Source organism: Ranitomeya variabilis, chromosome 3, assembly GCF_051348905.1.
Source record: "Ranitomeya variabilis isolate aRanVar5 chromosome 3, aRanVar5.hap1, whole genome shotgun sequence".
Taxonomy (NCBI): Eukaryota; Metazoa; Chordata; class Amphibia; order Anura; family Dendrobatidae; genus Ranitomeya; species Ranitomeya variabilis.
In genome coordinates, this window is record NC_135234.1 from 198695975 (window position 1) to 198840153 (window position 144179).

The window sequence follows — 144179 nt, forward strand, 5'->3', positions numbered from 1 at the left end:
CCATAATGTAATGATTACAATTAAACTTTCATATATTATAGATTCATTATCCACCAACTGAAATTTGTCAGGTCTTTTATTGTTTTAATACTGATGATTTTGGCATACAACTCCTGATAACCCAAAAAACCTGTCTCAATAAATTAGCATATCAAGAAAAGGTTCTCTAAACGACCTATTACCCTAATCTTCTGAATCAACTAATTAACTCTAAACACATGCAAAAGATACCTGAGGCTTTTAAAAACTCCCTGCCTGGTTCATTACTCAAAACCCCCATCATGGGTGACTAGCGACCTGACAGATGTCAAGAAGGCCATCATTGACACCCTCAAGCAAGAGGGTAAGACCCAGAAAGAAATTTCTCAACAAATAGGCTGTTCCCAGAGTGCTGTATCAAGGCACCTCAATGGTAAGTCTGTTGGAAGGAAACAATGTGGCAGAAAACGCTGTACAACGAGAAGAGGTGACCGGACCCTGAGGAAGATTGTGGAGAAGGACCGATTCCAGACCTTGGGGAACCTGAGGAAGCAGTGGACTGAGTCTGGTGTGGAAACATCCAGAGCCACCGTGCACAGGCGTGTGCAGGAAATGGGCTACAGGTGCCGCATTCCCCAGGTAAAGCCACTTTTGAACCATAAACAGCGGCAGAAGCGCCTGACCTGGGCTACAGAGAAGCAGCACTGGACTGTTGCTAAGTGGTCCCAAGTACTTTTTTCTGAGGAAAGCAAATTTTGCATGTCATTCGGAAATCAAGGTGCCAGAGTCTGGAGGAAGACTGGGGAGAAGGAAATGCCAAAATGCCTGAAGTCCAGTGTCAAGTACCCAGTCAGTGATGGTGTGGGGTGCCATGTCAGCTGCTGGTGTTGGTCCACTGTGTTTCATCAAGGGCAGGGTCAATGCAGCTAGCTATCAGGAGATTTTGGAGCACTTCATGCTTCCTGGCACCTGCTCACAGTGCCAAAACCACTGGTAAATGGTTTACTGACCATGGTATTACTGTGCTCAATTGGCCTGCCAACTCTCCTGACCTGAACCCCATAGAGAATCTGTGGGATATTGTGAAGAGAAAGTTGAGAGACGCAAGACCCAACACTCTGGATGAGCTTAAGGCCGCTATTGAAGCATCCTGGGCCTCCATAACATCTCAGCAGTGTCACAGGCTGATTGCCTCCATGCCACGCCGCATTGAAGCAGTCATTTCTGCCAAAGGATTCCCGACCAAGTATTGAGTGCATAACTGAACATTATTATTTGATGGTTTTTTTGTTTGTTATTAAAAAACACTTTTATTTGATTGGACGGTTGAAATATGCTAATTTATTGAGACAGGTTTTTTGGGTTATCAGGAGTTGTATGCCAAAATCATCAGTATTAAAACAATAAAAGACCTGACAAATTTCAGTTGGTGGATAATGAATCTATAATATATGAAAGTTTAATTGTAATCATTACATTATGGTAAATAATGAAATTTAACACTATATGCTAATTTTTTGAGAAGGACCTGTATATAGATATATAGATATATATATATATATAGATAGATAGTTGGACTGCGGGTCAGTGCCGCTCAGTTTTTAACTGTATGTATGTATGTATGTATGTATGTATGTATGTATGTATGTATGTATGTATGTATGTATATATATATATATTCTGTATTTATATTTCATTCAGCGCAATATCTGTGAAAAGCCGGTAATTCAATTGCCGGCTTTTGATTTCTCCTTCACAAACCCGACATGATGAGACATGGTTTACATACAGTAAACCATCTCATATCCCCTTTTTTTTTTGCATATTCCACACTACTAATGTTAGTAGTGTGTATGTGCAAAATTTGGCCGCTGTAGCTGCTCAAATAAAGGGTTAAATGGCGGAAAAAATTGGCGTGGGCTCCCGCGCAATTTTCTCCGCCAGAATGGTAAAGCCAGTGACTGAGGGCAGATATTAATAGCCAGGAGAGGGTCCATGGTTATTGGCCCCCCCCCCCCGTGGCTAAAAACATCTGCCCCCAGCCACCCCAGAAAAGGCACATCTGGAAGATGCGCCAATTCTGGCACTTGGCCACTCTCTTCCCATTCCCGTGTAGCGGTGGGATATGGGGTAATGAAGGGTTAATGCCACCTTGCTATTGTAAGGTGACATTAAGCCAGATTAATAATGGAGAGGCGTCAATTATGACACCTATCCATTATTAATCCAATTGTCTGAAAGGGTTAAAAAACACACTATTAAAAATTATTTTAATGAAATAAACACACCGGTTGTTTTAGTATTTTATTGTTCTCTCAATCCATCATAACACCCTCGCTTGGCAAAATAATAAACGCACAAGATACATACCCTCAGATGAACAGTCACGTCCCACGAAGTAAATCTGAAGGGGTTAATTATTTTACAGCCATAAGCTGTGCTAAAGCACTCGCTCGTGTCTGTAATCCCCGGGTAATGAAGGAAATCTGAGTGATCTGTACTTACATTGAGTTGCGGTGATGCGCCCTCTGGTGGATGTCCTCATGAACTGCAGCCTTGGAAAAGTTCCCACGCTCGAGTTCATATGAGTTCATCCACCAGAGGGCGCATCACTGCAACTCAGTGTAAGTACAGATCACTCAGCTTTCCTTTCAGCACCCGGGGATTACAGACACGAGCGAGTGCTTTAGCACAGCTTATGGCTGTAAAATAATTAACCCCTTCAGATGGATTACCTCGTGGGACGTGACGGTTCACCAGAGGGTATGTATCTTGTGCGTTTATTATTTTGCCAAGCGAGGGTGTTCCGGATGGATTGAGAGAGCATTAAAATACTAAAACAACCGGTGTGTTTATTTCATTAAAATAATTTTTAATAATGTGTGTGTGTTTAACCCTTTCAGACAATTGGATTAATAATGGATAGGTGTCATAATTGACGCCAATCCATTATTAATCTGGCTTAATGTCACCTTACAATAGCAAGGTGGCATTAACCCTTCATTACCCCATATCCCACCGCTACACGGGAGTGGGAAGAGAGTGGCCAAGTGCCAGAATTGGCGCATCTTCCAGATGTGCCTTTTCTGGGGTGGCTGGGGGCAGATGTTTTTAGCCACGGGGGGGGGGGGGGGGGGGGGGGCAATAACCATGGACCCTCTCCTGGCTATTAATATCTGCCCTCAGTCACTGGCTTTACCATTCTGGCGGAGAAAATTGCGCGGGAGCCCATGCCAATTTTTTCCGCCATTTAACCCTTTATTTGAGCAGCTACAGCGGCCAAAGTTTGCACATACACACTACTAACATTAGTAGTGTGGAATATGCAAAAAAAAAAAAAGGGGGATATGAGATGGTTTACTGTATGTAAACCATGTCTCATATCATGTCGGGTTTGTGAAGGAGAAATCAAAAGCCGGCAATTGAATTACCGGCTTTTCAATAGAACACCGCTGCGTATTTCTCGCAATGCACACGCATGGTCCGTGTGGAATCCGATTTATTCACGCACCCATAGACTTGCATTGGCGAGTCTCGGCCGAGATACGCTGACAATCGCAGCCTGCTGCGAGTTCCCTCGGATCCGAAATACGGTGGAGAAAATATCGGATGATGGGAGCTGGACCATAGATTAACATTGGGCCGAGTGCTATGCGATTTTTTATCGCATAGCACTCGTCCGTATTACGGTCTAGTGTGACCCCGGCCTTAAGGACAGACTGGAGTGGTGCAATAGAGTTAGCAGGGAGGCCACAGAGGGTGTTGCCGTAATCAAGGCGGGAGATGATGAGGGCATGCACAAGAGTTTTAGTAGATTGAAGGCTGAGGAAGGGACAGATTATGGAAATATTTTTGAATAGGAAGCGACAAGAGTTTGAATGTGCGGTTTGAAGGACAGGGCGGAGTCGAGAGTTACTCCGAGGCAGTGGATTTTAGGTGCGGGAGAGTGTGATGCCGTTTACCATAATAGATAGGTAGGGGAGATACGCGAAATGGAGGAAAGATGATGAGTTCGGTTTTGTCTACACTGAGTTTCAGGAAGCGAGAGGTGAAGGAGGATATGGCCGATAGACACTCCGGGATTCTGGACAGCAGAGAGGTGACATCTGGGCCAGAGAGGTAGATCTGAGTGTCGCCCGCGTACAAATTGTACTGGAAGCCATGGGACTTTATGAGTTGTCCTAGGCCAAGGGTATAGATGGAAAAGAGTAGGGGCCCCAGGATAGAGCCTTGGGAGACTCCAACAGAGAGAGGGCAGGATGAGGAGGTAGTGTGGGAGTGGGAAACGCTAAATGTGTGGTATGAGGCAAACCAGGACAGGGCAAGGTCTTTGATGCCAAGGGAAGAAAGAATCTGTAGCAGTAGGCAGTGGTCGACTGTGTCGAAGGCAGAGGACAGGTCGAGAAGGAGGGGGATAGAGAACTGTTAGCTTTGGCTGCAAGTCATTAGTAATTTTGGTCAGGGCAGTTTCAGTGGAGTGGTGGGGGCGGAAGTCAGATTGGAGGTTGTCAAGGAGAGAGTTAGATGAGAGGTGGGAGGAAAGTTGAGCATGGACATGCTGCTCAAGGAGTTTGGAAGCAAACGAAAGCAGTGATATAGGGCGATAGCTGGACATAGCAATTGGGTCAAGGTTAGGTTTTTTTGAGGATGGGTGTGATGGTGGCATGTTTGAAGGCAGAGGGGAAGATACCAGAAGATAGTGATAGGTTGAAGAGATGGGTTAGGGCTGGAATAAGTTAGTGAGGTTAGGGAGCAGGTGGGAAGGGAAGGGGTCAAGTGCACAGGTGGTGAAGTGTGAAATGGATAGGAGGTGAGTAAGCTCTCCTTCAGTGATGTTGGAGAGGGAGGTTAGGTATATGGAGTGGTTGGGGTGGTAGAACAGTAAAGGTTTGCCTTGTTTGGTCGATCTTATTTTTGAAGTAGGTGGCAAAGTCCTCGGCAGAGATTAGGGGAGTTGAAGGAGAGAGTTGAATGTGCTGAACAGTTGTTTTGGGTTGTAGGATAATGAAGATACAAGGTTTGTGAAATAGGTCTGTTTAGCAGAGGTGAGGGCTAATGTGAAGGCAAGTGTAGCTTGTTTTGAAAGCGGTGAAGTAGTCTGGCAGGCATGTTTGCTTCCAACGCCGCTCCGCGACCCTGGATGCTTGTCGAAGTTTTTTTGGGTTTCCTGGGGTTTTTTGGGGTTTCCTCCGGGTACTCCGGTTTCCTCCCACATTCAAAAGACATACTGATAGGGAATTTAGATTGTGAGCCCCAACAGGGACAGCGATGATAACATGTGCAAACTGTAAAGCGCTGTGGAATATGTTAGTGCTATATAAAATTTTTAAAAAAGATTAAAGATTATTAACCCCTTCATGACCCAGCCTCTTTTGACCTTAATTACCTGGCCGTTTTTTGCAATTCTGACCAATGTCCCTTTATGAGGTAATAACTCAGGAACGCTTCAACGGATCTTAGCGGTTTTGAGACTGTTTTTTCGTAACATATTGGGCTTCATGTTAATGGTAAATTTAGGTCGATAATTTTTGCGTTTATTTGTGAAAAAAATGGAAATTCGGTGAAAATTTAGAAAATGTCACAATCTTCAAATTTTTATTCTGTTAACCCCTTTCTGACATCGGACGGGATAGTATGTCCGAGGTCGGTGAGCCCGCATTCAAAGCCGGGACATGCCCGCTGTTTTGAACAGCTGACATGTGCCCGCTGTTTTGAACAGCTGACATGTGCCCGCAATAGCGGCCGGTGAAATCACGATTCACCGGCCGCTATTAACTAGTTAAATGCCGCTGTCAAACGCTGACAGCGGCATTTAACCGGCGCTTCCGGCCGGAAATGAGCGCATCTGACCCCCTGATCGGGGGTCAGCGATGCTTCTGCAAAGTAACCATAGGAGGTCCTTGAGACCTCTATGGTTACTGATCCCGGCTAGCTGTGAGCGCCAACCTGTGGTCGGCGCTCATAGCACACCTGCATTTCTGCTGCATAGCAGCGATCTGATGATCGCTGCCATGTAGCAGAGGCGATCGAGTGCAATGGAGGCTATTGAAGCATGGCAAAAGTAAAAAAAAAAAGTAAAAAAAATACATAACATGAAAGTTTAAATCACCCCCCCCTTTCGCCCCATTCAAAATAAATCAATAATAAAAAAAAATAAATAAATAAAAAAATCAAACCTACACATTTGGTATCGCCGCGTTCAGAATCGCCCGATCAATAAAAAAAAAGCATTAACCTGATCGCTAAACGGCGTAGCGAGAAAAAAATTCAGAACGCCAGAATTACGTTTTTTTGGTCACCGCGAGATTGCATTAAAATGCAGTAACGGGCGATCAAAAGAACGTATCTGCACCGAAATGGTATCATTAAAAAAGCCAGCTCGGCACACAAAAAATAAGCCCTCAACTGACCCCAGATCATGAAAAATGGAGACGCTACGGGTCATCGGAAAATGGCGCAATTTTTTTTTTAGCAAAGTTTGGAATTTTTCTTCACCACTTACCGGTAGATAAAAAATAACCTAGTCATGTTAGGTGTCTATGAACTCGTAATGACCTGGAGAATGATTATGGCAGGTCAGTTTTAGCATTTAGTGAACCTAGCAAAAAAGCCAAACAAAAAACAAGTGTGGGATTGCACTTTTTTTGCAATTTCACCGCACTTGGAATTTTTTTCCCCATTTTCTAGTACACGACATGCTAAAACCAATGATGTCGTTCAAAAGTACAACTTGTTTCGCAAACAATAAGCCCTTACATGGCCATATTGACGGAAATAGAACAAAAATTATGGCTCTGGGAAGGAGGGGAGTGAAAAACGAACAAGGTAAAACGGAAAATCCCAAGGTCATGAAGGGGTTAAACGAGAGAGTTAGGCGACAAAATTGTTAGTAAATAACATTACCCACATGTCTACTTTACATTAGCACAATTTTGGAAACAACATTTTTTTGCTAGGAAGTTATAAGGGTTAAAATTTGACTAGCGATTTCTCCTTTTTACAACGAAATTTACAAAACCATTTTTTTTTTTTTTTTAGGGACCACCTCATATTTGAAGTCAGTTTGAAGGGTCTATATGGCTGAAAATATCCAAAAGTGACACCATTCTAAAAACTGCACCCCTCAAGGTGCTCAAAACCACATTCAAAAAGTTTATTAACCCTTCAGGTGCTTCACAGCAGCAGAAGCAACATGGAAGGAAAAAATAGGCATTAGACCTACCGGTAATTGTTTCCAGGAGTCCATCCTGACAGCACCATGGAGGACGTCCTCCTCCCCCTTGCTGGGACAGGAAACACACGAGAGTTTAAAGGTCATATCCCACCCCCAAATCCTCAGTGTTGTAACAAGAACCGCCTCATGGAAAAGCAAATAATACTTAACAGAAACATTACATCATATGTCATAACATCAAAACAGGGAGGGAACGACCAGTGCTGTCAGGATGGACTCCTGGAAACATAATTACCGGTAGGTTTAATGCCTATTTTCCAGGACGTCCCTCCTGACAGCACCATGGAGAGTACCAAAGCACCTCCTTAGGGTGGGATGACCACTTGGAGAACTTTTCTCCCAAATGCAGTGTGTTGACCAGACAAGACTTCAAGTTTATAATGTTTACAAAAGGTATTCACACTTGCCCATGTTGCTGCCCTACAAATCTGCTCAAGAGAGGCGCCTGCCCTCTCAGTCCAGAAGGCAGATATCCCCCGTGTAGAGTGTGCATGTAGACCCACCGGCCGGGGGACCCCTTCAGACTGGTAGGCCTCGGAAATCACAGACGTGATCCAACAAGCGATAGAGGCCTTCTTTCTCCTATTTTTTCCCCAAAAAAGGATGAACAGGTTTGGATCTACCCGCCAGGAACTGGTGGCTGCTAGGTCATCTAAGACTGCCTGCCTGACATCAAGGGAATGAAGGGTTTTTTCCTTTGCGTTGGCAGGGTTATTACAAAATGAAGGTAATACGACCTCTTGATTTGTGTTTTTTGCCGAGCCTACTTTTGGAATAAATGAGGGATCGAGTTTTAGGATTAAACCATCCTCTCTAATCTGTAGATACGGATCCCTGGAACATAGGGCTTGGATTTCCCCCTACCCTCTTGGCTGTGGTGACTGCCACTAAAAATGCTGTCTTCCATGTGAGAATTGATATGGGCATATTATCAGCCAGGGCGTATGCGTCTTTACACAGGAATCTGAGGACTAGGTTGAGGTCCCAGGGAGGAGTCAACTGCCTAATGGTGGGGCGCAATCTCTGAGTAGCTCGGATAAATCCAACTACCCACGGGTGTGATGCTAGAGGATAGTCAAAGAAGGAGCCAAGTGCCGAGATCTGCACCTTCAAGGTGCTTGGTCTAAGGCCCTTGTTGAACTCAGCCTGCAGAAAGTTTCGGATTCTAGGCATGTCCGGAGTGTCTGCCGCAACGTCAGACCTGCCACCCTCCAGACAGAAACGTTTCCAAATCTTTAAGTAGATTGCCGATGTGACTGACTTCCTGCTGGCCTTGATAGTGGCTATCACCTGATCTGATAAGCCTCTAGCCTTCAGGGTATGTGCACACGTCAGGATTTCTTGCAGAAATTTCCTGAAGAAAACCGGAAATTTTCTGCCAGAAATCCGCAATTTTTTTTGCGTTTTTTTCCCTTTTTTTTAGCATTTTGCAAGCGTAATTAGCTTGCAGAATGCTAAAGTTTTCCAAGCGATCTGTAGCATCGCTTGGAAAACTGACTGACAGGTTGGTCACACTTGTCAAACATAGTGTTTGACAAGTGTGACCAACTTTTTACTATAGATGCTGCTTATGCAGCATCTATAGTAAAAGATTGAATGTTTAAAAATAATTAAAAAAATAAAAAAATGGTTATACTCACAATCTGCAGACAGCCGATATCCTCAGCGGCGTCCGTTCCTATAGATGGTGTGGTTCAGGACCTTCGATGACGTCGCGGTCACATGACCGGTCTCGCGACCAATCACAAGACCGCGACGTCATCGCAGGTCCTTCACCACACCATCTATAGGAACCGAAGCGGCAGCATGCAGCAGTGAGAGGCGGGAACACTCCGGGGGCCATCGAAGGCGAGTATATGACTATTTTTTATTTTAATTCTTTTATTTTGACCAATTATACGGTGCCCAGTCCGTGGAGGAGAGTCTCCTCTCCTCCACCCTGGGTACCAACCGCACATAATCTGCTTACTTCCCGCATGGTGTGCACAGCCCCGTGCGGGAAGTAAGCAGATCAATGCACTCCTAGGTGTGCGGAATCCCCGCAATTCCGCATTTTTAATGAACATGTTGCTTTTTTTTCCGCGATGCGATTTTTTCGCGGAAAAAAAATGCAACATTTGCACAAAAAATGCGGAATACACTGTAAATAATAGGAGGCATATGTTAGCTTTTTTCGCGTTTTTATCACGTTTTTATAGCGAAAAAACGCGAAAAAAACTGAACATGCACATGGCACATGTGCACATGGCCTCAAGATGTCCCCTTCAGGATCCATGCTGAGAGATGGAGTTTAAAAAAACACCATAAGGGTATGTGCACACGTCAGGATTTCTTGCAGAAATTTTCTGCAAGAAATCCGCATTTTTTTTTTTTTGCGTTTTTTTACCCTTTTTTTGCGTTTTTTTTTAGCATTTTGCAAGCGTAATTAGCTTGCAGAATGCGAGCGTTTTCCAAGCGATCTGTAGCATCGCTTGGAAAACTGATTGACAGGTTGGTCACACTTGTCAGTGTTTGACAACTGTGACCAACAATAATAACCAACAATTTACTATAGATGCAGCATCAATAGTAAAAGATAGAATGTTTAAAAATAATAAAAAAAATGGTTATACTCACCTGCAGACAGCCGATCTCCTCAGTGGCTTCCGTTCCTATAGATGGTGTGTGCAGGACCTTCGATGAGGTCGCGGTCACGTGACCGCGACGTCATCGCAGGTCCTTCACACACCAGCTATAGGAACGGAAGCGGCAGCATGCACCGCTGAGAGGCGGGAAGACTCCGGGGGCCATCGAAGGTGAGTATATGACACTTATTTTAAATTTTTTTTTTACCAATTATACGGTGCCCAGTCCGTGGAGGAGTCTCCTCTCCTCCACCCTGGGTACCAACCGCACATAATCTGCTTACTTCCCGCATGGTGGGCACAGCCCCGTGCGGGAAGTAAGCAGATCAATGCATTCCTAGGTGTGCGGAATCCCCGCAATTCCGCAAATTTAATGAACATGTTGCTTTTTTTTCCGCGATGTGATTTTTTTGCGGAAAAAAAATGCAACATTTGCACAAGAAATGCGGAATACACTGAAAATAATGGGAGGCATATGTAAGCTTTTTTTCGCGTTTTTATAGCGAAAAAACGCAAAAAAAACACACGAAAAATACTGAACGTGTGCACATGGCCTTAGAGGAAAGACCTCCACTATTCTAGACAAAAAAAACACCAGTACACAGGCAGAGATGCATACCTGTCCAAGGCCTCCAACAATTGCACCAACCAAGGTGCAGCGGACCCAAGTTAAGATGGCATCTTAACTTGGGTCCGCTGCACCTTGGTTAGTGCAATTGTTGGAGGCCTTGGACAGGTAAGCATCTCTGCCTGTGTACTGAGAGATGGAGTTTCCTTGGATTCGGGTGGTAAATCGGACCTTGATGAATTACATCCTCCCGGAGAGGAAGCTCTATTGGGTTCTCGATTGCCAGAGCCCCTAGCAGAGGGAACCAGCTCCTTCTTGGCCAGTATGGAACGATCAAAATGACCTGAGCTCGGTCTTCCTTGATCTTCCGGAGAACGGCTGGGATCAGTGCCAGAGGTGGGAACGCATAGGAGAGAGGTTCCACCCAATCTTGGCTCAGAGCGTCTACCCTGTCTGGGAAATCCAATGGGTTCAGAGAGAAGAATTTTGAGACCTTCGAGTTTCTTCTGTTTGCAAACAGATCTATTCTGGGAGTTCCCCAACAAAGACATAACTCCTGGAAGATATCCTCGTTGAGTTCCCACTCTGTTGGGCACACCCACCTTCTGCTCAGATAGTCTGCTATCACATTCTGAGAGCCCTCCAGGTGAGTTGCAGATACGGATAGGACCGAATCTTCTGCCCAGCAGAATATTCTTCCCGCCAGATCCTGGAGCGGACGGTGTCTTGGGCCCCCTTGATGTTTCAGGAATGAAAGAGTTGTCACATTGTCGGATAGTATCCTGACATGACGATTTGCGAGAGTGTGTCGGTTTCTTCTCAAGGCCTCCCAGACGGCATACAGCTCCTTGAAGTTGGAGGAGCTGTGATTGACGTGTGCTGGCCACCTGCCTTGTAGAATTTTGCCCTTTAGATCGGTTCCCCAGCCCCACGCGCTGGCATCCGTAGTGATCACTACATAAGGGGAAGTAGACCATAGCACTCTGACTCTTAGGTTCTCTGGCTGTGTCCACCAATGGAGAGACCTTCGTACTGGATTCGTTAGCTTCAAGGTACTGTCCAGTGAAGACTGGCGGCTATCCCAATTGGAGAGAATCAGTCTCTGCAGAGGTCTTGAATGTGACTGTGCCCATCTGACACATGGTATACAAGCCGTCATTAGACCTAACACTCATGGCCATCCTTATGGAAACTCTGTGTTCTAGTAGGTGCCTGATCTGGATTGCCTCCAGCTTGTCTGCGGGTAATAGGGATATTCTGCATCTGGAGTCTAGACACACTCCCAAGATCTTCCTGTGTTCCGGAATCAGGTCGGACTTCTGCCAGTTTATGACCCAGCCTAACTGTTCCATTACTGATATTGTCTGGCTTCTGTGAACTGATAGTGTCTCTGGCGATTTTGCCACGAGGAGAAAGTAGTCGAGATATGGAACTATTATGATACCCTGGTTTCTCAGGAAGGCGACATTCTCCAAAACCAGCTTTGTGAATATACGGGACGCTGAGGCAAGCCCGAAAGGAAGGCATTGAAACTGGTAGTGACAGGTTCGGGACGGCAGAGCTACAGTAAACCCCAGAAGCCTTTGAGATGAGGGATGGACAGGGACCTGATAATAGGCACTCTTCAGGTCAAGAGTGCACATTACAGCATCCCGATCTATGAGGCGAATTGCTGATCGTATGGATTCCATACGGAACCTTTTGTACCTGACCCAGGCGTTCAAAGGTTTTAGATTTATTATCGTGCGGGAGTCACCGGACAGTTTTGTGATGGAGAATAGGGAAGAGTAGTGTCCCTGGCCTACCTCTAATGGAGGGACCGGAATTATGACTGCCGAAGAGAGCATGTCTTGCAAGTCTACCAGCATGGCAGAGTCCTGAGTGACAACGGTAGGAGCGATGTATCTTTCTGGAGGAGGGGAGTAGAGCTCAATGCTGTATCCCTCTGCCACGTCTCGGAGGACCCACTGATTCTGAGTGATCTGGGCCCAGTTTTCTGTAAAGTGGCGAAGCCTCCCCCCCGATATATGTGGCGTCATTTTGTTTTGGATCTAGAGGATGGGCTGAAGAAGTTCCTGTTCTTATTGCCCTGGCTACGGGAACCCCTGTAGGATCCTCTATTGGACCTACCCCCTCTGAAATCATAGTTTCCTGAAGGGGAATCCTCTCCGAAAGGACGGAGACTTTTTAGGTTTGTCCTCTGGAAACCCCTTCTTTTTCTCAGAGGCAGATTCTAGAATAGTATCTAGAGAAGGCTAAAATACTCTTGACCCTGAAAAGGGGATTGAGCAGAGCTTGGTCTTGGAAGCATTATCTCCTGACCAGGATCTTAACCAAACCGCCCTTCTAGCCGCGTTAGATATAGAGCCGCTTCTGGCTGAAAATCTAACTGACTCCGCCGTCATATCAGATAGAAACACCATGGCTGATTTAATTATGGGAAGGGAACTCAAAATGTCAGACCTCGGGGTTTTATTGGACAGATGCTCTTCCAACTGCCCCATCCATAGGTACATAGATCTGGCCACCGAAGTGGCGGCTATGTTAGTCTTAATTAAGGCCGCAGAAGATTCCCAGGCCCTTTTAAGAAGTATGTCAGCCTTCCTGTCCATAGGATCGCGCAAGTTGGATGAGTCCTCAAAGGGACTGCCAGTCTTTTTGTCGACCTTTGCCACCGGAACATCTATCTTAGGTATTTCTTCCCATAGCTTGACTTCTTCAGGGTCGAATGGTAAGAGACCCTTAAAGTCACGAGACAATACCAGCCGGCGTTCCGCCTCCTTCCACTCTTCCAGTATCATAGCTTTAATATGTTCGCTAACGGGAAAAACTGTCTGTCTACGTGACAGTCCCCCAAAACATCAGGTCCTGTCTGGACTGCGGCTTGGATGTCTCCTCTATCTGCATCGTGCTTCTCACTGCCTGGACGAGTTCGTTCGTCTCCTCAGCCTGGAAGAGATATTTTCTATGGTGGTCTTGGCTCCCCTGAGGGGAGCTCCCCCTCTTCTTCTGAGACTGAGTCCTCTGGATCGGACCTGTCCTCAGAACTATACTCCGGCTCTCTGGTCTCGCTCCTGTCTGGCTATCTTGCGGCCAGGGATGGGGCTGGACTGCCCTGAAAGGCTGGACACAGAAGCCTGGACCTCTTCCCGGATTAGGGATCTCATTTCTGAGAGTAGTAAAGATTGTTCGTCCCTCTCAACCTTAGATGTGCAAGATGCACACAAGGGCTTGCCGTGGGAGTCCTGGAGTTTCATGTGGCATATGGGACAGATTTTGCAGAGACCTTGCCGGGTTTTTTTTTTTTTTTTTTAGCAGGAGCGGGGAGGGGGGGGGGGGGGGGGGGGACAGCGGGGGTTCCCTTATCCTAAATGACATAAGATAGGGAGTAAATAGGATAGGCCTGCATTTTCAGATGTGCAGGGAGGGTAGTCTGCGCTATGCGCACTTACCCCTCCATCGTCGGGCATGCCTCCTTCCATGGCCCCTTTGCGGCGGCAGTCAGAAGGCCCCAGTGACTCCAGATGCTGGGTAGGAGCGCCCGTACTGCTATGCGTTCCAACGCTGGAGCGCACGCACTTCCCCGCTTTTACGACGTCACCCGAAGTGACGATTACCGGATGTGGAGATACCGGAAGTGACGCGGTTCACTCGGAGTTCCGGAAGTCGCTCGGCAAGACGAGACACTGCGCTGGATGCCGCGACTCCCTGCAGCATGGAACCGCATCCCCAGCCGAGAGCCTCCCACCGGGAGGAGCGGCTGCAACCAGGAGCCTCGTCCTGCTCCTGGTCTTTGGAGCAGAGGGACTCCCCACCCGGGGAGTTTCAACCCTGAGCCTCTTGACAGGGGGAAGGGTATTGGCACGCTGCACGATCCCCCTGAGCTCCGGTAAGCCTGACCAGCTTCTCGTGCGTCCCTCCTTGCAGGGACAGGAAAAACACTGAGGATTTGGGGGTGGGACATGACCTTTAAACTCTCGTGTGTTTCCTGTCCCAGCAAGGGGGAGGAGGACGTCCTCCATGGTGCTGTCAGGAGGGACGTCCTGGAAAATGAACATTTAACTTTTTAGTCACAAAAATGATCTTTTTGCAACAATTTTTTTATTTTCCCAAGGGTAAAAAGAAACTGGACCCCAAAAGTTATTGTACAATTTATCCTAAGTACGCCGATACCCCATATGTGGGGGGGAACCACTGTTTGGGCGCCCGACAGGGCTCGGAAGGGTAGGAGCGCCATTTGACTTTTTCAATGAAAAATTTGCTCAAATCTTTAGCGGACACCATGTCGCGTTTGGAGAGCCCCTATGTGCCTAAACATTGGAGCTCCCCCACAAGTGACCCCATTTTGGAAACTAGACCTCCTATGGAACTAATCTAGATGTGCGGTGACCACTTTAAACCCCCAAGTGCTTCACAGAAGTTTATAACGCAGAGCCGTAAAAATAAAAAATCAGTTTTCTTTCCTCAAAAATTATGTTTTAGCAAGCAATTTTTTATTTTCACAAGGGTAACAGGAGAAATTGGACCCCAATAGTTGTTGCCCAGTTTGTCCTGAGTATGCTGGTACCCCATATGTGGGGGTAATCCACTGTTTCGGCGCACGTCAGGGCTCGGAAGGGAGGGAGCACCATTTGACTTTTTGAACGCAAGATTGGCTGGAATCAATGGTGGCGCTATATTGCGCTTGGAGACCCCTGATGTGCCTAAACAGTGGAAACCCCTCAATTCTAACTCCAACACTAACGCCAACACACCCCTAACCCTAATCCCAACTCTAGCTATAACCCTAATCACAACCCTAACACCAACACACCCCAAACCCTAATCCCAACCCTAATCCTAACCACAACACACCCCTAACCACAAGCCTAATCTTAACCCTTTTCCAACCCTAGCCCTAATTCCAACCCCAACCCTAAGGCTATGTGTCCACGTTGTGGATTCGTGTGAGATTTTTCCGCACCATTTTTGAAAAATCCGCAAGTAAAAGGCACTGCATTTTACCTGCAGATTTACCGCGGATTTCCAGTGTTTTTTGTGCGGATTTCACCTGCGGATTCCTATTGAGGAACAGGTGTAAAACGCTGCGGAATCCGCACAAAGAATTGACACGCTGCGGAAAATACAACGCAGCGTATGCGCGCAGTATTTTCCGCACCATGGTCACAGCGGATTTGGTTTTCCATAGGTTTACAACGGCCAATCCGCTGCGGATCCGCAGCCAAATCTGCACCGTGTGCACATAGCCTAATTCTAACCCTAACCCTAGTTCTAACCCTAATTCTAACCCTAGTGGAAAAATAAAAGTAAATATATTTTCTTTATTTTATTATTGTCCCTACCTATGGGGGTGATAAAAGGGGGGGGTCATTTACTATTTCTTTTATTTTGATCACTGTGATCCCACCTTTTGGGGGTGGGAGGGGAGCAGAGCACAGGACGGAGGACTGGGGAGGAGCTCGGTGGCGAGGGGCAGATCAGGGTTTCCAGCCATGGCCGATGATATTGCAGCATCGGTCATGGCTGGATTGTAATATTTCACCAGTTTTCATAGGTGAAATATTACAAATCGCTCTGATTGGCTGCTTCACTTTCAACAGCCAATCAGAGCGATCGTAGCCACGGGGGGGTTGGGGGGTGAACCCTGCAGATCAGGTGAAATTGGAGTTAACCCTTTCACCCGATCTGCAGGGACGCGATCCCTCCATGGCGCCACATAGGCGTCACAGTTCGGGAAGGGGTTAAAGATTTTATAGATGGATAAATCGATAAAATGAGAATTAACATTTTCAGCTCAAAACTTGGTCACCAAAAGGAAGACATTATTTCAAAATTAATTGGTAAAACTTTATTCTATTTTTCAATTTCATTTTTTGCCATTAAACAGAAAAAAAAAAAAAATATCAGAGCCAAGTTTTGTTTTTACAAATGTAAGAAGTCTTCAGCATAAGTAACCAGAAATGAAAAAGAGCAGTGAAGGGAAAAGCTTTATATATTTATAAAAAAAAATAAAAAAAAAAAAAAAAAAAGAAGAGAAGAAAGAAAAAGGAAGAAGGAACAAATGCCAATAACTTCCATCAACCCAGAGGAAAAAAAGAAAAAAAGAAAAAAAAAAAAAAAAAAAGTTCTTGATCTTCCTGGTTAACACTTAGGAAATAAATTACCTAACAGGCAAGGAGAAAAAAAAAAAATCAAAAGTAAAAAAAGACTACCCATGGTTGAGTGAGCAGCCTGCTTCAGGTAGTGGAAGGTAAAAAAAAAAAAAAAAAAAGGTACCAAGTTTGTATTTACCTTGATGCATACAGCAATGCAATTATTAACCGTATAATGAGTAGTTCCTGTAGACTTTTAGGAACGAAGGATATAAAAAAAAGAAAGAAAAAAAAGAATAGAAATTAACCACACAGTTCAGGCACATTTTCTTCCTTTTGAATTTCTACATTTTGTAGCTGCTGTGTCTTAGCAGCAAGAACACAAGAAAACAAAACAAACTGTGCGTTTTCAATTTTTTTTTTTTTTTAACCTTCACACTGATGGCACATGTCACCTCTGCGGATATCTGCATTTCCAAAGTCACTTGCTTACAAAAAAAAAAAAAAAAAAACACAAAGAAAAAAAATAAAATGCTTTTAGAATCTAACCGCTTTCGTTCATACATTTGAATTAAAATATTCAAATCTGATATATATATAAAAAAAAAAAACATTTGGCTGTCACTAGATGGAGAAAATGAGTGGCTGAATAGAACATATTCCACCATTACTATGTGGTCCTCTGACGGATGGGAAGAGAAAATAAAATCAAATCAAAGTTTGCAACTATCGGAGGTAGAATATATCCTAAACAGTATCAGGTACAAAGCTTTGAAGGGTAAAGTCATGAATTATTCTATTTGATAAGAAAGGGGAAGATGGGCATGGGTGAGGGAAAAAAAAAAAATGTTACTTTAAAGATGCAAAACTCAAATCAAGCTTCTTAAGACAAAAAAAAAAAAAAAAAACACAAAGGCTCCATCTTAACTCCTCACTTGCAAATGTGCATAATTTAAAAAGGATTTGTTCTGGATTTTCCCGACGAGTGCAAGATGGAATTTTTTATTTATTTATTTATTTTTTTAAAACGGATGTAACTAACAGAACACATTTTCTTGGGGGTGCAAATAGATTTTGCTCTTCAAAAACATCCCTCGATTTGATCACACTTTTAGGTAATGTGCTTTTTACCAGATGGGGAAAAACCAAAAGCAAGAAAATAAAGCAAATTAGTCGATGACACCAGCTTGACGGATCTTTCGCTCTATGTCGAATCCCTGTGAGACAAATGAGGAAAGCAATTAGGGGAAAAAAAAAAAAAACATCTTTATATTCAACTTTATTACATACCTGGAGTTTCAATACATTTTAATATCTTTGCTGCTTTTTTATGTAGAGACTAAATCCCTTAGATTTTGAAAATTGGCAGCTTTTCTGTAGTTCTGCATTTTAATATTTAACACTAGATTAGGCTTTGAACTAATATCATCACTTTCAAAAAGGATATTCAGAACTTACAGTGAGTTCAAAGGCGGGCAACTAGATTACTACAAGAGACGGAAGGTTGGAAACTGGGTTTGTTTAGCTTATAAATGAGATCTCCTGTGAAGCGTCTTTTTTTTCTATGTATAAATATGTATGGTCAGTACAGGAGGTTTGGCACATGACCGATTCCTCCCAAAGACCATACTAAGGACCAGGGGGCACTCATTACGGGTGGAAGAAAGGAGATTCTGGCAGCCAAACAGGAAAGGGTTCTTTACAGTTAGAGCAGTCAGACTGTGGAATGCCGACCACAAGAGGTAGTAATGGCAGACACTAACAGCTTTTAAAAAAAAAACTATAGAAACAGTGGGTTAAAAATAATTTAGTGATCAGAAAAAAAAAAAAAAAAAATGGTGTAGAAACCTTTTTTCAACCCATGTAACTGGCTTTTACAGTTACAATTGTCCTTCGGATCTTAATTTATGTAGCAAACAAATAAACTTACTTTTGTGTTATCTGGGCCTCTTGGCTGACGCACGACCATGAGACGAGGAGCACTGGCATCATCCAATGTTATACTCTTCAGACGACTCACTAATCTATCTGGGCGAGGAGCTGCCACCAGCTCGGGGCCTTTACTGCAAGAGGATGACAAAATATTCAAGTGTTTAACTGTTTTAAGTGACTTGAGGCCAACGTTTTAATGACACCCAAATCGACATGTTGGAGAAATTCTAAACTATGTTATTCAGACCTTGAGATGTCACCCAGTGAATGCCAACACTGCTCCCCTCCCCCAACCCAACTGACATTTGTACAGACCCTTTGATTTAAAGATTAACTTTGGGGGTTATAACCATTGTCAGATAACTTGTATAGGTGCACCCCCCAGGTATATCTAGCCTTCTTGAATCCTTGTACACCATCACTTAAACATGTAGGACTCATGATGAGTCATCATTTACCTGATCAGTGTAACATTACAACCACTGCATTTCCCAGTTCTCTGATTTAGAATAACGGAGAACTCCACCTCGTCCCCAGCCTGCAGCTCCACTCCATCTTGTATCTCTTTTACATGGAAAAAGAGTTTCTTGCTGTCACCAATTTCATAGTTAATGAACCCAAACTAAGAAAACAAAAATAGAAGTGATAGAAAAAAGTCAAAATTGCATTAACGCATCACACTCCTGCATTAAAAAAAAAAGAAAACGTGGAAGTCAAAGATGACAAAAATGCTAGCATTTCTATTACCCCCTCCCCTGTAAATGGGCAGCCTTTGCAGGGACGGTCCTCTGTCACTTTGATTGGTTTAGTTATTTTAATTGTACCTTATGCATTAACAGTACCCTGGTATTAAAGGCATAATAAAATAATGATTTCTTACTCCTCACCAGAGAATTAAGCTCAAGCCGTTAAGACCATACATGTGTAAAACGGTAAGGGCTAGCCCTGATGGGGCAGAATATTTTCCACCACAAGGCAGATATAGCAAGATCTGCAAAGAATAATGTAGTGTTTTGAAATCAACCACATGTAAAATGGTGGCTTCCACAGGATGCTGATGGAGTTTTCAAACCATCATCCAGCGATTTGAGTACTGTGCAGTGATCTGTGGCAAGTTTGCCTGCGCTACTTTAAGACAGTAGTGGTACAAGTTTGATATACATGATGGCTGCAATCAACAGCCACAGGTCTTAAATTGTAGATGTCAATTAAGTAAAATTCTGTGCAGCCCAGCGGTAACCAAAATGAATGTCTGTCTAAAGAGCTGTTTTAAATTGTTGAAGAGCCATCAATATTATAGACTACACTATTACGCGAGCTTATGGAGGAGAAAAAAAAAGGATATTCACCTGATCTTTAACACACTCAACAGTACCCCGGCGGAGGGGCTCAATGTTGCAGGCCATGGTCTGCCCATTCTGGCTTAGAACACAGAGCTGGAACTTGACGGTTTCACCTTTCTGTAGACAATCGGCTTTATTTACCATTCCCACGATGCCAAAGGGAAAAAGGCGTCCTTTCATGCTAGCTGAGACAATATAAAAAAGGTCAGCATCTGTACAATATTTTAGTAGGCAGCCAACAATTGCCATTGTTGCGAGTCCCACAACACAGTTCGGCATAAACGGGGTTGGTCCACTACTTGGCACTGGCTATCCTGGGGATCGCAGAACATGGTTATGTCTCGATATCCCTCGGACCAATCCGCTGGCTTCACTCTCCCCGACCTTGCAAGTAACACATTCATCCTTAGGAAGGATGTCCGTAGGCGGGGAGAGTGAAGTCAGCTCCGATTATCCAAAGGGATCACATGACAATGTTACACAAGCCCCAGGAAAGACTGAGCAGTCACCACTGGAACAGAGCCAGAGGAAGGTAGCTATCATTTTACAAGGAAAAAGGGGAGGGGGAGGAGGATGAGGTGCCAGGGACAAGGTGCGACACGGACCATACTTTTATTGAATAAAATTAAACACACATACAATATAATCAAAGCAGATGTCCAAAATGCAGGTGCAAAGACAATGTTGCACCTTGGTCCTGGCACTTTTTTCATATACTTCATATGTGCCTCATAGGAACCTTAACTATATAGTAAAATATAAACTTGGGCTATTTGAGATTTATTTGATTTTACTTTACAAGAGGAAAGGCGACTTGAGAATAGGTTGTTCAAGTAGTAACTCCTTTTATGATTTAATTTGATGAGCACATACCCATCTAATTTTTTGTTTCATTAACTATTATATTAATGGAAGGAATGTGTAATAGATGGGGCAGGACGCAGATTTGTGCCCTCCAATAACCACACTTTTTCCCCACAAGTATTTTAATTAGACATTTTATTAAACTCATTGACGCTCACTGTACTAATACTTAAATACTAAGACTTTAATGCCAAAGTCATTAAAAAGGTGCTGTCCCAAAAGAATAATATGTTCTTATTTACTTGACTGTTCCTGCAAATCCCCAAAAGCCACCAGGTTTGCTTGCCTTTGGGGTGCCAGAACTGATACCTTCATGGGTTAGGGGAGCACAGGCAGAAGGAAGACTGACCTTGCTTGTTGGTTTCAGTGCTGGCTTCAGCTTCTGCTTCCTCAGCTTGTTCAGGAGTCTCTTCTGCTATCTTTTGTTTGTCCACTACTATAAATCGAAGAAAAAAAAAAATAATAATAATAAATTTATTACATGAATAGATGAACCCCATTAACCAGAAAGACTATAACCTTTACTTAGAAAGGCTGCTAATTAGACTTCATTTACATTTGCCTAATAAGATAGGGAGTGATTTATAGACATGGAACACTATTGTTCTTCATGCTGTAGAGTTCATGTGAATTTCCATTTTCCTTCAATATTACAGATTACACACATTATTAATAATATTATTAATTTACATAGCGCCATTTATTCCATGGCGCTTTACATGTGAAAAGGGGCATATATAGACAAGCACAACATACATAAGCAATACAAGGCATACACAAATACAGGAGGAAGGAGGACCCTGCCTGCGAGGACTCACAGTCTACAGGGGATGGGTGAGGATACACTAGGAGAGGGTAGAGCTGGTCGTGCGGCGGTGGACTTCAGAATCTGGACTTTTAAGGCATATAATTGAACAATAAAGTATGTATATGGCAATGCATAGAACTTAAAGAGTTTTTGGCATGCAGAAAGACTTCTACAAAACCGGTATGGGCATAATTTCTTTAAAAAAAGAATAAAAAAAAAAATTTCCTCTGTATTAGGGGCTAAGTAAATGGAACTAAATCAAGTTACAAGTGTGAATGAGACTTTACTACTATAAGTCAGAAAGAATATACGGCTTCAGAACGCAAACAAGGAAAAGCTGTAACGGATACTTACCCTCTTCTAGAAGTTCTATCATACCCTGGTATTCAGTCTGTGTTGGATCTACACTTCGTAAGGGTCGGACTACTTTACCCCAGTACACTATTGGATCAACTTCATCAGTTGACCCGTTAACTAATGATAACAAAGAGAAAAGATATTAGACCACTCCTGGACAACAGTAATGCCTACAAGAGCAAGTTATTTTTTAGTCCTATCTATACATTGGTAGACAGCCAGAACAGCATGAAGAATCCAGATCCAGTCTTACCTTGGTGGACCTTGGTGACCCTTTCTGCACTGATCTTGTTTCCTTTTCCTTTGGACAAGCAGTACTCCACCCTATCTCCTAGCTCAAGCTTATCCACATCTCCAGAATACTCACTACAAATAAAAGAAATGCAAGCTTTATAGTGTTCAAGTGGACATTTTAGCACTGTAAGCCTTCCGGGTAAGAATTACCTGTAGTGAAAGAAGATTTCTTTATCGTGATTTGCAGTCTCAATGAATCCAAAGTTATCTTTTAGTGTGGCCACGTAACCATGAAACCTTTTACTGCTGGAACTCCGGCCGAGAACTTTCATGGTAACTGCGCTCTGCTGACCGGTCCTTTTTGTTTCACAAATGCTGAACTCTACCTGAAGAAAGAAAACCTGATGTGAAAAACTAGTCCAGATATTCCACAATGTTCCTTTTAATCTGCACAGAAATGCCACCATTAGATTATTCCTCAGTGCTTAATTTGAAGGGTTAAATGGCCAAGGATGAAGTTTTCTTTATAATGCTCCTCCCCGATTTGGCACCCCTACAGCGCGATACATTTTTACAGCAGAACTTCACAGTTGGATGGCGAAAATTACTGTCCCTTCAAATCCCCAAATAATCAGCCATTCGGGAGTGTGGGGGTTAATTTATACAACATGCACCAAGACTGTCTCATTATGAAGAAGCAGGGGGAGTTTAGCGCATCACTATTAAACATCTGTATGACAGCAGCAAAACGCTTTGAGAAACTTACCTTGTCTCCAACTTGCGGAGGAGGGGACCCTTCCAGATCTTTCAGGTGATAAGACACAGTAAGTCTTATACCACAGTCTTCATACGAGATGATCCCTTCCTCCCCTTCCTATGGAAGTAAAACACATTGCATTTATACATGAACCATGAATAAAGTTTTGCAGAACAAGTAAAACTATAGATTACTTGTTAGTCTGCTCCATTCCACAATAAAAACGTACTTCCTTAACAGCCCCTGAAACGCTTATTGTGTCACACAATGGGTTTTTCCACCGGCATTTTTAGCGTTGATGACCTGTATTCAATCTAGTCCAAACCAGCGTCATAAGCGGAGAACGTGTCACGATTACTACACGAGGGACAGGCAATAGTTATACGACTTATCAGGAGGGTGAAGGACCCAGGATCTGGACACATTTTGGTACGTTACTTTAATCCCAAATAATACCATACATTATGGCCGCCATTAACAAACAATATAGTCATTTTCTCCAGTGTGGTCACAGTCTAGCAAGCATGGTCGTCTGTCTAATGAAGACAAGTTGTTGACTGCAGAACACTGGTTCAGACATTTCCCACCAGCAGGAAAAATTGCATAGATGCCTTTTACAACAAATAGCTGCTCATGTAATGCACCGACGAGCTGGCAATTAGAAGGGACACTGAGCAGGAGACCCCACGTGGGATACCAGGACAGCGGTTGTCTTTACGACATAACCCCTTCACTTTGGGGTCTGCACGGCTCCTGTGGGACGCATGGTACCATAACCTCAAATTACAGTCAGCTACTACAAGTATGCACAGGTCATGGAACGCCGGAGCTTTGTGATATTAGTAGAGATCTCCTGAAAGATTTCCATGCAGTGAATACATTATATGCGGAGATAACCCATCAGACGCACAGGCCTTCGCTTCACATCAGTCTCCATTCACTTGAGTTATGGAAAACTGGATACAACACTAGGCAGCTCCAAAATATTTTATAGGGCCTCACTTATCAAGAGAGTCTAGAAGAAAAACCTATCTTGTACCCACACCAACCAACCAGAGATCAGCTTTTTTTTCTTTAAGCTGCTTTAGTAAAACGAGAATTGTGACGTGATTGGTTATTACATGCAACGCAGTTTTTGGTCTAGACACTCCATTGCGCTAACAGTTGTGAAACGGTCATGCTGTGAAAATGGGATCATCATCACCCTTTACAAGGGGGGAGCGGGATTTAAACATGCACCAAATTCTTGAGCTAGCCGTAATTAAGCATAGTAACCTTACGGCCGGCCACTTGTAGAAACTTCAGGTCACAAACCAATGAGAATGTGCCAAGTCAGTAAAATATGGGGTTCAGTTACTTTGTGAATTGGACTGTACCAATAATAGTAGTAGATTGGTGGGGTCCAGAGCACCCACCACTGATCTGACAAAAATAGGTAGTACCCAACAGCTAATAAGGTGCTCTTTAAAAAGGTGAACGGTCTCAAACATTACAGCTAAGGGTGGTCATACACAAGATGTCCGCCAAACATGAAGATTTTTGGAGGATGTGCCAACTAACACTTGTCCATAAATGCCTGTTTATTAATACAAAGTAGAGGTCGGGGGGATTGGTTGACCTAAAGTTACTAGGGCATATTCAAGTAAAAGATCTGACAATTTTGTAATTTTAAAAAGGATAACATCAGCAGACCATGCTGAACAAGTCACGGGCAGCATGGATCAGAGCCTGGCTGTGATTGCGGCCACATATACTTTTCTCTGAAACTCGCCAGTATATCCAAGAAAACAGTGGGAAGACCTGGCTAGAGACCCCAGCCAGAGACTGGACAAGTGTGACACTGCCCACGGCTGGCTTTCCCTGGCACTGCTAGAGGCGATTGACTGGTCTCTCCATATACACACTAATGCGCGCTTAAACACAGTCACTTGCAGAAACTTGCTACATATTAAAGGGAACCTGTCACCCCCAAAATCGAAGATAAGCTAAGCCCACCGGCATCAGGGTCTTATCTACAGCATTCTAGAATGCTGTAGATAAGCCTCCGATGTATCCATGTATCCTGAAAGATGAGAAAAAGGTTAGATTATACTCACTCAGGGGCGGTCCCCGCTGCGGTCCGGTCTGAGGCCCCCCATCTTCATAGGATGACGTCCTCTTCTTGTCTTAACTCTGCGGCTCCAAGGCACTTTGTCTACCCTGTTGAGGGCAGAGCAAAGAACTGCAGTGCGCAGGCGCCGGACCTCTCTGACCTTTCCCGGCGCCTGCGCACTGCAGTACTTTGCTCTGCCCTCAACAGGGAAGACAAGGTACGCCTGCACCGGAGCCGCAGAGTGAAGACAAGGAGAGGACGTCATCATAAGAAGATGGGCGTCGCGGTCCGGGTCCTCCCATCGGACCAGAACAGAACCAGGACCGCGCCTGAGTGAGTATAATCTAACCTTTTTCTCATCTTTCAGGATACAATCGGGGGCATTCTGTAGATAAGCCCCTGATGCCGGTGGGCTTACCTCATCTTCAATTTTGGGGGTGACAGGTTCCCTTAAAGGTTTTATGATCTTGGCTCAGGTAGTATAAGGGCACATCACAAATGTTATGCAAGACCACCGGTCACACCATGCTAAATCAACTTACCTTTTCTTTTTTCTATGACAAAAAAAATAAGATGACTATTAGCTGGAGTGATTTGACACAGAATAGACTATTGGCCCTTAATTATAGAACTATTGCCTTCAATCTCATGGATTATCGGGCAATCAAAGCATAAGGGGCTGATTAAAAAGGTGTCCAATTTGGTAAGAAAAATGTCAACCATGGTTTACTGATGAATAAAGAAAAAGGGAATCCAAACCAAAATTACCTTTTCCTTTCCTTTGTTTGGGCTGGAGGACTTGGCAGAGGCAGCAGTGGCTTCTTTTTCTATGATGCCAACGAAGCGATGATCGGACTGGGTGTGGAATGAGACGGTGCCTTTGGGGAGCTTTTTAATTCTGATAGCATGATTTCTCTGGGCAGAAAGCATGTCCTGTAAAACAGTTTCACTGGTTACAATTAGTAACATTTTCACCGGAGCTGAACGTGTTCCAACTAAAAAACCTCAGTCCAAGGCTTACAAGTTAAAGCACTAATTTATGTCCAACAAAGGTTTAAGGACAAAAAAAAAACAACAACAAAAAAAAAAAATATATCTTCTAAATTTCAGGACTCTGGAGGATGAAAACAGGATTGGGGGGAAAACATCTACTTACAGGGACAACAGTAAACTCCACTTCATCTGAAATATGAAGCTGGTTTCCATCCAGGACTTCACTGAAGTGAAAGAACATTCTTGCGTCCCGATCAACGCATTTTATAAAACCAAACCCATCCCTCATTGCCGCAATCACACCCTGTGAAAGGGAAACGGCGACATCAATGCAAGTCACCAGGTTCTCAGCCTACAGCTACATTGTCTACCTGGCCCTAACGCCCATGGCCCTTACGTGCTGTACATTAATAAAAAATAGCCACAGGAAATACTGCAAATACTCGGGAGTGGGAAGGGGGGGGGGGGGTAATAAAGAAAAACAAAACCACACAATCTGGCCTCAGCTCCTTTGCAAATCAATGTTTTAAGAGTTTAAAAAGAGAAAAATCCCTGTCACATTTCTGCCAATTTTCACTAATCTCCATTTAGTGGGTTAGCTAGACTTTGCAAAGTTGGGGAAAAGGACTGCAAAAAAAAAAAAAAAAAGTCAGACTACACAGTAATTTGTGCAGCTGGCTATCAGACTCCCGGGTCTGCGTCAAAGCTAAACATTTTGCAAAATCATTCATTTAAAAGCACTAGAACAAAAGAACTATTGCAGAGGTGGATAGACTAAAAAGGAGGTAAAAAAAGAAAGTCACCAGCCAGAAACCCTGGAACTTGGTTGTATCTTAAAGGACTATTCCAAATGTGAAGCAAGCATTAGTATAAACCACTTACCAACTTACAGACATTAGGAGGTTTTGTGCCAATGTCCTCCTCGGAGAAACAACACCCCTTCTCGGTATAGGTAATTTTTTTTTTCCCTGGTCCACAGCATGGCTGCTGAAGGAAGAGCACGAGATAAAGCCCAACAACAACCTCCACTAAACACAGCACAGCTCAGGACGATGGTGCTGGGAATGAAGTAGGATTAATCAAGATCAAACGGTATACAATCTTCAGCTTTATTTTTACACCATTACACATCCTCACATGCATCGTCAGTCCATAGAGAACACTGATGCATTTGTGGTGCACCAGCAGCGTGTTGATGTTCCTATCTATGGACTAACGATATATGTGAAGAGGTTTTAATCATGAAAAAATAAAGCCACATTTTTTTATACTGTTGATCTTGATTTGTTACGTCCTTCAGAGGAATTATACAAATGCAGTGACCGGACTCTTCCCAAGCTATTGCTGTGCTACTGACTGGCAATGGCTGAGGTCACATGCCCCTCCGTCAGTGGCCTCCAGTCAATAGCACTATGCACAGCACTAGCTTACCAACTCATGCAGTGTTCAGTGGAGGTTGTTGATGGGGTTTAACAGCGACCACTCCTTTGGCTGCCATGTTGTGGGTCCACAGTACCATGTGGATAGACTCCATTAAATAAGTGGAGCTTCTCAGAGGCAGATTGTGGAAATTAATGCGTTTTAACCGAGAGGGACTTGTCACCTGCAGGTAAAGAGTGTTTAAATCCTGTGTAGCCGACTTACTGGATCAGTGGCTAAAGGGAGAAACTGATGGTATTCTCTCTGCAGCAGCTCTCAGTCAGTCATTGGGGCGGTGCAGGAAGTGGTTACAGCTACTGCTCACTAGACTGAGTGCGGTGGTAATCACTCCCCAGCAATGACAGACAGGCAGCGCTGTACACACATAGGCTACAGAGCAGGCTATCAGTGTGCAGGGGAAGGATCAGCGAGCCGCTTAGTGAGCAGTGACTAATCACTTCCTGCACCGCCCTGATGACTGCAAGAGAGGGGGGCCGGCAGGATACACGTTCATTGACTAAACAGGGTTTAAACGCCATGAACCTGCAGATTACTCAAATATATCTGCAGGTAAATAGCGTTTTTTTGGAGGTAACAGGTTCCCTTTAAGTGGCTTATAATGCCGTTTCCAACACATTTGGCAAAAGAATGGTAAAGTGGCCAATCCCTATTAAGCCTTTTCTAACATATTACTTACAAAATTCTCTGTCACTTGATTTTAAAAACACAGCCAAATCATGCAGACTGCTTGTAGTTAATACTAACCATTTCTCTGGACTCATCCGTAAACTCGAAGGTATCTAGAAGAACTTCAATATTTGTGGCACGTTCCAATTTGTCCCGACGATCTGTAGAAATGTTGAATCGTACATGGTCGCCTTCAAGCAGGGTCACCTTGGATTTTGTATCTTTGTCTCCAAAAGGAAGTTCTTTAGGAATCACAAAGTCAACTTTTATACGTCCTGGTAAAGGATCATTCTAGGAAATCAAAACCGAATGTAGAAGAGAAATTAAAACAAATGCACTCTGATATTTTACTGCACAAAGTAACACAAGGGTACAAAGAACTTGCAGTAATTAGGCCTTAAATCGATTTCCAAAAGACCTATCCTCACCTGGTTTTTATTGGGTACTTTAGGGATAACTTTGGTAACCACACCTTCAAAGTGTTCTATGCTGATATCTTCAAAAATAACAGTTCCTGGAGCCAAGAGCCTCACATCAGTTGCAACCTCCTTACCCTGCAAAGTAAAGCTCAAATAACTTAGTGAGTGATGAGTTATTTGGGGTGTCAAAATAGCAAGCCCTAGGGGGTGGAGGGGAAACAACTTTAGAACAAGGCCAAAAACAGCTTTACACTTCACTTACATTGCGATCCTTGATTGTAAATTCCACATCATCTCCAGGTTGTAAGGCATCAATGTCTCCCTTAAATTCACTGTAGTGAAAGAAGATCTCTTTTACAACATCACCCCTTTCAATGAACCCAAAGGCTTCCTGTAGACAACAAAGTTGTTACAAGGTCAAACAAAATATTATCTACATTAAAAAAAAATAAAAAATAATAATTTCAAAGTCAAAAGAAAAAAGTAATTTACCTTCATGGCACAGACAACACCCTGACAACGCATTTGCTTCCTTTTCATAAGCAGCATGATGTTACGAGCACTTACTGCACCAGTGCTAAACAAAAAAAAAAGGTAGTAAGGGACAAGTCTACATCACAGTAGAACCCCCAGTCACTTCTAGTTCAGCTATCTCAATCTGTCTAGTTAGGAAGCACAAGCCATTGTGAACCGATTTCACCTGCTTTAGTGCAAACAAAAGTGACAACAGGTACACCAAAGAGAAAGAGACAACACCGACAAAAAGAATAGTTTTACAAGTTGTGACTCATAGTGACTATTTTTCATTAGTCTTCTTTAGGTTTGTGTTTTAGCAATGACAAGGACACCAGCACTAGTATGAGGCAGTACATACAACCTATTTAGGCTTCACAGATAGCCCAGCTTCTCCAGGATGGAGAAACTTAGTCTCAAGAAGGCTTTCTTGTGTCTCAAGAAGATACCAGGCCACGAGTACGAATAGTGGCAGACCATGCTGTAGAAGGCATTAACCCAGCAGCAGATACTGAATCTGCGCTTTAATTCAAAGAGCAGAGAGCCCTACAAAAGGACTTCCAGCAGGCTACTGGTTTGGAGTTGCTAAACAAAGACTTCAGGTTCTACTACAGGATGGTGGGCCTTCTTGATCTCACATCCCAACACTGCGCAGCTCAATTAGCATTCGCAAGAGAACTAAATTACCAGGTCTGCCAATTGGGGCCCATTCTCTTCACATATGAAAGCAAGTTCAGGGTATCTCAGTGGTAAGCACTGATGCTTTACAGCACTGGGATCCTGGCAAGTCCTGCCAAGGACAACATCTGCAAGGAGTTTGTTTGTTTGTTATCCCCATGTTTGCATGGGCGTCCTCCCACATTTTAGGATATGTGCACACGTCCGGATTTCTTGCAGAAATTTCCTGAATACCGGAAATTTTCTGCAAGAAATCCGCATTTTTTTATTTATTTTTTTTTGCGTTTTTTTTTTAGCATTCTGCAAGCGTAATTAGCTTGCAGAATGCTAAAGTTTTCCAAGCGATCTGTAGCATCGCTTGGAAAACTGACTGACAAGTCCGTGGAGGAGAGTCTCCTCTCCTCCACCCTGGGTACCAACCGCACATAATCTGCTTACTTCCCGCATGGTGGGCATAGCCCCGTGCGGGAAGTAAGCAAATCAATGCACTCCTAGGTGTGCGGAATCCCCGCAATTCCGCATTTTTAATGAACATGTTGCTTTTTTTTCCGCGACGCGATTTTTTCGCAGAAAAAAAATGCAACATTTGCACAAAAAATGCGGAATACCCTGTAAATAATAGGAGGCATATGTAAGCGTTTTTTTCGCGAAAAATCTCCTGAACGTGTGCACATGGCCTTAAAGACATACTGATAAGGAATCGAGATTGTGAGCCCCCATGGAGTCGGCGATAATGAGGTTTGTAAAGTGCTGGGGAATAGCAAGGCGCTATGCAAAGTGTAATGAATAAATTATGTTCAGACCACACATGTCAAAGTCTGTAGGTGACACAGTGAGTGTTATGGGGTTTACAATCATCATCCAGCATGTTTATTTGTGGGTCAACGATGATCCAGAAGCAGCATATTCATTGGTACTTTGCACCAACCTCAACAGGATAGCCAACCATGGCAGCTTTCAGGGCCTCTAAACTAGTCAACCTAGTACCCATCAGGCCTTAGGTTTCTGCAGTGGGCCCTGGGTTCCTTCTGGCGTATGACAAGGCCCGGCCTTATGATGGAAATTGCTGGATGATAAAAACCATTGATGTCATTGACTTGGTCCCACGTGCTCCAGACCTAGACCCAATTAAGACATTAGTACCAGTGCAGCCAAAATCATCAATATTTTTGGCTTGAATATTTCGTTAACCAAGATCTGATGTGATCTGTGTTTTGTTTTTCTTTAATCAGAGCATATTCAAATTGAAATAAACCAAATTACACACTTGTGATGTACCTAGTTCTCACTGCAGTGCCCATCCTGTAAGCCCACTGAAAGGGAGATTAACCACTTGATGATGCTGAGAAAAAATTTATATTATAGAAGTTTTTTTTTGCAGGCAAAGCAATAGTTTTCTTTTTGACCTTCTTCCTGACAAGCAAATTCAGAAATGAGGGAGAAAATTACACAAAGAAAACTACTACTTTGCTTGGGTAAAAAAAATCCTCACATAGTAACAATGTTGGTAAAGAAATGCTAGTCGTCTTTAAATGAATGTTGAGAAAAAAAACAAACAAAACACAACACATCGGGTGCGAACTTACTGTTTGTTAGTTTCAATAATAAAATTAATTTTGTCTCCAGTTTCAAGCTGAATATTTCCATCCACATCTTCTAGGGTATAGGTTAAATAAAATACTTCCTGCATTAAAAGAAAAAAAAAAAAGAAAAAAAATCAGCATCACAATCACGAAAGGGGGCAGGAATGTCTCCTCACCTGGCTGGGGCCATTTTACAGACAGCAGCCCCCCCCTTCATTTACAATGGAGAAGTAAAAAATAGCTCACTGGGTGGGTGTCTCAATCTCAGGCACAATGCTCCCCCCGCAATGGACTGCTAGGTTGCTGCAGACGCATAGCTATAACGGAATGGTGCCATCGAGGGACAAGGGTACACACAAAAATACTTCACCCACCAGGTACAGCAGTAGCTGACCTTTCTTTGCTGTCTTCAAAATGGCTGACGACAGGCCTGCTCTGCAGTCATGGCAATCTCAAGCAATTAAATGTAAAATGTTTTCCTAGGACAAAGGGATTTCAAGATTTATAAAATTGATTGGCCATCACAGATTGAAGAGTCGCACCCCACCGAAAAGACCTAGCAATGATTTATCTAAAAGCAGAGCAGCGTGCGACGGTGTGACGCGTTGTACACAAACGCAGGACTTACTCCATTACGCTCATAGCATACACTCCCTGAGGGACTCTGGCCAGGGGCAGCAGGGGATTTACTTTCCAAATTATGAGGCACTGCACAGACGACCTGTTAAGATACGAAAAGGAGAGTATTTGAAACATGTTTATTGATTGCATAACAGAACTGCAACCCCCCAAAAAAGCAATGTAAAAGCTATAAAATAAAAAAATAAGACTTAAAATATTTTTTTCAAGGCCAAGCCATGGTTTTTTTTTTTATGTTACACATTCATAATTTGCTATAGACTCCAAAAAAATAATTTGGCCACAGTACAGAAAAAAGGAGGACACAAACTCCCCCCTCAAACGAATATGCAGAAGATTAGAACAAGAAATCGAAAAATTGGTTAGGACAAGCAAAATCTGAAACTATACATAATGCCATGGTTAATCATGGCAGACAAGTGTAAGGGTCCCACAATGAGCTGCTGGGTATGGCTGAAAGCCATGCCAACCGGCGGAGGCAAGCACATGTCAGTGGTGACCAAGGCTTCACTGTGAACACTTGCATTTTTTTTTTTTTTAGCTGTCACAGATGGGATGGCCTTCTCAAAAAGCAGCAAGACCGTAAACTAAGGCAATTACGTATTCTGGTATAAAACACTCACATTTCCATTAATTCTTTCTTCTGGCATAATTTCAGTTTTGATCTTTAACAATTTAACGGCAATAGGTTTACCGGTCCGCCGGTCTGAGGACACTTCAAACTCCACATCATCTGTAGAAACATAGCTTTTTATTAAGGTTGTGAAGTCCGCTTACAATTTACCTAGATTTATAAAAACAGTAATCATTTTACTTCAATGCAAAAATAAGCTGATGATCACTACAAAATGCTGAAAGCCCAAGTGGCCATTGATGTAAGGAGCGGGTTAGAACATGGAGTTACCGAACCAATATAGAGCAAATAGGTGCGAAGGAACGGCACGCAGGCAAAAGCTCAGTAGTTACCTCCCACTTTAAGCTCTTGCAGGTTTCCATTGTATTGGGAGCAGTGGAAGAATAGTCTAGCTTGACGTTCTGAACACTGTATAAATCCATACGATGTTAGCAGTTTCTCAATCATGCCCGTTTCACGCAGTACGGAAGTACCGTTGGCGTACCCATTGTGTCCATTGTTGTGGAGAAGGTTGGGGTCAAAGCTCATCTAATAAAAAACAGACATTATTAGTTTCAATGACATTGAAAAATGTAATATTTTATTTTATTTTTTTAAAAAAGGTAACAAGTTAGATAAATAATTCAAAAAAACAAAAATCACTGGCAAAATAAAATGCGGAAATTAAGAAGCGACATTAAAAACAGAAACATGAAAAACATGATGTGAATGAAGGACTGCAGTTAAAGAAAATAAATAAAAAGTTTGCATTTTTCTGCCCGATGGGTCAAAATTAAAAAAGCCATTGTAATATATATTAAGCTGGTCAGACAAAAAATGGACAACACCTGCCAAAGTAGATCTGGTATAGGCACAACAAAGCCACACATGCAACAAGATCACGTGTCTAAACCGAAGAGACATCGCACGAGATGCCCAGAACTGGCCCAACCTCAGTCTCACAGAAGCCCAAATACTGTATTTAGTAGGTTAATGAAGACCTGGTGCTGGAAAATGCTCATGCTGCGGGCCCTGACTTACAGATCTCTGATACAGGGGGGTCCTCTTCTGCTTTTTAGGCCCACACGAGGTGGAAGTAGGACTTACAGGGAGGAGTGCAGCAGATGGTGGAAGAGGCTCTGACACAGTATAGAGCTTCTCCATCACATACAGCTAAGATAGACAATTAAAGGGAAAAATCAGAAGAAACTAACTTAAGACGTTATAGGGGTTGTCGACATCTGTGAACTTTTTTTTTATTCTTTTAAATGCATAAATTTGGTGCAAAAAAATAAACTTTAACAATTTGGTTCAAAAAATAAAATTTTGCATGGTTTGGCTTTGACACGCTTTATGTGTTGCTACATCCAACTTTGGTGTGGTCTGCTGTCAAATCAATTGGACTGTCAGCAAGGCTCACTGACAGATTCTCATTTAACCCATTCTGCAGCCAACAATGGCTATAGAATAAAACCCTCCTGTTTAAATGACATAGAATGCAAACACAGCACATTTTTAATTAAGCCCAACTACAAAATAGCTTTTTCTTTTCAGCCAATAATGCATGCATTTAAAGCGTAACCATCATTTTAATGCAACTTTGTAATTGATTTCTTAGAGAAATGGACTTGCTTCTCCTGCACGGATTCTCAATTTATGGGTGAAATGTTTTTACAGATTTTACCATTACAGAGATAGGAGATGACAGCTGGACAAGGACACGGTGGGGGCATCTAGGAGAGACTATCCTTACACTAGACCAGTAATGGTGCCAGACAAAGAGGCACCACATGGTGGCAAACATATCCATCACTACAAAGGGGCATCACAACTGTAACCGGATTTTGGCAATATTCTAACACTTATTCAGTGACAGCAAATAAAAATTCTGGAAATAGTAATGAACATGTACTGGAAACCCTGGGGAAGCATTATTTACCCATTGCTGGAAACCAGTTATACAGTATGACAGCAGTCACCCAACCTCACCGGAAACCAGACTGGTCAAAGCTCACGAAGGGAGATGCTATATGCGCTACTTCTAGCAAGGTCATGCCTAATGTATTCTATTGCAAAAGTAGAATCTGAACAGAAAAAAAAAGGAAGAAGTGATGTGACCCATAATATAAGAACGCTGACTCATTTCAGACGTCAGCATTGCGCCATTACTGGGTTATGTCCCAGGAAAATGTAGAAAGAAACGGACAAAAAGTGGGTTTGAGGTGGTGGGTGTCCCTACACAGCCCAAAATTGTCCAAATCAGTGAGGCCAAATTTCAAGAAGACGTAACATGAACAGTAAAGAGTTTAACCCCTTCCTGACAGCGAGTTTGTATTTGCGTTTTAATTTTCTCCTCCCTTTCTTCCAACAGCCATATATTTTATTTTTCCCCTCAACGATTTAGCTGTACGAGGGCTTGTTCTCTTCTTGGATAAGTTGCCCTTTTGAATAACACCACCACAATGCACTGGGAAAAAAAAAAAAAAAAAAAATCCAAATCTGCTAAAACTGATTAAAAAACAACAAGAAGAAAAAAAAAAAAAAAAAAAACACCACACCACACACGCTAATCTTGATTTTTACTGCATTCATTGTGTGGTAGAAAATGACTGGGCCCATTTACTTTTGTCCCTTTTCATCCGTACTGCCGGGAAAACATGGACACGTCTCCTTGTGTTTTCCACAGGCATATGGTCCGTGAAAATCATGGACAAGTGTACAGCTGCAAAGTTTGGGTAGGTTGGGTACGTGATGTATCCGGAAAGGAAAAAAAAAAAAAAAAAGTAGATTCAAGACTTATTAAACAATATGGATTTCTTACTGAGGCCCAAAGCAAATGTCTAATGTCAATGGCTTCTAGAAGTGAACCTCTTTAAATAAAGTGTCTCGCTTGTAAAATAAACAGCTACTCCTCTCCTGCATTGGCGCTGTCACGTGAGTCATCACTGGTACGGTGCAGGAGGAGAGCGCCTCACTGTAAGGCTACATTTCCACTGGCGAGAGACAAATCGGTCCGTAATCTGGACCGAAAAAAGGGATGTAGCGTATGCGATTGTCATGCGAGTGTAATGCGAGTGTAATGCGAGTTCAATGCGATTTTTAATCGCACCATCCGTTTTACATCCGTATGACATCCGTATGCAATCAGTTTTATTTCTCTGCAACTATTTTTCTACAGTCATTTACAGGACCATGGACAGTGTTCTAGGCCACAGAATGGTGATGTATCCGTAAAAACGGACGGAATACGGATGGTCCGTATTCCGTCCGTTTTTTTTCTCGCACCCATTGACTTGCATTGGCGAGTCTCGTCCGAGACTCGCAGCAAATCGCAACAGGCTGCGATTTTTTTCTCAGTCCGATTTCGGCTGAGAAAAAAAATCGCAAATGAAAATACACCTATTGAATAACATTGGTCCGAGTGCAATCCGATTTTTTATCGGATTGCACTCGTCCGTTTTCCTCGCCATTGGAAATGTACCCTTAGAATGAACTAGTCAGTCCCTCTTCTCAAATAAGAAATGGTTGTCCCAGTAGTGAACAATCACAATCCCTTTAAGCAGTTTTTTGATCAGCCATCTGAATACCACAGTGACTTCTGGCCTGCTGTTTGGCCATATCCTATAAGCCGCAATTGCCAAGGAGGAGGATCAACAGTGTACGTTTCGTTCAAAGTGTATGCCCACTGTGGAGGCTACATGAGCAAATTATTAAATGGCAAACACCCAACAGAATAACGCCACATTACTCCGTAGTCACAATATATGCAGTCACAAGCTACATTTTGAAGAAAAATAAATTAAATTAACATACGCATGTGACAGGATGTGAAGAGTAATGATGGAAATTAACTAAAATTAGTAAACGGTTTTGCACCAAAAATTCTACGTGGAAAAAGTTAAATTAACAAAAACCAAGCAGAATACAGAACGGAAAAAAGGAAGAAAAAAAAAAAAAATACGATGGGAAACAAATGGATAGATGGGCAGGGGATTAAAAAGCCACTGTGAAAGGCATGTGCCCCAAATCTATATGGGCTACAGCGAGTGGTTAATCATTACAACTAGTGAAAAAAAAAAAAAAAACACTTACTGATCGGCCATATGGTGATAAAGTCAGTCCGACTGGAGATGCATTGCCCAGGTTGGCACTAACGTATGCAGTAGGGGGAGAAGACGGCATGGAAAATTCAACAAATTCTTTCCAGGTGCTTGCCATATTCCTACTCCTGTTTCAACTTAATTTTACAATGCTGCATATAACAAAATCAGACAAGACAACCTTATCAATTCCAGTGAGGCTGTAAATGAGAGGCAGCTCATTGCAAGACGGCAGGCCTAGGAGGGGAAAACAGGTTAGAGGTCTAGGCTACGATGGAGAGCAATTCATGGAAAATCATCGACTGAGGTTATGGAAGGATGCAGGGTGACTGACAGCACAGACAAGACAGAAAAGGAGAAAACATTTACAAGTCCTCTGAAAGGTGGATTCTCCAGTGACCGCACATACCATGCATGGCGTGGAGAGGACACTGAGAAGGGAGCCAGGAGACCATCACTGATCTGGGCCATCTTGGAGAATTACTTTAAATTCATTCTCAAAAGGAAAAACACTGGGAAGCTTTCCACATAGCTTGGCGTTACATGCACCTGGCAGGAGTGGTCCAATACTAGGACACGTCCATCATTTCTCCTCTGACAGACACGTATGTTACATGGGAATCAGAAAGACAAGCTGCACAGGATACATTACGTGATGCTCAAAAGGGTGGTCCGGGCTGTGGGCAAAAGTCTGCAATAACTGAAGAGCCGCAGCAGTGTGTGATGTGCATACTGTCAGGATTCCTACTGTGAGCGGGTGGTCAGCTTTTCTGTACCTGGGGGGGGATTTCTTTGCTCCTGCGCCTCTGCCGCCTTGATACATGCATGCTCTTCAGTGTATGCAAATATAGTCGTTAGCCAAATGAGATTAATTCTCTACTCTTCTCTATTGGAGTCTCCTCGCACTGCGCCCAGGTGGCCAGCAAGTCTACATTTATACACAGCGAAGGGTGAGGGGCACAAATCTCTCAGGAACGGAGGTGTAGAAAAAAAATAAACATGCCAGATTCTGGAGAACAGTGCCCTTTACACCAGACCGAAAAGGGGGGGGGGGGACGACGACGACCCTTTATGTCCACACAAAGGAGTGTGCGTATATAAGGTCATGCGACAAGTAATGAGAACATGTATTTAAGGACTAGACGTGAGGCAAACTAAAAGACAGAAGGGCATATCAGACACAGGAACGGGATAAGCCTCAAGGTAGAGAAATAACGTGTGTGTGTGTGTGTGTGTGTGTGTGTGTGTGTGTGTGTGTGTGTGTGTGTGTGTGTGTGTGTGTGTGTGTGTGTGTGTGTGTGTGTGTGTGTGTGTGTGTTTAAAAAAAAGGAGGTGGACATAGGTTAAAAGGCGACATGTACAGCAGAAGAGCGCATCATAAATGTGGATCACATGAGTGCATGTAATACCACATAGGACAGTATGAGGGCAGTGCAATGTTATTGAAATATAAGCATATGCCGACAAATCGTAATACAGGTAAGTGTATTGCACATAACCAGAGATCACCTCTCCTGCTGCAATGGCGCAAGCAGACGGGCGTTTCTGCACAATGCGTCTGGGAGTCCTGGAAAGAGTGAAGGTGGTGGTCTTTGGCTGTTCTGCAGTCATTCAGGCCAGGAATTACTAATAGTTTTCAGGACTGAGGCCATTACACCTCGAATCACTGCGCATATGCTGGATGCCACTGGAGCTGGACTGTAGTTCCAGGCCTACAATGCCTCAGAGACTAGGACTTAAAGGAATCTGTCACCTATAGGACCTATCTAAACTATTTATAGACTGCTGAGTGTGATACACGTGTGCCTCATATCAGATGCCTTGTTGTGGAGAAATCATCTTTTATCACTTTATATAAATTACCTGTTCCAGGTTATACAGAGGACAGTGCCTGTAAGATAACTACCTCCAGGGCTTATTTTACATGAAGGGAGAGTTACCAGTGCGATATGTAAAGGCAGCTCTCTGCTCTCACTGCAGAGCTGTGTGTGGTTTATACCTGACATCTGCAGGTTCCATCTGACAGACAGGGTTACCATATTGTTGCCATACAGCAGAGCTCAGAGCTGGGGAAAAAATAAAATAAAAATAAAAATCTGTTTGTAAGGCTACTTTCACAATAGCATTCGGCAGTTCGGTGGATGAAAGCCTTCCTCCGTTAAGCCCTGCCCACTGCCACGCCTCTTCAGCTCCGCCTACGTCTGCATGCATCCCCCATCTTTAATGTGGACGGCTGATTTAGCAGGGACATGGCTTTCTGCCCAACGCAGAATCTTTGCCACCTGTACCATGACCTGCTTGCGGAGAGTCCCACCTTGGTGATTTATGTAAGCCACTGCTGTGGTGTTGTCGGACCGGCTTGCCTGTGAGAAGGGACTGCCTGTGGAGGAGGGCAAGAAGGATTGCCCTGATCTCCAAGAGATTGATTGGGAGAAGGGCTTCCTGAACATTCCAGCGACCGTGCGCTGCGAGATGGAGGTAGACTGCTCCCCAACCCTGAAGACTGGCGTCGGTGGTGATGACCTGCCATCGGAGGGGGAGAAATGACCTCCCGCGCAGGACAGAGGCGGATAGCGTCCACCAAGTGAAAGACTGCCTCACATTGAGAGGTAGGCAAACTGAATGATCCAGGGAAAGCGAGCTCCTGTCCCAGGTAGACAGGAGGGCCAGCTGGAGAGGGCGGGTGTGGAACTGGGCTTAAGGTACTGCTTTCCATGGAGGCGATCATCTTCCCCAGTACTCTCATGCAGACCCACAGGGGAAGAGGGACGGGAAGAGGGACAGGGCGCTTTAGGGCTTTGATTCCCTGCCAGAGAGAAGAACTTCTCCTTTGGAAGGAAGACTTGAGCTTGGATGGTGTCAAATTCCATGCCCAGGAATACAAGACGCCGAGTTGGGATCAGGGTCGACTTCTCTTTGTTGATTATCTAACCAAGACGGATCAATGTGTCCAGAGTGATCTGGAGGCTGTGGTCGCAGTCTTCGGAGACGGGCCCTTGACCAGGAGATCGTCGATATAAGGGATTATGAGAACCCCTTTTGAACGAAGGATGGCCATGACCGCTGCCATGACCTTCGTGAAGACCCTGGGAGCGGACGCCAGGCCGAACGGGAGTGCTGTGAACTGGTAATGGTGCTCCTGGATCGCAAAACGAAGGAACCTCTGATGCTGTACACAAACAGGAATGTGTAGGTACACATCCTGAATGTCCACAGAGCAAAGATATTCCCCCGGTTCCATGGAGGCGATCACCGAGCGCAAGGACTCCATTTTGAAGTGGCGAATTCGAAGGTGGCGATTCAACTGCTTGAGGTCCAAGATCGGGCGGAGTGAACCGTCATTTTTCGGGACTACGAACAGGTTTGAGTAAAAACCCAAAAACCGTTCGTGGTAAGGAACTGGTATGATCACCCCGGAGATGAGGAGGGAAGAGACTGCCTGGAGAAGTCCGTTTTGGTGGACGAGATAGGAAGAAATGTCTTCCTGGAAGCAAAGAAAATTCTATCTTGTAGCCGGATGTAACGATCTCCCTGACCCAGGCGTCGACCACCGATAACCAAGTCTTGCTGAAAAGCCGCCTGCCTCCCACCCTGGAAAGATTTCCAGGTGGGGGTGACCCGTCATTTAGAAGAGAATCTGTGACTGCGGGATCCAGAGGGCTTAGAGAGGCGGCTCTTGGGCCTCCAGTGAGGGGTAGGCTTGAAGGAAGGTTTCCTTCTTTCCCCTTGAGCGGAAGAACGGTCCTGCTGAGAGGAAAAGCCTGAGGAAGAGAAAGGCCGAACGAGACGAAAAGGCTGGGGTCCCTTTCTATTGAAGGGATGTCTTGGTCTGGATTGGGGCAGAGAGGTGCTTTTACCTCCAGTGGCATCCGAGATGATCTGGTCCAGCTTTGTCCCAAAAAGCCTGGAACGGTAGACCAGTGAAAGATTTTTTTTTAGATGCCGGGTCTGCATTCCACACCTTTAACCAAAGGACTCGGCGAATAGCAATGAAGTTGCAGTTTGCTCTTGCAGAGCATGCAGCCACATCCAAAAGGTATTTACCCGCATGGGCAATCTGGTCTGCTAAATCTGATAGATCCTCTGTAGGAGCCGCTGCCACGATGACCCTGCAAAGTATCTTGGCCCAGGCAGATTCGGCTTTCGCCATCCAAGTGGAGGCAAAATTAGGGCAGAGAGAAGGGCCAGACGCCTCAAAGGCCGATTTGGTTAAAGCCTCAATTCGTCTGCCCATAGCATCTTTGAGAGACGCCGCATCAGGAATGGACAGAACTGTCTGCGAGGATAAGCGCGACACCGGCAGATCCACCTTAAGGGATTCGGACCATTTGCTGACAAGATCTGAGCTAAATGGGTATAGAATGTCCAGTCGTTTTCTTTTCCCTGATCTGTCCCTGTGAAGGTCAGGTGCATGCGAATCACCGTGGGAGGCATTTGTGGCACTGGTGGGTGACGGTAGATAGATGCGGAATACGTTCCAAGACCTGTACCAGGGACTGCAATATTTTAGTCAGGTCTGAGACTGACAGACATGGCATCAGCCCACTCCGGAGGGGGGCATGCTCTCATCCCGGGCGTTAGGGTTCTCCTGAGGGGCAGACATGGTGGAAGGACTGCAGGATGGACAGAAGGGCGACGGCTGGCCTGAAGCCCACTTCCTCTTACAGCGGGCACAAGCGTAGCGAGTCACCGTAGGATTGTAGCCGGAGGCCCCAGTGGAGTTGGGCATAGGTAGAGACTGTGAGACAACTGCAGCAGGACACTATGAAGGCGATACTACTGAGGGGAGTTAAGCCAAAGTAAAGTGGCCAGGGATGGAAGTGTGCAGAGTCTACCAGACACCCAGCGATTATGCAGCGGCAGTGCAGGAAGCCGTTTCCCCCACTGGGTCACTGAGGAAGCTGCAGGAGCGCAGTTAGCTGTGTCTCCCCCAGATAGGTGAAAACGCTGCAGGAGCTCGGCTGCTAAGATGGACACGGTGCCCCCTGTGGACACACGACCCGCTGAAGCGAACGGTGGGCGGGGTTATTCTCCTGAGGAGACAGGGATGATAAGGCCTCCCTGTAATTGTAACACACAAGCAAGGGGGGCGTGCCCGGCGCTGGAAAATGAAAGTGTAGGGGTGATTGGCTAGGCCGGCAAGGGGGTGTGACCAGCATTGAGGATGTGCTGTGAATGAATGCCGTGACTGAAAAACCGCCAAGCGGGGCCGTCTGCGACCGAAGAGAACGCCGATAGGAGGAATGCCGGAGGGTGTGTGTGGCCTAAACGGAGAACAGCTGAGGGAGAAGGTGGCTGCAAGATGTCTGATACCACGCGCTTTAGAAGAAAAAAAAAGGCACAAAATTTGAAAAATAATGCTGGGAAGGAGAGGAAGGGGCTGCAGGGGCCTGTATACCGGGTGAGCGCTGCTGCGGGGAGTCATACTACCCGCTTGTGAATCCGGCTCCTCTTCATAGATGAGGATCACGTCAGAAGCCCTCGGGATAGAGAGGGTCCTGGGAGAGAAGATCCTCCTTCCTGCACCGTCTCCGGATGCAGCAGAAGACGGCGTCAACCCCTTACAAGGAGCGGGGAGGTCACCATCGGTGACCACTGTCTTCCTCTCAGCCCTCTCTCCGGGGAGAGGGGTGAGGAGGGAAAAGGTGAGGACTGACCACCAAGAGTCATCCTGAAGCACCCATAAGAGTGACAGAGGACAGAGTCCTGCCAGGGGGTCCGAGAGTGGGCGATGTGAGTAATATCACACTGCTCTCGGCCGTGTAAACGTGGGGAAAACAGGGTGAGAAACTGCACCCTTTTACCCGAAGTAATGAATCTTAAAGAGAAAGGGAAAATGATTAATAAACACAAAAACCCGGTAAAAGAAAATAATGCGGATCTGATGGTTAGATCCAGGTCCGCCTCCTACAGACACTAAGAAAAACTGAGTTGATTTGTGCCTGTCGGTTGGTGTATACTGCCTAGGACAGAGGTCCCCAACCGCCGGTCCGCGGACCAGGACCGGGCCGTTGGGGTTTTTCAGCCGGTCTGCGGCGCCGCTGACAGCTAGCTTCATTTCTCTAATCAGCGGTGCCGGTGACCGCTGACAGAGGAAGAGGCTGCGGCACCGAAGACCAGCTGTCCGGGGGAAGGAGCGGGACGCCGGGAGCAGGTAAGTATTACATATTCACCTGTCCTCGTTCCACCCGCCGGGCGTCGCACCATCTTCCCGGCGTCTCTCCGCACTGACTGTGCAGGTCAGAGGGCGCGATGACGCATATAGTGTGCGCGCCGCCCTCTGCCTGATCAGTCAGTGCGGAGAGACGCCGGGACCGGACGCTGAGGAGCTGCAAGCAAGACAGGTGAGTATGTGTTGTTTTTTTGTTTTATTGCAGCAGCAGCAATGGCACAGCTTTATGTGGAGTATCTATGGGGCAACGGTGCAGAGCACTATATATAAGGCACAGCTTTATATGGCACATCTATGGGGCAACGGTGCAGAGCACTATATATAAGGCACAGCTTTATGTGGAGCATCTATGGGGCAACGGTGCAGAGCACTATATATGGCACAGATTTATATGGCACATCTATGGGGCAACGGTGCAGAGCACTATATATAAGGCACAGCTTTATGTGGAGCATCTATGGGGCAACGGTGCAGAGCACTATATATAAGGCACAGCTTTATAGGTTTGAATCACATTCTCATTATAAATGTCATAATTATATGATAAGTATGCACTAAGCTCCATCCCTCCATAACCCCACCCCCATATGACCAAAGCCCCGCCTCTGCCCCACCCCCACCGGGCCATGGAAAACTGGTCTTGCTTAAAGCCGGTCCCTGGTGCAAAAAAGGTTGGGGACCTCTGGCCTAGGAGAAGCTATTTTTTCCTTATTTGCATAGTGTCAGCCTCCTAGCAATAGCAGCATACACCCATGGTAACCTGTGTCCCTCAATGAAGCGAGAAAGAAAATCTGTTATGACCTAAATGCCCATATAGACTGCTTAGGACAAATCCTACTGACATTCCGTTTAACTCACTCTAGGTAGCATTTTTTACTTTTTTTTTTTAAAGAAGCACTCAATTTTTTATCCTCATATATATTGCGATCATATTATAATAGCACTGTGCATCTACAATTTCTTATTTTGTCATTCCATCCAGTTTATTCTTCTGTTTTTTAGTAGGTCTATGACATCACGTGAATAAAAACTGACTAGCTGAATCAATCTAATCTCTATGTATAAACAGGAGGTCAAATTTCCCTGTATGATTCATAAATCACTGAAAAAGTCCCCAGCAGGGGGGAGGTGGGAGAAGCTGGGCCAGTGATGGAAGAAGGGAATGATTTGCATAGAGAAAAAAAAAAAAAGGAGATTTTTGTGTACTCACCGTAGAATCTCTCTCTTAGCCTCTAATTGGGGGACACAGGACCATGGGGTGTTATGCTGCTGTCCACTAGGAGGCGACACTATGCATAATCTGAAAAAGATTAACCGTGGCTCCTCCTCTGCAGTATACACCCCTGGACGGTGTCAGCCTTCTCCAGTTTTGTGCAAAAGCAGTAGGAGGAACTTAACATGAATAACATAACCATGCCTATAAGAAGGTAACTATGTACCAGCTCAAGAAAACAATATGAGAACTCAATAGTATCAATGGCCCGGAAAGGGCAACAGGGTGGAAGCTGTGTCCCCCAATTAAAGGCTAAGAGAAAGATTTTATGGTGAGTACACAAAAATCTCCTTTACTCTGTCGCCTCATTGGGGGACACAGGACCATGGGATGTCCCAAAGCAGTCCCTGGGTGGGAAGCAATGGGCGAATATTGTGCAGACAGGCCCCTATACTTGGGGGAACCGCCGCCTGCAGAACACATCTACCCAGGCTCACGTCCGCTGAGGACTGGGTATGAACCCTGTAGTGTTTAGTAAACGTGTGTAGGCTAGTCCAAGTGGCTGCCTTACACACTTGTTGTCCCGAAGCCTGGTGCCGAATGGCCTAGGAGGCCCCTACCGCCCGAGTGCCGTAATACCGGCTGGAAGAGGAGAATTCTTAAGGCGGTAGGCCTCTTGTATGGTGGATGTGATCCACCTGGCAAGGGTCGCTTTAGAAGCTGGCAGACCCTTGTGGCCACCTTCAAGAAGAAGGAAAAGAGAATCAGACCTCCGGAAGGACGCAGTCCTAGACACATACGCAATGCCCTGACAAGGTCAAGCGTATGCAGAGCCTTCTCCACTCTATGAACCGAGACCGGACAAAGGGAAGGCAGAGAAATTTCCTCATTGAGGTGGAAGTTGGACACAACCTTCGGAAGGAAGGATGGGACCGTACGGAGAACTACCTTGTCCTGGTGAAAAGCCAGGAAGGGCCATCTGCAGGAGAGTGCTGTCAGTTCAGACACCCTGCGTAGCGAGGTGATTGCCACCAGGAAAACCACCTTCTGGGAGAGAAGGCGGAGCAGGACCTCCTTAAGGGGTTCGAAGGGTGGTTCCTGCAATGCTGTCAGGACCAGGTTGAGGTCCCACGTTTCTAGTGGTCGTCTGTAGGGGGAACCAATCGGGAAACCCCCTGTAGAAAAGTCCTTACTTGCGGCTTGGTAGCAATGCGCCTTGGGAACTGCGGGTTCCCTCTTGGTGATTCACATATGCCACAGCCGTGGCACTGTCCAACTGTATTCTGATGTGAGAGGCTGCCAGTAAGTGATGGAAGGCCCTCAATGCCAGGAGGATGGCACGAATTTCCAGGATGTTGATGGGCATGGTCGCTTCCACTGGGGACCACTTGCCCTGTGGTGTAGGTGCACTGCACCCCAACCCGTCAGGCTCGCATCGGTGGTCAGAACCTTCCATTGACCTGTGAGAAAGGATTTCCCCTTTGCTACGGAGGTTGGCTTGATCCACCAGTGCAGGGACCTCCTGGTTGACGACGTTAGCCGGAACTCCCTGTCGAGAGAGAAAGGGTTCTTGTCCCAGGACTTGAGGATGGCTAGTTGGAGAGGCCTGAGGTGAAACTGGGCAGATGGGACCGCTTCTATTGCTGCCCCCATCCTGCCGAGGACTCTCATGGCAAACCGGAGCGATCGAGGGGGTTTGCGGAGGAGGGTGCAAACTCCTAGGCGGAGAGCCAGTGCCTTGTCCTTGGGAAGGAGCACTAGACCCCTGGAGGTGTTGAATAGCATTCCCAGGAAGGTCAGAGACTGACTCGGGGTTGGTGATGACTTTTGTAGGTTGACTAACCAGCCTATGCGACTCAGAGTGTCTATTGTGATTGAGATGCTGAGCTCGCAGTCCTTGAAGGTGGGAGCCTTGATGAGTAGATCGTCCAAGTATGGAACGACTACTATGCCTCTGGAGTGCAGGACGTCCATGGTGGCTGCCATGACTTTAGTAAACACTCCGGACTCGCCACGGCTCCCAAACGGGAGAGCCACGAACTGGTAGTGGTCCTGGTCGATTGCAAACCTGAGAAATCTCTGATGGGCGGGTGCAATCGGTATATGCAGGTATGCGTCTTGTATGTCTATGGAGGCGAGATAATCTCCCTTCTCCGTGGGCGCAATGATGGACCGAAGGGACTCCATGCGGAAGTGACAGACCCGTACACATTTGTTGAGTAGTTTTAGGTCCAGTATGGGCCACACGCTGCCTCCTTTCTTGGGGACTACGAATAGATTGGAGTAGAACCCTCGGAAGCGCTCGGCCGTGGGGACCGGTACTAGGACTCCTGCTTGAAAAAGCAAGGAGACCGCTTGTCGGAAGGCACGAGCCTTGGCTGGTGGTTTTGGGGGGACAGAGAGGAAGAATCTGTCTGGTGGGTGGAGGTGAACTCTATCTTGTATCCGGAAGACACTAGTTCCCTGACCCACCTGTCTTCTGTATTAGGCAGCCAGACTTGATGAAAGAACAAAAGTCGGCCGCTTACGGGTGTGGTGTCTTCCGGAGTCCATGAGTCATGATGAGACGAAAGTCTGAGATTTTCCTCCTCTGGGCTTAGACTGGCCTGCTTTTGACTGCTAGGTCTTGTCCGACCTTTGCGTTGATCGTGAGTTGTCCCTGCGTGGGGAACGGTTACGATTTTGTGCTGGACGCGAGACGGACCAGCCCGAGAAGTTCCGAAAAGATCGGAATCGCGTTTGGTTACGCTTCTTGTAAGTGTGTTTAGGCTTCAGTTGGGGAAGAGAGGTACTCTTACCCCCGGTGGCGTTGGATATCATCGTGTCCAACTGTTCACCGAAAAGTCGCCCACTGAGGTAGGGGAGGTGCGTGAGGAACTTTTGAGGCTGCGTCCGCTTTCCATTCCCGCAGCCAGAGGATACGCCGAATTGTGATGGCGTTTGATGCTATCCCCGCTACACCCCTTGCTGAATCCAGAGCTGCATGAAGCATGTAATCTGCTACGACTGCTATTTGAACCGCTTGGTCCGACAGCTCAGGAGCGGATGCTTGGAGGCCAGCTTGTAAATTTTTGGCCCAGGCCAGAATGGCCTTTGCAGCCCAAACTGAAGCGAACGCGGGAGCCAGGGATGCCCCTGCAGCCTCGAAAATTGAACGAGCCATGCGTTCTACCTGCCGGTCTGCTGCGTCCCTGAGGGTTGAGTTATCTGGCAGTGAAAGGAGGGTCTGAGCTGCTAGTCTAGAGACTGGGGGGTCCACTTCGGGTGGGTCTGTCCATTCCTTGGTATCCTTCTGCGGGAAGGGGTACCTCGCCTCCAGATATTTGCGATTAGCTAATTTTTTCTCAGGCTGTGAGAGCTACTTTTTAAGGATTGCCTTAAACTCTGGGTGGTTAGAGAAAACCTTAGGCGGCTTCAGAGGTCCTTCAAAGGAAATCGTGTGTTCTGGGGCCTCTGGTGGCGGATCAGAAATGTCCAGCACCCGATGGATGGAAGAGATTAAGGCTACGTTCACATTTGCGTTGTTGGGCGCAGCGTCGGCGACGCGACCAACAACGCATGTACACAACGCAGCGTTTTGCGACGCATGCGTTGTCATAAGATCCTACAGATCGGGACTTTCAGTGCAGGGAAAACGCTACAAGTAGCGTCCCCTGCGCCCTGTCTTGTGCGTCTATATGATGCATGCGTCGTAAAACGCAGTACAACGCATACCTGCGCATGTCCATGCGCCCCCCATGTTAAAGATAGTGGCGCATGACGACGCTGCGCCCAACAACGCAAATGTGAACGTAGCCTAAGTCCTCAACTAGCGCTGTATTGCTGGGGGGGGAAATTGGGATCAGGAACCCCTCCGTTTCCTTGTCTGAGTCGGAATCACAGATGCCTTCCGAATCCTGTGTACCACTGAGGCGTCCCCTGCTGGGTGAGCTGGGACGGAGGCCTTCACAGGTTGGGGATTGCGGAGATCTGCATTGTCTGCCCCTGAAAGGGGACGGTCTAGACGACCTGAAACTACAGTGTCTCTCCCTAGAGGGGGATGACTGTGTGCTATGGGATGACGCAGATGGACTTGACCTATGGGCCCGCTTGCGTCCTGACCTAGACGTGGATGTGCCAGGGTCGTCCTGTCCCCGAGTCAAGCTCTCTCTTTGCTGGGTAATGGTCATAGCCAAGGCATGACTCTGCAGAGCCTGAAACAATGTGGAGGTTAGGTTATCTATAGACTGCGTCATAGATTGCGACATCTGAGTGACCCATTCCGGCATGGCATTAGACACCGAAGCATTGGCAGGGGCTTCTTGGGGCTCTGACACAGTAGTCTGAGTGCAGTCCTGGCAGTGCGAGTACGTGCTGCTACTGGGGAGAGCGGTCCTGCAGGCTGTGCAGAATGCATAATAGCAGTCCTGCCTGGTTCTCTTGGATCTTGAGCCCGGCATAGTGCACAGAGTGCAGAAGGGCTGGCAATGCAGAGGACCTTACAGGGGTAGCTATGCAGAGGAACCTATAGGGGAGCCTTATAGGGAATATGGATTCACAGCCGAGTAAAACAACCCAGCTGTGATCTTACCCCACCAGTTTACCCCTAGGTCCAGCGCCGAAGATCCAGTCCTGTGCCCCCTGGAGACTGGCTGGCCTGGTCCTGCTGACCGAGAGATGCAGGGTTAATCCTTGCTGCAGTAGAAATGGCCACTGAGGAGAAGAGGAAGGGAGAGAAAGGGGCGGAGAGCTGAGAAAAAAAAAAAAGGCGGCAAAGCTGTGTAAAAACACGCCCTGTCTCGATCCACCCCTTCTACGATACTGTAGAGTGTCATATTTGTCATCCGGGGGGGCGGAGAGGAGGCGGCGGCTTCAGCTAGGCCGAAGCTGCGGCTTAAATTAGATGCCTGATGCCCAAAAAGGTTTCAGGCCGGCGCGAAAGTCCGGGAGGGGGTCGGATCTGAACCGGACCCTCAGATTTAAAAGCAGGATAGCGGTGGGGCTATAAGCGGAAGGGGGCTCCCCCTGAGGCAGTATAGAGCTGGTGCTGCCGCAGAGACAGGGGCACAGGGAGCCTGTGTCTCTATTGTGCCATGCCTGCCTGCACTCCCCCCGGCCCAGACAGGAGCCTGCAGCTGGGCTGGGGTCCCTGGATGAAGGCGCAGTGTGCTGGCAGAGTGCTGCCTGTACAGGCCCTACCTGAGGCGTCTCAACCTAATGCCCCCAGAGGGGGATTAGGGAGGGTGCTGCTGTCACCTTCAGGGGGCTTTATCCTCGCCTCGACCCAGAAACCAAAAGGAATTGGGGAAGGATCTCGACTTCGAACCAGCACCTGAGGGACTGGGAAAGGAAAGACATGGGGAATAGCCATCTCGACTTCAACCGGGCACCCTGTAATAGGGGGCCGAGGAAGAAGCCATGCCGGGAGTCTCACAGGAGACCCACTTTTCTTCATCTGTAATCCGTCGGAAAAAAAATGGAGTAAAAAAATTTTTTAGGTGTGCCTCGTACGCGACACTAAGCAAAAACTGGAGAAGGCCGACGCCGTCCAGGGGTGTATACTGCAGAGGAGGAGCCACGGTTAATCTTTTTCAGATTATGCATAGTGTCGCCTCCTAGTGGACAGCAGCATAATACCCCATGGTCCTGTAACCCCCAATGAGGCGACAGAGTAAAGCCTTCTGGTTTCTACATAGAGAAGAAAAGAATTATCTGGGTAGAAAGGCAAAATGAGCAAGTACACAGCGCTATATAATATGATTGCAATATATTAGGAGTATTAAAACTAATGGGAGGAGAGGTGCTTCTTTAACATTCCAAATCTACATCTTTACAGTTTCTCATCCAGTATAACTCTAGAAGCAATTTATGGACAATATTTTATGACAAGGCTCCCTATGAAGAGGTTAAGAAGTCTCACAAAGATAAGTGGATATAATGTCATTTGTAGGAGAAAATTAGTGTTAATGTACCTATGACAGCACTACTAGAAGATTATTGTTAGAAGCAATAGTAAGTTTAAATTTTGTTGTACACTACTAGGACAACCCCTGCTTAACCCCTTAAGGACCAGGGGTATTTTAGTTTTTGTGTTTATTTTTTTGCTCCTTCCCACGGCCATAACTTTTTTTATTTTTCCATCAATATGGTCATGTGAGGGCTTTGTTTTTTGTGGGACAAGTTGTACTTGTGAATAGCACCATTGATTTTACCATATGTACTGGAAAACGGGGAAAAATGTGGTGAAATTGCAAAAAAAAAAAAAGTGCAGTTTTTTGGATTTTTTTTTTACCATGTTCACTAAATGCTAAAACTGACCTGCCGTTATGATTCTCCAGGTCATTACGAGTTGACAGACACAACATTTTTAGGTTCTTTTTTTTATTTAAGTGATCAAAAAAAAAAAAAAAGTTTCCGAAGTTTGTAAAAAAAAAAAAAAAGTTGCCATTTTCTGATACCCGTAACGTATCTATTTTTCGTGGTCTCGGGTTGGGTGAGGGCTTATTTTTTGCATGGCGATCTGTCTTTTTTATGGATACCATTTTGGTGCAGATACGATCACCTGTTATTGCAATGTTGCAGCGACTAAAATAAATAAAAATTCTGGCATTTCAATTCTTTTTCCTCGCTACGCTGTTTACCAGTTGGATTAACTTTTTTTTTTTTTATTGATAGATCTGGCGATTCTAAACGCGGCGATACCAAATGTGTGTATATATAAAATAAGATCACCTGCATGTAGAAGAATACCTCACTTGCTATGAGCGTCGCTCATAGCTATCCGGCTATGACAACCACAGTGGATCTCCTGCTGACCCTGGGTTGCCATGCCAATCAATCGGCGACCTGCTGTCATGAGACACGAGCGCCGATGGGAGGAAGTAATGACGCACTTCCTGCACGTGCATGTTAAATGCCACTGTTAGAGCTTGAGAGCGGTATTAACACGTTAACAGCTGCGGGTGAATCGCGATTCCACCCGCAGCTGTTCTGGGCACATCGCCAGAGCCTGGACCGAACAAGGGTAGGCGTCCAATGACGGACTCTCTCTCTATATATATCTATCTCCGGCCAAACGTAACCAATACTTTCTCCAAATAGTAATAGTCTGAGCATTCAGAATATTGGGCACCCCCTGCCCATGAATGCTTGGTGTGCGAGCTGTTTGATCAGTATTTTGATGCCTGTGCTTCCTCCACCTTTTCATCACTGGTGCCTGCTGCACTCTATAGTGCATTAGCATTGTGACCAGTATTGGCAAGTGTGGCTGTTTTTTTTTTTTTTGCAGTGACTTTTTTTGGGATTTGATGTCAGTTTCAGTGAAATGATGCAATAAACCAAGTCAAGGTATATGCACACTGAGGGACCGATTCATGAAAGCACATAAGCGTTGAATAGTCGCAAAGCGAGGAAGCAGCAAAACTTAGTGATGTGGCGTTTACACCATTTTAACTCTGCTCCAACAACCAGGGCAGAGCTGGGGCAACCCCTGATCATCTTACAGGAGTAAGATTTGTGGCGAGGCAGTTGCACACCACTTTTCACAAGTGCCGGATTCAGGCACGGCAGTCTCCAGTACGCATCATCAAGAGAAATCTTTTTAAAAGCAGTTTTCAGAGCAGAAACTCCAAGGACATCAAGAGTATTTGGAGACGTTCTTCTACAATAACTTTGTACATACTCACAAATTTTTTTTTGTGAGTGCTGCTTTCATTCGTCTCTCCTGGGTTATTGGAGGCAACCCTCAGGAGGATTGCTCCCATTTCAGATTTATTGTACTGTGCCTTTTCCTTGCTTGAATCATTCCTTAGTATAAGAACATGCTTAATTTTACAGAAAAGCAGGTGTGTCCAGCAAGTGGTGAAGGTAAAATATAACTTTTAATGAAAATAAATTAAAAATATATCTATACATATGGTATCCGGCACTCAGTACACACTGGTTATACAACCTACTGACGATCTACGCGTTTCGACCTGGTGGTCTTAGTTATGATCTCTAAGCCCCCGATGTAACCTAAAAGATGAGAAATAAAGGTTAGATTATACTCACCAAGGGGCGTTTCCGCTGCGGTCCGGGTCCGATGGGCGTCGCAGTCCGGTCCAGCGCCTCCTATCTTCATACGAAGACATCCTCTTCTTGCCACGGCTCCTGCACAGGCGTACTTTGTCTGCACTGCAGTACACAGGTGCTGGGCCTCTCTGACCTTTCCCGGCGCCTGCGCACTGCAGTACTTTGCTCTGCCCTCAAAAGGGCAGACAAAGTACGCCTGCACCGGAGCAAGAAGACAAGAGGGCGTCATCATATGAAGATAGGAGGTGCTGGACCGGACCGCCCCTGGGTGAGTATAATATAACCTTTATTTCTCATCTTCAGGTTACATCGAGGGCTTATCTACAGCATTACAGAATGTTGTAGATAAGCCCCTGATGCCGAAGGCTGCAGCTCATATACGATTTTGGGGGTGACAGACTGCCTTTACCTATCTATTATCCGTGGATAAAAATTTAGAGTCCACACATGGTTGGGGGTTCTTTTGAAAAATTGTTCACAATCTTTAATAAAACCACATGTAAACCTCATCCCAAGCATTGCCAAGGATAAAAGTCAGCAGCTTCTCCATAACAGAGCAAGCATGCTCAGCTTTCAGCACATTTTGTTGAGATGTTGAAAACCACATCTACTTGTGTTGTACTATAAGTTGCTGTAAATTTGCTGTGCAGAAATCAAGACCAATACTGCAACAATTTTTAGTGGTCCAACATCTTTCTCTCTACATGCACATACGTTATATAGTTTCCTGAACTCCTGAAGTTAAACAGCTGCAAAGTCTCAAGGATGGCCACATTACTATGCAACTTATGTAGGCAGAAACAAGTTCACTTGATGTCAAGTCTGGCTATCCAAGTCCACGAAAATTAAAAAAATATATCTTAAAGGGGTCTCATTATTGATCTTCAGGAGCACGGCACCCGACCTGCCTGCTTGTCAGGGAACAGTGCGCTCCTGATGTCTGACAATTCAGACCAGAGGCAATGTTGGGCACACAGGTCCAAACTGGGCGATATTTGATGCTTCTGTAGTATTGGAGAAGTGCACAGGCATTGAAACATGCCGGATCCAGGCAGCCTTGAAAGTGCTAGACTCCTTACCTAGAAAGCCAGCTATTACCGACACTTCAGAGGTGGCCAGGCACCCAGGCAACGAGCAGCAAATTAGACTTCAGAGTCCCTCAGCTCTTTAAGAGGATTTTCAATAAGCAGCAAAGTGCAAAGATGAATGTTTTTGCAAGCACTTCACAAGTTTACACATTTGAGAAACGTTGGCTTGTCTAGTGAGTGCAAGAAACCTACATAACCTTCCCGAATGACAATCAGCCAAAACCTAAAGGGGTAGAGCGTAAAGACAAATCCTACTTAAGGCCATGCGCGAACATGAGTAATTTCTTGCAGAAATTTCTGCAAAGTTTCTGCATCTTTTGGCAGCAAAAACGCTGTGGAAAATTCTGCTGCATTTTTGGTGCGTTTTTGTCCTGTGCATTCAATGGGCCAAAAACTCACAAAGAATTGACATGCTGCAGATTTAAACAGACAGCAAACCATGAAAGGAAAAATACTGATCGTGTGCACAGCACTTCAGGATTCTCATGGACTTTGCTGGCATAAGGATTCCAGAGCTGTTTTGGGCCAATTCCGCGTGCAAAAAAACAAAAAAACAAACAAACACGCATTGTGTGCACACAGCCTAAAAATCTAAGCTAACCTGGCCAGTCAGCAGATCGCTATGGGTTTCTAAAACCATATCAAGTTAGTACTTAATTTACTTTTTTGGTTATGAAAATGTTTTATAGTGTTCCACCTTCTCTATTGAACTTGCAACTTCTTAACAGTAAAAAATAAATAAAATAATATGTATAATTTGAATTTGGGGTTCAGGAATCCCATCCAAGAGAGAAACCAGCAATGTAGTCTTTTTCAGGATATTACACAGAAAATTGGGGACACATCTGTCAAGAGTAGCAACACAAATTTAAAAATAGGTATTCCCATCTCCAAGATCGCATCCAAAATATGTAGTAGGTGTAATAACATTAACAAATACCTCTTTTCTCATGTGCAGGCACTGCAGGACCTTTGGTATCCATGGTTACGACCACTAGCAACATGCTAACTATATCAGTGGTGGTAACCATAAATACCTTAGTTTCTGCAATGCCTGCACATGAGGAAAGATATCGCGAATGAGAAGAACTATACTACATTTCTAATTAGAAGTATTTGAAAATATTACTACTACATATCCTGATGGGCTATTCCCATCAAGACCCTTTTAAGCCTCATACAGACACCTGTATGGACAGTAATGCATGGACTGATCACGGGAACATAGCCACTCAAGTTTGGGTCAGTAGATCCACAGCCAGTCCCATCCATGCATCAGCGTCCGTACACAAGCTGTGTTACATGGATATCTGAAAGAGGATTTAAGGCAGTTACTGAAAATCTCACAGGAAAAAAAAAAGAAAAAAATGAAATGAAGTTACCCGTTAACCACAAACTGCAATTAAATGGACATTTTTTAATGGAAACGGCAACAACACAGTACTCACCTTGCTGAGATATTCGGGTATTGCACTCAGTAGTATTACCGGCTGGTGTAGACAGCAGATGGTACAGAAGGTTGTCGGTTGCTAGTTTAAAAAGAGATAGTGAGAAAATGATCTACTGAGCTAAGAAAGACGACTCCCGCCACACAATGCGAGTGCAGAGTGCGGCGCTGAGAATAAAACAAAGACTAATAGCAGCGTTGGGAAGTGCTCTTGTGTAGCTGTTGAGTAGGCACAAACTTCTTGTTTCAGATCAAGCGTTGTGTCTTCAGCGCAAGTTCTCTTCTTTGGTCTTGTAGGTTACTATTGTGGCGGATGTTCCTTGACTGATCTGAACTTGAAGCAGCAGTTTCAGGTGGTAGTTTCTGTTCTGTTACACTTCATACTGAAAAACAAGACGACACTATGAATGAATTACAGGGGAAAAAAGCTCAGTCACTGGCAAACAGAATATGGTGCTTGCTCATGGTTTCACATTTTTAATCAGAACGTGAGCACATGCAGCAGAGAATTCAGCTGGATAACCACAGACCCCCTCACCACCGGTGCCAAAATGGGACTCTTATACCTGTAATACATACTCTATACCCAAAGGCTGCTGCTCCACCCTGCACCATGGGAGGAGGGGAAAGTGTGGTTCTCCTCACTCCATTGTGCTCCTCATTCCTATGATGCAACCATTTTAGGCAAAGCGGAGGAGCAGCAGCAAAGCACGGACCATTAGGTACCATGCCTATACGTTAGTAATGTACAGGATCTATACCTAGTCACATTTAAAATGGGGGTAGACCTTTAAGTGGTTGTCCACTACAAAAACCCTGCCTAATTAATTCGAAGTCCATTTCATAATAACAACGTATTGGCTGCAGCAATCACATGACACCATGTCTCAACACCCACCATTGACACCGTGAGAACAGAACTAATATTTTTTAATCTTCTATGAACCCTTGAATTGTTTAAGCAGGGGTTATGCTATGCAGAAGTGGACAAATCCCTTTAAGAGGTTGTCCAATACTTTAGCATTGATGATCTATCCTTAGGATAGGTCAGCAATGTCTGATCGGTCGGGGTCTGACACCCAGCACCCCCGCCAATCAGCCATCATCAGTGTCCGTAAACGCTCACTTGCAGAGTTTGCCGTCTTCTGGCACTGGCCGAGATCGGGTACTGAACATCTACCTCTTGTTCAGATCAATAGGAGGCAGATGTGTAGAACCCTACAGCAGCCACTGTCAGAAGACAGCCAGCTCCGCAAGTGAGGATTCCTGGCCAGCAGCATCAAAGATAACAAGCGATAAGCAGGTGCAGGGTGTCGGATCCTGACCGATCAGACATTGATCACCACCCTGCTTCCTCTCTCTCTGGCACTCTGGAATGCCAGCTCTGTCTGCAACAAGCTCCATGTGATCCACGATCTCTTTACTTCCCGCAACCTTTCCTTTCTGGCCCTCACAGACCCGGCTGACGCCCCCTGACACGGCCTCCCCTGCTGCACTGAGTTACGGTGGCCTCCACTTAACCCACTCCTCTTTCTGGCAACAGACATGGCAGAGGAGTGGGTTTCCTTCTTTCTAAAAACTGCTACTTCAACCCTATCCAACCCCCACCCTCCCCTCTTTCGAGGTTCACTCTGTCCTTATCTAATCTCCCTCTAATCTCCAAATGGCTGTCATACCGACTACCGGGCTCAGCCACTGCCTTCATTGACCAATTCTCCACCTGGCTTCTTCACCTTCTCTCTGCTGACATCCCCCATCATAATGGGTGACTTTAATATCCCTACTGACACCTGCCAGCAGCATCCAAGCTCCTGGTCCTTACTTCATCCTTTGGACTTACACAGTGGTCCTCCACAGCCACCCACGCAGACGGACATACACTAGACCTCATCTTCACCCGCCTCGGTTCCTTATCTAACCTCACAACCTCTCCCTTCCCCCTATCTGACCACCATCTACTCAACTTCTCATCCTTGTCCTCCTCACCTGCCCCCATGTCCAACAACTACCACATCCTTGCAGAAACCTTGCACACCTAGACATTCAGACTCTTCTACCCCTGTTCTCCATATCTTCACTCCACGACACGGACAGCGCCACCGCTTTCTACAACTCCACCCTCACATCAGCCATAGACTCAGTTGCCCCTCTCATGCATGGCAAAGAACTTTTACTCACCTTCTTTCCAAATCACACCACCTGAGCACTTGACCCCATCCCTTCCCACCTGCTCCCCAAATCTCACTAACATGCTCATTCCAGCCCTAACCCATCTCTTCAATCTATCGCTTTCTTCTGGTACTTTCCCCTCTGCCTTCAAACATGCCACCACCACACCCATCCCCAAAAAAGCTAACCTTGACCCAACTGCTATGCCCAGCTATCGCCCCATATCACTGCTCCCGTTTGCTTCCAAACTCCTTGAGCAGCATGTCCATGCTCAACTTTCCTCCCACCTCTCTTCTCTCTTCTTGACAACCTCCAATCTGGCTTCTACCCCCACCAAACCTGCTCTGACCAAAATTACTAATGACTTACAGCAAAAGCTAACAGACAGTCCTCCATCTTCCTCCTTCTCAACCTATCCTCTGCTTTCGACACAGTCGCCCACTGCCTACTGGTACAGATTCTTTCTTCCCTTGGCATCAAAGGCCTTGCCCTGTCCTGGATTGCTTCATACCTTTCCAACCGCACATTTAGCTTTTCCCACTCCCACACTACCTCCTCATCCCGCCCTCTCACTGTTGGGAGTCCCTCAAGGCTCTGCCCTAGGGCCCCTACTTTTTTCCCCATCTATACCCTTGCCCTAGGACAACTCAAACAGTGATGAGCGAATATACTCGTTACTCGAGATTTCTTTACATCTGTTAGCCAGCATAAGTACATGTGGGGATTCCCTAGCAACCAGGCAACCCCCACATGTACCTATGCTGGCTAACAAATGTAAATCATTCAGCTGCGGCAAGAAAAACTAAATCTCCGAGCACTAAAAAATACTCGGAGGACCCCCGAGAAATCTAGAGTAACGAGTATATTCGCTCATCACTACTCATACAGTCCCATGGCTTCCAGTACCACCCGTATGCAGACAACACTCAGATCTACCTCTCTGGCCCAGATGTCACCTCTTTGATGTCCAGAATCCCCGAGTGTATCAGCCATAACCTGTTATGACCCCAATGGCGAGGGTCTCAGAGGAACAAGTAAGTCTGCGAAGTACAAAAATCCAGCTCATAGGGTAGTGGTAACTGGGTTGACCATATATCTACTCCTAACGCCAACACTAGAAGTAGCCGGGGAACATGCCTACGTTGGTCGCTAGATGTCTCGCGCCAGCCGGAGGACTAACTACCCCTAGAAGAGGAAAACAAAGACCTCTCTTGCCTCCAGATAATAGACCCCAAAAGTTGGATACAAGCCCCCCACAAATAATAACGGTGAGGTAAGAGGAAATGACAAACACAGAGATGAACTAGGTTTAGCAAAGAGAGGCCCACTTACTAATAGCAGAATGTAGTAAGATAACTTATATGGTCAACAAAAACCCTATCAAAATTCCACACTGGAAATTCAAGAACCCCTGAACCGTCTAACGGCCCGGGGGGAGAACTCCAGCCTCCCTAGAGCTTCCAGCAAGGTTAGGATACAGATTATGTACAAGCTGGACAAAAATGCAAACAAAAACAAATAGCAAAAAGCAAGAAAGCAGACTTAGCTTAATCTAGCAGGAACCAGGATCAGTAGACAAGAGCACAACAGATTAGCTCTGATTACAACGTTGCCAGGCATTGAACTGAAGGTCCAGGGAGCTTATATAGCAACACCCCTGAACTAACGGCCCAGGTGAGCATACAAGGGATGACTGACATACCCAGAGTCAAATCACTAGTAACCACTAGAGGGAGCCAAAAAGCAAATTCACAACAGTACCCCCCCCTTAGTGAGGGGTCACCGAACCCTCACCAAGACCACCAGGATGAGCGGCATGAAAGGCACGAACCAAATCGGCCGCATGCACATCAGAGGCGACCACCCAGGAATTATCCTCCTGACCATAGCCCTTCCACTTGACCAGGTACTGAAGCCTCCGCCTGGAGAGACGAGAATCTAAGATCTTCTCCACCACGTACTCCAACTCGCCCTCAACCAACACCGGAGCAGGAGGCTCCGCAGAAGGGACCACAGGCACAACGTACCGCCGCAACAAGGACCTATGAAATACGTTGTGAATGGCAAACGACACCGGAAGATCCAGGCGAAAGGATACAGGATTAAGGATTTCCAATATCTTGTAAGGACCAATGAAGCGAGGCTTAAATTTGGGAGAGGAGACCTTCATAGGAACAAATCGAGAAGACAGCCATACCAAATCCCCAACGCGAAGTCGGGGACCCACACCGCGGCGGCGGTTGGCAAAACGCTGAGCCTTCTCCTGTGACAACTTCAAGTTGTCCACCACATGACTCCAGATCCGCTGCAACCTATCCACCACAGAATCCACCCCAGGACAGTCAGAAGGCTCCACATGTCCCGAGGAAAAACGAGGATGGAAACCAGAGTTGCAGAAAAATGGCGAAACCAAGGTGGCGGAACTAGCCCGATTATTAAGGGCAAATTCAGCCAACGGCAAGAAGGTCACCCAATCATCCTGATCAGAAGAGACAAAACACCTCAAATAAGCCTCCAGAGTCTGATTAGTTCGCTCCGTTTGTCCGTTAGTCTGGGGATGAAAAGCGGACGAAAACGACAAATCAATGCCCATCCTACCACAAAAGGATCGCCAGAACCTGGAAACAAACTGGGATCCTCTGTCCGACACAATATTCTCAGGAATGCCGTGCAAACGAACCACGTTCTGGAAGAACACAGGAGCCAGATCAGAAGAGGAGGGCAGCTTAGGCAAAGGAACCAAATGGACCATCTTGGAGAAACGATCACATATCACCCAGATGACAGACATGCCCTGAGACACCGGAAGATCAGAAATGAAATCCATAGAGATGTGTGTCCAAGGTCTCTTCGGGACAGGCAAGGGCAAGAGCAACCCGCTGGCACGAGAACAGCAAGGCTTAGCTCGAGCACAAGTTCCACAGGACTGCACAAATGACCGCACATCCCTTGACAAGGAAGGCCACCAAAAGGACCTGGCCACCAGATCTCTGGTGCCAAAAATTCCCGGGTGCCCTGCCAACACTGAGGAATGAACCTCGGAAATGACTCTGCTGGTCCATTTAGCAGGCACAAACAATCTGTCAGATGGACAAGAGTCAGGCCTACCAGCCTGAAATCTCTGCAACACACGCCGCAGATCAGGAGAAATAGCTGACAAGATAACTCCTTCCTTAAGAATACCCACAGGTTCAGCGACTCCAGGAGCATCAGGCACAAAGCTCCTAGAGAGAGCATCGGCCTTCACATTCTTAGAACCTGGTAAATACGAGACCACAAAGTCAAAACGGGAGAAAAACAATGACCAGCGGGCCTGTCTAGGATTCAGGCGTTTAGCAGACTCGAGATACATCAGGTTTTTGTGATCAGTCAAGACCACCACACGATGCTTAGCACCCTCGAGCCAATGACGCCACTCCTCAAATGCCCACTTCATGGCCAACAACTCCCGATTGCTCACATCATAATTTCGCTCTGCCGGCGAAAACTTCCTGGAGAAAAAGGCACAAGGTCTCATAGTAGAGCAACCAGGGCCTCTCTGCGACAAAACGGCCCCTGCCCCAATCTCCGAAGCATCCACCTCCACCTGAAAGGGAAGTGAGGTGTCAGGTTGGCACAAAACAGGCGCCGAAGTAAACCGGCGTTTCAACTCCTGGAAAGCCTCCACGGCAGCAGGAGCCCAGTTAGCTACATCAGAGCCTTTCTTGGTCATATCCGTCAATGGTTTAACAACGCTAGAAAAATTTGCGATAAAACGACGGTAGAAGTTAGCAAAACCCAAGAACTTCTGAAGACTCTTAACTGACGAGGGTTGAGTCCAATCATGAATAGCTCGGACCTTGACTGGGTCCATCTCCACAGCAGAAGGGGAAAAAATGAACCCCAAAAAGGGAACCCTCTGTACACCAAAGAGACACTTTGAGCCTTTAACAAAGAATTTTCACGCAAAATCTTAAAAACCATCCTGACCTGCTCCACATGCGAGTCCCAATCATCAGAAAAAACCAGAATATCATCCAGATAAACAATCAAAAATTTATCCAGATACTTCCGGAAAATGTCATGCATAAAGGACTGAAAAACTGAAGGGGCATTAGAGAGCCCAAAAGGAATCACCAAGTACTCAAAATGACCTTCGGGCGTATTGAATGCGGTTTTCCATTCATCGCCTTGCTTAATGCGCACAAGGTTGTACGCACCACGAAGGTCTATCTTGGTGAACCACTTGGCACCTTTAATCCGGGCAAACAAGTCTGACAACAGCGGCAAAGGATACTGAAATTTGACAGTGATCTTGTTTAAAAGCCGATAGTCAATACAAGGCCTCAAAGATCCGTCCTTTTTGGCCACAAAAAAGAATCCCGCACCAAGAGGGGAAGAAGAAGGACGGATATGCCCCTTCTCAAGAGACTCCTTGATATATGAACGCATCGCGGTATGTTCAGGTACCGACAAATTAAACAGTCTCCCCTTAGGAAACTTACTGCCAGGAATCAAATCTATTGCACAGTCACATTCCCTATGAGGAGGCAGTGCACTGGACTTAGACTCACTGAAGACATCCTGATAATCAGACAAATACGCCGGAACTTCCGAAGGCGTAGAAGAAGCAATAGACAAGGGCAGGGAATCACCATGAATTCCATGGCAGCCCCAACTTGACACCGACATTGCCTTCCAGTCCAAGACTGGATTATGGGTCTGTAACCATGGCAAACCCAAAACAACCAAATCATGCATCTTATGCAGAACAAGAAAACGTATCACCTCCCGATGTTCGGGAGTCATGCACATGGTAACCTGTGTCCAAAACTGCGGTTTATTTTTTGCCAAAGGCGTAGCATCAATACCCCTAAGAGGGATAGGATTTTCTAATGGCTCCAGAACAAAACCGCAGCGCTTGGCAAATGACAGATCCATCAGACTCAGGGCAGCACCTGAGTCTACAAACGCCATGACAGGATACGATGACAGTGAGCAAATCAAAGTTACAGATAGAATAAATTTAGGTTGCAAATTACCAATGGCGACAGGACTAACAACCCTAGTAAGACGTTTAGAGCATGCTGAGATAACATGTGTAGAATCACCACAGTAGTAACACAAGCCATTCTGGCGTCTATGAATTTTCCGCTCATTTCTAGTCAGGATTCTATCACATTGCATTAAATCAGGTGCCTGTTCAGACAACACCATGAGGGAATTTGCGGTTTTGCGCTCCCGCAACCGCCGGTCGATTTGAATTGCCAGGGCCATGGAATCATTCAGACCTGTGGGAATGGGAAAACCCACCATCACATTCTTAATGGCTTCAGAAAGGCCATTTCTGAAATTTGCAGCCAATGCACACTCGTTCCACTGGGTCAGCACGGACCATTTCCGAAATTTTTGGCAATACACTTCAGCCTCGTCCTGGCCCTGAGACATAGCCAGCAAGGCTTTTTCTGCCTGAATCTCAAGTTTGGGTTCCTCATAAAGCAAACCGAGCGCCAGAAAAAAACGCATCAATATCAGCCAATGCCGGATCTCCTGGCGCCAGCGAGAAGGCCCAATCCTGAGGGTCGCCCCGTAAAAAAGAAATAACAATTTTCACTTGCTGAGCGGAGTCTCCAGATGAACAGGGTCTCAGGGACAAAAACAATTTACAATTATTCCTGAAATTTCTAAATTTAAATCGGTCTCCGGAAAACAGTTCAGGAATCGGTATCTTAGGTTCTGACATAGGATTTCTGATAACATAATCTTGTATGCCCTGCACACGAGCAGTAAGCTGGTCCACACCTGTAATCAAGGTCTGGACATTCATGTCTGCAGCAAACACAAGCCACTCAGAGGTAAAGGGAAAAAGAAAAAAAAACTCAGAATTTTCTTTCTTATAATCCCGCTTCTGCAATGCATTTAACATTTAATACTGGCCTGGCAAACTGTTATGACCCCAATGGCGAGGGTCTCAGAGGAACAAGTAAGTCTGCGAAGTACAAAAATCCAGCTCATAGGGTAGTGGTAACTGGGTTGACCATATATCTACTCCTAACGCCAACACTAGAAGTAGCCGGGGAACATGCCTACGTTGGTCGCTAGATGTCTCGCGCCAGCCGGAGGACTAACTACCCCTAGAAGAGGAAAACAAAGACCTCTCTTGCCTCCAGATAATAGACCCCAAAAGTTGGATACAAGCCCCCCACAAATAATAACGGTGAGGTAAGAGGAAATGACAAACACAGAGATGAACTAGGTTTAGCAAAGAGAGGCCCACTTACTAATAGCAGAATGTAGTAAGATAACTTATATGGTCAACAAAAACCCTATCAAAATTCCACACTGGAAATTCAAGAACCCCCGAACCGTCTAACGGCCCGGGGGGAGAACTCCAGCCTCCCTAGAGCTTCCAGCAAGGTTAGGATACAGATTATGTACAAGCTGGACAAAAATGCAAACAAAAACAAATAGCAAAAAGCAAGAAAGCAGACTTAGCTTAATCTAGCAGGAACCAGGATCAGTAGACAAGAGCACAACAGATTAGCTCTGATTACAACGTTGCCAGGCATTGATCTGAAGGTCCAGGGAGCTTATATAGCAACACCCCTGAACTAACGGCCCAGGTGAGCATACAAGGGATGACTGACATACCCAGAGTCAAATCACTAGTAACCACTAGAGGGAGCCAAAAAGCAAATTCACAACATAACCTCCTTCTTCGACTCTCGCTTCCTAAAACTCAATGTAGACAAAACCGAACTCATCATCTCACCCCCCCCCCCCATCTCGCGTATCCCCCCCTACCTGATCTATTAGGCTGTATGCACACGTTCCGGATTTTTCACGTTTCTTTGGCTATAAAAACGAGATAAAAACGCATCCATTAAGCATCCTATTAATAGAATGCAATCCGCAATTTGTGCATATGTTGGTGGGGTTTTTCTGCGGAAGAAACGCATAGTGGAAAAAAAAAATGCAGCATGTTCATTAATTTGGCTGATTTTTCGCAGATTTCCCGCTATTTAATGCATTGGGAAGCTCCAGAAAAAAAAATGTGAAAAATCCGCACAAAAAAGGGCGAGAAAAACACATGCGGATTTCTTGCGGAAAAAGTCCGGTTTTATTCAGGAAATTTTTTGCAAACAATCATGATGTGTGCACATAGCGTGATGCAGTTTACCGTAAGGCTCTCTCCTGCACCTGAAATCCGCTGCCTCGGGGTAACTCAACTCTGCCCTGTCCTTCAAACCGCATGTCCAAATTTTTGCCACCTCCAACTCAAAAATATTGCCAGAGTCCGTCTCTTCCTCAGCCCACAATCTACTAAAACTCTTGTGCATGCCTTCATCTCCTGCCTCGATTACTGCAACACCCTCCTCTGTGGCCTCCCCGCTAACTCTCTTGCACCACTCCAGTCTGTCCTCAACTCTGCTGCCCGACAAATCCACCTTGCTACTCCCCTGGTTTCTCCCCTCTGCAAATCCCTCCACTGGCTCCCAATTCTCCAACGAATCCAGTTCAAACTACTAACACTGATCTACAAAGCCATCCACAACCTGTCCCCTCCCTATATCTCTGATCTAATCTCCCAATATCTACCCTCACATAATCTTCGATCCTCCCAAGACCTCCTACTCTCCTCTACACTTATTCGTTCCTCACACAACCGCCTCTAAGATTTCTCCCGAATATCCCCCATCCTCTGGAACTCCACGCCTCAACAAGTCCGATTATCCACCACCCTCGGATCCTTCAGACGGAACCTGAAAACCTATCTTTTCAGGAAAGCCTACAATAACCATTCTGCTGCCTCACCACCGCCACCAGAGCTGCAGCTCCCCCGACCTTCTGTCTCCTCTCCATTATCCCGTAGAATTTAAGTCCGCAAGGACAGGGTCCTCTCCCCTCTGTACCAGTCTGTCATTGTAAATTTGTTTACTGTAAAACTTATCTATAACCCTGTACGTAGCCCCTTTTCTCATGTACAGCACCATAATTAAATAATAATAAATCCTAAGGCAAAATGCTAAAGTAGTGGACAACCTCTTTAAATAAATCAACTGTGAACATGCACCAAATTGGGGACCATGATCCAAACACCACAAAGACAGGAAACAAAAACTGATTGTTCTTTATTGACCACATAAAACGGTGTCTGGTTTCGCCTATTAAATTAAACGCTCTACCGAGCACTTAAGTAAAGTTACTAAATGTTTAATTTCATTTTTACAAGTCCTGTGATGTGAATATAACGCCACACCTTCATTATTCCAAATGCTAGTCAAAAACCTGTCGCGCTGGCTAGATTACCGATGAGGTATGCTCTGAGCCAGTGGTCTGCTGAAGACCCCAAGCCTATCATGATGGTACTGGAGTTCACAAGAGACTATGATTTCTGACAATCGCAGGATCAGGTCCCCCCAAAGACGACGAAAATACAGTAAAATGTTTTGAACTTTCATAAATTGTAAATCCCGCACCTATGGATGTTTGGTATCGCCACATTCGTACTGGCCTGGAGAATTTTATTTATAGGTTAATTTTACTGTATAATAAAAAAAAAAAAAAAAAAAAAAAAAAAAAAAGTGGAATGGCCCCCTTTTTTTTTTACTATGCTCCCCCACTTCAGTACAATAAGTGATAAAATGAATGACTTCATTCAAAACTACACCTTGTCTAGAGAAAAAACAAGCCCTCACATGGCTATGTCAAAGGAATAATAAAAGATGTTGTGGCTCTTCGAAGGGGTGGAAACTGCACATTGACTTCTGCTAGTTCTCGTTCATTGGAAAAGTAGGAAAATATAATCTCTGCACTGACAATCTCGCATAGTCACTAATGTACCTAGTACTATAAGTGTACGTCTCTAGCAAATTTAGTAGCAGTTACAATTTCTGTAATTTGGAAATATCTAGACTTAACCAAGTGTCTAAAGTACAGGGACTGGCAATATTGACCCCAAGGGCAGAGACAGACTGCCATATTTCTCGTGAGAATCGCACCATAAACCTCGCACTGGCTGTCGGCTCTCCTGACCTGAGCTTGACAGCCGCATAATAATCCATCATACCGTTTGGCTCAGGTCAGGAGATATGCCGGCCAGCGCTTGCCATGCTATGCGATTCTCACACGAGAAATACGGCAGTCTGTCTCTGCCCATTCACTAGTCTACAGAAGCCTCCCTTGCCACTTCCCTGGCTACAGTTGGCATAAGCAAATTACAGACCAATTTCACATTACAACTGAGAAAGGAGGGCTTAGTATAAAGTAACATATCATTTATGATGTAAAATAGAGTTTATAAAAAGCATATATGTGGCCATATAATGGAGATTTATTATTTTTATATAGCGCTAACATATTCCACAGCGCTTTACAGTTTTTGCACACCATCATCACAGGACCATTCTGAGGAGGAGAAGGCCGTTTGGCTGACAACTACCCAATATGTATGGGGGCCTGAAGTGTATACTCCCAAAGTCTCCACTATAAATCTGCACTTCAGACAAACGTGAAATCACATCACTTACTAGACCAGAGCTGCTGGTCAAAAACGTTACACTTCAGCTCTAAAGGCTTGTTCAATGGGGAGAGGAAAGTTTCACTACAATTTTAGGAAGAGACTGCAAGAACAAAAGGTGAAAGTGCCACCACTATGAAATAGCTCCCAAGTGATGCACGGCTCTTTTTTGCAAATACGCCTTTAACAGCTGTTGTTCCATCTGAAAGAATTCCTCAGTAGTTGTTCCATGGCCCAACTAGTAACTATTAATAGGCTGTCAATTCGGGGTATTGTGTGCAGCAGCTGAGAGCCCAAGCCGCTTTATTCTGGCCATGTGGCTACAGCATCGCACATGTAAGTGATTGGGATACGGCCGAGATCAGCTCATGGAAACAGTGGAATAAGCCACTACTATAACAAGGCAGTACTCCGGTGACTGATCTAGATTTTACATTCTCGCACTACAGTCCCACAATAGTTAAAGAAAAAATAAAGCTTTCCAGTGATTTTATTTAAAGTGCTTTCAGCCATGACATTACCCTATTAGTTGTTCCATTCTATCTGAAAATTTCTCTGGAGTTGGATCGTGTGAATACATGGCGACACCCCCACAACACCTCTGCCCCTCAGACGTTACACGCCTTTATATTTTCTGGAGGCCCCTAGAAGTTGCATGGTACAGAGCATGTAGCTTGGAAGACCTATGACTGCTGCAGCTGATCGACGGCCAGTTCATTTTTTTTCCCCCCTTTGAAAAATCACTGATGGTAAAAACGGATACTCAGATGAAAATCTGATTCAAAACACTGAGGAGAAGTGATTTTTTTTCTGAAGAATTTCAGTGTAAGCAAGACATACAAATTTTAAAGTGAACTTGACTGATCCTTGGCCAACATATATCAGACTGGCTGGATGGCAACTAGTCGGACAGGCGGGTCCCCGGCAGCTTCTCCGCACTGGATTGACAGTTCCCTCCATATAGAGGGGTTGGACAAAATAATGGAAACACCTTATATTTTGGCATCATAATCTTCGAACATGTGATAAACATGCAAACCGTGACATATGGTAATGTTTTGTAGTTGATTTGTGTTATGTAATATGTGTACGTAAATTAACTGTTTGTTTTGCATAATTGTAAGAACATTGATGAGAACCTGATACCAATGGCAGACCTCTCGGATTTTCAAAGAGGCCAAATTGTTGGTGCTCGTATGGCAGGCGCTAGTGTAACAGAAAGTGCCCGAATGCTTGGCGTGTCAAGAGGTACTGTCTCCAAAGTAATGACTGCGTTTGAAAGAAGGAAAAACGTCCGCAGCAAAGCACAGGTCCGGCCGAAAGCCAAAGTTGACAGAGAGACCCTCGGACTCTAAAGCAAATTGTGAGAGAGGATCGCAAGACCACGGCTCCGAAAATCACTGCTGAGCTCAATGAACACCTACAGAACCCAATTTCCACGAAAACTGTTAGTCGGGAGCTGCACAAATCTGGATTCCACGGAAGAGCTGCAATTAGAAAACCGCTGCTCTCAATGACAAGTGTTTCCAAGCGTTTAGAGTGGCGTAGAAACCTCCAGAATTGGTCCCCCGAGCAATGGAAACATGTGATATTCTCAGACGAATCATCATTTACCCTATTTCCGACCTCTGGCTGAATGTACCTTTGGAGACAGCCAAAAGAAGCATTCCATCCAGACGGCCTTCTCCCAACCGTAAAACATGGCGGAGGTTCTGTGATGATCTGGGGTGCTATTTCATGGAGATCCGCCGGGCCAATGATATCCCTTCATGGAAGAATTAACAGCAGAGATTATTTAGGCATTTTGGGCGACCAAGTGCATCCAATGGTTCAATCATCTTTCAGGATGATAATGCACCAATTCATACAGCTAGAATCGTAAAGCATGGCACGGGGAACAGTCTAATGAAGTTGAGCATCTCATCTGGCCCCAACAATCCCCAGACCTCAATATTATTGAGCATTTATGGTCGATTTTAGAGATTCAAGTTAGACGTCGATTTCCGCCGCCATCGTCGCTCAGAGAACTGGAGGGTGTTTTAACTGCAGAATGGGCTAAAATTCCTTTGAAAACAATTCACACCTTGTATGAATCCATACTTCGGAGAATTGAGGCTGTAATTGCTGCAAAAGGTGGACCTACACCATATTAAACTAACTTTTGTTGGTGTTTCCATTATTTTGTCCAACTCCTGTACACACACATGTAAGGAGACACCTGGCACTCCAAGGTAGCAGGCAAGGAGAAGCGGCTGGGGACCCGCCTGTCTGACTAGTCTCCAGGGCGGCTCAGTCACCGGCAGCTTTTAAAGTCTGCTTAAGGGGAAAAAAATATACCTGGCTGAGATCACAATGCCCGCCACATGCAGATTGCTTCAGTAACTTTACTTTTAAGCTTCTTAAACTACAGTCTCTCTACTTAGCATTTCCCAAATATGCCTTCATTACAAAGAGAATGGGTTGGGGGAAGAAAGCCAGAGGTGACTGCATTGATTTTATGGCATGGTAAACTAAAGCAGCGACTACACACACCAGTGGCTGATCGTAGTTGTGGGGGAGGGCACTTTGTTGTGACCACCACGAACCTTGCTGTGTGGCTCTTACCCACTGAACATGAATACATCACCATTCACATTAATAAGGCGTCCGTACATCCAACAGTCAGCACCAAGATGTCAGTGTACAGGAGCCCACATAACGTAGCCGCTGTGCATCTAATGTAACGCCTGGGTATCCGAGAACAGTAATTTGGAAAGGGGGTGAGAACTTTGCGCATTGGGTCTCATCATACACAGCACTGTACCACTCCTATAGGTTAGGCCGCTTATTGCCAGATGCCCTCTTTGAAAAAGGCCCAAACTAATTTAGTACAACTTACTTTCCCCCAAGAAATAACAGGTTATTTTTGTGATAAGACTGCTGCACCATCCTGTGCGTTCCCATTCCCTCATCAATAGCTTATGGCAGCGCAGTCTGTAGGGATATCCCCGGCAGATGAGGCCAGGAGAACAGTGAGGGACGCCACGGCAGCGGGAAGGAGTGTCCGATGTGTGTGTGTGTACGGGGGGGGCGGGGGATTTTTACTTCAGGGCCGTAGTAGACCGTATTTGTAACCCAATAAACTGGAGCTTAAACCTGCTACATAGAAGCTACTATGCTTAGCTTATATAGCGCCATCATATGCCGCAGCGCTGTACAGATACCAGCATCACTGTCCCCATTGGGGCTCACAGTCTAGATTCCCTAGCAGTATGTCTTTGGAGTGTGGGAGGAAACCCGCGCAAACACGGGGAGAACATACAATCCTTGCAGATGTCGTCCTTGGTGGGAAGCTAGGCCATCATGCACACGAATGTATAATAAAGGAACCATTCAGGGTTTCTAGTGTTTGGAATCCCTACCCCTAATATTGTGCCATTACAGAGACATTCCCTCTAGATGTAGATTTTGGGGGGAACCATTTGTATCCTATGTATTTCAGAGGAACCTGCCCCGATTTATTGCCGGACAGAATACACTCGTGCACGGTGGGACCCATCAGTCACCAGCACAGCCCACACATTAGAGCCTTGCGGTGGGCTTTACGCAAACAGCTGATTCTGGAGAACCATTGCCCTACAGCCATCACATGTACAGATCGGTAAGAGCCCGGCACAGACTATGGAAACACCGCTCAGCGATGACCAGGCTACGGAAGCCACCTGGGGAGTCGCCTACTGACCACATCGGTGCTGGCTATGCACGAGTGGATTGCTAACGATCAGGCCTGCTCGGGCCCATGGCGCCACATCACGGATTCCTCTAGGCCGGGGATTGCGACACTCGGCTGAGTGGAAACAAGCACACTGCATTTCACAAACCACGTTCCTCATCGCCGGCGCTGTGCATTCTGGGACACGTAGTCCCGAGGCGCTGGCTATGAAAAGAGAGAGCCCGCTCAGGACTACAACTCCCATGTCCCCCCGCGGCGATCACCAGGAGACAGTCGGTTCGCACCCTGCCCGCCAGCTGCGGACTAGCCGCTCCACCCGCCGCCTGATTGGACGCCCAAACACCCGGTCCCCGCCCCCACCCTGCATTGTGAGGCTCTTTGTCCACCCGCTACACGCATCACTGCCATACGTAGGGGCACTGCCCAAGTCTCGGGTGATGCCGTACAGCCGGGAATCCGGTGCCACGTCCCGCTCTGAGAAGCCGCACTCAGATACCAGCCCCGGCCAGTACAGACACGAGACCTGCCCAGTAACGTCCCGCTGACGGGGCAAGGCATGACAAAGCAGCTCCGCCCGGGTCATACGGCGCCACTCACTGCCAGGAAGCACGCCTGTCACCCGCTAATCCCACACAGAAGCTAAACCGGCCATTCCCGGCCCCCGAAGCCAGAGAGAACCGCAAACTCACCCCAACAGCTCACAGCACTATCACCAGCGCCGCCATAAGCAGCACGGCACATTACGTAGGAATAAAACACTGACTTCTCGCGAGAACTTGTATTCCCATAGGAGGAGTCGGGTACAGTGCACATGCGCAGTCTGCTCCAGACAATGCGGAGCCGGCTGCGGCACCACGCATGCGCACTGGGCGCCTTGTAGGCGCGCTGGGATGATGTCATTTCATTGGCTCGGTCACCCCTGTGTTTCTCCCCTTGTCCTGACGGTAACTCCGCATTGCGGGACCCTCTGACCTCCGCCTTATTACGTTAGGCGGAAGCGACCCTCGTGAATGCCTGACTCCTCACTTTCTGTGCTTTAGGTACACTCATGGCTGATCCCTTATGTGCCATTTCCAAAATGTCTATGGGAATTGCTCCCAGCAATATGTGCTGGCGTATTTGCTTAGCCTCACCCACTTCCCATCAGACCACGCCCTATATATAATATACATATACACCTGGATGTTGGTGTCTGATCGTCTGCAGCGCTGACCACGTCATTAGAGCTGCAGTCAATCTAGTAAGCTAAGGCTACGTTCACATTTGCGTTGTTAGGCGCAGCGTCTGCACCGCAACGCAAAACGCATGCACAACGCGGCTTTTTGTGACTCATGCGTCCAATTTTGGCATGATTTTCGGCGCAAAAAAACTGCATCATGCAGCGTCCTCTGCGCCCTGACGCGCCAAAAATGACGCATGCGTCACAAAACTCAAGACAACGCATGTCCATGCGCCCCCCATGTGAAATATAGGGCCGCATGACGCATGCACCGCTATGTGTCGCCGAACCTGCGCCCGACGCAACGCAAATGTGAGCGTAGTCTAAGTGGCATGTGCCGTCAATTCAGGCAGTCACTGAGCTCACTGGATGCCGCACTATGAACGTGATGTCAGCGCTGCAGACGATCACAGGCACCAGGAACAGCGGCAGAGTAAGCATAGCGCCTGGGGCACCCCTCTAAGGTGGCAGAGTGTTGGCTTCATACATATTTAGGGGGCAAAGTGGATCCTTTTATGTACAGGGACATCGTGGTGGCACCATATATAATCTCGGGCGCAGTGATAATTTTGGGAGTACAACGGGCTGGCTGGCACTTTTCAGCCTGGGGGGGCAATCACAAGTCTGTGGCCCTCGAGTTGCAGTCGCCCACCTTTGCCCTACTTATCTCTGGCCACTGCATTAAAGCAACTGAGATAACATGCTTTAAAAACAGGCTTGTACATAGATATATAAATAGAACAGAGCTTGCTGCACAGATGTGGGAGCAGAACCAAGCTTACTGTAACAGAAGCAAGCTGACTACATAGACACCAGAAAGATGGATTACTACGTAGATAAGGAAGCAGAACCGAGCTTACTACAGAGACATGGGAGCAGAACCGAGCTTACTACAGAGATATGGGAGCAGAACCAAGCTTACTACAGAGATAAGGCAGCAGAACAGAGTTTACTACAGAGATAATGGAGCAGAACAGAATTTACTACAGAGATAATGGAGCAGAATGGAGCTTACTACAGAGATAAGGGAGCAGAACCTAGCTTACTACAGAGATATGGGAGCAGAACCGAGCTTACTACAGAGACATGGGAGCAGAACCGAGCTTATTACAGAGATATGGGAGCAGAACCAAGCTTACTACAGAGATAAGGCAGCAGAACAGAGTTTACTACAGAGATAATGGAGCAGAACAGAATTTACTACAGAGATAATGGAGCAGAATGGAGCTTACTACAGAGATAAGGGAGCAGAACCTAGCTTACTACAGAGATATGGGAGCAGAACCGAGCTTACTACAGAGATATGGGAGCAGAACCGAGCTTACTACAGAGATATGGGAGCAGAACCGAGCTTACTCCAGAGATATGGGAGCAGAACTGAGCTTACTACAGAGATATGGGAGCAGAACCAAGCTTACTACAGAGATATGGGAGCAGAACCGAGCTTACTACAGAGATATGGGAGCAGAACCGAGCTTACTACAGAGATATTGGAGCAGAACCGAGCTTACTACAGAGATAAGGCAGCAGAACAGAGTTTACTACAGCGATAAGGGAGCAGAACAGAGTTTACTATAGAGATAATGGAGCAGAACAGAATTTACTACAGAGATAATGGAGCAGAATGGAGTTTACTACAGAGATAAGGGAGCAGAATGGAGCTTACTACAGAGATAAGGGAGCAGAACCTAGCTTACTACAGAGATATGGGAGCAGAACCGAGCTTACTACAGAGATATGGGAGCAGAACCGAGCTTATTACAGAGATATGGGAGCAGAACCGAGCTTACTCCAGAGATGTGGGAGCAGAACCGAGCTTACTACAGAGATATGGGAGCAGAACCAAGCTTACTACAGAGATATGGGAGCAGAACCGAGCTTACTACAGAGATATGGGAGCAGAACCAAGCTTACTACAGAGATATGGGAGCAGAACCAAGCTTACTACAGAGATATGGGAGCAGAACCAAGCTTACTACAGAGATATGGGAGCAGAACCAAGCTTACTACAGAGATATGGGAGCAGAACCAAGCTTACTACAGAGATATGGGAGCAGAACCGAGCTTACTACAGAGATATGGGAGCAGAACCAAGCTTACTACAGAGATATGGGAGCAGAACCGAGCTTACTACAGAGATAAGGGAGCAGAACAGAGCTTACTACAGAGATATGGGAGCAGAACCAAGCTTACTACAGAGATGTGGGAGCAGAACCAAGCTTACTACAGAGATATGGGAGCAGAACCAAGCTTACTACAGAGATGTGGGAGCAGAACCAAGCTTACTACAGAGATATGGGAGCAGAACCGAGCTTACTACAGAGATATGGGAGCAGAACCAAGCTTACTACAGAGATATGGGAGCAGAACCGAGCTTACTACAGAGATATGGGAGCAGAACAGAGCTTACTACAGAGATATGGGAGCAGAACCAAGCTTACTACAGAGATATGGGAGCAGAACCAAGCTTACTACAGAGATATGGGAGCAGAACCGAGCTTACTACAGAGATATGGGAGCAGAACCAACCAAGCAGAACCAAGAGACCTGTCCCCCAGAACATAAATGTGAGTACTGTACAGTTATATATAGTAACTTACAGCTGACGATCTTTCTGATTTGGGCACTCACTTTTCCCGTCTTTTCCATCTCGCCCATACCTCCATTACCACTTCTCCAGCCACAACTTGTCTGCACAGATTACAACACAAACACATTTGACTTTTCACGTTTCTAGTGATGCCTCCATCTATTCCCAACCTACAAAAACTCCCCACTCTGCATGCACCTGAGGCATAGAATACTGACCCCAATATTTAAAAAACTGTGTCATTACTATGATTACTCCCTCCCCCAAAAATTAAAGTGTCCCATAGAAAGTATTAATACCCCCACTGTGCAAAGGCCTGTATGCTCCTTTGAAGGTTATAAGGCTGCTTTCACACATCAGTTTTTTGCCGTCAGTCACACTACAGCGAATTTAGAAAAAAACAGATCTGGCAAAAGTTGCCACCGGATCCTTTTTTTTCTCATAAACTTGTATTTGCGACAGATGGCCTCACGTTTCATCTGTTTTTCGCCGGATCCGTCGAAAATTGGTTTTCCGGCAGCCGGAGAAAACAGACATAGTAACGTTTTTTGTGTCCGTCGAAAAAACGAACAGCGACAGATCCGTTGCCGTCCATCGTTTGCTAGAATGGAACCTTATGGCGCCAGATCCATCAAATGACGTAATCCGGCAACGGATTCCGTTTTTTGTTAACTGAGCATGCTCCGATTTTATTTTTTATCCAATTAGCTGGATCAGCTAGTCGGATCGGTCGAAAAAACGGATCCGTCGCATCAGTTTTTCACAATGCGACAGTTTTTTCAACATTCAATGGATTGTGACTGATGGCAAAAACCTGATGTGTGAAAGCAGCCTAATATCCCATGTGTCCCCTTCCAGCAACAAATACCCTTGAGTGTCCTTTTCAAATTAACAATGTCTCCACCCCCCCAAAAAAAATACTGGACCCTGAGTGCCCCTATCAAAACTATTGATGTCCTTATTTATAACAATGTCCTGAGTGCCCACACAGCTCTGCATATACAGAGCCCCCAATATACACAGCTCCAATACACAATATGGTGGTCCCCAAAGCCCTTTATTATACTCTGAGGACCTCATAGCTCCCCATATAGTAAAATGGCTACATAGCTCCTATTTACAATGTGATGTCCCCACTGCCCCGTGTATAGAGTATGATGGGCCCCACTGCCCCCTCTATATAGTATCATTGTCCCCACTGCCCCTATATATGGCCTCAGTTTTCACCACATATATAGTATGATGGCCCTAGTTCTCCCATATATATAGAATAATGGCCCCAGTTCCCCATATGTAGTATGATGGCCCCATAGGCAGCCAGTACAAGTATAATGCACCCCCATAGGCAGCCAGTACAGTATAATGCACCCCCATAGGCAGCCAGTACAGTATAATGCACCCCCATAGGCAGCCAGTACAGTATAATGTACCCCATTAGGCAGCCTGTATAGTATATTACACCCCCATTAGGCAGCCAGTATAGTATAATGCACCCCCATTACGCAGTCTGTATAGTATAATGCACCCCCATTAGGCAGCCTGCATAGTATAATGCACCCACTTTAGGTAGCCAGTATAGTATAATGCACCCCCATTAGGCAGCCAATATAGTATAATGCACCCCCATTAGGCAGCCAGTACTGTATAATGCACCCCCATTAGGCAATCTGTATAGTATAATGCACCCCCATAGGCAGCTTGTATAGTATAATGCACCCCCATTAGGCAGCCTGTATAGTATAATGCACCCCCATTAGGCAGCCTGTATAGTATATTGCACCCCCATAGGCAGCCTTTATAGTATATTGCACCCCATAGGCAGCCAGTATAGTATAATGCACCCCCATTAGGCAGCCAGTTCAGTATAATGCACCCCCATTAGGTAGCCTGCATAGTATAATACACCCCTATTCGGCAGCCGTTATAGTATATTGCACCCCATTAGGCAGTCTGTATAGGTTAATGCACCCCCATTAGGCAACCTGTAAAGTATAATGCACCCCCATTAGGCAGCCAGTACTGTATAATGCACCCCAATTAGGCAGCCAGTATAGTATAATGCACCCCCATTAGGCAGCCTGCATAGTATAATGCACCCCCATTAGGCAGTCTGTATAGTTTAATACACCCCCATTAGGCAGCCTGTATAGTATAATGCACTCCAATTAGGCAGCCTGCATAGTATAATGCACCCCCATTAGGCAGCCTGCAGAGTATAATGCACCCCCATTAGGCAGCCAGTATTGTATAATGCACCCCCATTAGGCAGCCTGTATAGTATAATGCACCCCCATTAGGCAGCCTGCATAGTACAATGCACCCCCATTAGACAGTCTGTATAGCATAATGCACCCCCATTAGGCAGCCAGTACTGTATAATGCACCCCCATTAGGCACCCTGTATAGTATAAAAAACCCCATTAGGCAGCCTGTATAGTAAAATGCACCTCCATTAGGCAGTCTATATAGTATAATGCACCCCCATTACGCAGGCAGTATAATATAATGCACCCCCATTAGGCACCCAGTATAATATAATGCACCCCCATTAGGCACCCAGTATAATATAATGCATCCCCATTAGGCAGCCAATATAGTATAATGCACCCCCATTAGGCAGTCTGTACGTTATAATGCACCCACATTAGGTAGCCTGTATAGTATAATGCACCCCCATTAGGGAGCCTGTATAATATAGTGCACCCCCATTAGGCAGCCAGCATAGTATAATGCACCCCTATTCGGCAGCCTGTATAGTATATTGCACCCCATTAGGCAGTCTGTATAGGTTAATGCACCCCCATTAGGCAGTCTGTATAGTTTAATGCACCCCCATTAGGCAGCCTGTATAGTATAATGCACCCCCATTAGGCAGCCTGCATAGTATAATGCACCCCCATTAGACAGCCTGTACTGTATAATGCACCCCAATTAGGCAGCCAGTATAGTATAATGCACCCCCATTAGGCAGCCTGCATAGTATAATGCACCCCCATTAGGCAGTCTGTATAGTTTAATGCACCCCCATTAGGCAGCCTGTATAGTATAATGCACCCCCATTAGGCAGCCTGCATAGTATAATGCACCCCCATTAGACAGTCTGTATAGCATAATGCACCCCCATTAGGCAGCCAGTACTGTATAATGCACCCACATTAGGCAGCCTGTATAGTATAATGCACCCCCATTAGGCAGCCTGCATAGTACAATGCACCCCCATTAGACAGTCTGTATAGCATAATGCACCCCCATTAGGCAGCCAGTACTGTATAATGCACCCCCATTAGGCAGCCTGTATAGTATAATGCACCCCCATTAGGCAGTCTGTATAGTATAATGCACCCCCACTAGGCAGCCTGTATAGTAAAATGCACCTCCATTAGGCAGTCTATATAGTATAATGCACCCCCATTACGCAGGCAGTATAATATAATGCACCCCCATTAGGCACCCAGTATAATATAATGCACCCCATTAGGCAGCCAGTACTGTATAATGCACCCACATTAGGCAGCCTGTATAGTATAATGCACCCCCATTAGGCAGCCAGTACTGTATAATGCACCCCCATTAGGCAGCCTGTATAGTATAATGCACCCCCATTAGGCAGTCTGTATAGTATAATGCACCCCCACTAGGCAGCCAATATAGTATAATGCACCCCCATTAGGCAGCCTGTACGTTATAATGCACCCCCATTAGGCAGCCTGTATAGTATAATGCACCCCCATTAGGGAGCCTGTATAATATAGTGCACCCCCATTAGGCAGTCTGTATAGTGTAATGCACCCCGATAAAAAAAAAAAAATGCAATACTCACCTCTTTTCCTCCTTGTTCCCGTGGTGGTCTGAGCGCCTGCACGTCTCCAGACCGCGAGCGCCGAGTACTGACGTCATTGCGACCCCCTGTCGGCATCGGTGACGTCAGATGCTCACAGGGGGATGATGGGAGAGGGAGCTTAGCGCTCCTCCCATTATTGCGGTCAGCTGTATCGGCATCCAGCCAATACAGCTGACCCTGCGATGACAGGCGGGGGGCCCACTGCTGGCACAGGTCCCACGCCGCCTCCCCCAGGGGCCACATAGCGGCTGGGCGGCAGTGCAGGGAGATCGATTCTCCCTTCTCTACCACAGAATGTATCTGTGTCGGCCCAATGTGCTCGCCGATACAGTTACATAGGCGGCCGGCCCTGCACAGCTGCTGGGGTAGCCTCCCTGCCACCTGGGCCCATCCCGCCCCTGGGGTACAATGTGAGGAAGTTTTTATTTGGGTACATTTGGGGTCTATTTGTATTCAGGTGACAATGAAATTAATATTTTATTTAAAAGCACATTGCTAGATAAGTTTCCCCTGACTGCCGGCCGAGGCAGCGCTGGACGTTTTTGAAATGGGACAATTCCTTTAAGGGGTATGTGCACACGTTGCAGATTTGCCTGTGGAATTTTCTGCACAGATTCTGCATCTATTGGCAGAAAACACAGGTAAATGTTCTTGCGGATTTGATGCGTTTTTGCTGCAGATTTGATGCGTTTTTTTGTGTGGATTTTCATGCGTTTTTTCCTGCAGATTTTCATGCGTTTTTGTAACCTAAATAAAGATCTATTATTTAACAAAAAAAGAATTGTGATGTCATTTCTTTGTCCAACCTCTTATTTTACATACTCCATTGAAGAATAATGTTTACACACACACACAGACAGATATAGACAGACAGATAGATAGGAGATAGATAATTGATGGATAGATCTAAAGATAGATAATAGATAGATAGTGTAAGGAAATAGGAAGGAGTTCTGAATACCGTATATACTCGAGTATAAGCCGAGATTTTCAGCCCAAATTTTTGGGCTGAAAGTGCCCCTCTCGGCTTATACTCGAGTCACGGTCGACGGGTGAGGGGGAGAGGGCGCTGAGGCATACTCACCTGCTTCCGGGGCTCCTGGCACTGTCCCTGCAGTCCCACGGTCTCCCAGTGCCGCAGCTCTTCCCCTGTTCAGCGGTCACGTGGGACCGCTCATTAGAGAAATGAATATGGACTCCACTCCCATAGGGGCGGATCCGCATATTCGTTTCTCTAATGAGTGGTAACGGTGACCGCTGATAGAGGAAGATGCTGCGGCACCGAAGACCAGCTGTCCGGGGGAAAGAGCGGGACGCCGGGAGCAGGTATTACATATTCACCTGTCCACGTTCCACACGCCGGGCGCCGCTCCATCTTCCCGGCGTCTCTCCGCACTGACTGTGCAGGTCAGAGGGCGCGATGACGCATATAGTGTGCGCGCCGCCCTCTGCCTGATCAGTCAGTGCAGAGAGACGCCGGGACGGGATGCTGAGGAGCTGCAAGCAAGAGAGGTGAGTATGTCATTTTTTTTTTATTGCAGCAGCAGCAATGGCACAGCTTTCTATGGTACATCTATGGGGCAATAATGAACGGTGCAGAGCACTATATGGCACAGCTATGGGGCAATAATGAACGGTGCAGAGCACTATATGGCACAGCTATGGGGCAATAATGAACGGTGCAGAGCACTATATGGCACAGCTTTCTATGGTACAGCTATGGGGCATGTTGTGAATTAGACTTTTTGGCTCCCTCTTGTGGTCACTAGTGGTATGACTCTGGGATTGTCTTTTTTCTGTTTGGCACTCACCTGGGTCGTTAGTCCAGGGGTGTCGCTATATTAACTTCCTGGATCCTTAGTCCAGTGCCTGGCATCGTTGTAATCAGATCCTTCTGTTGCTCCTGTCTGCTGGTCCTGGCTCTTGCTAAATTAAGCTAAGTCTTGCTTCTTTGTTTTTTTAGTTACTTGCTTGCTACTATTTTTGTCCAGCTTGTACTAAATGTGATTTCTGACCTTGCTGGAAGCTCTAGGGGGCTGGTGTTCTCCCCCCGGCCATTAGACGGTTCGGGGGTTCTTGAATATCCAGTGTGGATATTTTAATAGGGTTTTTGCTGACCATATAAGTCATCTTACTATATTCTGCTATTAGCTAGTGGGCCTCTCTTTGCTAAATACCTAGCTCATTCTTTTGTTTGTCTTTTCCTCTTACCTCACCGTTATTATTTGTTGGGGGCTTGTATCCAACTTTTGGGGTCTTTTCTCTGGAGGCAAGAAAGGTCTTTCTTTTCCCTTCTAGGGTTAGTTAGTTCTCCGGCTGGCGCGAGACGTCTAGAACCAACGTAGGCACGTTCCCCGGCTACTTCTATTTGTGGTGCTAGGATTAGATATATGGTCAGCCCAGTTACCACTGCCCTATGAGCTGTTTTTTTGTGTTTGCAGACTTGGTATTGATTCCTGAGACCCTCTGCCATTGGGGTCATAACAGTATGCCAGGCCTACATTGAATGTTTAATGCATTGCAGAAGTGGGATAATAAGAAAGGAAATTCTGAGTTTTTTTTTTTTTTGTTTTTTTTTCTTTCCTCTCTTCCTCCCCTTTACCTCTGAGTGGCTTGAGCTTGCTGCAGACATGAATGTCCAGACCTTGATTACAAGTGTGGACCAGCTTGCTGCTCGTGTGCAAAGCATACAAGATTTTGTTACCAGTAGTTCTATGTCTGAACCTAAAATACCTATTCCTGAACTGTTTTCTGGAGACCGATTTAAGTTTAGGAATTTCAGGGATAATTGTAAATTGTTTCTATCTCTGAGACCCCGTTCATCTGGAGACTCAGCTCAGCAAGTTAAAATTGTTATCTCTTTTTTACGGGGCGACCCCCAGGATTGGGCTTTCTCACTAGCGCCAGGAGATCCGGCATTGGCAAATATTGATGCGTTTTTTCTGGCGCTCGGATTGCTTTACGAGGAACCCAATCTTGAGGTTCAGGCAGAAAAAGCCTTGCTGGCTATTTCTCAGGGCCAGGATGAAGCTGAAGTGTATTGCCAAAAATTTCGGAAATGGTCCGTGCTTACTCAGTGGAATGAGTGTGCTCTGGCCGCAAATTTCAGAAATGGCCTTTCTGAAGCCATTAAGAATGTGATGGTGGGTTTCTCCATTCCTACAAGTCTGAATGATTCCATGGCGCTGGCTATTCAAATTGACCGGCGTTTGCGGGAGCGCAAAACCGCTAATCCTCTGGTGGTGTTGTCTAAACAAACACCTGATTTGATGCAATGTGATAGAATTCAGACCAGAAATGAGCGGAAAAATCATAGACGTCAGAATGGGTTGTGTTTTTACTGTGGTGATTCTACACATGTTATATCAGCATGCTCTAAACGCCTAACAAGGGTTGTTAGTCCTGTCGCCATTGGTAATTTGCAACCTAAATTTATTTTGTCTGTGACTTTAATTTGCTCATTGTCCTCTTACCCTGTTATGGCGTTTGTGGATTCAGGTGCTGCCCTGAGTCTTATGGATCTGTCATTTGCCAAGCGCTGTGGTTTTGTTCTTGAGCCGTTGGTTAATCCTATCCCTCTGAGGGGTATTGATGCTACGCCATTGGCGGAAAATAAACCGCAGTTTTGGACACAGGTAACCATGTGCATGACTCCTGCACATCGGGAGGTGATTCGTTTTCTTGTTCTGCATAAAATGCATGATTTGGTCGTTTTGGGTTTGCCATGGTTACAGACTCATAATCCAGTCTTGGATTGGAAGGCAATGTCTGTGTCAAGTTGGGGCTGTCAGGGTATTCATGGTGATTCCCCGCCGGTGTCTATTGCTTCCTCTACTCCTTCGGAAGTTCCTGAGTATTTGTCTGATTATCAGGATGTGTTCAGCGAGTCCAGGTCCAGTGTTCTGCCTCCTCATAGGGACTGTGATTGTGCCATAGATTTGATTCCAGGTAGCAATTTTCCTAAGGGAAGACTATTTAATCTGTCTGTACCTGAGCATACCGCAATGCGTTCGTATGTCAAGGAATCTCTGGAGAAGGGGCATATCCGTCCTTCCTCTTCCCCTCTTGGTGCGGGATTCTTTTTTGTGGCCAAGAAGGACGGATCTTTGAGACCTTGTATTGACTATCGGCTTTTGAATAGAATCACTGTTAAATTTCAGTATCCTTTGCCTCTGTTGTCAGACTTGTTTGCCCGAATTAAAGGTGCCAAGTGGTTCACCAAGATAGATCTTCGTGGTGCGTACAACCTTGTGCGCATTAAGCGAGGAGATGAATGGAAAACCGCGTTTAATACGCCCGAAGGTCATTTTGAGTACTTGGTGATGCCTTTTGGGCTCTCTAATGCTCCTTCAGTGTTTCAGTCCTTTATGCATGATATTTTCCGGAAGTATCTGGATAAATTTATGATCGTTTATCTGGATGATATTCTGTTTTTTTCTGATGACTGGGACTCGCATGTAGAGCAGGTCAGGATGGTGTTTCAGGTTTTGCGTGAGAATGCTTTATTTGTTAAGGGCTCAAAGTGTCTCTTTGGAGTACAGAAGGTTCCCTTTTTGGGGTTTATTTTTTCCCCTTCTGCGGTGGAGATGGACCCAGTCAAGGTCCGTGCTATTCATGATTGGACTCAACCCACGTCAGTTAAGAGTCTTCAGAAGTTCTTGGGTTTTGCTAACTTCTACCGTCGTTTTATTGCTAATTTTTCTAGCATTGCTAAACCTTTGACGGATATGACCAAGAAAGGTTCTGATGTTGCTAACTGGGCTTCTGCAGCCGTGGAGGCTTTCCAGGAGTTGAAGTGCCGGTTTACTTCGGCGCCTGTTTTGTGCCAGCCTGATGTCTCACTTCCCTTTCAGGTTGAAGTGGATGCTTCTGAGATTGGGGCAGGGGCCGTTTTGTCGCAGAGAGGCCCTGGTTGCTCTGTGATGAGACCTTGTGCCTTTTTCTCGAGGAAGTTTTCGCCTGCTGAGCGGAATTATGATGTTGGCAATCGGGAGTTGTTGGCCATGAAGTGGGCATTTGAGGAGTGGCGTCATTGGCTCGAGGGTGCTAAGCATCGTGTGGTGGTCTTGACTGATCACAAAAAATTTGATGTATCTCGAGTCTGCTAAACGCCTGAATCCTAGACAGGCCCGCTGGTCATTGTTTTTCTCCCGTTTTGACTTTGTGGTCTCGTATTTACCAGGTTCAAAGAATGTGAAGGCTGATGCTCTTTCAAGGAGCTTTGTGCCTGACTCTCCGGGAGTCGCAGAACCAGTTGGTATTCTTAAAGAGGGAGTTATCTTGTCAGCCATTTCTCCGGATTTGCGACGTGTGTTGCAGAGATTTCAGGCTGGTAAACCTGACTCTTGTCCACCTGACAGACTGTTTGTTCCTGATAAGTGGACCAGCAGAGTCATTTCCGAGGTTCATTCCTCGGTGTTGGCAGGGCATCCGGGAATTTTTGGCACCAGAGATCTGGTGGCTAGGTCCTTTTGGTGGCCTTCCTTGTCACGGGATGTGCGGTCGTTTGTGCAGTCCTGTGGGACTTGTGCTCGAGCTAAGCCTTGCTGTTCGCGTGCCAGCGGGTTGCTCTTGCCCTTGCCTGTCCCGAAGAGGCCTTGGACACACATTTCCATGGATTTCATTTCAGATCTCCCGGTGTCTCAGGGCATGTCTGTCATCTGGGTGGTATGTGATCGCTTTTCTAAGATGGTCCATTTGGTACCTTTGCCTAAGCTGCCTTCCTCTTCCGATCTGGTTCCTGTGTTCTTTCAGAATGTGGTTCGTTTACACGGCATTCCTGAGAATATTGTGTCTGACAGAGGATCCCAGTTTGTTTCCAGGTTCTGGCGATCCTTTTGTGCTAGGATGGGCATTGAGTTGTCGTTTTCGTCTGCCTTTCATCCTCAGACTAATGGACAAACGGAGCGAACTAATCAGACTCTGGAGGCTTATTTGAGGTGTTTTGTTTCTGCGGATCAGGATGATTGGGTGACCTTCTTGCCGTTGGCTGAGTTTGCCCTTAATAATCGGGCTAGTTCCGCTACATTGGTTTCGCCATTTTTCTGCAACTCTGGTTTCCATCCTCGTTTTTCCTCGGGACATGTGGAGCCTTCTGACTGTCCTGGGGTAGATTCTGTGGTGGATAGGTTGCAGCAGATCTGGAATCATGTGGTGGACAACTTAAAGTTGTCACAAGAGAAGGCTCAGCGTTTTGCCAACCGCCGCCGCGGTGTGGGTCCCCGACTTCGTGTTGGGGATTTGGTATGGCTGTCTTCTCGATTTGTTCCTATGAAGGTCTCCTCTCCTAAATTTAAGCCTCGCTTCATCGGTCCTTACAAGATATTGGAAATCCTTAATCCTGTGTCCTTTCGCTTGGATCTTCCTGTGTCGTTTGCCATTCACAACGTGTTCCATAGGTCTTTGTTGCGGCGGTACGTTGTACCTGTGGTTCCTTCTGTTGAGCCTCCTGCTCCGGTGTTGGTTGAGGGCGAGTTGGAGTACGTGGTGGAGAAGATATTGGATTCTCGTCTCTCCAGGCGGAGGCTTCAGTATCTGGTCAAGTGGAAGGGCTATGGTCAGGAGGATAATTCCTGGGTGGTTGCCTCTGATGTGCATGCGGCCGATTTAGTTCGTGCCTTTCACGCTGCTCATCCTGATCGCCCTGGTGGTCTTGGTGAGGGTTCGGTGACCCCTCCTTAAGGGGGGGGTACTGTTGTGAATTAGACTTTTTGGCTCCCTCTTGTGGTCACTAGTGGTATGACTCTGGGATTGTCTCTTTTCTGTTTGGCACTCACCTGGGTCGTTAGTCCAGGGGTGTCGCTATATTAACTTCCTGGATCCTTAGTCCAGTGCCTGGCATCGTTGTAATCAGATCCTTCTGTTGCTCCTGTCTGCTGGTCCTGGCTCTTGCTAAATTAAGCTAAGTCTTGCTTCTTTGTTTTTTGAGTTACTTGCTTGCTACTATTTTTGTCCAGCTTGTACTAAATGTGATTTCTGACCTTGCTGGAAGCTCTAGGGGGCTGGTGTTCTCCCCCCGGCCGTTAGACGGTTCGGGGGTTCTTGAATATCCAGTGTGGATATTTTAATAGGGTTTTTGCTGACCATATAAGTCATCTTACTATATTCTGCTATTAGCTAGTGGGCCTCTCTTTGCTAAATACCTAGCTCATTCTTTTGTTTGTCTTTTCCTCTTACCTCACCGTTATTATTTGTTGGGGGCTTGTATCCAACTTTTGGGGTCTTTTCTCTGGAGGCAAGAAAGGTCTTTCTTTTCCCTTCTAGGGTTAGTTAGTTCTCCGGCTGGCGCGAGACGTCTAGAACCAACGTAGGCACGTTCCCCGGCTACTTCTATTTGTGGTGCTAGGATTAGATATATGGTCAGCCCAGTTACCACTGCCCTATGAGCTGTTTTTTTGTGTTTGCAGACTTGGTATTGATTCCTGAGACCCTCTGCCATTGGGGTCATAACAGGGGCAATAATGAACGGTGCAGAGCACTATATGGCACAGCTTTCTATGGTACATCTATGGGGCAATAATGAACGGTGCAGAGCACTATATGGCACAGCTATGGGGCAATAATGAACGGTGCAGAGCACTATATGGCACAGCTATGGGGCAATAATGAACGGTGCAGAGCACTATACGGCACAGCTATGGGGCAATAATGAACGGTGCAGAGCACTATATGGCACAGCTATGGGGCAATAATGAATGGTGCAGAGCACTATATGGCACAGCTTTCTATGGTACAGCTATGGGGCAATAATGAACGGTGCAGAGCACTATGTGGCACAGCTTTCTATGGTACAGCTATGGGGCAATAATGAATGGTGCAGAGCACTATATGGCACAGCTATGGGGCAATAATGAACGGTGCAGAGCACTATATGACACAGCTATGGGGCGATAATGAATGGTGCAGAGCACTATATGGCACAGCTATGGGGCAATAATGAATGGTGCAGAGCACTATATGGCACAGCTATGGGGCAATAATGAACGGTGCAGAGCACTATATGGCACAGCTATGGGGCGATAATGAACGGTGCAGAGCACTATATGACACAGCTATGGGGCGATAATGAACGGTGCAGAGCACTATATGGCACAGCTATGGGGCAATAATGAACGGTGCAGAGCACTATATGGCACAGCTATGGGGCAATAATAAACGGTGCAGAGCACTATATGGCACAGCTTTCTATGGTACATCTATGGGGCAATAATGAATGGTGCAGAGCACTATATGGCACAGCTATGGGGCCATAATGAACGGTATGGAGCATCTATTTTTATTTTTGAAATTCACCGGTAGCTGCTGCATTTTCCACCCTAGGCTTATACTCGAGTCAATAAGTTTTCCCTGTTTTTTTGTGGCAAAATTAGGGGGGTCGGCTTATACTCGGGACGGCTTATACTCGAGTATATACGGTACTTCAATTAAACATACGGAGCTCTCAGCTGCAGTTTCCTGTGCCTGCGTGTGTAATCCTAAACCCCTCATTTCCCCCTCCTTCAGGAATGTTTGTGGCTTTGAGCTGCAAAAGCCAGACTCTGTGTAAAACCCCTCATCCCCCCTCCCACCTGATACTGGCTGAAACTGGTACAGCAAGCATAGAATTCTTTGTTCTGGTAAAGCTAGGTATATTGGCACCGATCCGGGCTAGAGATATAAGGATTATATAGTCTGGTTGTCCATCGAGAGATTTATAGCTCATGAAAATCGCTAGGAGCTAAACCCAACGAGGGCAAGGAGTGCGTTTCTCCGTAAACGGTTCATGTAACTATGCCATGTTTACACTTAAAAGATTCCCCCCGATGTGGTGCACATCCTGATCATTGTGTCGTTCGTATAAGAGGTTCATACAGCGAGCTATGTATAAAATTGGTTTGTCACAGCTATAAGGGGAGGATTCAGCCCTGAGTGAGGTTACCACAGGGGGAGTGCCTTGGTTTTAGGCTGGAAAATAAGTGAGTGAAGTCTTCCAGTGTCTTTTGTCCGAGGTCTAGCTGCTATACAGATGTGTGATATGCTTCTTGATGTGTCCCCCTGAGCACATGGTCAGCCATGAGATGAAATGATCTGAACGCCATGTAAGTGTTCTCTTCAACTTTAATCCCGTTATTTGTAATTGTACTGTACATACGATACTTGTCTTTTTTATAATTCCTTTTTATACATCTGTAAACACTGCCTACCTTTTTTGGAGTAAAATATAAAATTACTAGCTTTGTCTCTCCTTGCTCTATAACGTACGGTCACGTCCTCTGAGGCGAATTACGCTACTAATCTGGGTTGACTCCGACCCGTTAATAATTAAGAAATCGGAGCTGGTGGCAGCGGATTTGTGCTGTGCGTTTGGGAGGCTTTGTAGCGACAACGGTGTTGATAATTATTGTTCCCACCTGAGTGGGAGTAGTTATATCACCCTCGCTGCAGGGTGCCCATTAGCCAGTACAAAGTAAGGCAGCCTTTCTGGTGAATAATTATCCTAGGTGCAGTACCCGGTCAGACCTGAAGGTAATGGGGGCGCCAGAGAGCTGCAAGTTCCAAATCGGATCTGGGAAGTGGGATATAGATAAAACCCCTTCAGAAAGAACCAGGGGCAACCAAACCCCCAGTTCATGACAAATTGGTGTGAGTGGTGGGGATGATAAGGGTATGGTCCCCGTGATCCATGACATATTGTTGGCAGAGGTGGAATAATAGAGCATTAGTGATGTGGTTTGAGCAATCATTCCTTTCACTAAAAACTTGCACTGTTCTGGAGAGAACTCTGCGCAAATAAGTTTTGGAGAACAAGCTCAGTGGTTACTAGTCCTGAGACGGTACCGTGCATACTTGCGATTACCCCCTCCCTTTCTCTTTGTTTTTCTATCCTATCTTTTATTTGGCAACCATGGCTTTGCTGGGAGAAACCTTTTATTGGAAGCAGACAGTCTTGCTGTCTTGTGCATGTCGAAGGAGATTGACTCTGCGGGCAAAAACAAAAGCCAACTGGTTGCGGATCTGGTGCAATGGGAAGCCGCCCAAAACCGCTTTCAGAGCCCAGTGGTCGCAGAAGCCAGCACAAGCGAAAATGGTGCTGCAGCAGAGGTCCAACCACTGAATGCTGGCCCTACTTGCAACCAGGGTGGATTGGACCCCAACCCGCTGGGGGCCTTGGAACAACTCCCCGCTGACGACCGTGATGGACGTCTACAGCTAACCCAGCAATACCACGAGAGAGCCGAGTGGCAAGCGGAGCGGGAGTACCAGCTGGAGTTAGCCCAACTTCAGGTGCTGAGATCGTCCCAGTCCAGCGGTGATCCCAACAGCGCTCAGTTCCCAAAACCCCGGCCAGAGCACTTTCCTGTGATGGAAAAGGATGGGGACTTGGACACTTTCTGCAGGCCTTTGAGAAAGCCTGCCAACAGTACCCGATACCTGACCCCAGGGCTAAAAGGCAAAGCTCTGGAGGCATTTGCTTCTCTTCCGCCAGACCAAGATGAAGATTATGAGGCCATCAAGCAGGCCATGTTAACAAAGTACCAGCTTACACCTGAGGTTTACCGTAGAAAGTTCCAGAACCTCCAACGTGGCCCACACGACAGCTATGGCGATGTGGCGCATGGACTCGGGACCCACTTTGACCAGTGGACCCAACAACTGTCAGTGACCACCTTTGCACAGCTGCAGGACCTGATGATCAAAGACTAGTTTTTACATCTTTGCCCAGCTGAGGTGCGACAGTTTGTAATGGACAGAAAGCCCAAAGATATGACTAAAGCAGCGCAGATTGCCGATGCCTATGAGGCCAACCATAAATCGGAAGTGCGGAAGCCAGTCATCGCCAGCTCGAGAAGGGGTAAGCCTGTAACCAACGCCAGTACCCCTGTCCCCATTGCCAACAGCATCAGACCTACCACTGACCTTCGCCAGTGTTTTTCCTGCAAACGGAGTGGTTATATGAGCGCCAACTGTCCAGAGAAGCAGAGGAACCCCCCAGCCAAAGCCCCAGGGCCTAATGCAGCAGTTCTTTTGGTGGGTGCGGCGGTTGGGAGAGTGTATGACAACATGCAGCACGTCACTGTGGGGGGGGGGGCCATGTCGCTCAAGGCCTCAAGGACACCGGGGCTGAACACACCCTCATCCGACCCGAACTGGCGGCCCCTGAAGAGATTATTCCAGGGAAAACCCTGACTGTCTCCGGGATTGGGGGCATCAGCTGTCCCCTGCCAATGGCCTGGGTGCATATAGATTGGGGTGACAGGAGCGGGGGGAAGGAAGTGGGGCTGTCCAATAACTTGCCACCTGATGTTTTATTGGGGACTGATTTGGGCGGATAGTTGCATATTATGTCCCTGACTCCTCTCCCCGATCGAATGCTGATGATAGCGATGGGAAATTTGTATGTGTTACCTGACAATGCTTTACCGATTAATGATGTGCCTGAAGACCCTTTTTCTGAAAATTCCAAGGGTAATACTGATGATGCTGATGATGAAAATGTGCATGTGTTACCTGCTAACCATTTATTTCCTAAGAATGATGTGTTCACATGTGCAGGAGTTCTCAGCCACAACCCGCTGCGGGATGGGATGGCTGAGGAACCCCTAACAGGAGCAAGCGATGGCGCTCAGGGAGATGGGAGATGCATGGGAACCGTGAGGAAGGTGATGCCGTGCAACTGACCAGTGCCACAGAGGAAGGTAACTGCCCCATAAGTAGCACTGCTCCTGAAATGTTGGGGGTAGCTGGGCAGGTAGTACCCATAGCAGCGCCGGCTGATAGTTTGTGGAAATCCCTGGGGAGACAGCCTACGTAGCTGCTGTCACCGGCAGTCAGAGTGCCCGGAATGAAGATAATGTTCTGCCTTCTGGACCCTCCTCAGTCACAGGGGTGACTGAACCAGAGATGGACCCAGAGCAGGTCCCAGAGGGTTCCCATGGGGAAGGGACCCTGACGTCGCTTCTGGATGCCCCTAGCCAGGAGTTCCAGGCCGCCCTGCACTCAGATGCGAGCCTGGAGAATTTGAGACACCTCGCCGAGACGCCTACCTCCGTGACTGATAAGGAGGGGGGTTGTACCGGGAGACAGTACCCGGAAAATCCCAAAAGGAGTGGTTGAGGGAAAGACAGCTGGTCATCCCGCACCAATTCAGGGGTGAGTTATTGCGGATTACCCATGAGATCCCGCTTGCTGGACACTTGGGGATCAGCAAAACTGAGGCCCGGCTGTCTCAACACTTCTATTGGCCCAAGATGAGGACAGGCGTGACAAACCACTGCCGCTCCTATATCACCTGCTCTTAAGGCTTCCCTGATCCCTTTGCCAGTGATAGAGGAGCCTTTCCAGAGGATTGCAGTGGACATTGTGGGCCTGCTGGCCGTCCCCACTGGAAAGCAATACGTCCTTATTGTGGTAGACTACGCTACCCGGTACCCAGAGGCAGTGGCTCTGTCCTCAACCAGGGCGGATAAGATGGCAGATGCACTGTTGGCCATCTTTTCACTGGTAGGATTTCCCAGGGAGATGCTTACCGATCAAGAGACCCAATTCATGTCCTACCTAATGGAGGCTCTCTGTAAGAATGGAGGTGAAGTGTATGGTATCGAGTGCGTATCACCCACAGACCAATGGCTTGTGTGAGCGCTTCAACGGTACCCTCAAACAGATGCAATGCATGCTGGTTGAGACCCAAGGATGCGACTGGGAGCGGTATCTCCCACACCTGCTATTCGCTTACCGAGAGCTTCACCGGCCTCGGCGGGTTTCTCCCCCTTCGAGCTCCTGTACGGCAGGCAAGTCCAGGGACCCCTTGGGTTGGTAAGGGAATCCTGGGAAGAGGAGCCGAACCCTTCTGAAGTGTCCATAGTGGAGTATGTCATGCGCTTCTGTGACAAAATGCAGACCTTGACGCAGTTGGTGTATGACAACATGACGCAGGCTCAGGCTGATCAGAAGCACTGGTTTGACCAGAACGCCTGGGAGCGGACCTACCAGGTGGGTCAAAAAGTGTGGGTACTGGTCCCCGTACCAAAGGATAAGCTTTAGACAGCCTGGAAAGGCCCATACGTCGTCCACCAACAGCTCAACCTGGTCACCCACGTGGTCACACTTGACCACACTCGGGTAGGCGGAAGGCCTTTCACGTCAATGTGATGAAGGCTCATCTCGAACGTGAAGCCTACTTCCTACCGGTCTGCAGCCTGCCCGAAGATGGGGAGAAGACTCCTTCCTGGATATGCTGGCCCAATCCAAGGCCGGTGGGTCCATCGAGGACATGGAGGTAAGCACCTTGTTAACCGAACCCCAGCGGTCGCAGTTGCAGACCACGCTGGAACCCTTCCGGGCTGTGTTCTCCAACTGACCTGGAAGGACTGAGCGGTCCACGAGGTGGACACCGGAAATCATGCCCCACTATGGCGAACACCCTATCGGATCTCCAACGAGATGCAGCAGGTTATGCGCCAGGAGAACGATGAGATGTTACAGCTGTGGGTGATTCAATCGTCAAAGAGTGCGTGGGCCTCACCTGTAGTTCTCATGCCAAAGAAGGATCGGACTACCCGGTTCTATGTGGACTACAGGGGGCTCAATGCCATCACAGCCTCTAACGCGCATCGAGGAGCAGCTTGAGCGGTTAGCTGACGCAGAATATCTGACCATAATGGATCTGAGTCGAGGATACTGGCAGATTCCCCTGAGCCCCAAGGTGCAGGAAAAGTCTGCCTTTATCACACCCTTCGGACTGTACCCGTCCACGGTCATGCAGTGTTATCACTGAGGGTTCAATAGCCTCTCACTTTACGGCACTGCTGCGTGATAATTTTCCCATGCAGCGGTGCCGCAAGTGACAGTATGAACTATATTGTACTCACAGCGGCAGAGGGATACAGTGCGGAATGATACCTTCCGTCCTTGTATCCCGGAGCCCCTGGAGAGTGGTCGCATCTTCCGATGTGACAGCTCTCTATGGGAGATCATCGTGGGACACTTGTTATTAAATGGATTACATCGGATCAGGGAGTATACTGTTGGTTTATTATTTTTTAATTTTTTACAGGTGATCGAGGGCTTCGAGGATTAGCTGTATGGTGAGCATGCACTGTATGTCTCTATGTATGTACTGCATGTGTGTATGTGGTTTTTTTTTTTACACTTGAACACAGTAGCCGGGTGATGGGACTACTAGTAGTCCCATTGGACGATGCCTGCCTACACACAGACCCGCACGCACACATACAGCCCCGCACACCCACGCACACACACAGATACACACAGCCCCACACAACCCCGCAGACACACACAAACACCTGCACTCAGCCCCGCACATCTCCACAGTGTCTGCACACACACCGTCTCCGCCCACACATACAGTATCCACCCACACACTCTCCCCTCTTGGCAGGGTGTGTGGACTTGTTCTACGAGGGTGTTATGCCCATGCTAGCCCCATGTAACCGGTGTTGCTGGTTTGCCAGGACCATATATTTCACAGGTCAATGAAGGAGACCACCATTCAGAAATAAACTTTTTACTAAATGGGAACTTGGTATGGAATATATATACAGGAGATAGCGGGCTCACAGTCTTATGAACGTTTCCTTCACAACTTGGAGCATTTTCCACACAGTTTCTTTCCTCTTTACTTTCTTGTCTTCTGTTTTCACCTTCCCTCTTTACTCTCCTTGTTTGTCGTCTATATTCACTGTTTCTCACTACTTCACCACAACCCATCTCGACACTCCACTACAGTTCTGTTTAGCAAGAGTATTTTACTCAACTGGCAGTTCCACGTCGTCTCTCCCCTTAAGAGAGCTATGGAGCCAGTATGGCCGATGCTTATCTTCTCTAGTGCTGACGCTCTGGAACTCCCTACCCCGGGACACTCTATTTGTCTCACATACTCACGTATTCAGTCCTGTCTAGTCCCGTTACCTCATGGAGTTACACTATAAACTCTGGGCCTTACTGCTAGACGTACTCTCCCAAGACCCTTCTTTGGAAAATATCTCTCAGTCACTTCTTCTAGATCACGCTATCCTTTTTCTTTCAGTCTCCTCTCACTCAGGGACACCCAACAATGAGGCTCTGCTCACTCTGGACCTTGAGTCTATCTCTACACACTCCAGGCCCTATCTGACATTCTAGAAGGAAACAGTCACTGTCCCTTCCACTAGCCCCTTGGTTTTAAGCAGAGCTTGATCCTACCTGCCCATATAATTGTAGGCTTTCAGCCCGGGAGAGGTATCATGTTACGCTAGGGTCCCAGCAGAGGAGGTCGCCTTGTTTGCTGCACGGCAGACATAAATTGGCCAAGTATATTCATTTTCAAATTATTTTCTATAGCAGTAATGCAATTCTAATATCATATATCATATCTTCTCATATATTTCATGTTTACATACTATAGCGTTACAGAGTTCAGCTTTATTTTGTTAGTTACATACAGAGTGGCTCTATTAGCTTGCACCTGTTCACATTTGTCTTTCTGTTTGGAAGTTACAGTCAGTCTTTTTTCAGTGAGAAGTAACTTTATTGGTGAAGTCTACCAAAGCCATTTATGCTGGGTTCTGGCAGAAACAATATTGTTCATTTGTCACAGTGGTGGGAGAGGAGGCAGAAGTCTTCTCTGTCACCGACCACACGTGTTAGCGAGATTATTTATATATTCTGACATGCTTAAACCGACAGCAAATGTAGGTCAATGACTTGAGGAAACATACCATTGGTTGTAGGTTATATACAGGAAGTTTCTGGCTGCTAGACTCTGGTGTGCAGATCTGGATTCTGATGTGCTCAGTATGTAACTGCTGGGACTGGTTTTGTGTATGTTGTCCGTAAAGCATTTAATTGTTCTGATTTCTCCCAGCACAAAGACAAGAAAACCATGCCCTTTACCCAGGTTGCAAAAAGCATTCTTTATTCATGACTTGTTCAGAGTTGAAATTAAAGTTTAACCTAAATTTCCCTACCCAGTAATTTTTCTAATGGCCCATGTAGACTGGCCAATCCCGTCAGTGTTTTGTTTTTTTGGATTTATTGCTGGCTTTTTTAGACAAGCCAAAAGTTGGGAGCCAGCATTCCTGAGAACACTCCTTTGTTGATTATTGTCTTATCTATATGGTCTATAACTGGCCAGTCACTTTTCTTATAAGAACTGACTGTGTGTTCCAAAATGTGCACCCCTACAACTATGAGTTGGGGGGCTTTTTCCTGACTATAGCTTTTCCGCTACAGTAGTGTAGCCTACAACACTACAGTGTTAGACGATAATTATGGACACTGACGGAGAAAGGTCAAACATACTCCAAAGTATCATATTTTTAGAGCCTGTTTGCCTCATCGATGTCAATGGTTAGGTTAGCGGACCGTCAGAATACCATTGTTCAGGTCTTCAGATGGAAACTCCAGTAGGACTGCTGAATGGGGACGCACAACAATGAAGTAAGCCAAGCCTAATCTTCATTAAAAGTTGGAAGACTTTGTAAATATATTACATTACTTATTTTGCACTGACGCACAAGCCTTTTCAAGCCCAAGACTGTGTTTGTAATTCTTGTGGCTTCAGAGCTGGAACCTTGGGTTTCTTTGGTTTATCTATGACAACACAAAGAAGAAACTGAACGGTCCACTAGATTTTAAGCTGGTGTAGTATCTACAATATAATTGTCTAAGGGTCACTTCCATCTTTCTGTCTGTCCTTCTGTCTTTCTGTCTGTCTTTTTGGCTGTCACAGATATTCATTGGTCGCGGCCTCTGTCTGTCATGGAAATCCAAGTCGCTGATTGTTTGCGGTAAAACGGCCACGACCAATCAGTGATGGGCACAGTCCGGCGGCAAAATGGCCGCTCCTTCCTCCCCGCAGTCAGTGCCCGCTCCATAATCCCCTCCAGTCAGTGCTCATACAGGGTTAATGGCAGCGGTAACGGACCGCGTTATGCCGCGGGTAACGCACTCCATTACTGCTGCTATTAACCCTGTGTGACCAACTTTTTACTATTGATGCTGCCTATGCGGCATCAATAGTTAAAAGATCTAATGTTAAAAATAATTTAAAAAAAAATAAATCGTTATATACTCGCGAGACCGCTACGTCATCATCTCGCGAGACCGCAATGCACTCTTGGGACCGGAGCACGCGAGGAGCGTCGGTAACTGCTTCGCCTGGATCCGGGGCCAACGGAAGGTGAGTATATAACTATTTTTTATTTTAATTATTTTTTTTAACAGGGATATGATGCCCACATTGCTATATACTGCGTGGGCTGTGCAATATACTACGTGGGCTGTGCAATATAATACGTGGGCTGTGCAATGTACTACATGGGCTGTGCAATGTACTGCATGGGCTGTGCAATATACTACATGGGCTGTGCAATATACTACATGGGCCGTGCAATATACTACGTGGGCCGTGCAATATACTACGTGGGCTGTGCTATATACTACATGGGCTGTGCAATATACTACAAGGGCTGTGCTATATACTACGTGGGCTGTGCAATATACTGCGTGGGCTGTGCTATATACTACGTGAGCTGTGCAATATACTACGTGGGCTGTGTTATACACTATGTGGCCTGTGTTATACACTACGTGGGCTGTGTTATACACTATGTGGCCTGTGTTATACACTACGTGGCCTGTGTTATACACTACGTGGCCTGTATACACTACGTGGGTGTAATAATTATAGGGGATAACTCAGGAGACTCTTTGCGTGGAACAAGACAACTACAGGACACAGTTTTATAAGTGGTAAAGTCTATATTATCACACGGTGATTCAAACAGGTGCAGAGAGAAACTCAAGTCCACAACACTTGGAGTAAATAATAAATGCAGCTTAGCAGTCTATAGGAAACTTCAGAGGAAAATGCAATCACGCAGAAAGTCTATGAAGCACAATTATTCTTGAGGATACTTGACACGAATAAGTCCTTGCTTAGTCCAAAACACAAATAGATATGCTTATAAGGCAGTTCAAATAATATCTTAGCTCAACCAGGGAGGCCTGGGTAATAGTCTCAGGTTCTTGCACAGCTGCAACAGCTTACATGTCCAGCAAATGCAGATGGAAGTAAACATGAGCAGCAGATGAAGGCGGATTACTGGAACTGGTGTATGCAGCAGGAACTCAGAGCAGAGTAGCAGGATAACCCCACAGGTTCACAGGAGCAGGTATATAGCCAGGGAGTCACCAGAGGTCAGGAGCTGGATGCAAGGCAGAATACTCTAGCACAGACTGAAGGCTGGGGTGGAGTTTTATAGCAGGAAGACACAGTGCACATGAGACCAAAGACGCCATCTTGGAAAAGGGCAGTAATGCACAAAAGGTAATAAAAAATGTTCAGAGTCCTGACATTACTCCCTCCTTAGAAGCGGCCTCAGGACGATCCGGGACCTGGTTTCTCTGGGAGTCTCTGATGAAAACGAGAAATCTTCTGTTGGGCATTGATGTTTTCCACAGGTTCCCAAGAGTCTTCCTCAGGGGGATATCCCTGCCATCTTATCAGATATTGGAGCCGATTCCTGCGAATCCTGGAATCAACAATTTCCTCTACCACAAATTGTTCTTGCCCATCAATCACCACAGGCTGCAGAGGTGGCACAACACGTCCCTGGAAGGTATTAGAAGATACAGGCTTTAGTAAAGATACATGAAAAACTAGGTGTACCTTCATAGTCCTCGGCAGCTTCAGCCGGCAGGCCACAGAGCTCACAATACCATTTATCTTGAAAGGGCCAATGAATTTCTGTCCAAGTTTTTGTGAAGGAACGTTTAACTTCAGATTCTTAGTTGCTAACCACACGGAATCTCCTACCTTGAACATGGGTGCAGGTTTACGGAATCTATCAGCCGATCTCTTATAACGTTCTTGAGCTGTGGTCAGGGATTCCTTCAGAACCTCCAGATTTTGCCTCATCGCAGTCAGCTTTTCCTCCACTGCCGGAACCGGAGAATTAATTGGAGACCTAGGTAAGATACACGGATGATAACCCAGATTGGCAAAGAAAGGTGTAAATTTAGTGGAGGCGCTGTGAGAATTGTTATATGAAAATTCGGCTAACGGCAGCAACTCCAACCAATCATCCTGGAGATGGCTGACATAGCATCTTAGATACTGTTCCAGCGTCTGGTTGGTACGCTCAGTCTGACCATTTGTCTGGGGATGGTAAGCAGAAGAGAGACAGACATTAATATTGAGTGCAGAGCAAAACCCCTTCCAGAATCTTGAAGTGAACTGCACTCCACGGTCAGAGATGATCTCATCCGGAACCCCATGCAACCGAAAGACATTCTGTATAACCAAGTTCACTGTATCTTTAGCTGAGGGGAGGCCGGTGCATGGAACAAAATGAGCAGCTTTAGTCAGGCGATCAACTAAACCATGATTGTATTCATGCCCCCCATTGTAGGCAGCTCCACAATAAAGTCCATTGATATAGACCCCCAAGGGCGGGACGGAACAGGTAATGGTTGTAGAAGACCTGTAGGTGCCACATGAGGAGTCTTGTAACGAGCACATACCTTGCAAGAGAGAATATAGTCCTTGATATCCTTCAGGCAAGTTGGCCACCAGAAGAATCGGCTCAGGAACTCTTGTGTCTTCTGTACCCCCCTAATACAAAAATGAACAGCACTCCACCCAGGTGTAGAAATCATCAAGCAACGCTTTATTAAGCCATAGTGTAAACAGCGACGTTTCGACCAAAAGCTGGTCTTTATCAAGCATACATTACAACATAAAGGGCTGTCTTAAGTAGAGTGGATGCCACACAGTGCAGCAATCACCACCAAGTACCACATAATTAACACATATTACATACAAAATAGACATCAGATATACACATACCCCATTATATCCACATAACTACCCATTAAAAAATCACAATATTCACAATAAATCAGAAGATCTTCCCGTGTTTTGTTCACAATCGGTGTATCCACTTCTTGTATCTTCATCTCCATGGGGACCATCGGCCAACCGGTAATCTCGTAGTCATAACATCATTCATGTTACAATATCCAATCTAAGATCATGGCGCCAAACAAGGAAATATCCTATCACCGCACCCAATACAAAACCACCCCACGATTTCACCCAATCCACAGAAGCCCTTTATCTAGGATTAAATCCCATACTGAATGCCTACATAACATTACTGGGTCACCAAAGTTCAGCCATGGCGTCACAGGGGAGCGCAGGCGCACGGAACACAGGACGAGCCTCCACCACATGACCGCAGCAGAGGACCGCCCCCACCGCGTCGCGCGCACCCGCCAACCCACGGCCGCCCATACAGGCACCCAAGGGAAGCGCAAGCGCACGAGACACGGGGAATGCCCCCACCACATGACTGCAGCAAGGGCCCGCCCCCGTTCCATAGCGTGCACGCGCCACCACTTAGCCACTCCAGAATATATTAAATAGCCCATATCAAAAGTAGGGTGGAGCTATCATCCAGCAGCGCACGCACGCCATACCCCAGACAAAACCTAACAAAGTAAGGCTTCGTCATGAAGGCAAACGCGCATGCGCAACCAACATGAAGCTCAACCCAACCCTATGTGTACAGGGAACATATCAGGCTGATACATCCATAACAGCAGATCATGTAGAAAAAATTCTAGACCCAAATATACTCAGGCATAACACATAAACCTATATTACAAAAAAAAGTATATATAAATCAAACAGAAAACCCACCATAGTAAACAGAAAAAAAAGAATAAAAACAGTCAAAATGGCGGTACACTGAGACAGTCGGAACGCAAGGGAGGAAAAAAGACAAAAATCCATTTATCATCAATTTATATAGCATAAAGTACAAATCCACTAACAATTCAATCCATCCAGCCAACGACTGTCCCAGAGTGCCCTACAAAAAAATAAAATAAAACATTAACAAAACATTTACAATTCCAATGTCATTAAAAACAATAATACACCGACGATGCATCTGCTCTGAGGGGTATGAATCACATCACGTACAGAACTGTAAATTGAAGTCCAAATTTAAACCTTTGGGTTGTAAAGACCCCAATGTATATATCCATCTCATCTCTTTAGTTTTGAGCATCTGTACCCTATCACCCCCTCTCCTCAAGGTAGGAACACTATCGATAACCCTGAAACGTAATTGATTTACAGAGTGTCTTTTTTCCAAAAAATGTTTGGGAATTGGTAAATCCGTTAGGTCTGTCCTAATGGTACTCTTGTGTTTACTAATGCGGGCCTTTACCTCCATGGTAGTCTCACCCACATATGTCAAGCCACATGGGCATATAATCATATACACCACGTAGCTTGACAAGCAGGTATATCTCTTTCAAAAAAATCTTTCTACCAGTGTGGGGGTGATAAAAAAATTCACCTTTGAGCATATTGTTGCAACACGCACAGCCCAAGCAAGGAAAATTACCATGCCTGGCTGTGCTCAAAACCCGCTGTGTTAAAGTCTTCTCTGTACCACTGTCAGATTTCACTAATTTATCCTTCAGATTTCGTCCCCTCCTAAATGACATCATTGGATAAGACCTGAAACCCAAAACAGACTGGAGCCCCCGTTGCAGAAAAGCCCAATGTTTTTTCAAAACCCTGCCACTCTGATTACTGGCAGAGTTGTAAGTTGACATAAAGGGGATGTCTCACAGACTATTCCGAATACTCGCACGTGACAAATCGCGAGCCCTATTCCTAAATCTATCCACCTCCACTCTTGGATATCCCCTTTCAAGAATTTAACACACATCTCATCGAGCCGTGAATCAACCCTCCCCTCGTCTGACACTATCCGTCGAACCCGCAACAGTTGACTCCAAGGCAAGGAGCCAACCATCTTTCTTGGATGATTACTGTCAAACAATAAAAGGCTATTTCTGTCTGTCTCCTTAACGTAGATATCAGTCTTCAATTCCATCCCGTCTTTGTATACCAAGGTATCCGAAAACTGTATCTGAGTTGTTGACTGGGTAAAGGTAAACTAACTCTGGATAGATACTATTAAGGTCACCCCAAAACTCCTCCAGTTCCTTAAGGTCACCATCCCAAATCACAAAAACGTCATCAATGTAACGCCACCAGGCTCTGACGTGGCGCCATAAGTTGGAATTGTACACAAACCTGTCCTCGAATACCGCCATGTAGATGTTAGCATACGTGGGGGCGACATTGGACCCCATAGCGGTACCCCTCAACTGCAGGAAGTAATCATCCCCAAAGAGGAAATAATTCCTCCTGAGGATGAACTCCAGCAGCGCGAGGACAAGCTGTGCACACTCTGGGGCCACGTCAGAGCCCAATAGCGCACATGACACTGCCTCAAGGCCCTTCTTGTGTTCAATTGACGTGTACAATGACACCACGTCAAATATAGCCAAAATAGTAGTTTCAGAGATTATTACATCATTGATTTTGTCAAGAAAGTCACTTGTGTCTTTAATATATGACCGTGCCATTACAGCATAAGGGCGTAACACTTTGTCCAAGAAAATCGCAGTCTTGTTAAAGAGAGAGCCCCTGCCAGACACGATTGGTCTACCCGGCGGGTTAAACAAATCCTTGTGAATCTTAGGTAACACGTAAATCACAGGAACAATTGGTGCATCCACAATCAAATATTCAAACAACTTCTGGTCAATGAGTCCCGTGGTCAGGGAGTCACTTGTCCATAAGTTGCAACTCTCTCTGGAAACGAGGAGTAGGGTTACATGACAGTTTCTCATATATTAGTTGGTCTCCCAACTGGCGTTGTATTTCCGCCTTATTTCCATCACTACCACCGCCCCACCCTTATCGGCTGGTTTGATCGTTAAAGCAGTATTATTTGCCAATGTATCGAGAGCTGATTTCTCCAAAGTAGTCATATTATACCTAGGCTTAGGTTTAAAGGTAGTCTTTATTCTATCAATGTCTCTCTGAACTAATTCAATATAGGACTCCACAAAGTGGTTCCTATTCGGTGGTTGAAATTTGCTCTTATTATACAATCCAATCTTCTGGAAGGAAAAGCCACATGTTGATTCCTCAACTGCAGCTTTATTGTCAATCATCTTATCAGAGAAAAAAGATGACAACCTCAGTCTCCTAAAAAATGCCTGCAAATCGATCTCGATACCAAACCAGTCTGGGTTGTTAGTAGGACAAAATGACAAACCCTTCGACAACACCTTAAGTTCAACTTCCGATAATATAACAGATGAGATATTTACCACCAACTTGTCCTCATTCATTAGTTGTCCCTCATATTCCTTGTTCTCATCGTGGTATTCCGCACTTGGCGCTGTTCTTTCGATGTTCCTTTGTTTCCTGTGCTTACGACCCCCTCGGCGGCCACGCCTCCTGGTGTTGTCTTGTCCACTCTTTCCAACCCTAAAAAATGGGTTGCTCTAGTGCCGCTCCCTGTTGTAGATTCATCTGTAGAATCCGACTCAGCTGTAGTGAAACCAAAATTAGATTGTTTCCTTCACTGCTGTCTCTTATAAGTAATGGGTCTGCCACGCCCATTACCGGGATTCTGATTTGATCTCATTTGCCAAGAAAAGACCCGGCCCACTCGATAGTCTTCTGCGTCTCGGAACCACTTATTCCTCTTAGTGGTCTCAATATAATTTCTAAATTTCACGAGGTTTTCCTCGATCTTAGTTTTAAGGGGGCCCCAGACCTGTGCTGTCAGCTGTGCTTTAATCTGTTCCTCCAAGTCAATGACATTTTTCCTAATCAACTCCATCTCCCTTTTCAGGAATTCAATATATATTTTGTATATTATAATTTAATATATTCTGGAGTGGCTAAGTGGTGGCGCGTGCCCGCCATGGAAAGGGGGCGGGCCCTTGCTGCAGTCATGTGGTGGGGGCATTCCCCGTGTCTCGTGCGCTTGCGCTTCCCTTGGGTGCCTGTATGGGCAGCCGTGGGTTGGCGCGTGCGCGCGACGCGGTGGGGACGGTCCTCTGCTGCGGTCATGTGGTGGAGGCTCGTCCTGTGTTCCGTGCGCCTGCTCTCCCCTGTGATGCCATGGCTGAACTTTGGTGACCCGGTAATGTTATGTAGGCATTCAGTATGGGATTTAATCCTAGATAAAGGGCTTTTGTGGATTGGGTGAAATCGTGGGGTGGTTTTGTATTGGGTGGGCTGATAGGATATTTCCTTGTTTGGCGCCATGATCCTAGATTGGATATTGTAACATGAATGACGTTATGACTACGAGATTATCGGTTGGCCGATGGTCCCCATGGAGATGAAGATACAGGAAGTGGATACACCGATTGTGAACAAAACACGGGAAAATTTTGAATGAAGCGTCTGTAGAAATTTTCAAAACCAATAAAACGTTGGACCTCCTTAACGTTCTTGGGTACCGGCCAGTCAAGGATAGCCTGAATCTTACCAGATTCCATGTTCAGCCCCTGGGGAGAGATGATATAACCTAAGAACTGTATCTCAGAATGATGGAACTCGCATTTCTCTGGCTTAATATACAGATGGTTCTCTTTCAGACGTCTTAAAACAGTTTTGACATGTTCTTCATGTTCCTGTTGAGACTCAGAAAAGATTTGCAAGGTGTTGAAACGTTGCAGGGGCGTTACAAAGCCCGAAGGGCATCACAAGAGATTCAAAGTGTCCATACCGGCATCTGAATGCTGTCTTCCACTCATCTCCTGGACGAATACGCACCAAATTATAAGCCCCACGAAGATCCAGTTTACAGAACACCTTAGCATGGCGGACTCTTTCCAGTAATTCGGGAATCAGAGGCAAAGGGTAACGGTTTCGTACGGTTACTTTATTGAGTTCCCGATAGTCAACACAGGGTCTCAGGGTCCCATCCTTCTTCTTTACAAAAAAGATAGGTGCCCCTGCTGGTGAGGAAGAAGGACGTATGAAGCCTTTGGCCAGATTTTCATCAATATACTCCTTTAAGGCTTGAAGCTCAGGTGCCGCCAAAGGGTATACGTTACCAAAAGGAATAGCTGCCCCAGGAAGCAACTCAATGGGACAGTCATAATGCCTGTGTGGAGGAAGCTGATCTGCATTCTTCTTGTTACAGATGTCAGAGAACTCTTTATATGCTGGAGGTAAAGAAAATACCTGTACATGTGGTTCCGTAGCCGTGGACTCAGGGACAGCTTCTGTTAACGCTGAGTTGCTCCTTGTTGGAAAGATAATCTCCTTGGTCTCCCAGTTGATAATTGGGTTCTGAGAACGCAACCAAGGAATGCCTAAAATCACAGGAAAATGAGGAGAAGAAATTAGCAAGAAAGAAAGTTGCTCCTGATGATTAGGCTCCAACAAAATTTCAAGGGGTACGGTCTCCTGATCCACAGGCCCAGAGATTAAAGGTGACCCATCCACTGTTTCTATGGTAATTGGAGAGGCTCTTTGCTGAATTTCAATACCATGTTCCTTGGCAAATGCGATATCCATGAAATTGCCACCTGCACCAGAGTCAATCATAGCTGCACTGGAAATCCACTGTCCTGAACACAGGATCTTAATAGGGAGAGAACAGTGAGAGTTCTTTTCCTTAAGCTCCTTGGGGGGTGAAGTCATAGAAAGTGAATGGAATACAGCGTTTAAAGGCAGGCTACATTCAGAGATGTCAGATTCATCATCACTGTTGTCATACTCCCCTACTGCTGCTAGCACCTTGTTAGGCCATCTAGGACACTTAGGACAATTGATCAAGAAGTGGTCAGACTGGCCGCAGTAGAAACATAGACTTTCACGAAGGCGATGCTCCCAGCGCTCATTGATCTCGCGCCTCTGAACGGAATCAATTTGCATGGGCACCTCCTCCACCTCGCGAGATGTTTTACCTGCAGGCTCTTTGGAAGGAAGGGAAAAGTTAGAAATACGGTTATATGCAGCAAACTTCTCCTGCCTACGCTCAGTAAGGCGAATGTCAATGCACACACAATGTGTAATAATTATAGGGGATAACTCAGGAGACTCTGCGTGGAACAAGACAACTACAGGACACAGTTTTATAAGTGGTAAAGTCTATATTATCACACGATGATTGAAACAGGTGCAGAGAGAAACTCAAGTCCACAACACTTGGAGTAAATATTAAATGCAGCTTAGCAGTCTATAGGAAACTTCAGAGGAAAATGCAATCACGCAGAAAGTCTATGCAGCACAATTATTCTTGAGGATACTTGACACGAATAAGTCCTTGCTTAGTCCAAAACACAAATAGATATGCTTATAAGGCAGTTCAAATAATATCTTAGCTCAACCAGGGAGGCCTGGGTAATAGTCTCAGGTTCTTGCAGAGCAGCAACAGCTTACATGTCCAGAAAATGCAGATGGAAGTAAACACGAGCAGCAGATGAAGGCGGATTACTGGAACTGGTGTATACAGCAGGAACTCAGAGCAAAGTAGCAGGATAACCCCACAGGTTCACAGGAGCAGGTATATAGCCAGGGAGTCACCAGAGGTCAGGAGCTGGATGCAAGGCAGAATACTCTAGCACAGACTGAAGGCTGGGGTGGAGTTTTATAGCAGGAAGACACAGTGCACATGAGACCAAAGACGCCATCTTGGAAAAGGGCAGTAATGCGCAAAAGGTAATAAGAAATGTTCAGAGTCCTGACAGTGGGCTGTGTTATACACTACGTGGGCTGTGTTATATACTGCGTGTGTGGGCTACTATAAACTACGTGGCTGTGTTATATGCTATGTGGGCTGTTATACACTCCGTAGGCTGTGCTATATCTACTATTATGATCCTAGTGGTAGAGGATCTCAGGAGTTCCAGCTAAGTCTGCAAACACAAAAACCAGCTCATAGGGAGGTGGTAACTTGGCTGACCGCATACCTGATCCTGGCACAACAACTAGAAGCAGCCGGGGAACGTACCTACGTTGATTCTAGACGTCTCGCGCTAGCCGGAGAACTAACTAACCCTTTCAGAGAAAATAAGACCTCACTTGCCTCCAGAGAAAAGACCCCAAAGTTAAAATACAAGCCCCCAACAAATAATAACGGTGAGGTAAGAAGAAAAGACAAACGTAAGAATGAACTAGATTTAGCAAAGAGAGGCCCACTAATTAATAGCAGAAAATAGGAAGCGGACTTATGCGGTCAGCAAAAACCCTACAAAAATATCCACGCTGAATATCCAAGAACCCCCGCACCGACTAACGGTGTGGGGGGAGAATATCAGCCCCCTAGAGCTTCCAGCAAAACAGAGATCACATATTGAACAAGCTGGAACAAGATAAGAGCAAATGCAAATGAACAAAAATAAGAAAGCAGAACTTAGCTTATCTTGCAAAAATCAGGAGACCAGGAGTCAGGAGAAAACAGGCATAGACTGATTACATCGATTCCAGGCACAAGACTGAGTTTCCAGGAAGTCTAAATAGGAACACCCAAGGCCTAACGAACCAGGTGGGTACCAACCTGAGGAAAGACAATCCAAGTGCCATACTGCTAATGACCACAAGAGGGAGCCAAAAAATATAGTTCACAACAGTACCCCCCCTTTAAGGAGGGGTCACCGAACCCTCACCAAGACCACCAGGGCGATCAGGATGAGCAGCGTGAAAGGCACGAACCAAATCGGCCACATGAACATCAGAGGCGACCACCCAGGAATTGTCCTCCTGAACATAGCCCTTCCATTTGACCAGATACTGAAGCCTCCGTCTAGAGAGACGAGAGTCCAAGATCTTCTCCACCACGTACTCCAACTCGCCCTCAACCAACACCGGAGCAGGAGGCTCAACAGCAGGAACCATAGGCACAACGTACCGCCGCAACAAAGACCTATGGAACACATTGTGAATGGCAAATGACACAGGAAGATCCAAACGAAAAGACACCGGATTAAGGACTTCCAAAATTTTATAAGAACCAATAAAGCGAGGCTTAAACTTAGGAGAGGAAACCTTCAGAGGGACAAACCGAGAAGACAACCAAACCAAATCCCCAACACGAAGTCGGGGACCCACACCGCGGCGGCGGTTGGCAAAACGCTGAGCCTTCTCCTGTGACAACTTTACGTTGTCCACCACATGATTCCAAATCCGCTGCAACCTATCCACCACGGAATCCACCCCAGGATAGTCAGAAGGTTCAACATGACCCGAGGAAAAACGCGGATGAAAACCAGAGTTGCAGAAAAATGGAGAAACCAAAGTAGCGGAACTAGCCCGATTATTGAGGGCAAACTCAGCCAATGGCAAGAAGGTCACCCAATCATCCTGATCCGCAGAAACAAAATATCTCAAATAAGCCTCCAGCGTCTGATTAGTTCGCTCCGTTTGGCCATTAGTCTGAGGATGAAAGGCAGATGAAAATGACAAATCAATGCCCATCTTAGCACAAAAAGATCGCCAGAATCTGGACACAAACTGGGATCCTCTGTCTGACATGATATTCTCAGGAATGCCGTGCAAACGAACCACATTCTGAAAGAACAAAGGAACCAGATCGGAAGAGGAAGGCAACTTAGGCAAGGGCACCAAATGGACCATCTTGGAAAAACGATCACACACCACCCAGATGACAGACATTCCTTGAGACACCGGAAGATCTGAAATGAAATCCATGGAAATGTGCGTCCAAGGCCTCTTCGGGACGGGCAAGGGCAAAAGCAACCCGCTGGCACGAGAACAGCAAGGCTTAGCCCGAGCACAAATCCCACAGGACTGCACAAAAGAACGCACATCCCGCGACAGGGAAGGCCACCAAAAGGACCTAGCCACCAAATCTCTGGTACCAAAAATCCCAGGATGCCCTGCCAACACCGAGGAATGAACCTCAGAGATAACTCTGCTGGTCCATTTATCAGGAACAAACAATCTATCAGGTGGGCAAGGGTCAGGTCTACCAGCCTGAAATCTCTGCAACACACGTCGCAAATCAGGAGAAATGGCCGACAAGATTACTCCCTCTTTAAGAATACCAGCTGGCTCTGAGACGCCAGGAGAGTCAGGCACAAAGCTCCTAGAAAGAGCATCAGCCTACACATTCTTTGAACCAGGCAGGTACGAGACCACAAAGTCAAAACGGGAGAAAAACAACGACCAACGAGCCTGTCTAGGATTCAGGCGCTTAGCAGACTCGAGATACATCAGATTTTTGTGATCAGTCAAGACCACCACACGATGCTTAGCTCCCTCGAGCCAATGACGCCACTCCTCAAATGCCCACTTCATGGCCAACAACTCCCGATTACCAACATCATAGTTCCGCTCAGCAGGCAAAAATTTCCTAGAGAAAAAAGCACATGGTCTCATCACAGAGCAACCAGAGCCTTTCTGCGACAAAACAGCTCCGGCACCGATCTCAGAAGCATCCACTTCAACCTGAAAGGGAAGTGAGACATCAGGCTGGCACAAAACAGGCGCCGAAGTAAACCGGCGCTTCAGCTCCCGAAAAGCCTCCACGGCTGCAGGAGCCCAATTAGCAACATCAGAACCTTTCTTGCTCATATCCGTCAAAGGTTTAACAACGCTAGAAAAATTAGCAATAAAACGACGGTAGAAATTAGCAAACCCCAAGAACTTCTGAAGACTCTTAACAGACGTGGGTTGAGTCCAATCATGAATAGCTCGGACCTTGACTGGGTCCATCTCCACAGTAGAAGGGGAGAAAATAAAACCCAAAAAGGAAACCTTCTGCACTCCAAGGAGACACTTGGAACCCTTCACAAACAAAGCATTATCACGCAAAACCTGAAACACCATCCTGACCTGCTTTACATGAGAATCCCAATCATCAGAAAAAAACAGAATATCATCCAGATAAACAATCATAAATTTATCTAGATACTTCCGGAAGATGTCATGCATAAAGGACTGAAACACTGAAGGAGCATTAGAGAGCCCAAAAGGCATCACCAAGTACTCAAAATGACCTTCGGGCGTATTGAACGCAGTTTTCCATTCATCTCCCTGCTTAATGCGCACAAGGTTGTACGCACCACGAAGATCTATCTTGGTGAACCAACTGGCACCCTTAATCCGAGCAAACAAGTCCGACAATAGTGGCAAAGGATACTGAAATTTGACCGTGATATTATTCAGAAGCCGATAGTCAATACATGGTCTCAAAGACCCGTCTTTCTTGGCCACAAAAAAGAATCCCGCACCAAGAGGGGAAGAGGATGGATGAATATGTCCCTTCTCCAAAGACTCCTTTATATAAGAACGCATTGCGGCATGCTCGGGTACAGACAGATTAAATAATCGTCCCTTAGGAAATTTACTACCAGGAATCAAATCTATAGCGCAGTCACAGTCCCTATGAGGAGGAAGGGCACTGGACCTGGACTCACTGAATACATCCTGATAGTCCAATAAATACTCCGGAACTTCAGAAGGAGTAGAAGAAGCAATAGGCAACGGCGGGGAATCGCAATGAATTCCCTGACAACCCCAACTTGACACAGACATAGCCTTCCAATCCAAAACTGGATTATGGGTCAGTAACCATGGCAGACCCAAAACGACCAAATCATGCATTTTATGCAGAACAAGAAAACAAATCACCTCCCGATGTTCAGGAGTCATGCACATGGTCACTTGAGTCCAATACTGCGGTTTATTCTCCGCCAATGGCGTAGCATCAATTCCTCTAAGAGGAATAGGATTTTTTAAAGGCTCCAGGACAAAACCACAGCGCTTGGCAAACGACAAGTCCATAAGACTCAGGGCAGCACCAGAATCCACAAATGCCATAACAGGGAAGGAAGACAATGAGCAAATTAAAGTCACGGACAAAATAAACTTAGGCTGAAAATTACCAATGGCGACAGGACTAACAACCTTTGTTAGGCGTTTAGAGCATGCTGAGATAACATGTGTAGAGTCACCGCAGTAAAAACACAACCCATTCTGACGTCTATGATTTTGTCGTTCAGTTTTAGTCTGAATTCTATCACATTGCATTGAGTCAGGTGTCCGTTCAGACAATACTGCCGGAGGATTAGCAGATTTGCGCTCCCGCAAACGCCGATCAATCTGAATGGCAAGAGTCATAGAATCATTCAGACTTGTAGGGATGGGAAAACCCACCATCACATTCTTAATGGCCTCAGAAAGGCCATTTCTGAAATTTGCGGCCAGAGCACACTCATTCCATTGAGTAAGCACGGACCATTTCCGAAATGTTTGGCAATACACTTCAGCTTCATCCTGGTCCTGAGAGATAGCCAGCAACGCTTTTTCTGCCTGAATTTCAAGATTAGGCTCCTCATAAAGCAATCCGAGCGCCAGAAAAAACGCATCAATATTTGTCAATGCAGGATCTCCTGGCGCCAATGAGAAAGCCCAATCCTGAGGGTCGCCCCGCAAGAAGGAGATAACAATTTTAACTTGCTGGGCTGAGTCTCCAGACGAACGAGGTCTCAAAGATAGAAACAATTTACAATTATTCCTAAAATTCCTAAATTTAAATCGATCTCCAGAGAACAGCTCAGGAATAGGTATCTTAGGCTCTGACATAGGACTACAAGTAACAAAATCCTGAATGCCCTGCACTCGTGCAGCAAGCTGATCCACACTAGTAATCAGAGTCTGAACATTCATGTCTGCAGCAGAGCTTCAAGCCACTCAGAGAAAAAGGGGAAGAAGAAAAAAAAACAAAAACTCAGAACTTCTTTTCTTTTAATCCCGCTTCTGAAATGCATTAAATATTCACTTTTTGGACTGGAATACTGTTATGATCCTAGTGGTAGAGGATCTCAGGAGTTCCAGCTAAGTCTGCAAACACAAAAACCAGCTCATAGGGAGGTGGTAACTTGGCTGACCGCATACCTGATCCTGGCACAGCAACTAGAAGCAGCCGGGGAACGTACCTACGTTGATTCTAGACGTCTCGCGCCAGCCGGAGAACTAACTAACCCTTTCAGAGAAAATAAGACCTCACTTGCCTCCAGAGAAAAGACCCCAAAGTTAAAATACAAGCCCCCAACAAATAATAACGGTGAGGTAAGAAGAAAAGACAAACGTAAGAATGAACTAGATTTAGCAAAGAGAGGCCCACTAATTAATAGCAGAAAATAGGAAGCGGACTTATGCGGTCAGCAAAAACCCTACAAAAATATCCACGCTGAATATCCAAGAACCCCCGCACCGACTAACGGTGTGGGGGGAGAATATCAGCCCCCTAGAGCTTCCAGCAAAACAGAGATCACATATTGAACAAGCTGGAACAAGATAAGAGCAAATGCAAATGAACAAAAATAAGAAAGCAGAACTTAGCTTATCTTGCAAAAATCAGGAGACCAGGAGTCAGGAGAAAACAGGCATAGACTGATTACATCGATTCCAGGCACAAGACTGAGTTTCCAGGAAGTCTAAATAGGAACACCCAAGGCCTAACGAACCAGGTGGGTACCAACCTGGGGAAAGACAATCCAAGTGCCATACTGCTAATGACCACAAGAGGGAGCCAAAAAATATAGTTCACAACAATCTACGTGGCTGTGCTATATACTCCGTGGGCTGTGCTATGTACTCCGTGGGCTGTGCTATATACTCCATGGGCTGTGCTATATACTATGTGACTGTGCTATATACTACGTGGCTGTGCTATTTACTACGTGGGCTGTTATATACTACATGGCTGGCCGCGAACAATCAGCGACAGGATAATCCTGTGTATTCAATGTATTATTCTAAAATCTTCATAAATAAACTACATAGTATATAACTATTTTTTATTTTAATTCTTTTTTTTAACAGGGATATGATGCCCACATTGCTATATATTGCATGGGCTGTGCAATATACTACGTGGCCTGTGCAATATAATACGTGGGCTGTGTAATATAATACGTGGGCTGTGCAATGTACTTCGTGGGCTGTGCAATGTACTGCGTGGGCTGTGCAATATACTACGTGGGCTGTGCAATATACTACATGGGCTGTGCAATATGCATAGTGGGCTCTGCAATATACTGCGTGGGCTGTGCAATATACTGCGTGGGCTGTGCAATATACTGCGTGGGCTGTGCTATATACTACGTGGGCTGTGCAATATACTACGTGGGCTGTGTTATATACTACGTGGCCTGTGTTATACACTACGTGGGCTGTGTTATACACTACGTGGCCTGTGTCATACACTACGTGGGCTGTGTTATACACTACGTGGGCTGTGTTATATACTGCGTGCATGGGCTGTTATATACTACGTGAGCTGTTTTATATGCTACGTGGGCTGTTATAAACTACGTGGCTGTGTTATATGCTATGTGGGCTGTTATACACTCCATGGGCTGTGCTATATACTACGTGGCTGTGCTATATACTCTGTGGGCTGCGACAGGTGCAGTCCGGCCGCGAATTGGCGCGGGATTTGAACCACGCTTCGTTAATTGGTCGCGGCCGGCCGAATCCTGTGTATTCAATGTATAATTCTAAAATCTTCATAAATAAATTACATACATATTCTAGAATACCCGTTGCATTAGAATCGGGCCACCATCTATTTATTACATAACAGGAAGAAGAATTTTGAATGCGTCTTGAGGGTACAATACAGACGAACTCAGGATCAGTACAGTATCAGTAATGCAATGTATTTTCAAAGTATATGAGTGTTTGGGGTCCACTTTCCTTTACTGGTCTGCTTTGTAGGTGCATGATAGTCAGCAGGATGTACAGTGTTGGACTGGAGTGCCAAGGGCCCACCAATAACCAACTCCACTGCCCCACTTTTCTGCTACATGCAAATGTGACATTATCCTCAATTACGAATTTATATAACAATGACCTGTGTAGATTGTTAAATTAATACGATGCTGCCTTTGTCTATACACAGGGCCGGACTGGCCATCTGGCAATTCTGGCAAATGCCAGAACGGCCTGTCTGGTCATGGGCTGCATTGTCTGCTACGTTGTTAGCAGAATCGGTGTTCTCAAGACACCTATACTGTTAAAAGTTGTGATGGAGCACAAAATAGCTGACTCTGTCATTTACCTCAGCAGGTCACAAGTATCATTAGAAATATTGGTCTTGTAGTAAATCTTGCTTTCCTCCATCCGGGGTAATATTAGAAATATATTCCATCTGGATCATGGGGACGGGGACAACATGGGCCTGTGTGATTTCAAATGCCAGGGCTGAATTTCAGCCCCAGTCCGTACCTGTCTGTACATATAGATTCAATATATTGTGCCACAAATACTGCTCATATGTTGGGGGCCATGCGCTGTCAAGAACTGAATTGCACTATGACTTTAAGAGACAATGCTTCCCTCTGATTTGTGTGCACCTCGACTAGTCCTGTCTCCCCTGAAGCTTGCTGTGTGTTGGCTTGAACAAGAAGCAATTAACTTTATCTGTCCAAGCAAAGTGGATGTGATTTCTTGAAAACTGCGTCCACAATTAGAATTCAACAAACAGTATTGTACATTATTTCAAAGTTAGTATTTATATACTTGTCTTTCCATCTGTTTTACAGGTGTTCTTCCTTTCCCTTTTCTTTCCTTGACTTTCCCATTCCTTTTCTTCTGCCTCTTAAATATTTTATATATATATATTGATATATATATATACAGTCATGGCCAAAAGTATTCATACCCCTGCAATTCTGTCAGATAATACTCAGTTTCTTCCTGAAAATGATTGCAAACACAAATTCTTTGGTATTATTATCTTCATTTAATTTGTCTTAAATGAAAAAACACAAAAAGGACTGTCCCAAAGCCAAATTGGATATAATTCCGCACCAAACATAAAAAAGGGAGAGGACAAAAGTATTGGCACTGTTCGAAAAATCATGTGATGCTTCTCTAATGTGTGTAATTAACAGAACCTGTAACTTACCTGTGGCACCTAACAGGTGTTGGCAATAACTAAATCACACTTGAAGCCAGTTGACATGGATTAAAGTTGACTCAACCTCTGTCCTGTGTCCTTGTGTGGAATACATTGAGCATGGAGAAAAGAAAGAAGACCAAAGAACTGTCTGAGGACTTGAGAAACCAAATTGTGAGGAAGCATAAGCAATCTCAAGGCTACAAGTCCATCTCCAAAGACCTGAATGTTCCTGTGTCTACCGTGCGCAGTGTCATCAAGAAGTTTAAAGCCCATGGCACTGTGGCTAACCTCCCTAGATGTGGACGGAAAAAAATAAAATTGACAAGAGATTTCAACACAAGATTGTGCGGATGTTGGATAAAGAACCTCGACTAACATCCAAACAAGTTCAAGCTGCCCTGCAGTCCGAGGGTACGACAGTGTCAACCCGTACTATCTGTCGGCGTCTGAATGAAAAGGACTGTATGGTAGGAGACCCAGGAAGACCCCACTTCTTACACCGAGACATAAAAAAGCCAGGCTGGAGTTTGCCAAAACTTACCTGAAAAAGCCTAAAACGTTTTGGAAGAATGTTCTCTGGTCAGATGAGACAAAAGTAGAGCTTTTTTGGCAAAGGCATCAACATAGAGTTTACAGGAGAAAAAAAGAGGCATTCAAAGAAAAGAACACGGTCCCTACAGTCAAACATGGTGGAGGTTCCCTGATGTTTTGGGGTTGCTTTGCTGCCTCTGGCACTGGACTGCTTGACCGTGTGCATGGCATTATGAAGTCTGAAGACTACCAATAAATTTTGCAGCATAATGTAGGGCCCAGTGTGAGAAAGCTGGGTCTCCCTCAGAGGTCATGGGTCTTCCAGCAGGACAATGACCCAAAACACACTTCAAAAAGCACTAGAAAATGGTTTGAGAGACAGCACTGGAGACTTCAAAGGTGGCCAGCAATGAGTCCAGACCTGAATCCCATAGAACACCTGTTGAGAGATCTAAAAATGGCAGTTTGGAGAAGGCACCCTTCAAATATCAGTGACCTGGAGCAGTTTGCTAAAGAAGAATGGTCTAAAATTCCAGCAGAGCATTGTAGGAAACTCATTGATGGTTACTGGAAGCGGTTGGTCGCAGTTATTTTGGCTAAAGGTTGTGCAAACAAGTATTAGGCTTTGGGTGCCAATACTTTTGTCTGGCCCATTTTTGGAGTTTTGTGTGAAATGATCAATGTTTTGCTTTTGCTTCATTCTCTTTTGTGTTTTTTCATTTAACCCCTTCATGACCGTGGGATTTTTCGTTTTTCCGTGTTCGTTTTTCACTCCCCTCCTTCCCAGAGCCATAACTTTTTTATTTTTCCGTCAATTTGGCCATGTGAGGGCTTATTTTTTGCGGGACGAGTTGTACTTTTGAACTACATCATTGGTTTTACCATGTCATGTACTAGAAAACGGGAAAAAAATTCCCAGTGCGGTGAAATTGCAAAAAAAGTGCAATCCCACACTTGTTTTTTGCTTGGCTTTTTTGCTAGGTTCAATAAATGCTAAAACTGACCTGCCATTATGATTCTCCAGGTCATTACGAGTTCATAGACACCTAACATGACTAAGTTATTTTTTACCTAAGTGGTGAAAAAAAATTCCAAACTTTGCTAAAAAAAAATAAAAATTGCGCCATTTTCCGATACTCGTAGCGTCTCCATTTTTCATGATCTGGGGTCGGTTGAGGGCTTATTTTTTGCGTGACGAGCTGGCGTTTTTAATGATTCCAATTCGGTGCAGATACATTCTTTTGATCGCTCGTTATTGCATTTTAATGCAATGTCGCGGCGACCAAAAAAAGGTAATTCTGGCGTTTCGATTTTTTTCTCGTTACGCCGTTTAGCGATCAGGTTAATGCTTTTTTTTTTATTGATAGATCGGGCGATTCTGAACGTGGCGATACCAAATATGTGTAGATTTGATTTTTTTTTATTGATTTATTTTGATTGGGGCGAAAGGGGGGTGATTTAAACTTTTATATTTTTTTTATTTTTTTCACATTTTTTTTAAACTTTTTTTTTTTTACTTTTGCCATGCTTCATGCAGAAGCAGGCACAGCACGATCGCCTCTGCTACATAGCAGCGATCTGCTGTTCCCTGCTATGTAGCAGAAATGCAGGTGTGCTGTGAGCGCCGACCACAGGGTGGCGCTCACAGCTACCGGCGATCAGTAACCATAGAGGTCTCAAGGACCTCTATGGTTACAATGGAGAAGCATCGCCGACCTCCGATCATGTGACGGGGGTCGGCGATGCGCTCATATCCGGCCGCCCGGCCGGATGCAGTAGTTAAATGCCGCTGTCTGCGTTTGACAGCGGCATTTAACTAGTTAATAGCGGCGGGTGAATCGCGATTTCACCCGCCGCTATTACGGGCACATGTCAGCTGTTCAAAACAGCTGACATGTCCCGGCTTTGATGCGGGCTCACCGCGGAGCCCTGCATCAAAGCAGGGGAGCTGACATCGGACGTACTATCCCGTCCGATGTCAGTAAGGGGTTAAGATAAATTAAATAAAGATAATAATACCAAAGAATTTGTGTTTGCAATCATTTTCAGGAAGAAACTGAGTATTATCTGACAGAATTGCAGGGGTGTGAATACTTTTGGCCATGACTGTATATATGTATATATATTATATATATTTTATATATATATATATATATATATATATATATATATATATATATATATATATATATATATACAGTGGGGCAAAAAAGTATTTAGTCAGTCAGCAATAGTGCAAGTTCCACCACTTAAAAAGATGAGAGGCGTCTGTAATTTACATCATAGGTAGACCTCAACTATGGGAGACAAACTGAGAAAAAAAAATCCAGAAAATCACATTGTCTGTTTTTTTATCATTTTATTTGCATATTATGGTGGAAAATAAGTATTTGGTCAGAAACAAAATTTCATCTCAATACTTTGTTATATGTCCTTTGTTGGCAATGACAGAGGTCAAACGTTTTCTGTAAGTCTTCACAAGGTTGCCACACACTGTTGTTGGTATGTTGGCCCATTCCTCCATGCAGATCTCCTCTAGAGCAGTGATGTTTTTGGCTTTTCGCTTGGCAACACGGACTTTCAACTCTCTCCAAAGGTTTTCTATAGGGTTGAGATCTGGAGACTGGCTAGGCCACTCCAGGACCTTGAAATGCTTCTTACGAAGCCACTCCTTCGTTGCCCTGGCGGTGTGCTTTGGATCATTGTACAAGTATAGAAATGGCTAGCACACGATCACGGGAAATAAGGTGCTAGTGAACGGGAAGTGATCCCAACAACATATATAAGTCTCTAATCACTGCACACTTTACAACAAGATTTATGCTTCAAAATCATGTGTATTTTATTATGAATGAAGAGGCGACAAGTATAGACGTTTCGGCCACTCTGTGACCTTGATCACTGTGTCGCTGGAAAAGATAGAAAACAAATATACATAAGGCATATAACATACATACAGTATTTGCAATATTTACAAAAGATATACAATATATCAAGTATCGTGGGGAGTAGAGGTCATGTCAGAGTGGCCTCTGACAGGGTCCTAGAATAAGATTGGAACATACTTAAGAGACATAAGAGAGAGATAGATGTACCAGCGAAAAGACCTCCTAGATATATTAGAGGTCTAATAAGCTATGGGTAGGGAGACAAGAGCTACAGATTCTAGAAAAGAAAAGAGACATACCGTAGTGATGTGTCGCTGAGTAATGCTCGAACGTCCTGGATTAGTCTGGGTCAAAGTCTGGATAACCTGGTGAGAGTTAGTCATAGTGAGTCCTATGTCATATAGTGGTTTTAAAGGAGCTACCCCGTAATATTATTGGGACCATGTATAAAGGGTACTAGGATACAGGTGTAATATGGCCAGAGGAGCGTGTGACTGTATATCATTGGTGGCGCGTGATATGGAAAAAAGGCATAATTACCCCTGGTAATAAACTGTACCAGTCCAAGTAGTAAGTGTGTCCTCCTTTGAGCAGCTGCTCGAGCTGTATGAGCCCAAAATGATATAGAAGCCGCTGTAATAGGATTCAATATACGGAAATAATTAATCTAACGCAATGGGCAACATATGACGGGGACAGAGGTGTGTACTTACACCAGGCAATGTGGTGGATGCGCTTTCCTTGGTTAAATGCACTAGTAGAGCTGTATGAGCCCAGGTTGTGTAGATGCCACTAAAATGGGATTAGATATATGGAAGTAAATAATGTGACAAAAATGGAAAAAGTATAAGAGGGGTAGAGGTGTGTACTTACACCAGCAATTATGGTGAGTGTGCTCTCTTTGGTGAGGCGTAATCCTAGAGCTATATGAGCCCAGATAATGTGGATGCCACTAAATAGGGGGAAATCGAATACATAAAGGTAAGTGACCTGACATGATGGGTAATATACAACTGTGGCATCAAGGTGTACTTACACCGGTAAAAATAGTAGGTGCGCCTTCTTGGTTGTAGCGCAACACTGGAGCTGTGTGAGCCCAGATTCCGGGTTATGCAGACGCCACTGAAAAGAGAGTTTACCGTGAGAGCTAAAATGTAATAGGCAAATAGTGTTTGTAGCCCAGGTGTGTACTTACATGTGAACAGGTTTGAAGAGGTGCTGGCACATCCGTGCCTTAGCAATGGGACGCCTGGAAGAGAGCGGGCTGAGCGCTCATAAATAGCGCTCATAGGTCAGGTGACCGGAAGTGGGGAGGACCGCAGACGCATGCGCTGTGCGGTAATCCAAGCTTGTTTGGGGGTTGCCTGGCAACGTCGGCATAGGCGCATTGTCTCTGAGGGCAAACCTAGTGAGGAACGTCGGCGCTTGCGCAATTTGCGGTGGGCGTACCTGCTGTATAGATGATGTAAACTACGGTAATGTCAAAGAGAAGGGAATGGAATGAGTAAAGTGTGTAGTAGAGCTGTAATTGAACAGAGAAGTAAATTCATATGCATGGGACCTGAACTAGATCGTCTATTGCTGGATATATATGGGAGGAAGAAGTGATGAATACAATCATAATCATCCAGGTGGTGGCTGTTGTCATATGAGTGAAAAAGCAGTCCAGAATACGGCAGTGTTAAAGGCAATTGCGATGGTAAACATATATGTAATATGAGGTAATTATGAAGATGGTATATATAAGTCATACATATAGTGTGACGTTATGGGAGTCAGTGGAGAATAATACACCATAACAGAGCTAAGGGATGGTAAATACAGAGTAGATCATAAATACAGTATGACGTTATGGGAGTCAGTAGAGAATAATAAACCATGAAAGTAACACAAACAGAACGTAAAATATAAGGTGAATACAATAAATCATAAACGTATTAAAATATTATAGGAGTCCAAACCATAAAAATAATAAACATAGAAATTAATATAAATGGAGCTAGAACGCAAAATATAGGATAAATATAATAAATCATAAACGTAATATAATGTTGTAGGAGTCCAAACCATAAAAAAGTAAAGTATGAAATTAATACAGACGGATCTGGAACATAAAATGTATAGGATAAATGTAATGAATCATACACGTAATGTGATATCTGTAGGAGTCCAAACCATAAAAATTGAGAGACAAATGACGGAAGAAAGGAAAAGAGAACAAAGAAAAAAGAAAAAAAGCGAAAAGAAAAGAAAAATCTGAAGTTCAGTCTTACCCAGTCAGAGTTATTTGCAAGAGTACGTAGGTTAGGGAGAATTAGTTCATCTATGGAGAGAAGACAAGGTATTAGACTAGCCAATCTATATCGCGGTTAAGGCCTTTAGGGTGGAGTGTGTCAAGAGTGTAGATCCAATATGTTTCTCGCTGCTTCAACATTTGGATGTGGTTACCACCCCTCCTTGGTCTGGTGACTCTTTCAATAACTTGAAATCTAAGTTGGGCTACATTGTGCTTGGCCTCTTTGAAGTGTGCTGGTAAGGGCAACCACGTTTTTTCACACCTGATGGTGGATTTATGAGCAGAGATTCGGTCCCTGATGGCCTGGGTCGTTTCACCTACATATAATAGGCCACAGGGACATTTAACAATGTAAACCACAAAGTTCGACTCGCAGGTGTAGTAATCCTTAATCGGATATGATTTCCCTGTTCTTGGGTGAACCACTTCATTTCCTTTGATTATGTTGGAGCAGCACATACAACTGAGACAAGGAAATGTGCCTGTTCTTGTCTGACCACTCAAGGTTCTGGTACCCAACATCCTTCCTGGTCCTAGGTCAGCTCGGACTACCCTGTCCCTAATATTTTTAGGGCGTCTTGTGCACATTAATGGAGGATTGCTGAAGATGTTGATGTTAGGATATGCCCTATGTAGAAGGGGCCAGTGTCTCCGAATTAGGTTGTGGACCCTAAGCATGGAGGGATGATGATAGTGGACAAAAGGTATCCTAGGAGTTTTATTAGTCATAGTTGGGCTGGTTGTGTTTTCATTAAGTGTTCTCGTGTATTCTGTTTCCAGTAATTGTACTGGATAATCCCGGGCCCTGAATTTTTTCGACATTTCATTCAGTCTCGTTTCCCTTGTGATAGGGTCAGAGACTATCCTGGAGACCCTCTTAAATTGGGACCTAGGGAGGCTGTTTTTGGTGGCTCTAGGGTGACAACTGCTGTATAGAAGTAAGCTGTTGCAGTCTGTGGGTTTGATGTAGATGTCAGTGCTTAAAGTGCCCATATGGTCCTTGATGACCTTGGTGTCTAGAAATGCGACCGTATCCGTCTGGTAGGTGATAGTGAATGATAATTCAGGTCTGATGGAATTTATATGGTTGTAGAATTCGAGAAGGCTTTTTTGGTCCCCTCGCCAAATGCAAAAAATGTCATCAATATAACGGTACCAGGCTAATGCCTGGTCCTGAAAGGTGGTATTACAATAGATATGATCTCTTTCAAACCGATCCATGTACAGGTTGGCGTACGCTGGAGCTACGTTGGATCCCATGGCGGTCCCGCAGCATTGTACATAGAAATCATCCTCAAAAAGGAAATAATTTTCCCTCAGGACAAGGTTCAGGAGTTCTAGGCACAGTTGTTGTGTTCCACTGTCAATCTCAGCTTCCTCTAGGGTAAGCCTTACAGCATCAATGCCCTTGTCGTGTGTGATCGATGTGTACAGACTATTTACATCCATGGTACATAGGATGCTGTCGGGCGGGACCTGGTTAATAGCATGTAGTTTCTGTAAGAAGTCTCCTGTGTCTAAGAGAAAGGATTTGGTGTCCCGAGTGTATGGTGTAAGAATTTTCTCCAGAAAGATTGAGAGAGGATTGAGGATAGAGTCCGTAGAAGCAACAATCGGGCGGCCTGGTGGGTTTTGAAGGTTTTTGTGTATTTTGGGGAGTATGTATATCACAGGTGTGACCGGATGGTGGTTTATTAAATAGGTCCTTGTTTTGTTGTCAATGGTCTTGAGATCAATGTGTCTGTCTAGGACTGACGTGATTTTGTGTCGAATGGTGAATGTAGGATCATTCTGTATCCTCTTATATGTGTTGGTATCAGACAGTTGTCTTTTGATTTCTGATACATAGTAACTCCTGTTCATGATCACAATGGCACCCCCCTTGTCCGCTGGTTTTATAACAATGTTTTTGTTGTCCCTGAGAGATTCTAGGGCTTGTTTCTCGGTAGAATTAAGATTGTGGCGGACAGGGAGGAAGCCAAGGCGATGGTCGTGGATGGTCTGTTTGATGTCTCTATCGAGGAGGTTGATGAATGTCTCAACCGCATGGTTGGTTTTAGGTTACATTGTTTGGACTCCTACCTTGGTGCCGGATTGGGAGGTGGTATTGAAGTGGACTTTAAGTCTGATATTTCTATAGAAGCGATGGAGATCTTTCTCAAGTTGGAAAGAATCCCACCTAGGTGTGGGGCAAAAGGACAGGCCCATGTTTAGCACTTTAAGTCCTGCAGCCGAAACGTGCGAAATTTCAAAGAGATACAGAGGACTATCTAAATAATCGTGTGTACAAATGGGAGGACCCGATCCCCAGACGACAACGGTCAAGATTCCGCCGACCAGCAGGAAGCAACCATCCCTCAGGGGGCTCCTCGGCTGCAGGGGACTCGTCACCAGGCTCAGGCAGCGACGCTGGTGGTCCCCACACCACGAGATCCTCGGCTTTTTTAGGAGCAAACGCACGCCAGTACGGAGGGCAAAGAAAAAAGGACGCAGATCATCAGATGACACTCCGGTCCAAGGTAGGAGTCCAAACAATGTAATTAATATCTCTGACTACTCTCTTTCTCCCACTGAACTTAAAGTGCTAAACATGGGCCTGTCCTTTTGCCCCACACCTAGGTGGGATTCTTTCCAACTTGAGAAAGATCTCCATCGCTTCTATAGAAATATCAGACTTAAAGTCCACTTCAATACCACCTCCCAATCCGGCACCAACACATTAGGTACAGTACCTAACCGTGGCGCAGATCCCAAGATCACCATAGGGACCCTGGGACTACGTACCCCGAGTAATTTCATGCCACCTAAAACCAACCATGCGGTTGAGACATTCATCAACCTCCTCGATAGAGACATCAAACAGACCATCCACGACCATCGCCTTGGCTTCCTCCCTGTCCGCCACAATCTTAATTCTACCGAGAAACAAGCCCTAGAATCTCTCAGGGACAACAAAAACATTGTTATAAAACCAGCGGACAAGGGGGGTGCCATTGTGATCATGAACAGGAGTTACTATGTATCAGAAATCAAAAGACAACTGTCTGATACCAACACATATAAGAGGATACAGAATGATCCTACATTCACCATTCGACACAAAATCACGTCAGTCCTAGACAGACACATTGATCTCAAGACCATTGACAACAAAACAAGGACCTATTTAATAAACCACCATCCGGTCACACCTGTGATATACATACTCCCCAAAATACACAAAAACCTTCAAAACCCACCAGGCCGCCCGATTGTTGCTTCTACGGACTCTATCCTCAATCCTCTCTCAATCTTTCTGGAGAAAATTCTTACACCATACACTCGGGACACCAAATCCTTTCTCTTAGACACAGGAGACTTCTTACAGAAACTACATGCTATTAACCAGGTCCCGCCCGACAGCATCCTATGTACCATGGATGTAAATAGTCTGTACACATCGATCACACACGACAAGGGCATTGATGCTGTAAGGCTTACCCTAGAGGAAGCTGAGATTGACAGTGGAACACAACAACTGTGCCTAGAACTCCTGAACCTTGTCCTGAGGGAAAATTATTTCCTTTTTGAGGATGATTTCTATGTACAATGCTGCGGGACCGCCATGGGATCCAACGTAGCTCCAGCGTACGCCAACCTGTACATGGATCGGTTTGAAAGAGATCATATCTATTGTAATACCACCTTTCAGGACCAGGCATTAGCCTGGTACCGTTATATTGATGACATTTTTTGCATTTGGCGAGGGGACCAAAAAAGCCTTCTCGAATTCTACAACCATATGAATTCCATCAGACCTGAATTATCATTCACTATCACCTACCAGACGGATACGGTCGCATTTCTAGACACCAAGGTCATCAAGGACCATATGGGCACTTTAAGCACTGACATCTACATCAAACCCACAGACTGCAACAGCTTACTTCTATACAGCAGTTGTCACCCTAGAGCCACCAAAAACAGCCTCCCTAGGTCCCAATTTAAGAGGGTCTCCAGGATAGTCTCTGACCCTATCACAAGGGAAACGAGACTGAATGAAATGTCGAAAAAATTCAGGGCCCGGGATTATCCAGTACAATTACTGGAAACAGAATACACGAGAACACTTAATGAAAACACAACCAGCCCAACTATGACTAATAAAACTCCTAGGATACCTTTTGTCCACTATCATCATCCCTCCATGCTTAGGGTCCACAACCTAATTCGGAGACACTGGCCCCTTCTACATAGGGCATATCCTAACATCAACATCTTCAGCAATCCTCCATTAATGTGCACAAGACGCCCTAAAAATATTAGGGACAGGGTAGTCCGAGCTGACCTAGGACCAGGAAGGATGTTGGGTACCAGAACCTTGAGTGGTCAGACAAGAACAGGCACATTTCCTTGTCTCAGTTGTATGTGCTGCTCCAACATAATCAAAGGAAATGAAGTGGTTCACCCAAGAACAGGGAAATCATATCCGATTAAGGATTACTACACCTGCGAGTCGAACTTTGTGGTTTACATTGTTAAATGTCCCTGTGGCCTATTATATGTAGGTGAAACGACCCAGGCCATCAGGGACCGAATCTCTGCTCATAAATCCACCATCAGGTGTGAAAAAACGTGGTTGCCCTTACCAGCACACTTCAAAGAGGCCAAGCACAATGTAGCCCAACTTAGATTTCAAGTTATTGAAAGAGTCACCAGACCAAGGAGGGGTGGTAACCACATCCAAATGTTGAAGCAGCGAGAAACATATTGGATCTACACTCTTGACACACTCCACCCTAAAGGCCTTAACCGCGATATAGATTGGCTAGTCTAATACCTTGTCTTCTCTCCATAGATGAACTAATTCTCCCTAACCTACGTACTCTTGCAAATAACTCTGACTGGGTAAGACTGAACTTCAGATTTTTCTTTTCTTTTCGCTTTTTTTCTTTTTTCTTTGTTCTCTTTTCCTTTCTTCCGTCATTTGTCTCTCAATTTTTATGGTTTGGACTCCTACAGATATCACATTACGTGTATGATTCATTACATTTATCCTATACATTTTATGTTCCAGATCCGTCTGTATTAATTTCATACTTTACTTTTTTATGGTTTGGACTCCTACAACATTATATTACGTTTATGATTTATTATATTTATCCTATATTTTGCGTTCTAGCTCCATTTATATTAATTTCTATGTTTATTATTTTTATGGTTTGGACTCCTATAATATTTTAATACGTTTATGATTTATTGTATTCACCTTATATTTTACGTTCTGTTTGTGTTACTTTCATGGTTTATTATTCTCTACTGACTCCCATAACGTCATACTGTATTTATGATCTACTCTGTATTTACCATCCCTTAGCTCTGTTATGGTGTATTATTCTCCACTGACTCCCATAACGTCACACTATATGTATGACTTATATATACCATCTTCATAATTACCTCATATTACATATATGTTTACCATCGCAATTGCCTTTAACACTGCCGTATTCTGGACTGCTTTTTCACTCATATGACAACAGCCACCACCTGGATGATTATGATTGTATTCATCACTTCTTCCTCCCATATATATCCAGCAATAGACGATCTAGTTCAGGTCCCATGCATATGAATTTACTTCTCTGTTCAATTACAGCTCTACTACACACTTTACTCATTCCATTCCCTTCTCTTTGACATTACCGTAGTTTACATCATCTATACAGCAGGTACGCCCACCGCAAATTGCGCAAGCGCCGACGTTCCTCACTAGGTTTGCCCTCAGAGACAATGCGCCTATGCCGACGTTGCCAGGCAACCCCCAAACAAGCTTGGATTACCGCACAGCGCATGCGTCTGCGGTCCTCCCCACTTCCGGTCACCTGACCTATGAGCGCTATTTATGAGCGCTCAGCCCGCTCTCTTCCAGGCGTCCCATTGCTAAGGCACGGATGTGCCAGCACCTCTTCAAACCTGTTCACATGTAAGTACACACCTGGGCTACAAACACTATTTGCCTATTACATTTTAGCTCTCACGGTAAACTCTCTTTTCAGTGGCGTCTGCATAACCCGGAATCTGGGCTCACACAGCTCCAGTGTTGCGCTACAACCAAGAAGGCGCACCTACTATTTTTACCGGTGTAAGTACACCTTGATGCCACAGTTGTATATTACCCATCATGTCAGGTCACTTACCTTTATGTATTCGATTTCCCCCTATTTAGTGGCATCCACATTATCTGGGCTCATATAGCTCTAGGATTACGCCTCACCAAAGAGAGCACACTCACCATAATTGCTGGTGTAAGTACACACCTCTACCCCTCTTATACTTTTTCCATTTTTGTCACATTATTTACTTCCATATATCTAATCCCATTTTAGTGGCATCTACACAACCTGGGCTCATACAGCTCTACTAGTGCATTTAACCAAGGAAAGCGCATCCACCACATTGCCTGGTGTAAGTACACACCTCTGTCCCCGTCATATGTTGCCCATTGCGTTAGATTAATTATTTCCGTATATTGAATCCTATTACAGCGGCTTCTATATCATTTTGGGCTCATACAGCTCGAGCAGCTGCTCAAAGGAGGACACACTTACTACTTGGACTGGTACAGTTTATTACCAGGGGTAATTATGCCTTTTTTCCATATCACGCGCCACCAATGATATACAGTCACACGCTCCTCTGGCCATATTACACCTGTATCCTAGTACCCTTTATACATGGTCCCAATAATATTACGGGGTAGCTCCTTTAAAACCACTATATGACATAGGACTCACTATGACTAACTCTCACCAGGTTATCCAGACTTTGACCCAGACTAATCCAGGACGTTCGAGCATTACTCAGCGACACATCACTACGGTATGTCTCTTTTCTTTTCTAGAATCTGTAGCTCTTGTCTCCCTACCCATAGCTTATTAGACCTCTAATATATCTAGGAGGTCTTTTCGCTGGTACATCTATCTCTCTCTTATGTCTCTTAAGTATGTTCCAATCTTATTCTAGGACCCTGTCAGAGGCCACTCTGACATGACCTCTACTCCCCACGATACTTGATATATTGTATATCTTTTGTAAATATTGTAAATACTGTATGTATGTTATATGCCTTATGTATATTTGTTTTCTATCTTTTCCAGCGACACAGTGATCAAGGCCACAGAGTGGCCGAAACGTCTATACTTGTCGCCTCTTCATTCATAATAAAATACACATGATTTTGAAGCATAAATCTTGTTGTAAAGTGTGCAGTGATTAGAGACTTATATATGTTGTTGGGATCACTTCCCGTTCACTAGCACCTTATTTCCCGTGATCGTGTGCTAGCCATTTCTATACTTGTACATTGAACCAATTTTGGCTTTAAGCACCGATAGAACCGATGTCAGCAGAAACCTACGCCTACGATGACGCCACGGGGTCCACAATTCTATCAAGAATAAGGAAAGGAACCGACTTTCTCCACGTACCCAGTAAGGACATCAAAACAAGGGACTGGGAAAGAGAGAAGAAGAAACTCATCTCCTTTGATTTACACTGTGCCACCCTTGGGGAGTACCATAGACAAGGCAAGATTCCCCGTGGTCTACGTAGCCACCTACGACCTACACTCTTCTCAGAGAATGACCAATACTGCGCCACTTTTCAAAAGATTTTGAACAAATGTTCGTTGGACATTATTTTATTAACAATCGAATACCTACAAGAAGCAATTAAAGAGACGGAGGTGAAGATTACCAACATTGAAACCCAACTCACCACAACTTTGAATGATACTGAATTTACTACACTCAAAAATAAGGTTGACTCTATACTATCCACACACCAAAAAAATCTGGAAGAGAGGAAACGTGCGAAATTTCAAAGAGATACAGAGGACTATCTAAATAATCGTGTGTACAAATGGGAGGACCCGATCCCCAGACGACAACGGTCAAGATTCCGCCGACCAGCAGGAAGCAACCATCCCTCAGGGGGCTCCTCGGCTGCAGGGGACTCGTCACCAGGCTCAGGCAGCGACGCTGGTGGTCCCCACACCACGAGATCCTCGGCTTTTTTAGGAGCAAACGCACGCCAGTACGGAGGGCAAAGAAAAAAGGACGCAGATCATCAGATGACACTCCGGTCCAAGGTAGGAGTCCAAACAATGTAATTAATATCTCTGACTACTCTCTTTCTCCCACTGAACTTAAAGTGCTAAACATGGGCCTGTCCTTTTGCCCCACACCTAGGTGGGATTCTTTCCAACTTGAGAAAGATCTCCATCGCTTCTATAGAAATATCAGACTTAAAGTCCACTTCAATACCACCTCCCAATCCGGCACCAACACATTAGGTACAGTACCTAACCGTGGCGCAGATCCCAAGATCACCATAGGGACCCTGGGACTACGTACCCCGAGTAATTTCATGCCACCTAAAACCAACCATGCGGTTGAGACATTCATCAACCTCCTCGATAGAGACATCAAACAGACCATCCACGACCATCGCCTTGGCTTCCTCCCTGTCCGCCACAATCTTAATTCTACCGAGAAACAAGCCCTAGAATCTCTCAGGGACAACAAAAACATTGTTATAAAACCAGCGGACAAGGGGGGTGCCATTGTGATCATGAACAGGAGTTACTATGTATCAGAAATCAAAAGACAACTGTCTGATACCAACACATATAAGAGGATACAGAATGATCCTACATTCACCATTCGACACAAAATCACGTCAGTCCTAGACAGACACATTGATCTCAAGACCATTGACAACAAAACAAGGACCTATTTAATAAACCACCATCCGGTCACACCTGTGATATACATACTCCCCAAAATACACAAAAACCTTCAAAACCCACCAGGCCGCCCGATTGTTGCTTCTACGGACTCTATCCTCAATCCTCTCTCAATCTTTCTGGAGAAAATTCTTACACCATACACTCGGGACACCAAATCCTTTCTCTTAGACACAGGAGACTTCTTACAGAAACTACATGCTATTAACCAGGTCCCGCCCGACAGCATCCTATGTACCATGGATGTAAATAGTCTGTACACATCGATCACACACGACAAGGGCATTGATGCTGTAAGGCTTACCCTAGAGGAAGCTGAGATTGACAGTGGAACACAACAACTGTGCCTAGAACTCCTGAACCTTGTCCTGAGGGAAAATTATTTCCTTTTTGAGGATGATTTCTATGTACAATGCTGCGGGACCGCCATGGGATCCAACGTAGCTCCAGCGTACGCCAACCTGTACATGGATCGGTTTGAAAGAGATCATATCTATTGTAATACCACCTTTCAGGACCAGGCATTAGCCTGGTACCGTTATATTGATGACATTTTTTGCATTTGGCGAGGGGACCAAAAAAGCCTTCTCGAATTCTACAACCATATGAATTCCATCAGACCTGAATTATCATTCACTATCACCTACCAGACGGATACGGTCGCATTTCTAGACACCAAGGTCATCAAGGACCATATGGGCACTTTAAGCACTGACATCTACATCAAACCCACAGACTGCAACAGCTTACTTCTATACAGCAGTTGTCACCCTAGAGCCACCAAAAACAGCCTCCCTAGGTCCCAATTTAAGAGGGTCTCCAGGATAGTCTCTGACCCTATCACAAGGGAAACGAGACTGAATGAAATGTCGAAAAAATTCAGGGCCCGGGATTATCCAGTACAATTACTGGAAACAGAATACACGAGAACACTTAATGAAAACACAACCAGCCCAACTATGACTAATAAAACTCCTAGGATACCTTTTGTCCACTATCATCATCCCTCCATGCTTAGGGTCCACAACCTAATTCGGAGACACTGGCCCCTTCTACATAGGGCATATCCTAACATCAACATCTTCAGCAATCCTCCATTAATGTGCACAAGACGCCCTAAAAATATTAGGGACAGGGTAGTCCGAGCTGACCTAGGACCAGGAAGGATGTTGGGTACCAGAACCTTGAGTGGTCAGACAAGAACAGGCACATTTCCTTGTCTCAGTTGTATGTGCTGCTCCAACATAATCAAAGGAAATGAAGTGGTTCACCCAAGAACAGGGAAATCATATCCGATTAAGGATTACTACACCTGCGAGTCGAACTTTGTGGTTTACATTGTTAAATGTCCCTGTGGCCTATTATATGTAGGTGAAACGACCCAGGCCATCAGGGACCGAATCTCTGCTCATAAATCCACCATCAGGTGTGAAAAAACGTGGTTGCCCTTACCAGCACACTTCAAAGAGGCCAAGCACAATGTAGCCCAACTTAGATTTCAAGTTATTGAAAGAGTCACCAGACCAAGGAGGGGTGGTAACCACATCCAAATGTTGAAGCAGCGAGAAACATATTGGATCTACACTCTTGACACACTCCACCCTAAAGGCCTTAACCGCGATATAGATTGGCTAGTCTAATACCTTGTCTTCTCTCCATAGATGAACTAATTCTCCCTAACCTACGTACTCTTGCAAATAACTCTGACTGGGTAAGACTGAACTTCAGATTTTTCTTTTCTTTTCGCTTTTTTTCTTTTTTCTTTGTTCTCTTTTCCTTTCTTCCGTCATTTGTCTCTCAATTTTTATGGTTTGGACTCCTACAGATATCACATTACGTGTATGATTCATTACATTTATCCTATACATTTTATGTTCCAGATCCGTCTGTATTAATTTCATACTTTACTTTTTTATGGTTTGGACTCCTACAACATTATATTACGTTTATGATTTATTATATTTATCCTATATTTTGCGTTCTAGCTCCATTTATATTAATTTCTATGTTTATTATTTTTATGGTTTGGACTCCTATAATATTTTAATACGTTTATGATTTATTGTATTCACCTTATATTTTACGTTCTGTTTGTGTTACTTTCATGGTTTATTATTCTCTACTGACTCCCATAACGTCATACTGTATTTATGATCTACTCTGTATTTACCATCCCTTAGCTCTGTTATGGTGTATTATTCTCCACTGACTCCCATAACGTCACACTATATGTATGACTTATATATACCATCTTCATAATTACCTCATATTACATATATGTTTACCATCGCAATTGCCTTTAACACTGCCGTATTCTGGACTGCTTTTTCACTCATATGACAACAGCCACCACCTGGATGATTATGATTGTATTCATCACTTCTTCCTCCCATATATATCCAGCAATAGACGATCTAGTTCAGGTCCCATGCATATGAATTTACTTCTCTGTTCAATTACAGCTCTACTACACACTTTACTCATTCCATTCCCTTCTCTTTGACATTACCGTAGTTTACATCATCTATACAGCAGGTACGCCCACCGCAAATTGCGCAAGCGCCGACGTTCCTCACTAGGTTTGCCCTCAGAGACAATGCGCCTATGCCGACGTTGCCAGGCAACCCCCAAACAAGCTTGGATTACCGCACAGCGCATGCGTCTGCGGTCCTCCCCACTTCCGGTCACCTGACCTATGAGCGCTATTTATGAGCGCTCAGCCCGCTCTCTTCCAGGCGTCCCATTGCTAAGGCACGGATGTGCCAGCACCTCTTCAAACCTGTTCACATGTAAGTACACACCTGGGCTACAAACACTATTTGCCTATTACATTTTAGCTCTCACGGTAAACTCTCTTTTCAGTGGCGTCTGCATAACCCGGAATCTGGGCTCACACAGCTCCAGTGTTGCGCTACAACCAAGAAGGCGCACCTACTATTTTTACCGGTGTAAGTACACCTTGATGCCACAGTTGTATATTACCCATCATGTCAGGTCACTTACCTTTATGTATTCGATTTCCCCCTATTTAGTGGCATCCACATTATCTGGGCTCATATAGCTCTAGGATTACGCCTCACCAAAGAGAGCACACTCACCATAATTGCTGGTGTAAGTACACACCTCTACCCCTCTTATACTTTTTCCATTTTTGTCACATTATTTACTTCCATATATCTAATCCCATTTTAGTGGCATCTACACAACCTGGGCTCATACAGCTCTACTAGTGCATTTAACCAAGGAAAGCGCATCCACCACATTGCCTGGTGTAAGTACACACCTCTGTCCCCGTCATATGTTGCCCATTGCGTTAGATTAATTATTTCCGTATATTGAATCCTATTACAGCGGCTTCTATATCATTTTGGGCTCATACAGCTCGAGCAGCTGCTCAAAGGAGGACACACTTACTACTTGGACTGGTACAGTTTATTACCAGGGGTAATTATGCCTTTTTTCCATATCACGCGCCACCAATGATATACAGTCACACGCTCCTCTGGCCATATTACACCTGTATCCTAGTACCCTTTATACATGGTCCCAATAATATTACGGGGTAGCTCCTTTAAAACCACTATATGACATAGGACTCACTATGACTAACTCTCACCAGGTTATCCAGACTTTGACCCAGACTAATCCAGGACGTTCGAGCATTACTCAGCGACACATCACTACGGTATGTCTCTTTTCTTTTCTAGAATCTGTAGCTCTTGTCTCCCTACCCATAGCTTATTAGACCTCTAATATATCTAGGAGGTCTTTTCGCTGGTACATCTATCTCTCTCTTATGTCTCTTAAGTATGTTCCAATCTTATTCTAGGACCCTGTCAGAGGCCACTCTGACATGACCTCTACTCCCCACGATACTTGATATATTGTATATCTTTTGTAAATATTGTAAATACTGTATGTATGTTATATGCCTTATGTATATTTGTTTTCTATCTTTTCCAGCGACACAGTGATCAAGGCCACAGAGTGGCCGAAACGTCTATACTTGTCGCCTCTTCATTCATAATAAAATACACATGATTTTGAAGCATAAATCTTGTTGTAAAGTGTGCAGTGATTAGAGACTTATATATGCTTTGGATCATTGTCATGTTGAAAGACCCAGCCACGTTTCATCTTCAATGCCCTTGCTGATGGAAGGAGGTTTGCACTCAAAATCTCACGATACATGGCCCCATTCATTCTTTCATGTACCCGGATCAGTCGTCCTGGCCCCTTTGCAGAGAAACAGCCCCAAAGCTTGATGTTTCCACCACCATGCTTTACAGTAGGTATGGTGTTTGATGGATGCAACTCAGTATTCTTTTTCCTCCAAACACGACAAGTTGTGTTTCTACCAAACAGTTCCAGTTTGGTTTCATCAGACCATAGGACATTCTCCCAAAACTCCTCTGGATCATCCAAATGCTCTCTAGCAAACTTCAGACGGGCCCGGACATGTACTGGCTTAAGCAGTGGGACACGTCTGGCACTGCAGGATCTGAGTCCATGGTGGCGTAGTGTGTTACTTATGGTAGGCCTTGTTACATTGGTCCCAGCTCTCTGCAGTTCATTCACTAGGTCCCCCCGCGTGGTTCTGGGATTTTTGCTCACCGTTCTTGTGATCATTCTGACCCCACGGGGTGGGATTTTGCGTGGAACCCCAGATCGAGGGAGATTATCAGTGGTCTTGAATGTCTTCCATTTTCTAATTATTGCTCCCACTGTTGATTTCTTCACTCCAAGCTGGTTGGCTATTGCAGATTCAGTCTTCCCAGCCTGGTGCAGGGCTCCAATTTTGTTTCTGGTGTCCTTTGACAGCTCTTTGGTCTTCACCATAGTGGAGTTTGGAGTCAGACTGTTTGAGGGTGTGCACAGGTGTCTTTTTATACTGATAACAAGTTTAAACAGGTGCCATTACTACAGGTAATGAGTGGAGGAAAGAGGAGACTCTTAAAGAAGAAGTTACAGGTGTGTGAGAGCCAGAAATCTTGATTGTTTGTTTCTGACCAAATACTTATTTTCCACCATAATATGCAAATAAAATGATAAAAAAACAGACAATGTGATTTTCTGGATTTTTTTTTCTCAGTTTGTCTCCCATAGTTGAGGTCTACCTATGATGTAAATTACAGACGCCTCTCATCTTTTTAAGTGGTGGAACTTGCACTATTGCTGACTGACTAAATACTTTTTTGCCCCACTGTATATATATATATATATATATATATATATATATATATATATATGTGTGTTTATATGCATTGTCAGGATTGAAACCCAGCAGCTCTTGTGCACCAGGCAGTTGCTCTTCCCTCTGAGCTATTCAGTTCGCTGGACAGTTCCTTGCTATATCAGATACTACTACCTGTGTTGTTCCTGATGTCCACCCCAAGTTCCTGATTGGCTTACCCTGTCAACTCCTGATGAACACCCTTCTTAAACCTGGCACTGCACTTCCTTCATTGTGAGAATATTGAGCTCCCAGTCTTTAGTCTAGCTTCTTCCCACCTGCTGCTTATCCTCAAGATGCTACTGCTACTCTGTGTACAGACCTCTGGCTATATCCTGACTATGTTACCTGCTTATCCTCCCAACTATACTGCAGCTCCGTGTACTGGCCTCTGGCTATATCCTGACTACGTTACCTGCTTATTCTCCCAACTATACTGCTGCTCCATGTGCTGACCTCTGGCTTTTCCTAACTATGTTACCTGTTTATCCTCCCAACTATGCTGCTGTTCCGTGTACCGACCTCTGGCTATATCCTGACCACGATTCCTGCTTATCCTTCCAATTACACTGATGCTCCGTGTACCGACCTCTAGCTATATCCTAATTATGCTGCCCCTAGTGATTGCAATATCACTACTCCAACGCAGGTCAGTCCTTAACACTTATGTGTATCGTAAACCCTTTTCTTTGCCTATCCTGTACATACCAATCTTTTTCATTTTCCTTCTATCCCTTACATTTTTTCTTTTACCCTATTTTCCTTAATAAACCATATTTTTCCTTCTCCCTTCTCATCCTTAACCCTTTCCACTATTTATTTTCCCTATATCTTTCATCTCTTTAAATGTCGCTTTTTTGCTTTTATTTTGTTATTCTATGCGTCTATACTACTGTGTATTTATAATATGTCTCTTCCCTTTTTCTTTAGTCTATGTGCACACATTGCGGATTAGGCTTAGGAATTTCTGGTGCGGATTCTGTCTCTCCTGGCAGAAAACGCACCTGCGGTTTTTTGTGCAGTTCCGCAGCGGGTTTTTTTGTGCGTTTTTGCTGCGGTTTTCTTGCGGATTTGCTGCGTTTTTACCCCTGCGGTTTTCTATAATGGAATGGGTACAAAAACGCTGCAGATTCACAAAAAAAAGTGACATGCTACTTCTTTTAAACCGCAGCGTTTCCACAGCGGATTTTCCGCAAAGTGTGCACAGCATTTTTTTTTCCTCATTGATTTACATTGTACTGTAAATCAATTGCGGATCTGCAGCGTTTCTGCACTGCAAAAAACGCTGCAGATCCGCAGATAATCCGCAACGTGTGCACATACCCACCCCATTTATGTAAAAAAAATCCTTAATAAGAACTACTTTAACCAAAAAGGCTCCCCCTGTGCGTTTTTTCTAGATGCTTCTATGCGGAGCCTAAAAAAATGCATGTAAATAGCTGCAGTTACTTTATTAAATGCAGAATCAAAGCTTTTCTGTACTATAAAAAAAAAAATTAAAAATGCGACTTCACATCTGCAGAAAAATTGGGTTAGAAGATTGTTATTGTGTAGTTTGGTGCGGATCCTGCAGGAAACAAAAACGCTATTTCTGTAAAGTGTGAACATGCCTTACAGACAAAAAAAAAGCTAGATGTATAGTGAAGCTACATCAAGATGAGAGAGTTCTGGCGGCCCCAACTGTGAATGAAGGAACAAAAAATAATTTACAGGTCCCAACTACAGATGAGCAGGATGCACAGATGATGTTGCACCAGTCCGGGCTAATCAAAAGCTGCTTAGGGGACGCCGAATGGTAAGAGATTCAAGGCCTCCCTTCCAGCCACCAGGGACCACTGATCTGCACACTGGACCAAAGACCCGTGAATCCATCCGCTCATCTCTAGTCCCTACTGTCCTGGATACAGCGGATAGCCCCAGATTTGTGTCTACGCCCTGCAGTCTTGGGCGTCTGCTGAATGTTCCTCACTGCCACTGCTCCTCTGACATCTCCTCCTGCCAGGATAGAAAGAAATGGTAAATGGGCGTGCATTGGGGTGTGGACAAAATTTGCTGTGCGATGCACCACATTGTCTGTCATACTCTCTGTTCTTCAAAAGTTGGGAGGTATGCTGTCCTGTGAATAATTTAGCTCAACTCTACACTCCTCCCTTCAGCGTCTTCCAGCATACATTTGCATGTTACAAAAAAGCACTCCTGTCTTGGGGTAGCCCTTCTGTATACAGCCCTTCCCTGCAGTAGATTATATCTGTCAGTCCCTCTGTATACAGCGCCCTTCTGTAGTACATCACTGCTCTCGGCCCTTCTCTGTACACCTCCGTCCTGTGACATCGTTCCTCTCAGCCCTTCTGCATACCCCTTCAGTACATTGCTCCTCTCTGATCCTCAGTATATAACCACATCCTCCTCCTGATATGAGGTGTACATTGGAGGCTCTGGCAAACAATAACGTAAAGTCATCGCACTGGCTAACATCCCTTGTGTTACCCTGGCCTCCAGCAGGCCAGAAGCAGACTGTGTCTTGCAGTAGTAAGGGGTGAAGCAGTGAACAGAGGATCAAGATTACAAATCCTGCAGGTTGATCCAGCCCACTGCTAGACCAGCCCATGTGGCATTTGCAAGATGGTTAGTCTGGCCCTGTTCCCTAGCCCCAACCATTCTGAAATTCCAAATGTCTGGGTGGTAAGAATAATTTGCATGGATTATTCAATTAATTCCTCCTCTTTCTACTTCAAAAGTTTGTGGAGACCTGACGTTTACCCTCAATAAAACAAATGGCTCTCAAATCTTCCATCAAACAATACCACAAGAAGAAAATCTTGGAGGACCTTCCCACCTTTGGCATTCTAGCAGTTAATTTGCTGAGGTAATCTGGAGAAATTTCATCCCATGCTTCCAGAAGCCCCTCCCACAAGTTGGTTTGGCTTGATGGGCACTTTTTGTGTACCATACGGTCAAGCTACTATCACAACAGCTCAATGGGGTTGAGATCTGATGATTGCACTGGCCACTCCATTACAGATAGAATACCAGCTGCCTGCTTCTTCCCTAAATGGTTTTTGCATAATTTGGAGGTGTGATTTAGGTCATTGTCCTGTTGTAGGATGAAATTGGCTCCAATCAAGCGCTGCCACAGGGTATGGCATTGCAAAATGGAGTGATGGCCTTCCTTATTCAAAATCTGTTTTACCTTGTACAAATCTCCTACTTTACCAGCACCAATGCAACCCCAGACCATCACATTACCTCCACCATGCTTGACAGATGGCATCAGGCACTCTTCCAGCATCTTTTCAGTTGTTCTGCGTCTCACAAATGTTCTTCTGTGGGATCCAAACACCTCAAACTTGGATTAGTCTGTCCATAACACTTTTTACCAATCTTCCTCTGTCCGATGTCTGTGTTCTTTTGCCCATATTAATCTTTTCCTTTTATTAGCCAGTGTCAGATGTGGCTTCTTCTTTGCCACTCTGCCCTGAAGGCCAGCATCCCAGAGTCGCCTCTTCACTGTAGACGTTGACACTGGCGTTTTGCGTGTACTATTTAATGAAGCTGCCAGTTGAGGTGTCGATTTCTTGTCTTGTTGCTCAGTTGTGCAGCTGGGTCTCCCACTTCTCTTTCTACTCTGGATAGAGCCTGTTTGTGCTCTTCTCTGAAGGGGGTAGTACACACCGTTGTAGGAAATCTTCAGTTTCTTGGCAACTTCTAGCATGGAATAGCCTATATTTCTAAGAACAAGAATAGACTGTCGAGTTTCACATGAAAGTTCTTTTTTTCTGGGCATTTCAAAAGTTTAATGGAACCAACAAATGCAATGCTCCAGATTCTTAACTAGCTCAAAGGAAGGGCAGGTTTATAGGTTCTCTAATCAGCCAAACTGTTTTCAGCTGTGCTAACATACTTGCACAAGGGTTTTCAAGGGTATTCTAACCATCCATTAGCCTTCTTACACAGTTAGCAAACACAAAGTACCATAAGAACACTGGAGTGATGGTTGTTGGAAATGGGCCTCTATACATCTATGAAGATATTGCATTACAAACCAGACGTTTGCAGCTAGAATAGTCATTTACCACATTAACAATGTATAGAGTGTATTTCTGAATCATTTAATGTTAGCTTCATTGGAAAAAACAGTGCTTTTCTTTCAAAAATAAGGAAATTTCTAAGTGACCCTAAACTTTTAAACGGTAGTGTTAACCCTGAGCACCAATTAGAGCTGGCGTCATTAATCCTTTGGACAAATTAAATATCAAGAGGAAGTCTGAGAGAAGCCGCAGCCCTGACTTCTTGTTGATGTTCCATACATCTGAAAACAGGGATCCTGAAGTTGACGCTGAATGGGCGCAGGGTAGACATGACATAACAACCTCATGTGAGCCCTGGGAAGGCGAGTGCTGACACTGCTGGAACAGCGCCAGCACCGTAGGTGAGTATAGGTGTTTTTATTTTAACGGAGCGAAACATGAGGAACGAGAAGGCGTTGTCCTAGTAGTGAACAACCACTTTAAGGGTGATTGACAATCTTGAGAGGACAATCTCAATGAGCAAGCAATTATTGGGGAAAGCATGAAGAAGTGGGTCAGCATGAGCAGGTAAGCCTATTTAATGCCATAATCTCATCTATTTTCTATTATACTTTAATTAAAAAGTCCCTGCCATTCCCTCACTACACTAACTGTTTTATTTATTTTTTTACTACTTAGTTTTTGATGACTCTTCGTTTTGAGAATCTCAGTGCACGCTTGGATACTCAAACAAAGCATCATCATGGGACAGAGGCTGTGGTCACTGCCGCGATCTCTGTCTCCTCCCTGAAATGAAGCATGCACGGGACTTTCAAGTGAAGAGTCATCAAAAACAAAGTAGTAAAAAAATAAGCAGTTAGATACTGTAGTGAGAGAATGGTAGGGACTTTTTAATTAAAGTATATTAGAAAATAAATTAGATGATGGCATTAAATAGATAGGAATTAAGGATTAAAATTAACTTGTGATTTGGACCACCCCTTTAATGTATGGGGGAGTGAAAATGGATCTTTGAAAGAAAAGGCTGCTACTGTTTCTGTACTTCTAATTAAAATTGCCAAATTATGTGAAGATACAAGGGTGACAGTCTCAGAAATGGCCACTCTAGTGGATACTGCTACCCCTAACAGCTTGGAAAACAACCAAGCTAGTAGCGGAGGGGGTGGTTGGGAGCTAGGGGAGGGTAATATAGGTATTTTTTAAGACAGTTCATGGTTATAGGGGGGATTATATAATTAGAAAGACGGATAGAATAATTTATCACCAAGACCACCTCAACAAATGGTTTGCAGTCTCCTTATCGCAGAACTAGTTAAAGGGACTTGGAATAGAATGACTGTGCAAACCAAGCACAGGAGCTCCGTGCATCATCGTGCACCCAAACATTTTAGTGTACCTTCCGACCTGCTTGTTTTCCATCTATCCATTCTCTGGCTCTTTGAGGCCAGAGCTGGCAATCAAAGAAGAGGTGAGGTGGTGATAGATGGAAAACAAGTAAATGGGGAGGTGCACTAAGTATTTGGCCTGCCACAGTGCACCGAGCACCTGCTGTACGTGGTTTGAATAGTGATTCTGTGTTTACAGAGTCCCTTTAATAAATTATTGCTGTGTGCTGGTAATGATTCACCTGTCGTGGTCCACGTGGGAACCATTGCCAGTGACGGCAAAAGTGGTGGGTGGAGGATCCTTAGGAATAATTTTAAAGAAATAGGGTGCAAGCTGAAGGAAAGGACTTCCACAGTACTATTCTCTGGAATACTGCTTGTGCGATGCTCAATGCAGCGCCCCAGAGTCCTGGTCGTTGCAGTACTGTGGCTCCGCCACTAAGGGGAGCCATGGTGCGTTCGATGGCACTGAAGGAGTTCCTCCAATCAGGTATCACAGACACCAATATGTTTCACAGCTGGGCCTCCGGGGGGAGCTAAGGGTGCTATTCATTAGGCCACTCCCCACCATAGTGGGTAAACTGGGGGTCAGGCAGGAAGTTAGTGAAGAAAGCTGACTGGATCGAACGAAGCAACACCTAGTGAGAGAGGGTGTTGTGGAGGAAGAGACAGTAGGGTCTCTGCCAGGGGTGGGATCCTGGCAGAGGCTTGGCATTGAAAGAACGTAACGGGACCGTGCCTGCTCAGGATAGCGGCGGTGCCCTAAGAAAGGATTAGAAGCGAGATAGATTGTGCTGAGTGAGAAACGAAATCAAGCAGAAGGAGAATACCAGCAGGGGTTTTGTTGAAAGAGGCAGCACCTTGCTGAGGCGCATTACCGGTGGCCGGAACGCCGAGGGAGTGGAATAAGATACAGCTTTAAGCCATACTCCAAACAGCGGCAGGACAGTCAGTCTCAGGCGGGCTGTCTACCACATATCACCTATGAAGTCTTGGGGGGCAATTGCGGGAGAGGGGCGTCTCTAGGGTCCCGGAAGAACTCCAGGCCTACCTGACAAACGGGTGCCGTTCTTACTGTAACATCAGGAAGGGACGGAAGATTAGCAGAAGATCAGTTAATCGAGTTGTGAGGGAACTTAAGAAACAGACACAACAGTTGTGGGGTACTTTCCGTAAGCACAGCAGGGAAGGACTATAACACAAAGCGCTAAGAAGGAAGGCACTGATTTCCACTTGTGAGGAGAACTCTGGAAGTGCCATTGGACCGGCCGGACTTGCGCAGCCTGGTGGACCGGATTCTGGACTGAGGACCGAGAGATCTCCAGTAAAGAGGTAAAGAGACTGCAACCTGGTGTCCTTGTTATTTACTGCGACCTGCACCCCACAACTGCACCGCTATACCACCGTTAACAGTACCTATTTGCAACGGACGTCCCCCACTGACAGACAGGGCCACGGACCGGGTCTAGCCACCGTGACAACCCCAGGACTGAGATCCCCGAGGCCCGGCTCCGGGTACCCCTCGGCCCTGCGGCGGTGTGGGGGCGCTCCAAATCTTGGCGTCACGAACAGGATCTACTTAAGCCTGAAGAATCAGGTCATGTGTGCCTAGAGACTGTGATTTGTTGTGCATGAACTGTAGCTTTATTGAGAGACTGTGTGCTACCACTGACCAATAGAAGTTCCCGCCAAAAGCCGCCGCCATTGCTACTTTGGAGAAGAAGGAGGGCGTGCTATGGGAGGAGACTACCAGAATGGCGCGAGAAATGGATACCGCCCTCTGCGTTTCGGGCTGCAAGGAGATGACCTGCCCCAAAGCAGAAGACAACCTCCTGATTTGCAACGGCGGGAAGCAGGAGATGGAGAAGCCCGACCTCGGAGAAATGGCGGAGTCAGGTGCATGCACTGCCACCGACTATCAGGCAGCGATGATGAACAGCAAGTGCCTGAGCGAGGAAGATGCGACTCCGGCTTGCCCCTCTTCACCGGAGACGGACTTATGTCCCCTGCAGCCGGAGGACCTGAAACTCCTGGAACAGATAGCAGAGCTGAGTCCACCAACCCTGACCTTGGAGTCCGTGGAGGAGGAACCACAGCGAGCGGAGCAGCGTTCGGGGGCCGCATCGGAAGAGCCGCGGTCCGAGCAGCAGCCGACTCCAGCGTTCTTGTCAGCGGACCGGATCGACATCGGTGGAACCACATCAGGCGTAGGTACGGAAGACGCCCCTGCTCCCCCTCACGAGTCCGCTTCCACGACCCACCTCCATCTCAGTAAAGGTCGACCCTTCTCGGCAGGGTTAATGGTGTTATCCCCTGGTGACCTGGGGAGGATGGTGCCACCGCTGTCGACTAGAGTGGGAGAGCCCGTGGATGTGAGTCTAGATGGAGTAGTTCTTCGGTGGGACAGCCCCTGGGTTGGGACAGATGGATCCCAGGAGAACGGGTCCACTCTTGCGGTGCTTACGTGGGAACAATATAGACAGTGCTTGATTCTACAGTGGAAAGGCCGGAAAGAGGCCGAGCCGATGGGTCCATCGAAAATACAACAATCCCCTCCGGCATGGGATGACAGAGACGTGATAAGGCGGGGCACTGTGTTGGCCTACCATGCAAGAAGGGGGTGGGGCCTCATACACGAGCCGGGATTGGATACTGACGTTTTTGTTGCGCACTGTAACGTGAGGGCTCCCTGCTGTGGCCGAAGTGGAGAACCATTGCAAAAGGGGGATCAGGTGACCTACAGCCGCCACCAGAACCCGCTCGGGTGGTATGCACGGAATGTTCGGCGGTGTATGTTTGGAGCCGCGACCCTTACCACCTCGGACCTGGTCCCAGGAGCACCCGACCTTGTCACCATCGCGACAGTGCGCCTGGTAGCGGCCACCGAGTTGGCCAGTCGAGTTCATCTGCACGTTCGAACCGCGGACACTGGCACCACAGTGGCCGGGGGGCAGGAGCCCAAGCCACCTGAGCAAGAGTAAACCTCGGAAACCTGAAAATGTAAATAGTTACTGTTTGTTCTTTAAGTTGCTGCTAAACCCGTCCAGGGTAAACTTTAAGAAAGGTGACCCCTTTGTTGACCCGGGGTCACTATTGTTGTTTTCTTGAAGTTTTGCACAAAGTTACACAAACTGCGAAATCATGGACTGTGCATGATTTGAACTTTCTTGTAAATAGTTTGCACCTTCTTAAAGGTGCTTCCTACTGGTTTTGTTTAAAGACATTTTGCGAAGATACCATTCCGGAGCCTTTGCATGGACTGGTAGGCTGAGAAGAAGAGCTACCTCAGAAAGACTTGATCTCCTCTTAAAGGGGAGGTTAGAATTGAACTTGAAAGTGATATTGTTTTAGAACAGTAATGTCAAGATAATGCTTTGAAGGAAATGTAACTGTTTTTCATGGAAAAGTTATGTGTGTTTAATTTGTTTAAAATGTGAAACCTAGATAATGTTCTTTGAAGAGAAAGATGTAGAAAGCCCGTAGGGGTAGATGTAGAGTTCCGTTTAACTAAAAGTAAAGAAGTAATAACGAAGGTGAGGATAGAAGGTAAACCCTGCGTCCCCATAGAAAGTTAGTTCGTTACTAAGGACAGAAAGTAGACCCGTAGGGGTTAGTGAGTGAGTCCTTATAGGAGCCAAGCAGAGTGGGCTCCATGCTCTCAAATTGAAAGGAATGTTATGTCTACACTATGTATAGTAGAGAAAGGCAGTAGGCCCTGGCTGAACGGGGCGGTCCTGTAAAAGAAAGGAGAGGCAGTAGGTCTGGTGCCATAGGGACAGGCGGTCCTGCAGGTTCAAAGTAGGAGAATGTGAAGTTACCTTGCCCTGTAATGTGATTATAGGAAGGCCTTTGGTAAACTAAGAGTGTATGTTTCCTAAAGGCAATGTTAATTTATTGTTCCAGCATTTGCACTTAGTAGAATACCCGGTTGGGTAATGAGAGTTAATTGTAGCCTGTTGCTATGATATTTGATTATGTTTTGTAACGTTAAAGTGTCCTCACCTCCCATAAAGGGAAGCCTGTTCAAGTATGCTTATTGTTTTGCACTCAACAAATTTGTATGTCTTTTTGCTAACCTGTATTGTTGTTTTCTTCCCAGTCCCGGAGTACTGTGTTTAACCAGGGGGGAGTGCAGCGCCCCAGAGTCCTGGTCGTTGCAGTACTGTGGCTCCGCCACTAAGGGGAGCCATGGTGCGTTCGATGGCACTGAAGGAGTTCCTCCAATCAGGTATCACAGACACCAATATGTTTCACAGCTGGGCCTCCGGGGGGAGCTAAGGGTGCTATTCATTAGGCCACTCCCCACCATAGTGGGTAAACTGGGGGTCAGGCAGGAAGTTAGTGAAGAAAGCTGACTGGATCGAACGAAGCAACACCTAGTGAGAGAGGGTGTTGTGGAGGAAGAGACAGTAGGGTCTCTGCCAGGGGTGGGATCCTGGCAGAGGCTTGGCATTGAAAGAACGTAACGGGACCGTGCCTGCTCAGGATAGCGGCGGTGCCCTAAGAAAGGATTAGAAGCGAGATAGATTGTGCTGAGTGAGAAACGAAATCAAGCAGAAGGAGAATACCAGCAGGGGTTTTGTTGAAAGAGGCAGCACCTTGCTGAGGCGCATTACCGGTGGCCGGAACGCCGAGGGAGTGGAATAAGATACAGCTTTAAGCCATACTCCAAACAGCGGCAGGACAGTCAGTCTCAGGCGGGCTGTCTACCACATATCACCTATGAAGTCTTGAGGGGCAATTGCGGGAGAGGGGCGTCTCTAGGGTCCCGGAAGAACTCCAGGCCTACCTGACAAACGGGTGCCGTTCTTACTGTAACATCAGGAAGGGACGGAAGATTAGCAGAAGATCAGTTAATCGAGTTGTGAGGGAACTTAAGAAACAGACACAACAGTTGTGGGGTACTTTCCGTAAGCACAGCAGGGAAGGACTACAACACAAAGCGCTAAGAAGGAAGGCACTGATTTCCACTTGTGAGGAGAACTCTGGAAGTGCCATTGGACCGGCCGGACTTGCGCAGCCTGGTGGACCGGATTCTGGACTGAGGACCGAGAGATCTCCAGTAAAGAGGTAAAGAGACTGCAACCTGGTGTCCTTGTTATTTACCGCGACCTGCACCCCACAACTGCACCGCTATACCACCGTTAACAGTACCTATTTGCAACGGACGTCCCCCACTGACAGACAGGGCCACGGACCGGGTCTAGCCACCGTGACAACCCCAGGACTGAGATCCCCGAGGCCCGGCTCCGGGTACCCCTCGGCCCTGCGGCGGTGTGGGGGCGCTCCACTCAACATAGAAGAGGCAGTGAGAACTTGGGGAGTTATATACATGGCGTACGTTTTGCTGTGGAGCAGGATTGGGGTCCTAGAGCCCTGGGCTGACTTTTCCTTGGGGTACAATCTGTATTCCGTGGGTAAATTGCACCTGGATGTAAGTACTGTAGGTCTGCTGTGCTGCGGGAGAGAATTTTAGCAGAGGTGCAGAGCATTTAACCTAGCGACAAGGAGGAGCACAATGCAGAAAATAAAGGACTAGGTAGACAGTGGTCAGGTATTATTGGAGGATAGAGAAGTGGACTGTAGTGGAGGATTAGGTCAATTTATCAACCCTCGAACATCACTGTTGGGTAGGCTTGCTAACGCAATTATTTTTTCAATAAAGCTTCTCAAAAAATCACTGACATCTAACTTTTTTTAGGGATACATTAGATGACCATAAAAAAACATTAAAGCACCACTCCAGAGTTATTTTTTATTCTACTGCTGGAATGGTGCTTCCAATCTAAGGTCCTTGACCCTACTGTTATACTCACTGGTCACTATCTTCACCTTTTATCACCGCTGCTCCCGTCGGTCTCTGGCACTTTGTGACCTGCCAGATCGCTCCTGTGTTTCATTTAGCGCATCGGAGGTCACTTTTCAATATACCTCTATGGGATCCTCATTCTGGCTTTCATAGACTTTCACTGAGAGCTTGTGACGTAACTTCTGATTTCCAGCCATTCAGAAGTTGTGGTCACAAGATGGCGCTGCGGGACCGAAGTGGCGCTGAAAAAAGATAAAGATGCCAGAGTGTAAGTATAGACCGGGGCAGAGGTCTTACAGTAAAACTATAAGTAATATATATCTATACCATAAATCCTACATTAGATGCCTTCACTGTGAACTGTAAATTGGTGATACATACAGTCATAAAAATGTGGTTAGCTCTCATCAGCTTTTAAAAAAAATCACAAACGCATCAAAAAAATTTTTACGGACACATGAAAAAAAGTGTCCAATTTTTACAGACTGGCCAGGAATTTCTGGACAGTTGGCAACCCTGCTATGTAGTTGGAAAATTAGAGGCATATTCAGGTGGTGTGGACTGCTCAGGCTGCTAGAGTAGAGATTATGGGTGATTTTAACTACCCAAATATTAACTGGAGTCTTGGTTCTGCTTTAACTGCAAAGGGGAGAAAATCCCTCAGCTTGTTTCAGGATAATTTTTTGGGCCCACACATGAACACCTGACAATAGGTGATGCAATGCTAAACCTGGTTATTTCTAACAATGCAGAGCTTATTAGAAATGTCATTCTTCTCTATTGATAACAATAGAATTTCATTTTGCTTACACAGTAAAAAAACATATTCCTGCGGGGAGGGAAAAAACCCCACTTAATTTAAAAAAAGCCAATCTCCGTAGGTTGAAGGTTCACTTCAGGACATGGACTGCAAGCACCTACTGTCACATAGTGA

The 144179-nt window shown here is 45.5% G+C and overlaps 2 protein-coding genes across 7 annotated transcripts; one reads left to right on the top strand and one right to left on the bottom strand.

The window, feature by feature from the left end:
- Positions 1-16238: 16238 nt before the first annotated feature.
- Positions 16239-70706, bottom strand: CSDE1 (cold shock domain containing E1). Of its 5 annotated transcripts, none has more exons than XM_077294977.1 (21): positions 70570-70706; positions 54502-54883; positions 32782-32977; positions 32439-32548; positions 31805-31897; positions 31180-31277; positions 28895-28979; positions 28665-28793; positions 28412-28537; positions 28062-28274; positions 26041-26181; positions 25653-25817; positions 22802-22909; positions 22246-22421; positions 22055-22167; positions 21799-21918; positions 20986-21072; positions 19779-19957; positions 18888-19051; positions 18428-18560; positions 16239-17714 (listed from the first exon to the last, which is right to left on the bottom strand). In XM_077294977.1, exons 3-21 carry the CDS (start codon positions 32975-32977, stop codon positions 17667-17669), a joined length of 2484 nt encoding a protein of 827 aa, XP_077151092.1. In that variant the 5' UTR covers positions 54502-54883; positions 70570-70706; the 3' UTR covers positions 16239-17666. The 5 variants fall into 5 exon arrangements, with proteins under 5 accessions (XP_077151092.1, XP_077151091.1, XP_077151094.1 ...); XM_077294976.1 differs by lacking the exon at positions 70570-70706 and adding an exon at positions 33470-33601 and having other exon boundaries at positions 54502-54631; XM_077294979.1 differs by lacking the exon at positions 26041-26181.
- A 52673-nt stretch (positions 70707-123379) lies between these two features.
- Positions 123380-128942, top strand: LOC143818060 (uncharacterized). Of its 2 annotated transcripts, XM_077299490.1 has the most exons (3): positions 123380-124449; positions 124530-126133; positions 128452-128942. In XM_077299490.1, the coding sequence occupies exons 2-3, from the start codon at positions 125384-125386 to the stop codon at positions 128458-128460; spliced, it is 759 nt and encodes a 252-aa protein (XP_077155605.1). In that variant the 5' UTR covers positions 123380-124449; positions 124530-125383; the 3' UTR covers positions 128461-128942. The 2 variants fall into 2 exon arrangements, with proteins under 2 accessions (XP_077155605.1, XP_077155604.1); XM_077299489.1 differs by having other exon boundaries at positions 123380-126133.
- Positions 128943-144179: the final 15237 nt, after the last annotated feature.

Bases quoted from the DNA above. Each gene is read 5' to 3' on its own strand.
- LOC143818060 (XM_077299489.1), top strand. From the start codon at position 125,384: ATGTCAGCAGAAACCTACGCCTACGATGACGCCACGGGGTCCACAATT.
- CSDE1 (XM_077294975.1), bottom strand. From the start codon at position 36,646: ATGGCAAGCACCTGGAAAGAATTTGTTGAATTTTCCATGCCGTCTTCT. The intron at 32,549-32,781 runs GTAACTACTGAG...ATGTTTCTACAG, and splicing joins GCAAGAGCTTAAAGTGGGAG to ATGATGTGGAGTTTGAAGTG. The intron at 31,898-32,438 runs GTGAGTGTTTTA...GTATCTTAACAG, and splicing joins AAGAAAGAATTAATGGAAAT to GTCGTCTGTGCAGTGCCTCA.